General features: G+C 41.9%; 2 protein-coding genes across 2 annotated transcripts; both read right to left on the reverse strand.

Annotated features, from left to right (window-relative positions):
- Positions 1–20,606: 20,606 nt before the first annotated feature.
- On the reverse strand, positions 20,607–46,993 carry LOC119742783 (von Willebrand factor A domain-containing protein 7-like). Its single transcript, XM_038218956.1, is given in 20 exon segments — positions 20,607–20,717; positions 20,933–21,059; positions 23,733–23,977; positions 24,281–24,374; positions 24,877–25,111; positions 26,165–26,285; positions 26,755–26,927; positions 27,311–27,559; positions 29,768–29,906; positions 30,232–30,365; positions 31,611–31,759; positions 33,873–34,002; positions 35,202–35,414; positions 37,841–38,011; positions 38,014–38,028; positions 38,378–38,469; positions 39,133–39,211; positions 42,024–42,230; positions 46,007–46,129; positions 46,750–46,993. Coding segments are annotated over 20 exon segments (3,051 nt in total).
- A 14,132-nt stretch (positions 46,994–61,125) lies between these two features.
- LOC119742448 lies at positions 61,126–73,423 on the reverse strand. Its single transcript, XM_038218377.1, has 5 exons — positions 73,253–73,423; positions 67,067–67,385; positions 66,355–66,529; positions 65,054–65,147; positions 61,126–62,463 (listed from the first exon to the last, which is right to left on the reverse strand). Exons 2-5 carry the CDS (start codon positions 67,339–67,341, stop codon positions 62,156–62,158), a joined length of 852 nt encoding a protein of 283 aa, XP_038074305.1. The 5' UTR covers positions 67,342–67,385; positions 73,253–73,423; the 3' UTR covers positions 61,126–62,155.
- Between the last annotated feature and the right edge of the window lie 35,883 nt (positions 73,424–109,306).

Here is a 109,306-nt window from a genome sequence, read left to right on the forward strand (position 1 = left end):
TGCATTATGTTCAAACCTGAATAGCTTTGATTTTTTTTCATTTACGTTTCTTTCTTTTCTCCAGACGTATTTGAAAGCAAAGGCTCAATGGGATACCGCTTTTGCGCGCCACATTAAATGCACAGACGGGTTTTGGGGAACATAGGTATTGGGGAACACAGGTATGCAACCGTCAGTACAAATACAATATGCTTGAATCTGTAAATACTGCCAAGCTTTTGTGTTACTAAATGAGTTTGTCTTACACTGTTACAGTCACTATGTGGACATGTGAGCAAAAGATATCCACGTAATGGAGGTTGTGTTGACGTTATGTGGACTAAGCCGTGTCCACATAACGTTTCGCCCTCTCTGGAAAACAGGTTTAGAGGCATTTTCAGGTCAGGGTTATTGTCGCAGAATGAAGAGAAACATTCAAGGGAATAAAAAAAAAACAAATCTGGAGTTGAAAGAGTTTTCACAGTTTAAGTAAAGTTAATTTTTGCACCGAGGTTTATTAACTATTAAACAAAGGAATGTCCAGATAGAGTATATGTAAAACAAACATGCGTGGTCTAACCTTGTCATATCAAGGCATGGCTTTACAGTGGGAGAATATGGAGTTTGCCTTACCCATATTTCCCCACAGATCATCCATGGGAACTCAATTTTAGGGTCCCTGAATAAATGAGCGGTCCCTGAAATTTGTGACTAACAAAAAAATGACAATCTTACACAAAAATACTTTCCATGCAAAAGGAGTAATTAAGATACACCTGAATTTCTAATTGGACGGAGAAAAGCATCAGCCTTTGCAGATTATGTCCCAGAGTGTAACATTTGTAACGTGGCATAGCCCAAGGTCACGTGATTGTGTTGGCCGGGACTGAATAGTTTATTAAGTTCAATGAAGCATTTCTTGTCACTAATCCTAGGAACAGAGCGGCAGCAAGCAAATCATCGCCAAACACAATTCCTGCAATGTTGTCTCAATGCCCCCTGCGCATGTTTTTTTTTTTTTTACTTTGACACAAAACATAATGTACAAAAAGACTGACGTCATAGTGGTGTATCAACCATGAAAAAGAGACGGAGGGTTTTATTCCCCTGAAATATTCCATCCCCCCCACCCCCTGCCTTTCAGTAGTCTTTCAGTAGTCACCGCATTTTAAGTCAACACGATTTTGAACATGGCAATTCACAAGAACTTCATGCATATACACGAATCTAAATCTCTTTCTTTAAGTGTAAGATACCAGTTAGACTCATCGTCGACACATTTCCCAAACTTTGTAAACGATGCTATTGTTTGGATAGAGCCAACATAATACAGGGTGAGTTAAAAAAAAACCCGAAACCCAAATGTCGGGACCATTGTTTTAGTGAAGCTCTGCGTGTAACACTTTCAAAATCTAGGATAAAAAAGCCTAATTCATAAGCTTTCTTTTAGTACCTGAATCATTCAAATCACTTATGTACTTTTTAAGTTACAGAGTTTTAAACACAACCGCCGTTTTAAAGTTCTGTCCACGGATCACAAAAAAAGTTCAGTGTTCTTTCAGCAAAACGAAAACAAATCACCTAAGTATGTGTGTGAATTGTTTTCGTTTTGCTGAAAGAACACACACTTCTTTTGTGATCCGTGGACAGAACTTTAAAACGGTGGTTCTGTTTATAATTCCGTAACTTGAAAAGTACATGAGTGATTTGAATGATTATTGTACTAAAACAAAGCTTGTGAATTGGGCTTTCATATCCTAGATTTCAAAAGTGCTACATGCAGAACTTCAATCAAAAATAGTCCCGGCCTCGGGCCGTGATGCATGCCACATTTCGATTCTTTGGTATAGAGAAGACATATACCCAGTCATGTATACAGGGCCATCAATAGAGCCGACGTACAGCGAAGGGGGCATTGTCAGACAGTGCTCATTTGCAAGTTTAAAAGTTCATTCACAGAAAGCCACAACCAACCTGTAAAACCTTTAAATGGGGAGCGCTGCTCAAATATTACGTAGTGTACAAATTCCCGCTTCTCACGAATGGCCACGCATCTGGCGGACATACATGTACGTTATTATTGTCAATACCATTTTCAACAGTTTTCACGGGGGGGGGGTTTACACACTAAAAACGCACACTAAAAACGCACCCCTTCTGGACCCCTACAGTCCCCTGATGGCGAACGGAGCACACTGTTCGAAACATCGACTTAAAACAACTGGTAACTCAAAAGTTAGAGATACTTTACGTTTTCCCGCACACTTTCAAACTTTTTTCATTCAAATTCATAAACGGTTAACTTCAATTTCGTCTCGAGAAGACTGGAACGCACAAATGCTACATGAATTTAGTCATTGGTCCTTCCACAATCAATGGTCAATCAATTTCAGTATTTGTCCATTCGATGTTGTCAGATTTCAATGGAATTCGTCTCATCTGATGATCATCTACATAATGTAAGGATTGTCTTTGTAAGTCGTCTTTGTTCAATCGATTTCAAGAAAATGTTCGATCAAATTCACCAGGCAAATGCGCACGCTGGGACAACCATGCACATACGTATTTGGCACGGTGTATTGCAAGACAAGAAATTGAAGTTTTAACAACCAATCCATATGACAAGAAGAAGAATCGACTGCTTTCGAAAGATGTGAAAAATATGAATGTATTTTGTTTTTCATAAGTACATAATTATAGACCTACTTATTTCTTGCATGAAATGGAAAGTATACATGTTTAGTTATACCTTTTTTCTTTCCGTTGTTGACGCATAAAATTGTCAAAGAACTAAATAGATACACACATGAGTATTGAAAGAGAGTTTTGCATAATATTATTACATAAAACCTACGGTAAAAAAGAAAAATACAGGTTTTTCGGACTATTTTTATGCGTTCGAATTCACCGTTTCTAATATTCAAATTATTTGCAATTCCAATGTTTAATTTCGTCTTTTTGTGGACAATTTTCAAATTCAGTTCAAGCAAATTCAAACAATGAGCGCTCGTTTTCGTCCCGGAGTATATTCGATTTCGTCTCGTCAAGCCAGACCTTGTTATTCAGAAATCAAATTCGTCTTCTTGATTTATATAAGACGAATTTGATATCTGAATGCTGCCATTCGGCAACAGCTTAGACGAATTTGTTCTTTACTGACGAATATTCTCGACCCAGTCACTGCATGCCGCCGGGAACAAACTCTTGTGAGGGTGTGCTGGAATTTCTAAGGACGGACAAGATTAATACGAAAGCGGAGCGCAAAGCCCTTGCGTCGTGGCTCAATTTGGAATATGGATGCTCTGTGGTGCAATCTGAGGCGATTCCTGGCCACTTTTATATGACGTTTTTAGCAAAGGTTTTTTGAGATTATAAAGACAATTTATTTTATCATTTTGTTTAGAATATACTCTTGCTCTTAAAACGTTTAACTGTACTGAAAAGTGGAGAACCCTGTATTTTATCTCCATTTTTGGTTCCATTTAATTGTGGAAAAAGAATTGTATCTTTACGCATGACATCGCATGTAAATATGATTGTTGTTGCAAGGCTGCTTTCTTACACTTAGTAAATTCCGTCGTGTATGTTGTACAAAGACACACGATCCGAGAATTCTTTGTCCAAGCCTCCAAGCTCTTTATTTCTCCCAGGCGGACGCCTTAATTGTACATCCAATCAATTTGTACATAATCATTAGCAATTTACATCCTAAATCCTGATCAAAAATGAGATAGTGTATATCGATCATTATCATGCTGTTAAGCAAGTACCTTGGTCTACATATAACTAGTCTCGAACTCCTTAAAGGAGTAAACTTCAAACTTGCCAACTTCAAACAATAGATAGGCAATAAACAGGTCTGTTCCCCAATAGGGGTTTAAGATGAACAAATGCAAACAACAGATCCCGAGTATTACCATGAGTATTTCCGGGACTGAGAGAGGTTGGGTCAGCCGCCCCATTCGGCGGATGGTTACTCCGCCGAGTGCCCCGTGGTCCCCGGGGTCTTGAGGCCTCTCCCGTCCCGGGGCACCCTGTGACAGGGCCTGGCCACGGTAACTGGTCAACTTTCGTGACCACCGGGCCAAGCCCTAGTCTGAGTATCACCCGTTATCCACGGAGCCATCTCCTGTCTAACGTCTGATATGTCAAAGCATGCAGATTTATGCAAGCCGCGCGCCAGCCAATCGGAGTCGACTTAACTAAATCGTGACGTCATTTCATCCCAAAATCAGGACCAACGCTGTGATTGGTCAATTCGTATGCAACGTTTTGTAATACAACAACAGCCGGGAGCGCATTCGCGTAACATGATACCGAGCGCCGCGCGCAGTGACATTTTTTTTTTAATCCATGTCTATGACGCGCAACGGGTGAATGACCGAAGACCCGATAGACCTATAGAAAGCGCCTGCTGATTGGTGAAAACTAGGAAGTCAAGAGGCGGGGTCTTGCCTAATTAATCAGCAAATCTGTTCGCGCATAATAGACCACGGCATTCGCCGTGGTCTATTACATAGACTAGCCAAGCCCTAGCTAGCACAGAGGAAAAAACAACCCCACTATAGACAACGCCAGAGTTTACTTAACATAATGGTCATAAGCACCTCTTACTCAACTTAAATTATCTGGATTGTCATAGAAACAAGAGTACGTGTCTACGCCACCATTACTCGTCCTTCCTGGTTAGCCAGACACATAGAGCAACACGCCCGTGTCAGCCGTGTCGTGCCCAAACCAACCTAACCCATATTCTCCCATTATCAAGCCCAAACCTACCAACTAATATTCTAAATATCTAAGACCCATTGGGGAAATTATGTGTCAAGCCCAAACCAACCAACCAATATTCTTCCCGCTTGGTCCTAGTACGGAAATGTATTGACGTATCAAGCCCAAACCAACCAACCATATTGCCATATAGGACCTCTTTGGGGAAAGTATGTGTCAAGCCCAAACCAACCAACCAGTATTCAACTAACTAGGACCCATTCGGGTAATAATGTGTCAAGCCCAAACCAACCAACCAATATTCTTCCCTCTGGGTCATAGTAAGGAGAATGTCTAATGTATCAAGCCCAAACCAACCAACCAATATTCTTCCCTCTGGGTCATAGTAAGGAGAATGTCTAATGTATCAAGCCCAAACCATGCCAACCAACCAATATTCTTCCCGCTTGGTCCTAGTATGGAAATGTATTGAGGTATCAAGCCCAAACCAACCAACCATATTGCCATATAGGACCTCTTTGGGGAAATTATGTGTCAAGCCCAAACCAACCAACCAATTTCTTTCCCTCTTAAGGGTCCTAATTTGGAAATGTATTTATGTATCAAGCCCAAACCAACCAACCAACCAACAAATATTCAACTAACTAGGACCTATTCGGGTAAATAATGTGTCAAGCCCAAACCAACCAACCAGTATTCTTCCTTATGGGTTCTGGTATAGAAGATGTATTTAAGTTTCAAGCCCAAACCAACAAACCAAAATTCCTGGAGAGGTCCGTCGTGTTTGTAATGAGCAGAGCGTCGTGCGTGTGGGGAGCTCCGTCGTGCCTGTGAGCAGGTCCGTCGTATTTGTGGAGAGGTCCGTCGTGTTTGTGAGCAGAGCGTCGTGCGTGTGGGGAGCTCCGTCGTGCCTGTGAGCACGCACGACGCACTGCTCACAAACACGACGGAGCGCTCCACACGCATGACGATAACAGATAAGTGTCCTTTATAGAACACCATACGAAAGGGAAAAACTTCTTGGAGCAAGTGGCCGATTGTTTACTAGCGGTTGTTCACCCACTTGTCACGTGACAATTGTGGGCTAGCCAGCACACGTTCCCACGCTGAGCGCTGCGATCGCAAAGATAGCGCATTCCTAAATTGTTACATTTCTAGACAGGCGCACATACCGCGCCTTCCCCATTGTATCCATTTCCAGACGGACTCACGTTGATACAATTTTGGTTCGGTCGTTTCACTTTTATCGTGGCTTGTACAAATAGGTTTGTGCCTTTACTCGCACAAACATCTTTGGTTTTATTTTCCGAGCCCTTACGGCGTGGGCCCACGCTTTATTGGATTCTGGATGCACTGTGATAAAATGGGGCCGTATCAGTCCGACGCCTCATAGGTCCGACGCCTTATAAGTCCGAAATTTCGGACTTATGAGGCGTCGGACTTATGAGGCATAAAATTTATTTATTTCGCCTCATAGGTCCGACGCCTCATAAGTCCGACGCCTCATAAGTCCGACAACGGAAAAACGAGGCGTTTAATTTGTCGGGCTTACGAGGCGTCGGAGCTATGAGGCGTCGGACTTATGAGGCGTCGGACCTATGAGGCGTCGGACTTATGGGCCTTCATTTGGTTAGTGGATGCGATTTTGTCGGACTTATGAGGCGTCGGACCTATGAGGCGTCGGACTTATGGGCGGACCCCGATGAAATATACTGGTACATGTAGTATACTGAAACTTATAAAACCCGAAAGGATTTTTTTTTGGTTTAAGTTAAAACAAATGGTTCCACTGGAAGCGGATGAAATTTTTTTCATAAAAATATTCACATAGTTTTAACTCGCCAAACGATGTGGCTCTCGATATATTGTTTGTTACAGGGAATGGCAAATATAAAAGACTAAAAGACCAAATGTATGTTTATGATCGGTAGATGGCAAGTTTGGGGCTATATAGGCAATAATTTATCGGTCTACAGAGTTTTTACCCTACAGAGGGTAAAATATGAATATTTTTTTTTCTATTAAAACGAAACTACACTGGAATTGGTTTCACTTAACCTTGCTATTTGTTAATGTTGAGTACAGAATGCTTGCAACTTCAGTGAAACTTTTAAATGAAAAGAAAAACCTTCAGGGGAAAGGCATGAACATTTGCCCCTATTGCAAGATCGAATGAACAAAAATCCTGGCAAGCATAATCAACTTTGCCACCATCGTCATGTATGGCCGAGGTTATTGCTTTCGGGTCAAAGCTTCCATTATGGTGGAAATACCATAGACATGTCATGATTTTAGATACCTTAAGAGAAATATCGATTCTGCTCTGCCTGAAGATTTAGAAAATACCTCCTATTGGTATTTTACAGTGTTTGCGCTAAACTTTCGAAGCGCTGCGCTTATAGCCGCTGGAACACATTTTTGCCCGGGAGTAGGGGATGCTGTTCGCTCGTACCCCCCCCCCCCCCCCCCCCCGCCCTGCAAACGGGACACTGGGATACTCTGATGAATTCACGCTCTGATTGGTTGGATTTTGCGTGACCAGTGACCTGCGCGTCATCAAGGTCATGACTCTGCAAGGTTTGAAACGGCCGTTAAAACTGATTCATTACTCTTTTATTCCAGTTTAGAGATGTTTTTCCCCGTTGAAAAGCGTAATAATGTAGGAAATTCTGTAAAACTTATCTGTGTTGTAAATTTACAATTCCCGTCACTCGCTCAGGCTCCGTTTCGAATCACGAACGGTCGGATTGCATTATGCGACGCTCAAAATGTTGTCCACATGGTCCGCAATGAAACAGAAATCACATCCGGTATGGAATGCGCGCAATTCTATGGGAAGTTTTCGGATAGCATTTGCGCACATTGTCTAACTGCGGTCCTGAACAGCTGCAGCCAGATGCTTTATACATAGGTCATAGTCCACTTCCTTCACAAGATTCTGTGAAGCTCATCGGAGTATCCCAGCGTCCTGTTTGCAGGGCGGGAGGTACGAGCGAAGGGATGCTGAAGCATATTCCAGCACCCCAATCCAAATAGTTGGGGGCGCTGCCGCACCCACAGCACCCCCCCCCCCCGTTCCCGCGGGCTTGGACCCAGTGACTAAAAAGGATGACCAAACTTTAAAATTGAATGTTAAATGACCAAATTGGTATTGGTAAAGGTTTGTGAAATTTTTCGTGGTCGAAATTGAATGTAAGAGTTGGTGAATTGAAAGAAAAATCTTTGAAATTAGCCGGGAAAACCTTTACTAAACAGACAAACAAAATAAAGTAAATATGTTCAACTGAACAGATGAAAACGTAAAAAGACCGAAGAAAGCATAGAATCATGAGACGAATTTGAATGAAATTTATATAACATTGATTGCAAAATAACGAAATTGCTTCATCTATCGTACGATCGGCAATTGCGGACAACGATTTGAATTGTCTTTGACGAAAAAGTATGGCTAAGGTATGAAATTGTTTGAACAAAGTGCGAAAATGAGCGACCAAGGACGAAATTTAACATGGGCTATGCAAGATCCTGAATTTTCGAGATTAAATTGAAGTAAACCGTTGATGAATTTGAATGATTTTTTTTAATGTGCGGGAAAACCTTCATTCACATCATGGTATTACCGCAAACTTTCTATTCTTTGTTCATGTCCACCGTGATACATTCAAGTCTCATTTACACTTGATTTCGAATGTGCTACATCATTATTGAGACAGTTATATTTTTTTTGGGTGGATTACGGAGCAATTTAACCTACCTGCTTGGCAGGTGAAACAACGAACGACCATGAAGATCACAAACGCCGACCAGATGTTCCGGTCTCCTAGACCTGCAGCCATGGCGAGTCACGTCTCACCTTCCCCCTAAGCACCGTCTTTATAGTTTGTGTTACACTTTTTGGTACTAAACTCCAATTATCAAACTGGCAGCTTGGGCCTATGTAAGTTTCCAAGTTCCGTTTGAAAGTTTGCCAGAATGACTTGCCTTCACAGAAACAAAAATCGATTTGTTGACGTGATCGATACGTTAATTCCACAAGAGGCTTAGGTTCGACACAACTTTCAATTCACTGATGATACTGAGGCATTGGCCTGTTCATACCCTGCGTCACTAGTGTATACTTTCATAACCAATTGCCTTTCACCGTGTTCGGTTCGATGAACACAGATATTGAGTTCATTTCTTTTGGTCACTGAGCAATGGCTAATGCCAACTGTTATTTGTTTTCAACAACAAAAACATCCCACCTGCCATGGACTTCAAGGCAGTGACCAATCATCCAAAGTAAACGAACCGCAATAATCATACCTTTTTATACAACACCTGAATAAATCCCCGTCATCTGATTGGTAAATCGTTGATCACAGGCCATTGAATTATTCGTCCCAACGCACGGCGTGCAGTGCAATGGAAGTTCTATTCCACGGTGAGTAGAACTTCCATTGCACTGTGTGACTGTTGCCGATGGTGGCGCTGTGACACGAATCTGTTTACGTTTCGAGGAATAATTATATGCATTAACATGTATGAAGCTCAATTCTGTTATACCACCATGCCAACCTCGTCCCCAGGGTGTCGAGCAGTGCGCGCCCACCACTACCTGCTCTCTCACCCTGGTATTGGATCATTTGCATGTGCAAGATTTTTGCACACGTATGCAAATGAGGAATAGTCTGGTGCCTGGCTATGCGTTACACATTAGCGTTTGTTTTTGTATGCGGTGTCTGGGGTAAAAACAGAGTCAATTCGTAGCAGCGCGAGCACGGCGTGAGTTACGAAAACACGATTTTTTAAATCAAACTGTTACGATGTTATCGAGACAACATGCAGTATCATATTTCATATTAATATGAGCAAATTGGAAAGGAAATTAGTATTTTCGAGAAGGCGTGGACGAATGATCGCGAAAACACGTACTGCACGTTGTGAATAATAGCACCAAGTACACGATAAAAATCCATTACTAGCCAATTGCGGTATCCAATCAGGATACAGGAAGAAAGTTTCCTATCCAGGGTTTACTATTGGAAACCCGGTTGGAAATAAAGTAAGCACTGGGGACGAGGTTGCAACCATGCACGTTTCAATGGGGATGTGGATGGTTCCCGTTAGACATAAGGGAGACTGATACGAATAATACGTTGCAACCAGCGAACATTTTTTGGGGAGGTCATTAAAAGCTAGCCTCCCATACGAGCCGTTCCGCATCTGTGTGGTAAATGATATGGGCGGAGCATGGGGCGGAGCTTAGTGCACCCGGTTTGTGCCAGTGCAGTACAGTTCAACAATATACATAAATGTACATGTACATTGTATATAATACAATAATTACTATGCACATGTATACAAATAATGAATGTTTGTGAGTGCAATGGTAAGAATAATTTCATGAGGTGACAGATGAAATGTTCCATTCCACGAGGCGAAGCCGAGTGGAATGGAACATTTCATCTGTCACCGAATGAAATTATTCTTTCCATTGCATGAACGTGAAACATTCATTATTTGTTAACACCTGAATAAATCCTTGTCATCTGATTGGTTGACTTTTAATAGCCAATTTATTCAGGTTAAAAACTGTTAAAAAGTTTGACAAGCTCATCATATTTATATTAATGCAAACTGTTCAACAGGTTGAGAACAATCATATTCAATTTATCTCGATTTAACAGCGCCACCACCAGCAGCAGTGACACAATGCAATGGAAGTTCTATTCACAGTGCAATAGAACTTCCATTGCACTGCGCACCACGCGCGCGCCGTGCGTTGGTACGATCCACCAATCAGATGATGGGGATTTATTCAGGTGTTGTATAATATACAAATATTGAGTGGCTCAGCGTGGAATGGGCGGAATATTATCGCAAGGTAAAATCTGGACTTTTCCATTTCACGAGGCGAAGCCGAGTGAACTGGAAAAGTCCAGATTTTACCGAGCGATAATATTCCTCCCATTTCACAATTTAAAGCCACTCAATTTTTGTTTTATATAACTGACATATAGATCCTTGTCATTTGATACATGTAAGCCAAGGACCCTGTGGGCTAGAGTTGTCAGTTATTAAATGTGGAATGAATCAATAAAACTAGAAGTATGGAATGATCTCAAACAATCAATCTTTATTTTTAGTTATTTCTTAGAACAACTCTCACAACAACAGTACATATAAAATGCAATACAATGTTTCCAAAAAAAAGATATGGTCGACCAGGCCCTTTAGTTGTTTGTTCCCGGGAACTCACTCGGTGTGTGTGCACACTAGTATTAAAGCAACTGTTCGGGACCGGTTAAAGAAGTCTGGCAGTCCTCAGTTCAAAACTGGGTCGATCCCAATAGTTCGTGGAACTTCTGAGAGTTCAGTTGACGGGTGTCAATTTTGGTCTCACTCCACCGTAGCTCTGGACAGGCTGGAGACAATCGATAAATCCTCTTCATCCACAATCACACGACAGTCATCTCATGCTGACTGTTAGATGCTGACCTGTAACCGTGGTAACTCAGTGTCTGCTGAACTCGCCGCACAAAGTGAAGCCAGTACTTGGGTTGGCCTCCGTCGACAACAGCCTCTCAGCTCGTCTCTGCTGATAGGGACACGGACACTGCTACCCCAGGTCTTATGACTTGAGAGAACTTCCTCCTCGTATTGTGAGAGATTACAATTAAAAGAACATACAAATCTAAGTGCTTAAGCAAAGACATTTGACTTGAAATTTAAGATACCACACTACATTGGTCTAAACAACAAATAACAATATTTATTAATTTATTGTTCAACAACAATAAACATACACAACATGTCAATCAACAGGCACAAACAAATATCATGTCAAAAAATACAAATATCAATTTAGGCATAACATCTTGTTACATACTTAGAAAGTGCTCATCACATGTCAATTCGTAGCAGCGCGAGCACGGCGTGAGTTACGAATACACGATTTTTTTAAATCAAACTGTTACGATCTTATCGAGACAACATGCAGTATCATATTTCATATTAATATGAGCAAATTGGAAAGGAAATTAGTATTTTCGAGAAGGCGTGGACGAATGATCGCGAAAACACGTACTGCACGTTGTGAATAATAGCACCAAGTACATGATAAAAATCCATTACTAGCCAATTGCGGTATCGAATCAGGATACAGGAATGAAGTTTCCTATGCAGGGTTTACTATTGGAAACCCGGTTGGAAATAAAGTGAGCACTGGGGACGAGGTTGAGGGCCACTCCATTCCATATCCGCGCATCCGGGTGCACACCGGTAAATCGATCCGCCAAGCTCATGAATAAAAGTTATACCCTCAAAATATTCTATATTAGAGAGTTCTGAGCGCCGTAAAATTGGGGAATTGAAGAGATATGGTAGTGAACCTCTGGCCCGGACTTGGGGCTTCCAATTCTGAGCATTTTGGATGCTATTGGGCTCGAAAGTGGCGCTATTTTGCCATGTTGTGGAGGGATCGTTTTTCAAGATGGCTACTTTTCCGCTTTGGGGAAAATAGGGGTCGTCTTCTTTGCGTGAAAATATCTCGAAAAGTCAATGGTCAACCCACCATAAATTGAAAAGAAAATGAAAGATGACACATTGATCATCATTTTTCTGTGCAGCTTGAATACCTGTGAGAGTTTTGAGTATTTTTAAAAGAATTTTGAAGTATGGGCATTTAGCACTAGGGTCTATGGGAGTTTATTTGCAGGTATGCACCCATCCATGGCTGCGTGGATGCGCAGTCGGTTTTCTATAGCGCCCTGTATTGATTAAAATTTACTTCACGCCAACTCCGCATCCGCCCTCTATTGATGAAAATTAACTTCATGCCACCCGCGCATTTCTATAGCGCCCTCTATTGATTAAAACTTACTTCATGCCCACTCCACATCCGCGCATCCAGGCATCCAATATCGCGCCCTCTATTGATTAAAATTTACTTCATCCCCACCCCGCATCCGCGCATCCCCGCATCCGCGCCCTCCCGCATCCGCGCATCCGCGCATCCGCGCATCCGCGCATCCGCGCATCCGCGCATCCGCGCATCCGCGCATCCGCGCATCCGCGCATCCGCGCATCCGCGCATCCGCGCATCCGCGCATCCGCGCATCCGCGCATCCGCGCATCCGCGCATCCGCGCATCCGCGCATCCGCGCGCATCCGCGCATTCGCGCATCCGCGCATCCAAGACGGGGTAGGTTGGGGTTGGTATTAGATGGGGAAATAAAGTAGTGGGTCTATAGGGTAAATACAGTAGGAGGTCCTGGTGTAAATAAAGCGCCCTCTATTGATGACTTCGTGCTCAAGCACCCCGCATCCGTGCATCCACGCATCCAAGACATCCCCAAGCCGTCTCACTCGGTATATATACTACGTACTTGTCAATCATTCACTCTCTATAGCGCCCTCAATTGATCACAATTTACTTCACGCTCATTCACTCTTTACCGCCCTCTAATTTTTTTTTATACATCTACGTTCAAACCGTATATACATGTTGTATACCCACCCACGTACGTACGCGTTAGCATGGGAGAAGTCTCATATACACCAATGTTGCTTCATTCTCAAAAGAGTGCCCAACGTCAACGACACCACCCCTCACATCGCATCCAACATGTCCAACTACAAAAAAAACCTTTTCCGGCGTGGCCCTGCATTCTATATTTGCTCCGTAAGTATTAACAGTTCCCGATTATTTTATGCGAAAACCCTACCATAATAATATTTCATTTACACATGTGCATGTACATGATTTTTACAAAAATCTTTGTCGTGTGTGTGTGCTCCAACTACATCATGATGATGTAGTTGGAGCACACACACACGACACAAGATTTATGTAAAAATCCCTTCCCGTGAATACATGATTGTGAATTTAACCTCCCTCATATTCCAGTATGATAATATATACCTTTTATGACACTCACCTGAGAGCCACAGACTGAATAAGTCACTTATAAAGCACTTTTTCGAACAAATCTCTTGTACTTTTCAGAGAACACATTGAAAAACACGCAGACAAAATGGCGTACAATGAACGAGCGCACTTTTGCCGCGCAACCCTTGAGGGCGCTATTCCACAGAATCATGGGCTACATATATTTGAACTTTTTTTCAATACAAAACTGGAGGAAAATGTATTCCTCTCTTCCAAACCACCCTTTCACGAAAATGTTTGAACCCAACGCTGTAGCGCTGGCACTTTGGAACAATACGCGCTACGCGCAACGCTGAACGCGCACACCAGCATGCATTCGCACACAAATACCGCATCATGATCCTAACTGTTGAATAGTTTTTCCCATTCCCCATGGGCGGATAGTACTTTTTGAGCTGCGGCGTGAATGGGAGCAATAACAAATGCCACGTGATGTGAGTTCCACCGATCAAATGACGAGGATCTGTACGTCGGTTATATAAGAACCAATCAACTCTTTCAAAGTTTTGAACAACTTTAGAATACACGATTTTGGAATTGAATTGGTGTAGAAGTTTGTTGTCATTATCAACATTAAGTTAAAGGGTTCGAGGAGGTGGGGTAGCCTATATCGAGCTGAACCACTCGAGGCCTGTACCACCTTGTGTCATCCCCGCCCCAACTCCGCATTTTGGAGGAGGCAAAAGGGTTTTATTTGTTGGTAACAGATGAAGTGACCCCTCCAGAGAATCTGATACCGTCCCCAAGTGCCCCTCCCCCCCTATAGAAATCTCTGGGATTGTCATAGTTAATGGGTGCGGGATGAAACCGCCCAATTCTCGGGGATGCCCCTGTCATGTCAGTGGACATCCATGTTCATCGGTACACATTTTAAATAATTTTGATTAATAACGTATATGTACATCGACACAGACTGTGCGCAGTCCGTCCTTGTGATACTGAGGAGTCTGTTTTGACCATCAATCACAATGGATAGTACTTGAAATTCCCGCAAAAAATATATATAATTGCTGTTGACTTTTGTGTCCCTCTTCTGTCTTCAATACTAGGAATCGCCGTTTCTCTACACCAACGTGAACAGCGGGAAGGGCGCACCATCCACCAAACGACCGGTGACGAAGGAGAAGGAAGGCGGTTCAGTCACTGCGGACACTGCAGACGACGGGCCTGGCGGGAATGCTTCAGTCTTCAGCCCTGCTCATCAGTTGACACTCCTCGTGATTGGTGCCTTCGTCAGCATGTTCAACTCGTTTTAGTGTTTATTTCATGGACTCCTTGCAAAACTACGGCAACTTCTAGTCTGACTATCACCCGCTCTCACCAAAGCTGCTCTAAACGAAAGTCTGATAGGTGCGAATGCTATACTCAACCCGTGCGCCATTCAATCGGAGCTGTTTGTGAGTTAATAACATGCAAGAAACTGACTGTTGATTGGTCGATGGCTATCACCTATCAGCGTGTTTGTTTGTTGGCATTCAGAATTTCAAAATTCAGGAATAAAAAGTCTAATAAAAAATAAACAGCGTAACTACAATGATCTCTTTCGATTTGCATGTACATGACATCATTCATATGCACTGTCTATCATGTATGCATTTTCTTGAAAAAAGTAAATAAATTGGAAGTAGATTTATTACTTGATTTTCCATCCTTCGTTTGTAAATATAAATATAAATAAATGTTTTGATAATTATGGCTCATTTAGTCGTGATTGAAAACAGGGTGCAAACAATAGTTATGTATTAAGTATTAGGCTAGCATACTTCAAATTGTTTTGTATCATATTGTGGTTTACAGTAAGATGAACCTCGATCGAAACCTTTGCTTAAACTAAGGGGCTAGACCAACTAAAGGATGGATAGATAGATCGGTTTATTCATCCATAAATCGTGGCCCGAAGGCCAAATTGCATGTAACAGGTTCATTTTTAATTATCATTTTTTTCATAAATCAGGTCGTTTTGACGAACTTTTATTTTTTTAAGCTAGGCCTATACTTTCTAAAAATAAAAAAATATCATTACAAAAATAAAATATCTTAGCACTTTTTTGAAAGATGTCAATATTTTTGTAAATCACAGCATGTTTTTGCAGTTATCTGAAAAAAACACCTCAAGTTGGTAAAAAAAATTGTTGCATCAAAATGCAATTTCAAGTCATTGTCACCAAAAAATACAAAAAAAAATGCATAACATCTTGGATTAGAGCTTGTAAATTCTTCAATGTTAGGTTTTTTTTCAAAATGAAGCATACAATCGGTAAAACGTTTGACCGAAAATATCATATCCTTAATAAGTTTGCATACTTCATTTAGAATATTTCATTCGATTGCACAATACACAAATCAAGAATTTAAAGAAACGTGGTCAATTTGCAAAACAAACTGTACCTTATTTCGTTCTAGCTGAAACTGCAATATTAACACTTTGTCCTACATTATTATACAAGTATCCTTACTATAATTCCAGGAATCTCTGTGTGTGCATGTGTGACTGGGTCTGTCTGTCTGTACGTCGATTATCTCCATAACCGGGCACCGTATGAAGTTGAAAATCGGCGGGTATAATGCTCGGGACTACAGAATGTGCAGTGCCAAATTTGAAGTTGTTTGGATTAGCGGTTCTCGAAAAAGTTGCAAAAAGAACAATATTTTCTGAGGCAAACGTGGCAGTATAGCCTACATCATACGTACGCTACTGGTGGAAAGTTTTGATGAATGGCGCGGCGGTAAGCATTCGTCGAGCTCAGTACCTGTTGCACTGATTTTGACGGATCGGACTGAAGAATGGCCACGGCAATATTGATGCGGCCATACTTATTTTCCAATCTACGATGCATTTTGTTGTATACACTCCTCTGTTGTTTTTACGGGGCTAAGGCTGCTGGTAAATACTTGCAAGTGTTTATTAGCAAACCCTATTGTTATTTACATGAGTCATCCACTGATCCAGTTTAGGAATTAAAATGGAGGGGGGGGGGGCGAAATAGCTGGTTCTTCTTGGCTAAGGTACTTAATGTGGAGTATCTCTTACAGGTGACAAATTACACAACATCTCTTAACTCTCGGTTACAAATTACACAACAGCGACATTTTCTTGGCCAAATGCGACCGCCAGCAGAGCCTTTGGCTCTGCTGCACGATCCGCCATTATTGTACACTATTCGCGATCGACTGCGTACGTGTACTGTACATACCACGCGTCGACGTCGGCGACCAATGTACATTGTCGATCCAAACAAAATTTGTTTGAAATACAAAACCTTTACGACAGTAGCGCATCCAGGATTTGGTTGGGGGGGGGGCTCAATTTTTTTTTTACAAATTTGTTAAAAGTTTAATTTTTTTCCAAAATATTTTGCCCAAAATTTTTGGCCGCAGAAAAATTTGTTTTTTTTGCGGGACGGCCTATTTTGACGTTGGTGGCGCCCCCTTTTTTTTGGCCGAATGCGACCGCCAGCAGAGCCTTTGGCTCTGCTGCACGATCCGCCATTATTGTACACTATTCGCGATCGACTGCGTACATACCATGCGTCGACGTCGGCGACCAATGTACATTGTCGATCCAAACAAAATTTGTTTGAAATACGAAACCTTTAAGACAGTAGCGCATCCAGGATTTGGTTTTTTTTGGGGGGGGGCTCAATTTTTTTTTACAAATTTGTTAAAAGTTTAATTTTTTTCCAAAATATTTTGCCCCAAATTTTTGGCCGCAGAAAAATTTGGGTTTTTTTGCGGGACGGCCTATTTTGACGTTGGTGGCGCCCCTTACACCCCTATTGTACTACTCGAAAACTGGCCACATTTATATCACCAAGGCCAAATCGTGGGACTAAAAAAAAAAAAAATAAAAAAAAAAAAATGAAAAAAAAATGACAACCTCTTGGGGCGGGGGGGGGGGGCTCAAGCCCCGCCCCCCCGAGTGCGCCACTGCTTTACGATGCACACCTTGTTAAATTGAGTACACATTCAATCGTTTCAATTACCTTTTGTGCGCCATGTTTTCATTGGAAATTACCAGAAAGAAGAAAATCTAGACGTGTGATGAACCTAGGTAGGAGGACTTTCTTTAATCAAGTATCTCTCTCACTCAATTTGTTTCTTTTGATCGCTGCTGTATGTTTCTTATTCTGTCTTCTTTTTAAGGAATGAGCATCAAGCTAAAAAAATATCAAATCATAGTTGCGGCAAACCATTTTTTATCATAGAATAAGAGAGAAAAACGTCTGTTTATAAAGGATTTTCTTCACTAGTAAAAACTAGTGAGGTTTGCAGCCCTGGAAAATAACGAAGAATGAACTGCTATGAAAATACCGATTCTGGAATTCAATCTCACTATTTGATAGCAGTGAGATAGTATGCTTCTAGGACATCCGAAGCGTTTCATCAGTTATAAAGCATAAAAAATAGGCGAGTACGATTCATTCTTTCATCATTTTAATATTTATTCGATATTGAGTAGCAAACATGATTTCAATCGGTGAGTGGGCGTCTGAATGTAATTATCAGAATGTCACTCGATTGAATAGATTTCATCTGGGTAAATGCAGCAAAACACTTAACATTAATTATTAATGTTAACTTTAACATTATTATTTTTTTTTTTAAAAGTGGGTGTTTGTAGTCATCGCATCTTTTGCTATATAGTGACTCCAAAATAAACGTCAGTACTTCAAAGACGAAATAAAAACCGACTTTGGATTATGCAATCTGCTTTTTTCCACTTGATATGCACTCAGTGTTCAATTCTGAATGTACCCGACAATTCCCAATCTACCTTGTCAAATATTATAGGCTTACACAAAACAAATACACAAAGAAAAGAATAAAATAAAAATAATGTTTGCAAAAAGGTATAAATCTGAGTAAATTTTTTTCGTCCTTACACTTGCCATGCATAATACAAGCCAAAGTAATGAAACGTACTTGTCAATAGCAATATAGAAGACGAGAGTGCCACTCATGTTGGATTGCAACTGGTTTTTAGGGCGGCGTAATTTAAAAAATCTGTAACTTTGTTTCACTTCCTTTCCGGGGTTCGTTGTTGAGGAGGCTTACATTAAATAAGTTCAAGACACTCTGTTTGAGTGAGTATGAGTGTGCATGGGTTATTTGGGCACACTGGTTTTAATCTAGTTCACGAAAAAGTTGACTATCCTGTTTCAAAATCAAAGCTTAAAGGGCCCATGACATGAATTTTATTTGGGAAAATATTTTGTGCAACTTTCTTCTCCTCTTAAATGTATATGAAAACAACTTGACATCCCTTTTTGGTTAATCTAGTTAAAAAGAGCACTTCTTTAAACATTTTAAACAAAATCCATGCTTTTCCGGACAAATGAGGGAGCTGTTGCTGTGATGTCATTTCAGGAAAACACTGTTCATTTTAGGTGTTTTCTGTTCAAATTGTGAACCCACAAATTTACTCATTAAAAATATTTGTGAGAAAAGTTTGTTCATTGGCTGTACTGTCATGTACCGACACAACAACGAGTCGCTAAAAAAAAAGAGTTAACGACAGCGAAATATCCCAAATTCCGGCAACTTTGTGTGCTGAATTTTTTGAGTTGTTACATTGAGGTTTCCGCCTGAAATGACATCATACTTTTGCTCATGAATTAACGGAAAGATTCATTTGCTTAAAAACCGAAAAGGCACCAAAATACCCTTGAAAATGGCAAAATGAAATGTGAAAATACGGTTAAATGGGACACAAAGGTACTTTTCAATTATTATATTAAAGGGCCCTTTAAAAATCTGCAACTTTTTTCACTCCTTTACCTTGAAATAGACATCTTTGACGAGTATGCGTGCGAGTTATTTGGGCACTCTAGCTTTTATCAAGTTCACGGAAAAAATTGCCTGATCCTGTTTCAAAATCTAAGCTTAAACATATAAGTTTGTTTACGTGCAAAACCTTTTGGAGAAAACTACACAAACTTGTCGAAAACAGTTTTTAATAATTCAGAGAACAGCTCGGTAATCAGTCCAAGCATTATTTCTTTTTTTGCAAGCAAAAACATATTTCAATCGTTTATACCTGTTAAAACAAGTTGAATGAATCTAGCCGTACAACAAAAATATGTCTAATGGTTTGGTCAGTATGTAGAGGGCGGTATACGCAGGCGCGGTTGTAGAACCAATATTTTGGGGGGGCTAGCAGGGTGGATCCAGAATTTTTTCAGGGAGGCGTGCAGAAATGTAGACCGGTTATTTTCTCCAGACACTTAGGCCTCCGAAAATCAATAGGTGGGGAGGGGGGGGGGGGGGGGGGACTCATGCCATATTTTCAATGGGAAGCGCCAATAAAATCCTAAAATCATTCACACTATATTAGGCCAAAAAAAAAATCTCCGGTTTCTGGTATGGAGCTTGCCCAAAAAGTGGTGCGGCGACATGGTGCACCCATGTCACGACTATTTCTTTAGGGGCAGACCGTTCGCATGGACATCACAATCCTTCTTTTTGCTGATGCGATTTCTTTCTACGGAATTTATTTTTGGGGGGGCTAAAAAAAAAAAAAAAAAATGGGGGGGGGGGGGCTAAGCCCCCTTAACCCCCCCGTAGAACCGCGCCTTGGTATACGTAGCGGTCAATTTAGCAAATTTCTAATCGTTCTTTGTGGAGCTACTTGTATCTTTAGAATCTAGTTTAAAGATATGATTCATCAAAGTTGCCTTCCGTAAGACTTTCAAAATTCTAAGAACGACTAAGTTTGCCATATGATTATTTTGCTGATTGGCCAGCTGTTAATTTATACTCAAAATGTGAAGAAGTTTGTTTTGGGGTGAGTTTGCAAAGTGTAATACGAATCAACTCAAAATGTCAACCGGTTCAATTCAATCACAAGTCATTCTAGGCTAGGGACAAGCTATCCCAGTACGCATTCGGTTCAATTAAACGTAATTCGTGTAATCGTTTTCCGTGTCGACGACTTTGTGCTGCAGATTCTTGTAGGAGAGTGCCTCTATATATAGGCTCTAGACCTGAGGACGCCCGCTATGATCAACGTCGCAACGATGACCGCTGCAGCTATAACGCCGATCATGCAGGTACTCAGACCAAGAGGGATGTGCATCTACAGGGAAAACAAAAACTATTGTGCTATATATAGAGCATTTGACATCGTGATTAATATGGACATTATTTCGGGTGACAATTTGTTCTGTTTCTGTTGACAAGCTTGTGAATGTGAAGTAGCTCTGTCAACTTCTAAGAAATGTTGTTGGGTTGGATCACTTATTCCCGCCACTCCCCCCCCCCCCCCGCTTTTGAATAATTTGTTAGACTTACCAGTCCGTTGCTGACAGGTTCATCTATTTGTCCAGATATCTTGGTGTAGTGATCCACCCCACACGAAACATTGTTGCTGGCCCCATCACGGACGGTGAATTGGACCATAGGACAACAACAGCTGGCACTTCAACAAAATTACGCAAAATGATTATGTTTAAATCAAGAATCATCATTTATAGAATTTCTCGAGATATAGCTTTGTCTTTAAATTGAGCTGTATTGAGACTCGAACCTCCGACTTTCGGTAAAACGCCGGAACAGTGTTTCGGAGGTCACTGTTTCGAGTACTGCTCCGGTCATTTCTTTGTGCAATATTACCGCTATGCTGTGTAAAGCGCAGAGTGTACAGCAGGTCATGCTATACGACTGAGGGCTTGAGACAATGGGGTGTGTGCGATAATAATAACCCCGAGGACGTTGGACCAGTCCTCGGGAGCTTTTCGTGTACAAACGTTATGGGAGCTGTCGAGAAAAAGTTGAAAGTACAAACAAAGGGAACAAAAGAAGGGAACAATGGAGGGTCCTCAATGAGAAGGGAACAATGGAAGGTCCTCAATGAGAAGGGAACAATGGAGGGTCCTCAATGAGTATAGTAAAACACGACTGAGTGGAGTGACGAGGCTTCGCGTCAACTGGGGCAGGAGGTTACAAGGCCCTGTCACACTGTTGCGAATAGAGCTAACGTGTGCCTGACGTTTTTGGAAATCTAGGTGTACGTTCGTGTAATAAGTTGTCATTCGTTAGTGACACGTTTGGCATAAGTTGTATTCTTTAAAAGTTCGCAAGGGTTCGAAAAGGTGCGCTGGGGTCTAGGACAAATTTTGAGCACATTCAAAATTTTGAGCGGTCGACAACGTAGTGATCAATACGCTATGTATACGTTGAGCATTCGCTGTGTGAACGTTTCGCACTTCGGGCGTAGGTTGGTTCTTCGTCAGCTGTTCGGACATATACGTCCAACCCAAGGATCTTTGTCATAATAGCGAATGCCCAGCGTAAACATAGAGTTTGTCAGAAGCTCGGTTCATACTTCATGCGAAAGCGAATGCGAAGCGAATTTGACATCATAAAACATTTGCTGCGAAATTCGCCCGAGTTGAAATATGTTAAATTTTTGCCACGACGTCACAAATTCGCGTTCGCTTTCGCTTTCGCGCAGAGTATAAACCGGGCTTAACGAATGGCTAAGGGCCCTGTCACACTTCTACGTATCCTAATTCCTTATGAGGTGCGCATTGACATTTTTTCATACGCAGTCTTACGCACAATACACACCTCATATGCATGTCTATCGTTTTGTGTAAGTTTTATGTACGCAGGCATACGCATGGTACGGCCCAGTACGCTGGATAGTTTTGGGAATGCACAAAACTACGCTGCGTACGCTGTTACGCAGGTCATAAGTTATAAATACGCAGCGTATCGGTCCCGCATCGGTCGAGCGCGGTACGAGTATGCTATGTGTTCAAGGGGGATAAGCCGTTCATACGCGGTAATACGCTGACCTCTATGCCCGCTGAACGAACTCATATCGAATGCTGACGTATTGCACGAATTAGTACCGCTCGTCCTGCGAGCAGGCAGCGCATTGTACTTATTCGTAACTTATGAGAAACGCACAAATAGCGAACTTGCGCACTGCATACGCAACTCATACGCATCTCATACACAGTGGATGCGCTGAATTCGTTACTTGTTCGCTAGATGTGCGTCGCACATAAGTCAAAGTAATCAAAAAATTTTGACGTTTTTGATCGTACGGCTGCGTATTGAAAAATTTGGATAAGGAACTCATAAGGAGTTAGGATACGCAAAGGTGTGACAGGGGCTTAACGAATGTGACGACGTGGACTTGGAGAGCGTATTTATGGGTCAGCAGAGACACGTCACTTGACCGGCTGCAGCACGCTAGGCATACGTTGGCCGTTCGTTGCGTACGTCCAGCATTCGTTGGATGGACGCTACGCATGTGTTGTTATTCGTTATTATACAACACCTGAATAAATCCCCGTCATCTGATTGGTGAATTGCAGATCACGTGACATATTATTATTCGGTATAATGCACGGTGCGACCATGCGTTATACCCATGCGTTTATACCGTTTCACTTTGCGCTTGTTCCATGACGCGGTATTTGCGTGCAAAATGCATGCTGGTGTGCGCGTTCAGCGTAGCGCGTATTGTTCCAAAGAGCCAGCGCTACAGCGTTGGGTTCAAACATTTCGTGTAGGGGTAGTTCAACATCTTTAAAATCAAAATAAATTGTAGTTTATAATTTACCAATCAAATGACGAGAATTTATTCAGGTGTTGTATAAAACAAATAACGAATGTTTTACGTTCGTGCGATGGAAAGAATAATTTCATTCGGTGACAGATTGAATGTTCTATTCCACTCGGCTTCGCCTCGTGGAATAGAACATTCAATCTGTCACCTCATGAAATTATTCTTACCATCGCACTCACAAACATTCGTCATTTGTATACTATGGACGCTAGTTATACGCTCAGCATCCGTTCCTCATTCGTTGGGCATTCGTCTTATACTTCAGGAGTTCGCTAAAAAAAACACCCAGATTTTGGCCGAGAATTTGAGCGTATCTGGACTTTGCCAAATTTCGAGAGAAAAAATCAGTACGCTAGGCATAAGTTAGTTCTATTCACTACTATGTGACAGGGGCTTTTGGTGGGCGAATCGCAGCGTTGTGGGCGATCAACCCTGACCGTGAACAACAGACTCTTGAACCCACGCACGCACAGACACGTCAATTGGTACGTTATTACCTGTCAAACCTACCTGTACAGGAAGGTCACATCGTCAGCTGTAAAGTTCTCATAGACGAGAGACTGTTTGCCTGTACCGCCGCTCTCGATCTCAGGGTCCAGCACTACCTCAGTCACGATGGCGTCGTCCATGGCACGGGCGCGCACCCACCATGTGTGCTGTTGGCAGTCACGTCCCATCTGATCCACCGTGCAGCCACCGCCAGAACTTAGAATGCTGCAGGTCGGCGCAATGTGATCGTTTTTGTCTGGATTTTCCTATAGAATTTAAGGGATAGAAGATTAATGTTGTTTACTCATAACTGAATATTCTTTGCGCTAAATAGGCTATATTTTAGGGGCATTTTTATGAAAGTGCTATGATGGACGAGGAAACATTTGCGTAGCAGAAACCGGTAACCAGACCAAATTTCCAGACCAAATTTCCTGCCAATAGAATGGTCCTTAACTTGATTTTGCTTTGCAAAAAAAACCAATTGCGCACATCTCTAGTAAATTGGGTTCAGGTGATGATGTGCAGCAGGATATGCCCTTATCCTAACAGCCGATGAATGTACTTACATCTACTTCATCCTGTACTGCAAACACTGTGGCTTCAATGAACAGGAAATTACGGGACGAAGACAGCGAGCTCGTGACAAAAAGTGTCACTTTGCTGGGAAAACAAACACAAAATGACCATCAGGTCAGTACGAACCAATCCTTTAAATATCGACAAGCATTCGATGTATTTAATTTAAAGCAAAGACATGTTATTCTGAAACAAAAATGGACCATATAAATACGTTTGTGTATAAATTAAGTTGGGGACCTATACCAAAATTTACAGGACCATTTAAAAGTCTTTTAAGATTTGCTTTAAAATGTGCTCAAATTTGCAGGGAAAACACTCACTGAAGAAGGGCACTTTAAGCAATGGGGTGGGCCTACAGGCTTGAGGTTTTTTGGAAATTGTTCCCCAACGACCCCAACCCTATCTCATTGACTTTGTAGAATTACCCCTGCGTGAAGGTAACGCTAAAGTGAAACCTATACGAATCGGCTGTAAGGAATCGATGATTAAGTCATGTTTGATGATCAAGGGACCCGGATGTCTTGCAGTCGAAAGCAGAGACAACACCGAATATTGGAGACCCCCCCCCCCTTCGAGCACCTACACGGGTGTGCCAGCAGGTACGTCCCGGGTAGCGGTGACTGTCACCAGTCCCTCCCTGGTCTGCCCCGTAGCAAGCACCATACTGGTCGGTGACACCTGGGCGGTGACCAACGAGCCCGTGACGGCTGACGACAACGTCCTGTTCAGCACCGACACGGAAATGTTCAGCGTGTCCGCCGGGCCATCGTTGGTGACTCGGAAGCCAAAAGTCCCGTTACCTCCAGGGACAAGGTCCTCTGTATGGGTTTTGGATGAAACCACGAATTGAATATAAAAACTAAATGTGATTAGTAGGACTCTACTCGCGTAGAGTCCTACTTAGAGTTATTTCACGAGTCTGCACTTTAGTAAGCTTTAGTCCAATGAACAGTTCAGCAACATAATGACGCAAAAGAGTCTAATGTATTTGCAAGTGCGACCTTGCTTGCTTCGATTCTGCATGGCGTTCCGTGCAAGGAGCGACATGCATGATATCATCAGGGTTTTTTTTAACCGTAAAAACTATGGTGGCTTTAAAGGGACATCGCAAATATTTGCGTCAACATTCGCGCCAAAAGTGTCACGTCTCGCTCTCCGGTCGCAAATATTGACGTCAATATTCGAGTCAAAAAGTTCACGACTTGTTCTGGGTAGCAAATTTTTAAGGACATTTTGTTTCCAGCAAGCTCGGTACTTGCGACCGGAGGGCGAGACGTGGAATTTTCGACGCGAATGTTGCCGTCAATATTTGCGACCGTAGAGCGATAAGTGAAATTCTTGTCGTGAAAATTTACACCAATATTCGCGATTCGGGGCACGTCGTGAATTTTTGTCGTAACTATTTACACCAATATTCGCCATTTGCGATGTCCCTTCAAGACCATCATAGAAAACTCTACAGTAGATAAATACGGAAGTTGTTAGGAAGTAGAAGGATCACAAACAATAATAAAAAAAAAACCAAATCGAAATTGGTATCTCACTGCGTTGAATTAATATTTCGCCGCGGCGGGTTGGAAGCTCACAAGTTACTCACTCGTTGGGAGGGGGGGGGGAGGGGGGCGGAAGGCGATTTTTTTTTTTTTACACAACTATCTGAAGTACCCTCAATTTTTTTTCAAGATATCAATTTTGATTTTATTTTTTAATTGCTTGTGGCCCCTCTAAGCTCCCGTAGATAACCGTATACTGTATAGCTGCAGACAAACATGCCAGTTTCTATACACAGACTTGTACATGTATATCTCCCAATCAGCTTTGGGTTGTGTTTTCTTTTTCATTCTCAAATGAAACTCCAAGAAGTCACTAACCTATAGTGTTGTTACTGGGAAGTTGCTCCAGTTTGAATTTCACGACTGTGATCTCAGACGGCTGGGTGCGGAGAAATTCCCTGCCCTGAGTGTCCCGTCCGACAATGCTGACAAAAAAAGGCTGAAGAAAAAAGTTCACACACCTGCGCTAAGGAAATCACAAACTATCTGAACCAAAAAAAAAGGGACAAGCAATGAATTGTTCCATACTTTGAAAGGCCAAGTTGTAATAAAATTATTAACAAATCTTTAACCATGTCAAACACACTTGAATATATAATCTCAACATCGGTTCCAGTTTGATGACATACATATTTGTAGGTTTTCTCTGAAGTCGAAAAAGTCTAGGGAAGCATTTTCTCTCTTGATTTTGAATTTTCTTTTTAGATGGGGTTGCTCATCTAAAATGTTGAATTAATAAGAGAGTTCATGTTTACAGAGCACAAACAAGTTCAAGCAGGGAAAATAGTATGCATTTTAAACTGTGTCAGCGCGCCCTTCCTTCACAATACTTTTTTTTACCTATAAAAGGATTGATGCCTTAGACGGTTAATTTATTGATCAATGCGAGCTGAAAATAAACAACTTACCTCAGTGGGGAGAATAAGACTCGCCGTGAATATCCCTTCCGTCCTACCGGTCACTGGCTCAGCACTCGCCGTCAGGAGCGTTGCGTCACCCGCGGAGTTGTGCAGTCGTATCTCGCTGACGGAGGACGCGGTGTCCGGAGCTGACACTTGGATCATGAGCAACACCTCAGCTCCTTTGAATTGAAAGGGTTACAGGAGACGTTCTTATTCACGGCCGGTCGGGTGAAATATACCAATAACAATTACAAATGTACTATCAATACTATTTATTTGATTACATTTAAAACTTAACCGAAACGTCTGTGTTTGTAAACATATTTTTAAAAAAATGAACATGTTGTCATTATCAAAGAGAAATATGAGAAATGGAGCATATATTAATTCGCCCCGGCTGTACAGCAGTGAATAAACCCCCTGAATCGTTCGGAGACAAGACATTCATTGTCTCCTCTCTATACAGGTTTTCGAGTTACAGTGCCTAGGACACTTTGGATGAATCCTTGTTTCATTACCAGAAAGAAAGAAATAATAATACAGAGAGTTATCCTTCGCTCACCCCCAACTGGTTTCCCGTCTATGGGAAACGCAGTGCCTGTTGCGTCCGTTTCCAGAATATCGAAGGTGAAATCCAGATGGCTGTTTGCTGACACTTTGACGCTGTACTCCGTTGACAAATCCAATCCTCGTAGTTTTAGCAGCCAGTTGCCCTTGGCGTTCGGCTCGGTAACGTTGATGCTGAACACGAGCTGTACGTCCGAACTGGTGTAAACGTTTGCCCCCATCTCGCTCGGGGTACCTTCCATACCTTGAACAAGAAAACCGGGGGCCAATGTTATGAGTGTGTGTTTACAGTAAGCGAAACGTTATCGCTAATGTAATGATTCTGAGCTTACAGGGTTAGCGCAGATGTTTTTCTCCGCTAGTGCTGTTAGCACAGAATGGTGATAAGTACAGCCGCATGGTTGCGAAGGCCGATTTATAAAGGGTACGTCATACTTAATTTTGAATGAAATAACATGCACACTGACATGTTCACGTTGGCGGGCGAAATCTTTGGAAATCATTCCTCTCGTTTGGCAGATCGTATCTTCATGCAACTTTCAGGGTTTGTTTCCTTGATAATGATCCAGCTATGTGCTTAAAATCGTTTTGATATGTTCAGTACTTTTCGTTGAAATTGCAAAAATAGGCCTGGCTAGGTGCATTTTAAAAAGTTGTAACACTGGTGTTTGCAATATCGGTAAATCTTTTCAAGCCTCACGAATATTAATAAGGTTCCTATTCATTATGGTGTGCAGTAAATACTGGCAGAATAGCCTCGTTCACGAGTTATTAATTATAAATACAAATGTATCACCCTTTTTGTCGGCTTCCGTTGGTCGATACCGAGACCCACGCGAAGTAACGCCGAGTGACGCTAATAAATATGCTAATATGCGCTCCGTCATTGTTGCCCCAAAGTCAGCCAACCTAAAAACCATGCACGTGAGTTAATTTGGTCAGCAAAAAAATCCTCGTCGAAATTTACCTTGCGGATAGTTTCAAGGTGTAACACAAGAGCGTTTGCAACAACAGATTAAGCTGAAATTCGGAATATACTTAGATGATATATGTGTTCAACTGCTCGTGGAATTTTAACTAGAGGGGATTCCTAGAAATCGAGATAAATACATCATAATTTGGTGACGTTTTCGAACGATTTCTTATCGACTTTAAGGTCAGCTTTACCAGTAACTAGAATTGACGTTTCAGCATCGATGACGGCGATTTTTTTCACTGACATGAAGTTTAGAATTTCTTCTTCCGTTATAATTTAACATTTCAATCAACCTGAGCATATTTTCTGAGAAACACAACGTTCAAAAGGCCATTTTTTATTGGGGGGGGGGGGGGTGTGCATGAATTTCACTGTTCTGTTATAGCAACCAAGTACGTAATGGGATTAACGTTGTTTACAACGGCGACGCTTAGGCCTTCGCAACCACACGGCTGGGTAAGCAAAGAATCCGTGGTTACCAGAGCCATGAAGAATAGTGTTATCAAGCATAATTTCATGGAGATGTTAAGCAGTAAATATTTCCATGCTTAGCCGGTAGCGTAAATAGGGGGCATCACGGGGGCACATGCCTCCCAGTGGATGTCCGTTCCCCCGGGTGCCCAGCCCCCAATTAAAATCTTGAATTGAACAAAAGTATATATAGTTTGCCATCTGGTGGCCCCCCCTCCCCCTTAAAAGCTCCAAATATTGGTATCATGGGTGTTTTCTAGAGCAGGCAGCAAAGAAAGGGGGCAGCAAACAAAACATAGTAAATCGTGACGTAATAAACAGGACACGTTTATACTACGCTGCTTTGGGAGTCATGTTTATTACTTCACGATTTACTATGTTTTGTTTGCTGCCCCAACGACGACTTTTACACAAATTACACGTTTGGGTCGAAACAGGACCTGAAAAACAGCTCTCAAAAGTACCTTTTTGTACTCATTTCATGACAGACACAATAGTCGTTTTTATTTCATCACACCTTAGGCTACATATACCCGGAAAATGACGGAAATGTCCTCAACCATTCCACAACCTCTTTAAATTATAACGTAATGTTGTTCACAGGGGGTGCATACCTATGTCCCCCAATACCGATGTTCCCCGAAATCCCTACCAATATAACCTTAACCCTAACCCTAACCCTAGCCCTAACCCTAACCCTAACCCTAACCCTAATCCTAAGGATTTGGGGGAACATCGGTAGCGGGGAACATCGGTAGCGGGGAACATCGGGTAAATCCCGTTCACAGTCCTACGTGTATGCTAGATCTTGCAATTAATAACGAATGCAGTGCTGAATTCAACCATCATTGTAAAGTAGTTCCCTGCACCGTAGTTCACTGAAAATGAAAGTGTTTACTGTTCTTGCACGGTGTTCTAGCGAAACATGCATCACACTTTTAGTTCATTTCTTATACTTTCCTTGACAAACTGTATCAAGACATTTTAAAAGAACCTGTTCGATACCATTGGGTTTCATGATGATCACGGTGTTACTCGACAGCGACCCGACAACAGACACCAGGAGCTCCCTCATGGTGGAATCGACGGGTATGTCCACATCCAAAGCACTATGGCCCCTTGAAGTCCTCTGGATTATTTTCACCTGGTGTGCGAAGGAAAAGGTTTTGATTTTCATTTAAACTTCAGTAAACATTCGACCCCATGGTCTTGTCGTTAAGTGTTTCATTTCTGTATTCATCAGGCGCGGATCGGGGGGGGGGGGGGGTTCATCCCCACTCTATGTAAAAGCAACTTACAGTTTCGAGGTATGGTTCAGAAAATACAAAAAGGAAATACTTGTTTGTAATGGGACTACTCTTATACCACGAAATTCCAGAGTATATTCACAAAAAATTGTTCCGGACAGGCATCAATCTGCCTAAACTATTTCAAAAAAAAATACCACCCTCTAAAGTCTAAAATAATACCTGAGAGGCTCGGATGTCGCCTTCTATAATTTGTGTCAGTTCGCGGATCCCACTCTTGTCTGTCCGGTAAATCTCCCCGCCTGATGCGGCGGCGATACTTACATAGGACGGCGACACACTCGATATATCAATCGCTGTGGAAACATTGATAAACAAATGAGCTGGCATCAGGACAAGTTGTCATTTTGAGTAGTATGGTAAGAAACTGCTCTTCAATCAACGAATAGTATAGTGTTGTGAAGTGCATGCGATGCTTCCTTCGTAAGTATGGCCACCTCAACTTACGAAGGAAGCATCGCGTGCACCTGTCGTTGATCTCCGTTAAAACAAAATCTAGCTGCTGAGTTGAATTCTCCGTCTTCGATATTGTCGCTGCCATAGCAAAGCAATTTCAACATACCATCACCGACACCACGAAGTAGCACTCCGTCGTGTGTAAAACCATATTTTGTCGGTTTTCATTTTTTCATTTTTCAATTTTTTTTTTTACATTTTTAAACATTATTCATCAAGGCCTACCATTGCACGAAGTTTCAAAGCTTCAAGAGCTTTACTGTAATAATTACGCTAATTATCCATGGCAACTTTTGCACGAAAGTGACAATTTTTGTTTTCACGAAGTAGTACTCAAGTTCCATTTACCATTGTAATGCATGGCGCGCACAGTACTCAAATGCGAGCAAAACGTTTTCACGAAGTAGCACTCTTATCTCCTTGTGTCAGGCCTGGATTATCCAGCACTGTGCTGGCCTTCGAAAAATTCGGGGGCCTACGAAAATATCACAGTGTGGCCTGGATTGCTTAGTATAGCTTAGCATCAACATGAAATTAGTGCTGGTGTATAGGGTACCTAGGGCCTACGGAACACTGGTGCCTAGGGCCTACGGAACACTTAATGGACACATCATTACACTAGGGTACGCTCTTCAGGATATAGATGTACATGTATGTCAACATTGTATACTCGCGCTCACATCAAAACAGCGCATTTTAAAAGCTTTTGTACTTTGTCCACTTTTCAATGTTATTGAATACATTTTGGTTGTTGCGATGTTGGAAATATACCTTAAAATCCACAATTTTTTTTCTCATCACGAAAAACTGTGGGGATGATTCAATAGCCCATCCCCCTGGTCTTAAAGGGGGGATATATATACCCCCCCCCCAGGATTTACACCCCTGCAGCCAAGTAATTCCGGCCTATGTATCCTCTTTAGTGACGACTAAAGAAGTCCGATCCTTCGTCGTGCGACCGTCTTCTTGCGCGTTCGTGCGCCTTTGATGAGCGTTCGCGCAAAATGGCGGTAGCGTTCGATAACGTAAATTTTGGGCGAATGGCCAGTCTAGGTGTTTGCAACATGTCTATGGCCTAATCTCACCTCGTTTGCGTCGTCTGGAGGAGCAAGTACCGGTTAAGAGATAGATGACACGGACCTCCTTCTGCTCAATTAGAGCCAAGACATCCGGCACCTTCTCGCTGTCCTTATCGGTGGCGTCTGTGAACACGTACACATTGGCTCCATTGATACTGCAACCGGTTAAATGTTACCATAAAAAGGTTATTTTTACAATGCATGTTAGGAAAACAGTCAAAAAAGCGCGTCACACAGCAATTCTTTTGCATAAGGCACCACAATGTTTTACTTACAGTTTGAAGCGCGGCTGCGGGATTCCACACGGTGACCGGGGGGGGGGGGGGGGGTGAAGCCTGATAAGAGCGAGAACGATGGTCTGTGTGCCTCTTCCATTCGTAAAACAGGGGTGTGCAAAATGGTGATAATAGAAATATCCCTTTGAAAGTCGTTATTTGTATGCTTTCTTGCTTCTACAGGCATAATTCAAGCAATTGTTCTATACCGAATGTTTATATTAGTCTAGTATTGAAAGAGCAATTCTAGAAAAGAATCTGTATAGTTGCTTCGTGCCATCGCGCCGCAGTGAATCCCGTACGCCGACACGTGGGAAATGCACTTACCGTGTATAGTAGCACCTTCAATGACGCCCCTATAACCCCTACACAAAAATGATCTTTTTTGTGGAAACGCTTTTTTAAGATTTCGTTTTTATTCCTTGAAAGATTTATCAAAGGTCTCATCTTTACTCCAGAGTCGTTTGAAGGAAATCGCTCAGTTCAACATGATATCGCGAAAACCAAATTCAAAATGGTTTGTCTCCAACGTTTGTTTGGGTGTATGACAGTCTGGTGCCTGGCTCAACGAGTGAGCGATAACGTTGTTCGTAACTAGGAATTCGACTGGCTCGGCGTGTTTGCGTGGTGACTGTCTATGGGCCTTTCCAAAACTCTGGCTTTGTATTAAGAAAAATTAAGGCCGCCGGCAGGCAACTTCGTGGACTCTTGGTGGTGCCTGTTAATGTTTCAAGAACTATCAGTCGGTTGATACGAAACCAAGAGTTGGAAAATTCCGTTTGGTTGGCATCTCAGTGGTTTAGAATTCAGAGGAAAAGCCGTAGCCGAAGACGAAGCCAAGGTTTCGAAAAACCCCGTGTGTTTTGTCAACCGTTGAGCATTGCAATACGATATCGCGCCGTTTCGAAAAACATGCAGGGCCCGGCGCGCTGTAGCTACGGTAGCTATCTAGCTCTTTCGCTCGTACCCCCGCCTCCAAACAGGACCCTGGGAAGGGCAGACGAATAAACGCTCTGATTGGATAGATTTTGCGTGACCTGTGACCTGCAAGTCATCACGACCACGACCCTGCAAGGTTTGAAATGGCCGTTAAGACTGAGTCATTCATCGCTCTTGTATTCCCATTCATAAATGCGACGCCCCTTTTTTGGTTGAAAAGCATAACAATGTAGGAAAATCTGTAAAACTTTTCTGTTTTTAAATTTTTAACCCCCGTCAGTTGCTCAGGCTCCGTTTCGAATTCACGAAGGCTCGAAATACATATCATTCGACGCTCAAAATTTGTCCGCATGGTCCGCAATGAAAAAGAAATCACATCCGGTTTGGTGTGTATGTGTTTCTATGGCAAACTTTTGGGATTTGCGCGCATTGGCTTACCGCGGTCTACAGTGATCTCCATTAGTAAGACGGGGGTCTACAGCTGCAGCCAGATGCTTTATACATAGGTCATGATAAACTACCCAGATGCCATCCCAATTTCCTTCACAAGATTCTGTGAAGCTCATCAGCCCTTCCCAGCGCCCTGTTTGCCGGGCGGGGGGGGGGGGGGGGGGGGGGGTTAGAGCGAATCTAGCTCTGTGTGTAGGCTCCTTGTGTAAAGGGTGTGTGCACGGACAACGATGTATACAATATACAATGGGTTTGCTTGCCAGCGATGTGTGCGCGCCGCTGCTGTCAATGAAGGAAATGATACACGTTCCCCGCTGGGGTCGCACAACCGTTCCAAACCAAAACCAAAAAACTAATTGATAAAACCGCGTTTTGTTAAGGGAACACATGTGTGCTTGGCCGGTTTTTTAAAACTATATGTTTAAGACCGATTAGAGTCCACATTTTATGTGAAATTGGAAAAGTGTTTAAGACTAGCCACCAGCCGGTCTTTACCAACCGTTTAAAACTGGCCACGTGACGGGCTCTCGAGCAATAGGAGTGGGTAAACTGTCTTAGGTATTTATGACTACCGTTTAATACACGGAGGGGTTGGATTCTAAACCTGTTCTGGACACCAAGTTCCAAGCCGCTGTTCGCCAACTCCGGACAGTCACCACCGCCGTTGGCAGTTAGCTCGTTGATGTACTCCACACACCTCTGAGCATCAGTGGTTACAAAGACCGGTCCGTAATCTGTCCCGCATAAAAATGAGTATATTTGCAATTAGTATGACCCTTGCAGGCATGGGCGTCGCCAGGATTTTTTCTAGAGGGGGGCAAAAAATATTTTTGCCAAAAAATGCTTGTATTTCTCAACACATTCTCGATTTATCAGTTTTAGAGGGGGGCAGGGACATTTTGCCCCCCCCCCATGTCATTAAATTTACACCACTTTGTCTTCGCGCCTCTTTTTCTTTTCTTTTCTTTTTCTTTTTTCTTCTTCTTTTTTTTTTTTTTTTTTTTTTGCTTTTCCGGGGGGGGGGGGGGAGGGCAAGTGCCCCCCCTTGCCCCCCCCCCCTCGCGACTCCCATGCTTGCAGGAGTGCAATTACAACTTTTAAGTTTGGATAAGTTGGCATATTGAAACAATAAACAAGTTAAGATACCGGTAATAAATCTCGGAGTTGACGGGGTGAGTAATAAGGGCTATGCAAATAAAACGACGCATTAAAACTGCTTGCGTCTTGACTGGACATGTTTGGATTTATTACGACTGGACTGGATTTATTACGTGTCATGCACAGATAGGACCGGATCCAGCCATTCGCACTGAACGATGAGGCGCGCCTATACGTGGAAACAGATATTTCTGCTGTTGGACATTTAACAAGTGTTGACTGGTGTGGTGTGGGATATGACGTGAACACCCGAGTGGCGAATAGCACCCCGAGACGAAGCTGACGGTACCATGCGCCCCTCGGCCTTACATTCTTTGGACTTTGATGTAAAAATCACGAAAACAAACAGCAGTAAACACTACAATAATGAAAATCGAACGTCAACTCACATGCTCAAAACAGCTGATCGTCTGCTAGTTCGCTGCTCCCACTCATGTGTGAAAACATCGTGAAAATAGCATGGGTACCAACGATACAAGCGTTTATTAGGTACGTGATCAGGAGTGTGCCATCATGCCATGACTTTTTATAAACTTAACACGTTATCGTTCTAGGCCAATAACAATACAGTACTTAAGACAAAGGCATAACAATATTGTTTATAACGGAACTGTTAAATAACATTTACTTCGGGATGCCAAGTGAGGAAAACCCTCAGAAATCGACAATAACTCGTTCAATGACTGGCTGCATTTTGCTTGTGCGTGATCCAGTTGTTGTTCCAACTCCCAGGTTTACAAATTACCCAAAAAAACTTGGTTTCTGCTCCACCAACCTGGATCGTTAAACGGTGCGACGACGTACTTGGAGGCCGCCAGGCAGGTTTCTCCGTGCAATCCCACGAGGCGGATCGTCTCCTCTTTCACGGCAGCGACGTCATCGGACATACTTCCCGAAACGTCAATTACGAAAGTCAGCGAAGTGCCTGCGTCCAGGTTCAGCAGCTTGCGGAATTTCTGCTCGCCAATGAGCCTGTACAGACCAGTTTCTGGTGGAAAACAAGTTTATTGTCAATCAAATTGAGGGTTTTGGTTCAGCAATAAAAATGGCAGCTCTTCCCAAACTTGCAATTACGTTATATCATAATGTATTGATACCACAGCTTGCATTATCTTGCTGTCATCGTCTTCTTTTTACTGGTCTTGATTTTGTACATCTGTCATGAGTTTATTTCTTTCCAAGGCAAACAAAGCCCAATCTTGGTAAAGCAGTGGGTGTTTTTTTTTGGAGGGGGGGGGTCGTTTTTTCCCTTCTTCAGCAACTCGTAATATTTTGTCCACGCCCAGTTTTCTGGTGCAACCACCAAAATATGCAAACCACACCCTGACACTACATATGTCACAGCTGAACCCACTTTGACTCCAACTTTGGTGAAGAATATTCCTAAATTTTGTACACGCACCGAATTTAACCAAGCACTTGGTCACGTCGTTTGTAATAAGCCAAAAGTCAAAAGTTGCTTCGCGCTGATATAAAGTCAAAGTAAGATACAGCCTAAATTTGACCTCACTCCGTTTCTTGAAAAAACACAATTTTGTTTGAAATACACTGCAATCCAGGATTGCTGGAAATCTGTCTGGAAATAAGAATATACAGGGTGAGTAAAAAAAAAGCGAAACCCAAATGTCGGGACTTCTGTTTTTAGTGAAGTTCTGCATTTAGCATAAAATCTAGGATAAGAAAGCCCAATTCGTAAGCTTTCTTTTTAGTACAAGAACATTCCAATCACTCATGTACTTTTGAAGTTACGGAATTTTAAACACAACCACCGTTTTAAAGTTCTGTTCCACAGATCACAAAAAAAGGTGTGCGTTCCTTCAGCAAAACGAAACAATTCACACACACACACACACTCATTCTCAAATTTGTATCCTTGTGGAGACATTCCTTTGTTCTCGTGTAGTAAAGTGTTCAATTTTGAAAGTGAAGTTTCAAAATGCTCTTATTTTAACCAGAATTAGTTTCCTGGGCTGAAATTTGGACTTAATATCCCTTTTCTAAAACTCTTCCATTTGCGACGGATCAACCCACCTTGGAAATTCCTAAGTTTTTGAGTAAAACCCATATATCTATTTCGTGAAAACCTTGTGGAGACCTATTCATCTATAGAAATTGCCCTGTGGAGACCTTTACAATGTTTTGTTTCCTATTGTGTGTGTGTCTCCACAAGGATACAAATTTGTAGTCACACCCACCCATGTTTACGTTACATACCTTGTGTGGACATTGCTTTGTTTTCGTGTAGTTAAGAAAACTCGGTACAAAAAGTAACATTACTTAAACTGTGAAAACTCTTTTAACCCAATTTTTTTTCTATGATTCCCTATAGTGTTTCTCTACATTCTGCTACGGATAAACCTAACCCAAAAATGCCTCTAAACCTGTTTTCCAGAAAGGGCAAAACCTTATGTGGACACGGCTTAGTCCACATAAGGTTAACACAACCTGCATTATGTGGACCTCTTTTGTTCACAAGTCCACATAGGGTATGTAACACAAACTCACACCCACCCACACCTGTTATCTTTTTGCTGAAAGAACACTTACCTTCTGTTGATCCGTGGACAGAACTATAAAACGGTGGTAGTGTTTAAAATTTCGTAACTTCAAAAGTACATAATTGATTTGAATGATTCTTGTACTAAAAGAAAGCTTATGAATTGGGCTTTCACATTCTAGATTTTGAAAGTGCTACATGCAGAACTTCACTTAAACAATGGTCCCGACATTTGGGTTTCGGGTTTTTTTTTACTCACCCTGTATATTTTTACTCACCGAATATCTCTTGAATGAGTTTGTATTTGACCACACCCACTTTCTCTGGACATGTTTTCTGCCCACTGCCACGCCCCTATTTATTACCTCTTTGATTGGCCATGCCCCCTTAATATCGGTCAACAACCCTTTTATTTGAAAACACTCCTTTTTGGACAATCCCTTTTATTTCACCACATCCCTTTGATCGAAGCACACCCTGTTTCAGGCGCGATTCTATGGGGGGGGGGGGGGGCTAGGGAAGGCTTTAGCCCCCCCAATTTTGTCTACCCCCCCCAAAAAAAATCCATTAAAAATAGAAATGGCTATATGTAGGATAGTGTTCATGATTGTAGGATGTTGTCAGCACTCCACATTGAAAATAGGGAACGAGCCCCCCCCCCCCCCCCCCCAACTTATTGATTTTCGGAGGCGTAAGTGACCGGGGAAAAAAAATAAATCTGGATCCACCCCTGCCAGCCCCCCTAAAAGATAGGCTCTAGAACCGCGCCTGCCCTGTCTTAATTGACTACACTGCCTTGTATTTTATCACACCTCTATCATTAGAACAATCCCCCTTTTTATCTGATTACACCTCTTGTAATAGTCCACCTCCCCAATGTCCCCACCCCTAGCTTTGGACCACACCCCTGGGTATACCTGGGTGGAAGAAGAAGTCCTCGGTGGCTCGTATTGCCGTCAGCGCGGCCTGTTTGTGGAGGGTGTAGTGCGGAGATTGGCGTGGATCCGAGGATTCCTTGTTGATGCCTCCGGTGGCGACCTCGGTCCAGGACGTGTCGTAGAGACCACCATGGGAACACGCCCCAAGTCACTTTCTGGGTCGGCAGCTGCGAGAGAATTGAGTTGACATATCAAAATAAATGTTCGGGGTTTAATTTGGGGAGTCGAGTAGGAGCACCCCGGTGACCTGGGTTCGAATCCTACCAAGGTGTGACAGGTGGATTGGAGACGTTTCCTCCCACCTGTAAAACCTGCTATTCTTAATTTTATAGGCTTATAACGGAAATTTCCCGTTGACGTCATTAATTCGCAACCAAATAGCATTTGCTTGAAGATGTGGATCTTGAGTTTAGAATTTAGCGGATAGAAACACAAAAAGCATTTAGTATCCAAGCATTCTGGAATGAATTTATTTCTAATTTTGGGCCGTGAGAAATAAGGCACGTGATTATTTACCTGGCTTTGTCACATCCTGCCCGCTTCTGTAGCCGCTGGTAAGGTAGTGAACATAGGGGCGAAGATTGTTAGAGCAATCTTGCAGTTCGGGACTGTCGAAAAAAATATGGGGAATCGAGAAAAAGAAACGAAAAGAACTTTTACATTGTTCCCAATGATTATATCACATTTACAATTTTCTTTTTATCGGGTCAGTTCAATCACGAATTAATTTGAGGAAGATATTTTTCATATCTTATGACTTATGACTTTGAGCTATAATTGCATAGCCAGTAGCGGATCCGGGGGTGTAAACATCCCCCTCCCCTCCCCCCGGCCCTCAGGCCCCCCCCCCCCATTCAAACGCTGATTGTTTTTTATTATACTAGTAAAGTTGGGCCAACAAACGATGAAATTTGACTTAAAATTCCTATTTGTTTCTCAAATTTCCTTAGGAATGGGGGAAGGGGAATGCCCCTGACCCCCTATAACGAGGGCATGCTTTCACTCAAATATCAAACACCCCCCCCCCGTCTGAATGCGTTTCCTAAAAGCTATAGATCCGCCCCTGATATAGGAATGTAGGATTATATATATATAAAAAAAATGTTTGCAGTATAAAGCTTTTACATTGTAATCTAATATTCGCAAACCTCGTTCTAGTTTTCATGAATCACTGATACGTTTGACATAATCCAAAGCACTGTTCTTTTATCGAATTTGAAGCACTCATCTCTTTCGGTTCATTTTTCGTTGGCGTTTCCCGGATGAATTACCGTGTAATGTTTCCGGCACAGTTTCGACACATGCCTTCGCTTTCAGGGCTTTGGCGCAAAGACAGCGGATCATGTATACCTAGAAAAGAAAATTGAAAAAAAATGTTAAAAGGATTATTGAAATACATCTTTTAAAAGCGGTCCCCCCCCCCAAGAGAATGCTTTAAAAGATCAAACTATTTATATCATTCAACAAAGATATTTTTCAAACAAAGACACTGACTAAATGGGGAGCCGCCAACACAAGACTGCGCGATAGCTCAGTTGGTAGAGCACCGGAACGGTAAGCCGGAGGATGCAGGATCAAACCCCGCTCTATATACTAGTCAATTTCTTTGTTAACCTTATTTCAGTGCGCAACACGATTTACATGGATCTTATTTTCTTCGTTCCATGCCATTTCCTTTAAACCCTCTAGCCAAGAGGCCGTGCATAATTTCTTTTTTTCCCCTCGCAAACACATCTGTCATAGACGTCCTAAGTACATAAATTGTTTGCCAATCGAAATTCAACATTAGACCAAAGCAAATCCGGGTCATCTGGCATCATAACACGGATCTAGATTACAATCAGTCGATATCGAGAAAATCTTGTTCCTGTGTCACATCCGGGCCATCTGGCATGTGATCTGCTTTTTGGATACTTTGTTTGTGTTTTTCTGTTACTTTTGCTATTCACGAAACTGGACTATACATACATCATTCAGTGTGCTCAAGTGTTGCTATGCAAAATGTGCAAATCATTTGTCTTGATTAAGGCAATAAATGTGTGCTTAGCCGGTTTTAAACACGATGTTTAAGACCGGTTGGAATCTGGATGCTGATAATTACCCGAGTCAAAAGCGAGGGTAATTATTAGCATCCAGACTCCAACCAAAAATAAAAACTTTTCGGTCCAAAGCAAATAAAAAATTATATTTATATATAAAAAATTATATTTCCAACAATTTTGTTCAACAATTTTACTTCAACTTTTTCGAAACACCCCTCTAGCTATGTTATGGTTTGTCCCTCTCGCGAGTAGTCGTAAACAATTCCTTATGGGTGCACCCTTGCATTAAAATTCCCATAGACACTAGTGCTAAATGCCCATACTTCAAATTCTCAGTTAAAAATACTCAAAATTCTCACATGTATTTAAGCTGCACAGAAAAATGATGATCAACATGTCATCTTTAATTTTCTTTTCATTTTTTGGTGGGTTGACCATTGACTTTTCGAGAAATTTTCGCCCAAAGCGGAACGGTAGCCATCTTGAAAAACGATCCCTCCACAACAAGGCAAAATAGCGCCACTTTGTCGAGCCCAATTGTATCCAAAATGCTCAGAACAGGAAGCCCCAAGTCCGGGCCAGAGGTTCATTGCCATATCTCTTCAATTGCCCACTGTTATGGCTCTCAGAAATCTCTAACGTAGAATATTTTGAGGGTATAACTTTAAATCATGAGCTCAGCGGATGGATTTTTGGCCTATTTACCGGTGTGCACACTTTAGGACCTTATTCACAAGGAAGCCATTTTGGTCGTGTTCCCTGAATGTATTGTATAAATTGTAAACTGTGGAATGGGATAGTGCCAGACTATCTATGCATTGCAGCCTCATTTAAAAAAAAATCAAATGTGGCTTAAACACGAGGTAATGTTGCAATTAACTTTACGTCATGCTTTCGTTTCTCTTCGCAAGTTAAAAAAATATAGATTTTACCTCGCTTTCAATTCAATATGGCCGACTCGTGAATAAAGCCCATAAGGAGATGGCGAGCGCGTCGCGCGTACTGCCCGATGCGGGGCACAGAACGCAGCTGTGCCGGTGTATTGTGAATTTAGGGCTATGAAACACTGACTCACTGGTAGTATTGCGCATGCCTACGTGGGGATTGTGAACGTTCAACCAATAAAACGGTAAAAGGCACCAGATTTCATAGGAGTCCAACTTTCATGTGACACTGGAAAAGTGTTGAAGACAAGCCACCGGTCTCTATAAATAGTTTAAAACCGGCCACATGACGGGCTATCGACCTATTGGAATGGATAAACTGTATTAAGTATTTATGAATAAGTTTTAATGGCTGAATGTTGGCGCTTTGTTTATTTCTTGCACGTTTAGTTTACTATTTTCGAGTACAGTGTCTTTGTTCTCAATTTATTCGGTGCAATAAAATTAATGGTAACTTTCTTCCGGAGATTGCCAACATTAGGCCTATGTGTCTAATATTCGTTCCTAAATATAGGCATAATCAAAGGTCAGGATGACAGGAAGTGCAAGTAATGGCCTACATGTATGGGGAAAAAGGGGGAATACCCCGTTTGATAACATCACGGACCATGTGTGTAGGATCCGTGATAACATCCGGTTCCTAACAAATTCGTGCATGGAAAACGCGTTTACGAGCACAAATGGGCGCATGCTCTTAAAGTTGCTCCTTTTAAAGCACACACACAAAAAAACAGTTATATAAAACGCATAAGAGGAAAAGTGCGTTTCGGCATTTGCTTCAGAATCACAGCGTGCCGTGGGCGGAAACGCTTTCGGGTAAATCCTCTGACCCAGCCCCCACCCCCTTCAAAAAAAATAAATTCGTTGACAGAATTATAGTGTTTGGAAAGGGTTTTTTTCAACGATCGCTCGGCTAAGTAAAGGTATGGGAGAGCTAAGCAAAAAAAAATCCGTTCTGCCACTAGTCCTTTTCATTAAACATTTTTTTAAAAGAATCTTCCTCGAAGCTGGTCGATCCCTAGATTTTATCCCGCTGCAAAAACTTTCAGATACGCAATGGCAACTTTTTTTCTTTGCAAACAAAACGCGTTGTGGGTTTCAACCCATGTGTTGTGAGTGGTTTAACACGCCATTCCAGTGGCTTCGTATCGGAGTAAAGAAAGATGAAACTCTTACCTAGTTCACTGGAGGTGAAGATTTCATCGGGATTCTCGTTAAGCCATCGGTGCAGCTCGATCCAGTTGGTGTTGGAGTAGAAGCTCTGAGCCATGTGCAGGAACTGGCCACAGTACTGGCGCGCCACATCGTAGTCAGGCGTGCTCTCGTCTCCCGCCAGAAGGAGGGTCAGCAAGGTGTCCTGGATGCCCATCATCTTGCGGTTACCTTGGGGGAGGGGGACGTTCGAAGACGGGACACTTTCTTTTGTTCACAAGCATTCAGCCACGACGTTTTATATTGGCGACCATGAAGCTGCATAAACTACATGCAAGGTTGGCAACAGTTTTGCCAACAACCTGATAATTCAGGCCTCCACGCTTCACTTCTACAGCATAACCACCCTTTAGAACCCCTGAGCCTCCTGACGACTGGCACAGCATACTGTCCGAAACAAGTTTCCCTGGTTTTTTTCAGAACCTCACAAACTCACAAAAGAGATTTGTAACATGGTGCTACTGTTAACTCAATCTCATTAAAACCAAGAACAAACAAATAAGCTATTAAAACTTTCTTATTTGACCTCCAAGGGATGACTAAACGTTTGAAAGTGCGGGTAACATCCTCACGATATATTTGGGTTGACTTCAGCACGGATCCTACACACAATGATTAACGACTCGGCCCAACTCCTGGTTAGACGCGTGATAACGGCTCGTACTGGTGGCAAATACCATTAATAATTGTCAACAAAGACCGCTGCGTGCGGTGGCTTTCAGATTTGCAGGGCTCTGCGCCCGATATGGTGTCGAAGTCTGTAAAGCCAGCTAATTATATTTTCGAATATTCATGAGTCTACGTTTTGGGTCTTTATTATTGAATTCTGATAAAGTGATAACTACATAACCATGTTAATGCCAAGCACGATATCTTTAGCTTTAAATGAACAATGAAATGTCGCTTTTGTTTCATCGGTTCGGCATCACATCTCTCTAAAACTTGTTAATGAAAGCCTATAAAAACGAAATTTGGGTAAACGATGTTTTCCTCGAAATTTGACATTTATTTCCCAGGTAAATACTTCATCTATGACGACAAAAACTGCACAATACCATCTGTTATATCCCGAAGTATTTTTTTTTTTTTTACAATTTAGGAACAAATATATCTTACATAAGGAGTAGTTTTGCTAGTAGTTTTACAGTTTTGTGAATATTTCCGTTTTAGATGTCGTTCAAAACCCCGACACAATGGTATACCTGGAAAATTCGCGATTACGCGCCAACGTATGCCCGTTATCACGCATCTATACCAATTAAGGCAAGTACGTACCCTCAGTGCATTTTGTACTGGAGCTAAGAACAGCCGTTTGTCCTGGTGTGTAGGATCCGTGATTTCAGTGAGAACAAAAAAAGCGCGGCACCTAAAAAAAAATATATCTTTATTTTTCTTAGGTTGGGGTGGGGTAGTTGAGCTTAACGGGAACAATGTTTTTTTTTCTTTGGGGGGGGGGGGGGGTGGTAAAATGGAGTGTTTTATAAGTCCCTGGACTTCTAACATCTTCCACATAACTTTTTTGCTTTCCATGTATCTTTGTTATTTATCTTCGTCAAATACTTTTATGTCTTGTTTATCTACTATTAAGCTGCGAACTTTATTTGTGTTCATTATGGAAGTTATGAAATAAAAACTTGATTGAACTGAATGAATGCCTATTTAGCCTTAGGGGCATTCAGGAGGCTGAGAACCTATTTGCTTTTCCCAAATAAGCACCCCCAATCTCCAATTCCTTTGCCTCTTTTACCAGTCCACAGCCCCACCAAGTGGCAGATGCTTTCCAGTCCCTTCCGTATAGCAGAGCTAAAAAGGTGTCATATAGGTTTTCAATCCATTCCATGAGTTTTCAGTGAGTCAATGGGTACGAATACGGTTTCCAAATCGCAGAGCATTAGATCTCGTATCTGTGTTCACATTAGCGTGTGGTCAAAAACATTCACGCAGGAAAATTCTCTTTCGTTTGTTGGTTTTCGATTAGGCGAATTTGACAGAAGTATTCATTTTATCGAGAGTAAAACGCACTTATAGGAGTCTGGATTTGGCATTTGCATTTCTCCAAACCTCAGTCATAGTGGCGATAAGAAAATCAGTTTCATTTAAGCAAATACATTTATACAATTCTCATGACCTTTTCATTTTATGTGACATTTGCACAAAATGATCACACCAAGTAACAAATCGGTCACTTTGGCCGGCACAGAAAAAAAGTCTGTGTTTTTACGCAGTATTGTGTCGGCAAATATCCAACATTTATTTCCTGCTATCACCTTTAACCTTTACATTTTCTAAGTTATGTAAAAAAATGTTCCGTAATCTTATCGTAAAAGCACTGTCAACAAAAAAACCGTAAAATTACGGTCAGTTATGGGGCTTTTCCAAAAACACGAATTTCCCGTAAATTTAACGGTAATTTGCCGAAAAGTAGAAGGAATGCAAAGTGGGGTGGCGTCGGGGCTGGATGCAGGGGTAGTATGGGGGGGGGGGGGAAATAGGTTCCAGTTGCGGCAGCTGGGAATTGGGTATGCACACGTTTTACAGCTTGTCTGTTACACGCATAGTAGTTTTCGTATCATTTTAGGTGATATTATCTGTAAGTTGTTATGTAATTTTCATTTACAGCTTTTTATTAATCCCACAGAAAGGGGGCCGACCCACTGCTGGTCAACACCGCAGGATTAGCTGCATCGCTCTCCAAATTCTGCAACATCAAAGCATTAACAGTGATCAGCTTTGAATGAAAAATACACGTAGCGAACCTTGCGTGTTTGCACTAGGTGTGTATACGAATCACAGCTTAAAAAAACGGTTTGAAAGGGGAGGGGTTTGGAAAGGTTACGAATACAAAAGCACTGTGAATCCCAGCCTGCGTCATATACGTCAGGGCACCAAGTTTTACGGGAAATTCACGTAGCATGTTCTTTCTTGTGACGCTTCGAGCGATAACGGTAAAAAATACGCGAATTTGACAGTGTTTTTACGGACTTTGTTTACAGTGTAATTTCCGCTTCAAATGTACTTATATTTTTCTTTGAAATAACTGTACGCTCCTTTATTAAACTTTCTCAAAATTCATGTAATTTTAGTCTCTGTTTTAAAACTAAATACATGCAGAACACAATATACATATAATGCAACTGCCTAATTTCATTGTGCATATGTTACTTTTGTAAATGCACAAAAATGAATTCCTGAGCGGGACTGAAATCTAAAACTCACCAAATTATATGCCGAAAATGTCTCCCTAAAGGTACATTAACAGGAATTGTCAATACTGTTTCTGCGCTTTGCTGGACTTTTTGGAACAGTAATTGAACAGGAACATTATTAAGAGGTCACAATCATCAGGCCTATCAAACAGAACAACGTAAACATTAAGAATTCTCACGTTTATTTTTAAAACATGACATTGGTGAATATGATATATCAAAAATACTGCATGATAAATGGTCAGCATTGGCTATTTTGGTGAAAATCAAAAGAGGTGGTTTTCATGAATGAAAGGTTTTTGGAAACACCATGTGGGAATAATTTCTCAAACTAAGAGAATGGTTCTGAAAAGAACCAGAGGTATGAACTCGACGTTCCAGTCAGTATGCTCTGACCGTCTTCAGGAGAGTGCCTAAACTCTAAGAAAGTAAACACTTAAGACTAAGTGGTAATATCGAAATCGATGAAGTGTAGAGCAAGCTTGGTGTGCCCACTGAAGTCGAATTACAGTAGGGCTGCAGTCTCAGTAGAGGGAGGACCTATGGTGTATATAGGAGACCCAACAGTCTGAGGTGATAGCAGAGGACCTAGGTTGTTTTCATGTTATCAAGTACCAGCTATGGATTAAGGTCGAAAGGTTAAGGTGCAGGCGTGATGGGGGCTGCGGCTCGTTTGAATAATACAAAAATATTGAAAGCTGGTTAATATCGATACCAACGTATTTGAAGGTTTATACATACCATTGTCAATTTGGTTTCCGTTAAAGTGCCAGACTGCCCTGTGCGAGTATTTGTTAGATATCTGAATGTTCGCATTCAGTATGGCTTTGATGACTCGTTCAAATTTGGTGGAGTATACACAATCTAGCACACACAAAAAACAGCCAGGATACATAACAAGACGTTAAAATAAAGCCATACATTAACATGCGTTTCAGAAGACTGTTCGTGTCACTGTAAAAAATAAAAACAATTTAATCGACGTTTCGGTGCCAATCGGGATTACTATAAATGTAAAGTCGTTTTAGATGCTTTCAGCCCTACAGTAAAGAGTAGCTATCTAAAAAAAGAAAAAAATCATTTTATTAAATTTCAATGGCTCTGAACCCTTACTCTGTGCATTGCTCTATATAAACATTGTTTGTATGGTTTACAAGTTAAGGAACTATTGTGATAAAGAGTCAAAATATTCATTGTTCATCTGATAGGCATTCCCAACAACCGTTCTTGTTGTTAAGTCAGCTAATTACATACAAGACATTGACAGATTCGAAAAGTGAAGTGACTTTGGACAGTAGGTATTCGTACGTCGAGCTAATAATATCACTTTGTGTTTTTTCTTAGAATCACGCGTTTCTTTCATAGTTATTAGTCATCTCAAAATTAGCGGATATCCACGAACATCTCTCGAGTTGAACTATCCACCCTGCAAAGCCCCAAGTATCATGTACATTGCTATATGACTGTGTGTGCATGGGTCTTACCTCCGTAGTGCCTCAGAAACAACCGCGAAGGAGTCAAGGGATTGAGTCCCGTAAGATCGCCCTTACGGTACCGATCCGGATTGGTATCTTCGAAGTACCTCGCCACGGCACGCACGATACCCTGCACCGTGATGTCCGTGAGGGTGTAGTCGGTCACTGGTAGCGAAACACCGGCGTTGCTTGGCAGGAACGCCCCGCTCTGGCGCACCAGGCAAGTGGCCACAAAGACCCACAAGATATGCATCGTCGTCGCGGTGAGCTGCCTCATTTCAGCGTCGTAGGTGGGTTATATGAAAATACCACACTTCCCGAAAACGCTCAATGTTGATAATGGAGCCGAGATACGAAACAGCCGACCTAATATTGTTCTTGCCATCACAACCACCATAAACAAACACTCTTAGGAAATGTTAGGAAACGTGTTTTTTTTTCACGTTTTCCTTCCTCATCCATTGGCACTAGCTGCCTTTGGAGGATTGAGATTACGTGGCAGACGTGCGCTACTGATTTCGTAGGATGCATTTCATCAAGGTCTTAGGCCGGATCTTGTGTTGTTTTTGCTCTGCCAAGCATAAATATAGACCTGGATTATGCTTGAAATCCTCCATACTGCTCCAGGATGTCACTGGAGCCTCAACACTGATATTGGCAGTCACTGCCGCATAATTTTGCATGACTCAGGAAGGGGTGACCCTCCGGGACCATATTCAAGAACTAATGGTAATTTGCAGGATTGAGGCTGTATGTTGTTTTTCCATGAGGCCAATTGGAGGATTTTACAGGATTGAGGCTACATAAGATCATTGGCAGGTTTATCCAAACACGTAACTGACGCTGTCAAAAGGGAGCGTAAATGGGGGAGTAAAAGGGAAGGGTAATAAACTCCCCGTGAAATTATTCTTTCTGGCATGTTGTCCGTTTGAAAGACAACACCACAAGAAGGCCATTTCCAAACATTCGTCAAGTGACGCATATTAAAATACTGTATTTATTTTGTAGAAAAGTCGTTAAGTCGTTTCTTGCCTTTTTGTGTGATTTTAATTGTATCTCTATTTGACTTCTTTATTTTCTGTAAGCACTCTTTACTAAGGGCAAGTGAAAAGTTTCTCATCCCGACTCGTTTTCTATTTCCTGCCCTCCTCTGTTTTTGTTTCTAGATTTGCAAGTATATTTTTTTATATTTATTATATTTCTGATATTTTTGCAAAAGTTGTGTCCCTTCTGGCCCACATTAATTCTCTATGCCTGAAACTTGGACATAATCCTCTCCCCTCTCGATATTGTTGTCCGGCCGAAGGAAAACAGACTTCCGTAATTAGCTGAATTCTAATTGTCGTTATGATCACTTATTCTATGTAATATACCCCTGTGATATAGGCAGATTCGGCGATTAATTATGCAACTACATGTATAGACATCGAAATTGACCAATCAAAATCTTAGTCCAGATTTTGGAGTGAATTGACGTCACGCATGCTTAGATATATCAAATATTCGACCGGAGATGGGCTCCGTGGAGAACGGGTGATATTCAGACTAATATTTTATGCCACAAGGCAAATAAATTATGATCTTATAATAATGTAAGTGCCAACTTGTGACTGAGTATATAAGGACAACATTGCAGAGGCAAACAAACTTAAAATGGCAACCTGAATTACAAATGCCAGGAAAGACGACTACATTCATCATACGACGTATAGGCTAGGCCCACATTCTGCCGTTGTATCTTCCGTGACCTTTGACCGTGCAGTGCCCTTCCTACTGTCTCGTGTGTGGGTGTAAATCTTTCAGTCCATAGTCTAACAAGGGACTTTTTTCCTGAACAGCAGTTCTGGTTTACGCCGGTTATATAGATGACCGTAAGACTCCACTTTCGCGAGCTATGCCAACGTTGGCAACGTTTGCGCAAGTGACGAACGTTAGCAGGCTATGTTTTCCAAAATGGCCGACACACAGTGCAGTGCACGTAATGATCCTTTATCGGGGCTATGTTGAACATATTACCGGAACATTTCACTTCACTTCACAGTGACACTTTGAAGGATTGCATACAGGGCGCCAACATTTTGTAAACAATGTGTCGATGACATCAATATATGTTTCATTTGGGTGAGCACATTCGCAGGGCCTAGTAAACGAACATTTGGCCAAAAAACAAACAAATAGTCGGTCTCTGGTCAGACCGAAGTTCCGGAATTGATGCGGCGACGCATCAATTGGTGTCCTCCATAATTTGCCTTGGTGCCCTTTATCATTTGCCTTGGTGCAATTTCCCCATTCCTTGTTGCTCCTTGGTACAAACATGTGAAGAGGCGCGGCAATAGAGGGCGCTGTTGTAGCTTCCATGTTAATTTGGGGAAAAAAGGTTGACGCGCATGATTAAAATCCATGTTCACAACTATTTTTGGCAGCTGTGTAGGACATGTCGATTTACTGACATTATCAATATTTGCTCTGAGAAATAAATGACATTTGATTTTTATCAAACATTTTTTTAATTTTTCATTTCTCAATAATTAAAAATAATTTGTTTTATGGTTATTAAATATCCGCAAGGCGTGGGAAGCTAGTGGGCATACGGGTTTATTTTTGAAATGCTTTCCTAAAATATATGTTATGAAGGTGTGTCTGTGTCTGAGGGTGTGCTGGGTGTATACTGGGTTCTTTAAAGATATTACGTTCTCATTCATAACACTACAAAGATAATAGGTCTAAGACGCTGGGTTCTTTCAAATTTGACGTTCTTATTCACAAAACTACAAAGATCTGTAGGTCTAAGACGCTGGGCTCTTTCAAATCTTACTTTCTCATTCACAACAGTATAGGCACGGTTCTAGAGCCAATATATTTTTTTGGGGGGCCTTAGCAGGGCGGATCCAGAATTTTTTTTTAGGGAGGCGTGCTGAAATGTAGACCGGTTATTTTCTCCAGACACTTAGGCTTCCGAAAATCGAATAGGTGGGGGAGGGGGGGGGGGGGGAGGGGGTTCGTGCCATATTTTCAATAGGGAGTGCCAATAAAATCCTACAATCAGGCACACTATATTAACTACAAATGCACCCTTGTCACGACTATTTCTTTAGGTGGAGACCGTTCGCATGTACGTCACATTCTTTCTTTTTGCTAATGCAATTTTTTTATGGAATTTTGTTGGGGGGCTAGACAAATATTTGGGAGCAGCCCCCCGTAGAACTGCCACTGCAACAGTATACAAAGACATGTAGGTCTAAGACAAGGTTCTTTCAAATCTTACGTTCTCATTTATTTACAGCACTACAAAGATCTGTGGGTCTTATTATTAGACGCTTTCAAATCTTACAATCTCATTCACAAAACTACACAGACCTGTAGTTCAGAGACGCTGGGTTCTTTTAAATTTTATGTTATCATCACAAAACTACAGAGATCTTTAGGTGTAAGACGTTGGGTTCTTTAAAAACTTACGTTCTCGTTCACAAAACTACAAAGATCGTTAGGTCCCCCGGCTCACCACTGAAAGTAAAGGGAAAAGAACTATGGTCCCGTTCGTTTCGCAATAAACCTATATGACGAGGAACAAATTATGAATACTGTGACGGAAAGTGTAGTTTTTATGCACATGTACATGTACATGTTATTGTATTCTTATCTTATGAATGAACTGTAGTATAGTAGGCCCGTGACTGGGCGTGGCTTAGCAATCAGTGCTTGCGTGTATGCACGCTCGCGATTGGTTAACAAAGCCCCATAGGTTTAGTGCAGCAAAATAGTTTAGTGCACATGCTATGTATGCGCGTGGGGAGATTGCGCGGGGAGTTTCTGGCAAGTGGCGGCGAGCTGTACGAAGGTGAGTTGAGTGTGCTCTCGCTGTGGTGTGTATTGCTATATGGGCTCTGTGCGGCAACAAAAGAGGGCGCCCTTTTGCCTAGCAACGACGTACCATGGGCGGGACATTTAGCTGGTTGACGCGCACCGTTCCTTGTGTGTGACGCATGTACACCAGGGGATTTGTACTATGTACACACAGTGGTTCGGCGGCCGCGCGTCGCGGCAAAATTTCAGTCAGGCAAGATGGCGTCGGTCGGTCACCCCCAACTGTGCTTTCTTTGCCGGTGAGGGGGTACTTGTGAACGGAGCGGATGGTGATTGCGCTATATGCTACGCGCGGGCGAACTGTTAGACAGTTTAGCCGTTCACTTGCGGGTGCATTGTGGTTGATTGGGGCTGGGCCCATGGTTTCGTAGTGCTACGTGCGCACGAACCATATGCAGCATTGGTCTGTGCATTGCTATAGCGTTCATTTATTGCAGCATTAGTTCACAGCTCTTGTTTTCGTTAAGATTTTTAGCTGTTTCGGTGTACAAACCGAAACAGCTCTTGTTTTCGTTAAAAAACTTAGACATCAATACCCCAGCCATTCCTTATGTCAATCTTGGATCCGCCTCTGCTACACACGGGGCATGGGAGTAGAATAAGCGGTGAAACTTAGCCCACTCCTTAACTTTAAGCCATTCTGTATCCGGGAGGTGTGGGGGTAGGGAATCGTTTTGAGTGACAAACATAAAATATCCATAAATAATGTTAAGTATCGCAATTGCATCTTGGGTCATTATTTCCTGGTGACGTCATATGCCTTTCAAGGAACTCGGGAGGGGCAGTCATGCGGACGGGGAGGGGGTGCACAGAGATATACAATTCTGACTAGCTTTGTGTATTCTAAATATATTTTTTTCCCTAGCAAAATTCTGATTAAGTTTTAACAAAAATCGATCGGTTACAAGATCCTCTGCGTCAACTGTTTTATTCAAAAAAATATCAATGAAATTGTAGTTATAATGTACTCCATCCAAGGGCAGATCCAGAACACAATTTTGGGGGGCCAAAAAATTTTGGTCCCCCCAAAAAAGTGGGTCAAAAAAATTACGGCGTGGGGTTCGGGGCCCGCTTAAGGGCCCCGAAAAAATTTTGGATTCTAGATGCTCTGTGGTGCGATCTGAGGCAATTTCTGACCACTTTAACCAATGTTTTTTTGAGGAAAAGATGGTGGTGTACTCATTGCCTGCCTTTATTGCGATGTCACAAAAAAAAAAAAGGTTTCGTTTTGGGGGGGCCATGGCCCCCTTTGCCCCCCCCCCCCCGGATCCGCCCTTGACTACATCAAAGTCACAAACTGTTGACTTTCAACCTTGTGGTTTGGATAGTTAAACATATAACTGCCTTTGCCCACAACAGCCATGAATTGGTGTTCTCTATGAATTGATGCTTGTTTCTGAAAAAGTGTATTTTTTTTAAGAAAATATTTAAATTCGACACATCTTTTACAAATGGCACAATCTGCTACCGTCTTTTACAACTGTTTAGTGAAACTTAAAAAGAAAGTGATAAACTAGCAAATATTGTTAGACAATGCTTTTGTATCGCACTTGTTTTTGTTTCGGCTTCATGTGACATATAATACCCGTAATTTATTATATCGTCACTCAAACATCAAGAAAAAATAGGAAACGAATACATGTAAAAGGTAAAGTATCCTTAAATATGACTGCATAACACCTTTGATAATTCCGACCTATTTTTTTTTCTATTGTTACACGATAAACTTGTGGGCAATTTTGGTTTTACATACTCTTTCCTGTGTATGTCTATACCTCAATTCATAATTCAACTAAATAACAAACTGATATAACAATTGCAGTGAGCCATAATCGAGTGAACAGAGGGTTGTGTGTAATGCATCCATCTTGGTAAATAGAGATTTACTTTAAACAATTCCAAGTTACATTTGTGCATTCATAACTGTTTCGGTTAAGCAATTATCAGATACCAAACTTTGCTTCAGTTTACGAGATATAAGAGTTATTTTCTCGGCCTCCAAATGGCGTTGTATCAGTGTTCTCATCTGCTCAAAAACATGGCATCTAATAATTTTGAACACGAAACTTAAGATATTCACTTTAATTTGACTAGTATATCCAGAAAACATGACAGTCTAAGGCTGAAAAAAGTCTCCGGTTTCTGGTATGCGCGAGCGTCGCCGTAGCCATGCGCGTCGGTAAAATGAAAAACAGATTTTTTTCAATGTTTGATGATTTCTCAAACCGCCAAACTCACTGATTTGACTGGAATCCTGCTACTGCACAATTTTAACGTGATTTTAGATTGGGTTACGATCAAGTATTTAAGTGGCCTCTCTGGACTCCTAAATATTTGGCACTAAATTTAGTCTGGCACCATTTGCAGTCATCAACCAACATTTGTAGGTAAACAAACCAACCCCCCCCCATCAAAAAAAAAAGCCGCGTAGCCGCACCACTTTTGGGGCAAGCTCCATTTCAGGAAACCGGAGAATTTTTTTTTTGGCCTAAGACAAAAAAACTTGATTTGCAAATGAGCGCCATTCGATGTCTTTGTGTAAATCCTGAAATCCGACAGGTCTTTTTCTGTTCTAAACGTGCAGGAGCCAAAGTTTGAAATCTATTTCACAGGTATAAACACACCCTTATAATTATCAAAAGAAACAAAAGTAACAACGACCACCTGTCAAGTGTTTGGCAGTAGAATGTGGACTATTTTAACATAAATGGGCATATACGTATATTATATCAGGTGCCACTGCACATTTAGTACAATACAACTCAGCAAATGATAACCTTTTATAGAATGGGTCTCTTTTGTATTATGTTTTGGTACAACTTTATACAAAACCAATTGTGTATACGTATCTTAAGCATAGACAAAGGGAAGGTATACATCTTTATTTCCACTGTCAGTTAACTTTGCTTCTGCTTTCAATAATTCTCGATATATGTATATGTCGTACAGTTTTTGCAGTTGTATTATTGTCTTGCCTTGGTTTCTCAAATTCTCACATGAACACAACAAGTTTGCACACCCACATTCTCGGTGAATTTCATTTACCAGATTGACTCCCATCACTAGTAATAATGCTCCAAAACTTTTGCCAAAAAATACCATTAGAATCTCTACAGCAGACCCCTTGCACGGTGCGCCCTCAGTGAGGGCAGGTTTGTAATTTAAATTCACTGACAATTACAATACAATGCGTCTACTCATGCGTGTTACAGAGCAACAAAGACCTGCCCTTACATGTGACGTCAACTTCAAGGGGTGAATTTTCGGCTTGTGCATTGTGTGACAACGATCATTGTTTTTCCCTTTTAGTTTAATTTTATGATTTCTTACTCACCGATGTAATGTTTAAGGTTCTGCATACTCGGTACTGTCTGAGATTTGCGAGAGAAAAAAACCACAAAAAAAACACACAAAAAAACCCAGGGCTGCTCGAGTGGGATTTGCAACCAGCGACTTCTTGCTTTCTGTTAAAGACGCCTGGCTATTTTGGTCATCAACCTAGTATGGCAAGGTTTACACCTCCAGAGTTGAAAAATATGTGAAAGCATTGCAGCGGTGGCAGCTTTTTGGGTGCTATCAACCTTTTTTTTTTTTTTTTTTTAAATGTCCATCAAAATGCTTGTTACCACTCTAGGGGCGGTATACCTTGCGCATGTGCACTATAATCATTTATGCTCTGATTTGATACCGACTAAACCCCCAGGCTGATGGCCTTATTCTTAATTTATGTAAAAAGCATGCATTAGTGGCAACTGATATGTTACACATCTGTTTATATTTTATCACGGCATGAAGCCCAATTTCTACTGATTTTCTGTTTGTTGTTGTTTTTCTTTTTTTTCATTGCATTTTTGTGTGTCAGGAATTTTTGAAGATTAATCAGAATATCTTATTGCCTCTTTGTAGGCATCGGAAGTTGTCATGGTCCTTTATGTCCGAGAACTTGGAATAATGGGTTAACCTCGATGACCTAAGCCGGGGTGCTTAAAAAGGTTTCCGTGTTCAAAGCGGAACATAAAAGTGATTGGTCCACTGTAGAATTGCAGAACCAAACTTCGTGTATGGGTGCAGAAAAGGGTGTGGTGGGGTGTGACTGGGTGTCATCATATAGACACTGCTGTACTGACTGCTTTTAGCTCAAGTTGACACTGTAGGTGCAAATACAGTCCGATGACAACAAGACAAAGAACCACACATTTATTGTTTTCCTCAGAGATTTGTCATGAGAACTGTCCTGTGTTTTGTCCATTAAATAGTATTGTTATTATAGGGACAAACGAGTTCAGTGAAGGGACTTCACCACTTCACTGAAGTGAAGGTATTTGCGACTAAGTTGTTGAATTTCTAAATTCTACGTTCGGTTGAAGTGAATGTAATTGTTGAGTAAATGAAATCTTTTTCACAGAGTTTACATAAATATTTACACAAATTTAACATTTGCAGTGAATTTTATCTGAATCAAAAGCAGAGACCTGAAAAGAAACAATTTGTTTAGTAGACAACAAAGCAATGAAAGCTGAAATTGGACCGATTTTGTAATTAATAACAATTGTAGAATTATGGGCCCTGTAGCATCAATTCCTGAGTGGCTTTTGGTCGATTCCTAAATACAATAACAAAAAAAAAGCACAATCCTGCTATAAACACCATTCTTTCCGGCAACCCCTCCCCCATTTCCCCTAAGCCAAACCTAAGTCCGCTCCTGCTTAAGAGGCAGTTGAAATGTGTCTGGCATTGTTGCTTATTGGAAAACCTCGAAACACTATTGCATTCAGAAAGTCATTTACTGATTTTATGTGTGGGGATAAAATATTGAACAGTGCAACATATCCGGGCTACGGATTATATTATTTCACATGTACAAGTCTTCTTTTTGCAACATTTTCGATTGGTTAATTGTCTATATGTGATATCGGTAACCATTCAGTACCGAGATTGTACACTTCCAAGGAAGGAACGGCAGCTAATTTCTTCGCCACGTTGCCATGCAAATGGTTGCCGCCTAAGTTGACTCCAATTACATGCCCAAGAGATGACAGTAAACGGACGACTGCCCTGATATCGCTATTTTGTAGACCACACTCATTTAAATACAGTAAGTAAAGGGAGGGGAGAGGATTGATTTCGACATGTGATAAACCATGCAAATTGCTTCCTTCCAGAACCACTGTCCGTAAGCTGCCTGCTGATGAAAGAATAGAGAAAAGTGGCTCAATGTCACTATTTGTTAGACTAGCTTCACGTATATTTAAATATTCAAGGGAAGGGACACTAGCGATCGTTACAGGCTGCAAGCCGTGCAAATTGTTTCCTCTCAGAGCAACAATCTTTATGCAACCTGCTGATGAAAGAAGAGAGAAAAGTGGCTCAATATCACTGTTTGTCAGACCACTTTCATATAGTCGCAAATCTTCAAGCGAAGGGATACTAGCGAAAGTGACTGGCTGCAAACCGTGCAAATTGTTTCCTTTCAGAATAACATTCTTTATGCTACCTACGGATGAAAGAAGAGAGAAAAGTGGCCCAATCTCGCTGTTTGTAAGACCAATTTCATATAAGTGTAATTCTTCAAGGGAAGGTACACTAGCGATCGAGACAGGATGCAAACCGTTCAAATTGTTTCCTTGCAGAACAAATGTCTTTATCCTACCAGCTGATGAAAGAATAGAGAAAAGTGGCTCAATATCACTCTTTGTCAAACAACTATCAGTCAGCTCAAAATATTCAAGGGAAGGGACACTAGTGATTGTGACATGCTGCAGACCGTGCAAATTATTTCCACTCAGAACAGCTGTCTTTATGCTGCCTGCTGATGAAAGAAGGGAGAAAAGTGGCTCAATGTCACTTTTTGTCAGACCACTTTCACATAAGTGCAATTCTTCAAGAGAAGAGACACTACCGATTGTGACAGGCTGCAAACCATGCAAATTGTTTCCTCTCAGAACAACTTTCTTTATGCTGCGCACTGATGAAAGTAGAGAGAAAAGAGGCTGAATATCACTGTTTGTCAGACCACTTTCACATAGCTCAAAATATTCGAGGGAAGAGTCAATAGCGATTGTGACTGGTTGGAGACCGTGCACATTGTTTCCACGTAGAAAAAATTTCTTGATGCTGCCTGCTGATGGAAGAAGAGAGAAAAGTGGCTCAATATCACTGTTTGTCAGACCACTTTCATATAGGTGCAATTCCTCAAAAGAAGGTACGCTACCAATCATGACTGGCTGTAAACCGTGCAAATTGTTTCCCATCAAAACAACTTTCTTTATGCTGCCTGCTGATGAAAGAAGAGAGAAAAGAGGCTCAATATCACTTTTTGTCAGACCACTTTCACATAGCTCAAAATATTCAAGGGAAGGGACACTAGTGATTCTGGCTGGCTGCAGACCGTGCAGATTGTTTCCACCTAGAAAAGCTGTCTTTATGCTGCCTGCTGATGAAAGAAGAGAAAAAAGTGGCTCAATATCACTGTTTGTCAGACCACTTTCACATAGGTGCAATTCCTCGAGGGAAGGGACACTAGCGATTGTGCCAGACTGCAAACCATGTAAATTGTTTCCTTTAAGAACAACTTTCTTAATGCTGCCTGCCGATGAAAGAAGAGTTAAAAGTGGCTTAATATCACTCTTTGTTATACCACTTTTACGTAGGTCAAAATATTCAAGGGAAGGGACACTAGCGATTGTGACTGGCTGCAGACCGTGCAGATTGTTTCCACGCAAAAACACTGCCTTAATGCTGCCCGCAGATGAAAGAAGAGAGAAAAGTGGCTCAATATCACTGTTTGTCAGACTACTTTCATAAAGGTGTAATTCCTCGAGAGAAGGTACACTTCCAATCGTGACAGGTTGGATACCGTGCAAATTGTTTCCTATCAAAGCAACTCTCTTTATTCTGCCTGCTGATGAAACCAGGGAGAGAAGAGGCTCAATATCGCTCTTTGTCAGACCACTATCAGCTATCTCAAAATATTCAAGGGAAGGGACACTAGTTATTGTGACTGGCTGCAGCCCATGACAATTGTTTCCACTCAAAAGAGCAATCTTTATGCTGCCTGCTGACGAAAGGAGGGAGAAAAGTGGCTCAATATCACTCTTTGTCAGACCACTTTCACATAAGTGCAATTCTTCGAGGGAAGGGACACAAGCGATTTTGACTGGCTGCAAACCATGCAAATTGTTTCCTCTCAGAACAACTTTTTTAATGCTGCCTGCTGATGAAAAAAGAGAGAACAACGGCTCAATATCAACGTTTGTCAGATGATTTTCACGTAGCTCAAAATATTCGAGGGAAGGCACACTAGCGATTGGGACTGGCTGCAGACCGTGCAAAGTATTTCCCCAGAGAACAACTCTCTTTACGCTGCCTGCTGATGAAAGAAGAGAGAAAAGTGGCTCAATGTCGTTGTCTCTCAGACCACTTTCATATAGGTGCAGTTCTTCAAGGGAAGGAACACAAGCGATCATGGCAGGCTCCAAACCGTTCAAATTGTTTCCTTGCAGAGCAACTGTCTTTATATTACCTGCTGATGAAATGAGAGAGAAAAGTGGCTCAATATCACTTTTTGTCAAACCACTTTCATATAGGTGCAGTTCTTCCACGGAAGGAACACTGGCAACAGTGACGTGCTGCAGACCGTGCAAATTGTTTTCACGCAGAACAACCGTCTTTATGCTGCCTGCTGATGACAGAAAACAGAAAAGTGGTTCAATATCACTCTTCGTCAGACGGCTTTTACATAGCTCAAAGTATTCAAGGGATGGGACACTAGCGATATTGATATGCTCCAAACCGTGCAAATTGTCTCCTATCAGGAAAACTGTCTTTATGCCGCCTCCTAAGGAAAGAAGAGAGAAAAGTGGCTGAATATCACTGTTTGCCAGACCACATTCAACCAGTTGCAATTCTTCGAGGGAAGGAAGACTTGTCTTTGTGACAGGCTCCAAACCGTGCAAATCGTGTCCCCTCAGACCAACTGTCCTAATTCTGTCTGCTGATGAAAGAAGACTGAAAAGTGTCTCAATATCACTGCTTTTAAAACCACATTCGACAAAATAACATTCTTCGAGGGATGGAAATGGTTGAATGTTTTGTTCAGACAGTGTATCCAGCGAAACTTTCCCTCTTATTCCGACTTTTTGCGTGTTGGTTTTTGATAACAATTGGAAAAGTTTTGCAAGGTTCCATTCGCAGTTATGGACGTCTATAAAAGCAAGATATTTCAATATCCATGTGGAGTTATCCAAGAATCTCTCCCATTTGATGCCATGAAGTTCAAGGTTTAACGACGGCTTACATCGAATGTGCGTCAGTATATCCTCTAAAATATTGAAGTCAGCATCTCGACAAGTAGCACTAATTTCCTCTGTGTCAATTCTGTGCAGAGTTGCATGTTTTGAGGCGACTTTAAAGAAATAATGCGCAGCCGCGAGAACTTCGCCTTGGAGTTGATATGGAAACTCAACCTTCCCAGTTTCAACAAAGTATTTCACGAGGGATTCTGACTGAGCTTCAAATAGGAGCAACATCGAGATTCTATGTAAGGACTTGTTCATTTCATTTTGCTTCAAGAGATCTCCAATTTGCCTCAAAATCACCTCGGCGACATTTGTGTTTAGCCCACAGCAGAATCGCAGTACGTATTCCAAGCTTTCCACATCACCATACAATATACGAGACAAGTATTGATCAAAGGCGTCTCTGTCAGCCATTGACAAATCTACAAGATAATCCGCCGCGCAGTATTCCTGGAAAGTCTTGTGCAAAAACGAAAAATGAGAGACCTTCATGAGACCTTGGAAAGTCTGTTTTTTGGACAACAAGCCAACATCAGAGGCCCTTTCAAAAATCTCCAGGTCCTTTGAAGTGATGTCATCTTCACTGAAATGAAGCATTTTCCCATTTGGATTTAACAAACCTTTAAGAGCTATCCGACCAAGTGTTGAAAGGTGTGTCTCTGGTTCATCACCTTTCTTTTCTGTTTCTTTACTAGCCTTATGCTGGAAAAGCAGCTGAAACTCATTCCGAAAAAGGTGTGTTATTTGGTCAGATAGTTCTCCCTCATCTGCCCATGTGTGGCACATCAGCCACAAAAATAACGGTATCTCGGCTGAACTACGAAGCTTGTCGGATCCATTCACCTTTTTAAGAAAGTTGTTTTGATTAGCATGTCCAAAATTTTTCAAGTATTTCCGCACGTACTGTTCCCTGTCTTTCTCGTCAAAGCCCACCAAGTTAATTTTTGTGTAATGTGCATGCATATTTAGCAATTCATTTGCCGTCTTCTGTCGGCTCGTAACTATAACCTTGCACGACTTAAGTGATTTGAACGATAATACATCGTTCAAGTCAATTCCGTCTTCGCACTGTGCATCCTTTACTCTTTGCAAGGAAATCTCATCAGCGCCATCTAACATAATTAAAACGCTCTCTGGGTTTTCAATGATGTATTTTTCCAAATCTGAAAATTTCTTCTTCAGTTTCCTGTCTGTGAGAATTTGAGTAAAAATGGCGTCGATGATGTCCAATTTCTTGCCCATTCGATTGATCTCGACCACAAAGACAAGCTTGTACCTTCCCAGAACTGATGTGGTTTCAGGTTTTGGTTGGTTTTCATTGGGATCCTTCTTGGTTTTCAGATATAGATCAGCCCAATCGTAAGCAATCTTTTTAAGAAGTGTGGTTTTTCCGTAACCCGCCTCAGCTCTGATTAATAATCGATTTGATTCGAGTACAAGCATGTCTTCATAGGAGTCTAGTGAATTTTTTTGGACTTTTAACCCTTTTCTCCTTTCAGGTTGTAATTTTGAAGGATTACGAGTACCTCTTTGCGATGCTGTCCGATGCTCCGATTGCATGCCTGTCTCTGCCTGCATCATTGTCTCCGATGCCGCGGAGAAAGGTGTTGGTATGTTAGTCTCTTCTTCTAGCTTTGGGTTGATGTACATGTCATCCATCTTTCTAGACATGTGTCTCGCTGATGGGTATGTCGCCACTTTCATCGTCTCTCGGTAATGCGCTGCCAATTCTTTTGCACACTGTTCAACTTCAAAACGATGTCCTGGGATGCCTGTGCAGAAAAGTCATTGGGGTGGGGGTCAATTTAACTTGCAGCATATAAAACGTCGGTCTTCAATTGCTATTTTCCTGGCTTAAACAAGTTTAATTTTATTGAAATGAAAACTTCAACGAAAATAACCCACGACCCCTTGTTAATTAATGATTTCTTCACTAGATTGATTTTATTTTTGTCTTCAAGACAATAAACTGGCTCTCCCATTAAGGGTTAACTTGTCCGCAAAATATAAAAGCTTTCCGGATGGTCGCAGACGCCCAACATTGAACTAAAGAGGTTTGAAAGAAAAAAAACATACAAATTGAAAGGTCGTTTAGTGAAAACAAATCTATTTTGAAGAGCACTGGTGACCCGTGCTCTTCAAAAAAAGTTTTGCATCATTTGCTAGCTTAACGCATTTCTTTTATGACAAGTGTCTTAATAGGCCCCTTCTGATTTGCCTTTGTAAGCACATTGGCTTATTAACTGCGAAGCGTTTTAACATACGGTGTGCTTCACAGTTTCGTGTGTGTTTTGGAATATAAGTTTTTGTCCATCAGCAGTTGCAACTTCATGAACAGAAGTTATGCACAGCAGTAATTATCAATTCAATATCGAATTCGATTTTGTTTAAGTTTCAATCACTAGGCCCCTTTAAATGACACAGGGCTGCGACCTTTGTACCACCTATGAGCGACCCCAACATGGCCAGGACGCTCAATGGTCGCCTAAACCCAGACAATCCTGTTTCTATGTAACTGCTCAAGAGATCCTTGTGCCTCCCTTGAACCACCAAAACTGCAATTTTCAGGCATTTTCATGTCGAGCCACGAGCGACCTGTGCGTCCACTGAGCCACTTGCCTGCCTCCCCTGTGCTTCCCCTGTGCAACATGCAACAATGGTGGCTCAAGGGTTTCCTTGTCGACGTTCAATGCACGCTATTGGTCGGCCAAAGGAGGTACAAGGGTGGCAAAAATATCGCCCAGATTGACGGTAACATTTGCAACAGAACGGATCTATTACGTGGCGACCATTAGCCCTCCATTGTGCATCCATTCTGCAACCACGGCAATGTTTGTGCCTCCCTTCTGCCTCATTTGAGCCACCTTTGAGCAACCAACCTCAGTGGCGGATCCAGAGAGGTTCGTGCCGGGGGGGAGGGGCGCAACGGCTCATTCGAGTGAAAAATGGTCATGTTTGTCCGACTTTTTTGAAAATTTACGGCGACCATGGCGTCCATGGCGATGTCTGAACATCCTGTGTACCTTTGAATTACCTAGGCAACCATTCGGCCTCCTTTGAGCCTCCAACGGCGTCCTGGCCAGTTTTATGGTCGCACAAGGGAGGCCCATAGGTCGCAGCCCTGTGTAAAGTGGGTCTTAAGAGGAACAACTTATACAAAAACCCAAACCTTTTTAAAGCATTTAATCACTGTGGTATTACTTTTATTTGACGTCTAAAGAATCAGTGATGCAAACTAAATCAGATGGCTCGGGTCACTGCAGTTTAACCAAACCAGTCAAAGGACAGTACACACCTTGTACATTGACTTGCAATGCCAAGTCAGCACGGCCCGTATCTTTCAGGGCGTCTCTCAGCTTCTCAGCCGCGTCTGCGGGGTTGTCCTGTTTCTGCCACCAGGTATTTAACATCTTGAAGCTCTGCTGATTTAACTCCTCTCTGCCGTATTCGAATGCGTCGAGTTCTTCATCCAAGAATCCCAAATAGATGGCGAGCGTCTTCCACTGTCGTCCAAGCCGGCCTGACAAGTTTAAGAAGTATATGCTTCTCAACTGTTCTTCCTCTGGAATGCAAAATCATATAAAACAGTTTGCATTAACCAACTCAAGGGTTGGGTTAAACACGACCAGAAGCCAGTCGTACTGACTGATCAATCATCTTTTACCTTTTCAGCTAACACACGTGTAAATTGTAGTCGGGTACTCTACAACAGATGGATATTATTTTTAAAGCTGGTATATACGTGCTTTCTAGGTGTGGCACCCTGAAAAATAGATTTTCAAATTAAATTGATAACTTTCAAGCATTACATTATTTATGAACTGTTTAATTAGACATCTAAAAAACCAAAAACGGCCACGATAAGTAACCAATTAATTAATTTCGTCCTGCTTCTAATTCAGTTTTGAAGCCCGGTGGGATCTATTGTGCACATGCGCTTTGTAGTAGTGCAGTTATGAATACAAAAGTTAATAGCATATGTTTCAAGTATTTACATACGACTCCACACGTAGCTGTCATAATGTTTATGTTGGCCAGGGGGCGAGTTGACCTGACACCGTACATGCACAGTATACAGTGTCATACGTGTTGCGACCACTCACACAAAAACACAATTTGGAAAACTACGGGTATTAACGATTCAGTGCGAGAAAAAGACGCAAAAATGGCAGAGATTATGATGGAACGTAGGTTGGGTGCATGTAGGTCCACTATGATCGCGGGGCTGCCACTGTTGCGAACCTGCGCGGCCGCAATCGTTGCGTAGCTAGGATCGCACAAGGCTAATGCAAAAAGCTTAATTCCAAAATTAACATACATGTATAATGGGCTCCGTGCTTGCAAAAGTATCCCTTCAACGGCAAGAAAAAGGAAAGTTAGGGAGATCTAGACTGGTTTCCCAGTCCATCTATTAAGGACTTCGAATAGTTATGGGGGAGGATCGAGGGACAAGGGAGACCACGCGAGGACACTATGGCTTAGCTTTTTGCATATTGAATCATTTGTCTCATTCCTTCTTTTGGATAGCCGATAGAGGGAGCTATTCATTTATACAGCGATCACCATGGATACGCACTTTAAGCCAATCAGGAGTGATATTCAGTTCGCGGATCAAGCGCACGTTCATGGCATCGAAAGAACATGTTGATGGATTTGGAAGACGAAAATGCACGACGAAACCACCCCATTTGTTTTTACCCAAACGTGAAACATCCATGTATTCCAAGACATTTCACTTATAAAAGAACACCCACTCATCCTTTGGGTAAAGCCGCCGAGCTAACTGGCATCAAGGAAGCTAACTGGCATCAAGGGCATCATTTTCCCGACCTCTAATTATTTTCAGCGGCGTTACGCCACGCATCCTCTGTGCGTGTGTCGTTAGATGGTCACTTCCATTCTACTCTCGGGTGCATTGCATTAGCTCTGCTCCAGCACGCATACTTAGCCCTCGCCTAAGCCTAACAAATCAGACCCTATGTCGATGAACAAACTTTTCAAAGCTTTCACATTGTGGAGCATGCAAGATTATTTCACAGAAACCTCATGTGAAAATGAGGTTGCAGTTTATTTTCTTGAAATGAATACTTCCAACAAAATGAAACAGTCTATATGACTAAATATGGTATTGGGACGTCCCCGAACCGCGAACAACGAAACGGTATTGTGAATATTTTTGGAGTGTATCATATACTTACAGGAAATCTGCATATTGACCTTTCTTTCATATATTAAATCAATATTGATGAGCTATTCTTTCATATGCCGCTTGTACAAATTTTATAACGAAGTTCAGTGGGTCACGGTGCGGCGCGAAAGAGGTAAAGAGCAGTGTTCAGATTCGCTCGCACGAAGACAAATAACATTGTGCGTGTTTTGGCTGTAAGGGCATGTCAAAATTCAAGCATACATTGAACTAACACTATTTTTTTCAGATTTTATTACAATATTCTCACAAAATCATCTGAAGTTTCTGAACAAGTGTAGTTTCGGATATCAAGTGAACAATTTGTGCCGAGTACTTCAAATTACCAACATAACAGTGATTTCAATAATGACAAGGGGCACTCGGCATCAATTTCTACAGGCCTATCTCTTTTTTGTCGTTGGCAGCGCACGGACAACAGCTGGATTAATAAGTCGCACGTACTTAGTGCGCGAACCTGTAGAGTGTGCACACGCGGTGTGAATGTGTCCCGTCCACTGGCCCCTCAAAAATGGTTAAAAACGCCCTCCGTTTTGTTGGCGCAGGAGCCAATTGTTAAAACGTCAGTAGATTTGAATATTTATAGTATTTCGCTCAAAACGTTCTGAAATGAAGCGCGCTATTTAAAACCATGTTTTAATTCTGTATAAAGGCCTGCAAATGCAAACAAGCAATTTGTTTTTGTTGAAGGACATCAGATTTCTTTTAATTTCGTTCAGGAAAGAAATTTGTTTTTTGAAAAAGCACATATATACCAGCTTTGAGAGGAAAATAAAGGTCGCCGTGGTCCGTTTCTACAGTTTTATTAACATATTGTAATGTACAATTTGCAAAGGAATATTGCTGCAATTATGGTGAAACGTCCCTTTTTTGTTTTGAAAGGTGGAATTTTGGTTAAACACTGAATATAACTAATTCTGAGACAGTCTTTTGCCTCGATATTTACCTAATGGTGCACCGCCCAACAAGCCACCGATGCGAAGCTCGATGTTCTGGTCTTGTTGTATTCCATGATCACAAAGGGAGAGTAGGTCACACAGCTGCGAACCAATTTGAATGAAATTTCATGAGACTTCTAGAAAAATATAAATGTGGCACACTTCTTAGCCATTAGACTGACATAATATTTCCAAATTGTTATAACTGTATAAGAGAACCTAACGAGCTGGCACAATTTCGTGCCAGAAATTACCAATCATTTTGTGTTTTACAACATTTTGTTTTAAAAATTCATGTTACAATTACGTGGTTTAAACAATTTTGCGGGAAAAGACACTCTATAAAAATAAATAAAATTTTTATCCCGCCTTTCATCAACAGTTTTCAAACCAAAGAAATACTTCCTTTCGCTGAGTGACCAAAATGAATAGACTTGCTGTAGGCCTATAAATTATTTTTTATTAACAGTTCAGGTGACCAGTCTCTATTCCAATAATTTTAGTTGCACATACCCCAAACCACAAACTGACTCATGATTATCGACAGAATGTACTCTCCATAGCTATATCTATAAACATTCCAGGCTAAAGCCATACAAGCATGGGTAATACAAGGTCATTTGGTTGTACGAATTTGGATGCTGATCAGCACATTACACGAAACTTTCTTAAGAAAAGCACAATGCGCATGAACATTGGCGACAATTTTTAAAGTGGGGGGATATCATATTGTTCCCTCCCACACACACTTATTTTTTTTCCAGAATAAAATTTGCAGCCTATTTAATCATGTAGCTCAGAATACCTGATTCAATAACTCTTAACGCGAAAATGATGTTTAAATCGTAATATTTTGCTAAAACGAAGGGTTAACAAGGTCAGAAATTGCCTCAAATTGCACCACAGAGCGTTTAGAATCATTTTTTTCGTGCCCCTTTATAAGCGGGCTCAGAACCCCAAACAGTGACGGCTGAAGTCGCACTTCGCGCTCACGCGTTAGTTCTTATCTAGGTACGCAACCACGTTTTAGAAGCAATTGACGCCCTTGCGCATAAACTTGAACCCCTTGGAAGTCATTGTTCTTGGAAGTCACATATGATGGAGTCTTTAACTATCTACATTGGCAGAGCAACAATTCAATGTTTATTATGTGGATCTTTCAAATACAACCTACTCGCAGCGATAGATGTTAATTCATTAAAACGTTTACGAAATTATTATTGAATGGTTGTTATACGCTCAGATAAATTAATTTTTAAAATGTGACATCAATTTATTTCTCTTTCCAGTGTAATAGTAAAATCAGCACCTGAAAGTTTCTCCCGATGTAAAGGTGTTGATCTTGAGACTGGATGCCATTTTCATTTTGAATCAATGCCTTTAAATCAGATACGGATGTCTCCGGATCTAATTGCAGGCAAACTGTCTTTGGTAAGAGGAGACCTCGAACAAACACCTGCAATTTCCGTCTCACTTCAACGGGACTGCAAGTTGAAAACACAATAAAATATCCTGCATGAGATGAAACAACAAAACTCTGACAATCATTGTTTTCTAATCAGCAAATTCCTGAAGGGTTTTTAGTATACAGTTTTCACCTTTTGAGTACAAGGAAACGATGTCAGATATTCACCTCAAATTACAATGGATGTTTACATATTATATTAATATGGTTTGGGTAATAACGATCAATTAGAATAAAGAATATAAGAGTAAAAATATCGGTTTTTTTTGCATTGAAATTAACAGTTTGTTTTAGATACAGATTTAAGGTTGCTTGGAACTGTATGAAAAAGTAAACTGAAAAGGTACATAAAGATGCGAATGCGAAATTATTAAATGTGAACTTGTGAACATTGTAGTCAAGAAAATTTGGTGGTTTATTCTCTGTCAAACTGAATACCACTAATCATGGTACGACAAGAAGTGAGACACTACCATCCTACAGGCATGATACATGATGGGGATTTAGTAAACATTTGGTAGATTGAGATTTTGAGAACAATTTCCCCCGTTAGTACCTTTTCATTTCAGTTTTGCTGGTTGTATCGTCTGTTGTTGCAGTTTTGCTGTGCTCAGGATGAGTTACTGAAGCCTCTTTCAGTGGCAGGACGGATGCTCCATCTTCGTCAGAATGGAGTCTTGGCGAGGCTTTGACTGGAAAGGCGGCCATGAATGCCGCCTTACGACTTGGCTTAACCCTCCTCTTCGCACTGACGAGTTTGCTGAGTGAGTGGTTGTACTCCTCGGCCGTGATCCTAGCTCTACCCCGCCGACCAGGGCTGCCTTCCTGCATCTTTGTGATTGAAGTCAGACGTCAGACGATGAGGCTCAACTGATCTAGAATAACGATGAAAAGTTTTAACTATAAATGGCACCTAATAACTATTAAAGGTAATTTGCAGGTAATCATAATTTTGAAATACCGGAATTCCTCTAAGCATGTGGCATCTCCGAAAGAATAAGTTGCAAAAAGTATATACAAACATGCCGATACAAAGTTAACAGTTGAAGTCGGGATAGTTTAATGCCATGCAGTTACCATTGGTATTATATGGCTTGTTCGCGTCATAGTGAATATCACACTCCCATGGGATATTATGGTATCTGATAAACGCTCCTCAAGGCCAACTCTTGCCTCATCAACTCACCCGTTCCCAACGTACCCCTTTATCAATTGCCCTCCTCCTACCTACTCCCCTCGTCAACTCTCCCATAGCAATTAAGCTTCGCGCAAACCTGCCCCTCACAAACTTCCCCTAAATAATAATTTCATTGATCAATTTTAAGTCAATTCGTTTATCGGAAAATCATCAAATTGTGCGGACACCTACTTTTAATTACTGTGAGTGTTTCATAATTTGTGCAATATAATGCTGCAGATCCGTGCTTCGAACATGAAGGAAAGAAAACATTTTGTTTTTGTAAATATGCTTTATAATGACAAACTCATATTTTAATCATCGTCTCATATTAATATACACTTTTTTTGGTGTGAAACAACACTTGTAATAACCTAGATAGAATATAAAACCCAGAAGGATCTAATTTTCTAAGATGTGTTTAATCACAACACTGCACACCCCTTTCTGGGAGTAGAAGAGACACATTGTATGCGTTCGGCTAACATAACTACTCCCCCTACTTAGCAGGATATTAGTTATTACAATTCGGGCGATTCACAATGCAGTGTGCCACCAAGGGTTTGCCACGGAGAGTTCATTTTTACCAGTGCATTGTGGGAGATGGTCGACAAATTCGCAGCGCGGGACTTTGAAATTGTTCATTTTTCCGGTCAGTGGTTTTGTAAGCGTATAATTCGAGAATCTGTTTGCCCATTTCTTTTCGTGTTATCAATATGGTGTTTTTTTGTAAGGCGGCAGAACGCTATGCCCCAATCTATGACATAATAGCTCAAGTTGTCTACCGACACTCATTCCGATGGGCCATGTTTTGTCGACCGTAAACTTGAAAAATGGACTCTCCGTGGCAAACTCTTGGTGGCGCACTGCATTGTGAATCGCCCGAATTGAAATGTCACAAGACTTCATTAATTTATTGCTATTTAAATTTATACATTCCGAATTGAAATTCTAATCTAAATATCCGGGTGGAAGTAAGGAGGAAAAGGGAATCTGTGTGCCACTTTTATGCCGTGTGTCACGCCCCCCAAAGAAACAAATACAAATAAAATGATAATAAAATCAATCACAAAAGCAAAACAAACAAAACAAACAACAACACAACCAACCCCCGCCCAAAAAAGAAATCCTAAAGGGGGAAACCAAACCAATCAAATTTGAGTTAGGAGGGTTCCATTTTCAAGCTTAAAGGGCTTAAGAAAAGAACATTGAGAATCTGTCTTCAGTGTTGGTTAGGTCAGTCAATGCTGATGAGGGATTAAATTGTGGGTGACAAGCGCTCGGCTCTGCAAACCTGTCGTCATCACTTTAGTCCTTACTATAAGGCGATTTCAGAGAAATACTAGAGGTTCGCGTTTGTTGAGTTACAAACGCAGCGTGGTCGAGCGACAACTTATTCATTAAACACTGACGAGTTAAGTTATGAATATGTTTTGGTAAAAACAGAGGATCACAAATTTAAATCCTTCCCAGTACAATCAATATTTTGTTAAAAAAATGCATATTTAACGCTAAACATTCTGTGTACAGAAACAAGTTATTTCGGGTTTGATGCCGTCATCAGTTAAAAACGGTAATTGCATACTGACTTAGTTCGTCGATGATAGATGTCCACTGTGAAGTTAAAATAACGTATGAAAATATATATGTTTGTATTAATAGCACCTAACTCCTGGTTTAATGACGTCACACCATAGGAGATCAAAAGGTGGACATTGTAATGGATATCATTATTTTGGCTAAATAAGACAGGCATCAAAATGATAGAACTTAATTTAAAAAATAATCGTTTTCAAATTCTCCCTAAAGTAACTTCCTGTCTAATGACGCTATGAATTTGAAATCTTGCCAAGTTATCTGTGGTTTTTAACGGATGGATTTAAAATTGTAGAAAGCAAATTACATTTTATGTGCCGCTAGGGGAAGCCCTTCTGGATGATAACATCGTGACACTTTTTTGTGTCTTGCATTCCTCATTAAACACTTTTATAATTTATATCTCTGTAGTAAGCTATATTCAGTTTTTATTGCATTTCCGGTAACACTGAAAGTAAAGGTCAAGCAGTTTTGAGTCCGGGAACAGAAAATGTTTCTCAAGAAAAGTCTTAAACTTCACCAAGAAAAGAACACAATATTCTATTTATATATAGCGCAAACTATTTTGCCAAAATTTGCCCTTAAATTGCTTGTATCTTGATACCTGATAAAATCATGATGACTTAACAAAATAAATAACATCTTCTTAAAATGGTTCAAGTTCGTTTCAGATTTCATGCTCATCACGTAAACCGTTCTGAAGAAATTTCGCTTTGTTTTGATTTATTTTGATGTCTTCATCTTGAATTCACCTAACTTTGAACTTCCGGTAGACCCGAGATATTGGCTAAAAAATCAAATTTCTGATCAATCGACACTTTATAATTTACATATTTTCATGCCAAAGACACACATAGTTACTTCGTGAATGGTCTTCTTATGATACTTGGCCCTCAAAACATGGGTTTGGACTGCTTACTTGTGTAGTTATGTGCTTTATCGGCCGAGATATGCCAAAAACATGATTTTCCGGTATTAGCGGCACTAATTTGCATATTCCTATGCCACAGAAACATGTGGTCACTTCCAGAATAATTTTATTGTGATCTCTGACCTTGAAAACAGGGGTTTAGACACCTGATTTGTTCAGTTGTCTGCAATATTGGCTGAGATATAGTGAAATATAGATTTTTCGGTAACATTTGGATCACGTTTTAATACAGTTCTTATCAACGGTCATTATAGATTAGTCTCATGTTTAAGCTTTACCAAATGACCGCCACAAAATTATTTCATAAATGTTCATGCTTGAACGAGTGATCGAGTCCACACGGATGTTTTTGGAAGTGAGAGGTCAATTTTTGGCACGATATTTCTCTTTCACGTCATGTGATTTTGCAGTTTCCATAAAATTCCGAGGGTGATTTTTTAAGAAATCAATGTACCAAAACTATTTCAAAAACTCTGACTTTTATCATGTTAATTTCAGGCTCTATATACACGTTTTACATGTATGCACATTGTTGTTTATGAGACACTGTATAAAAGAAAACAAACAAACATGCTGGCTAGTAAAAATGCCCGCGGGCTAGTTAAGAGTCTGTTTCAGTAACCCGGCTGGTTAGTGGACAAAAAAGTTAAGGTCGAACCCTGCAAATGAAAAGGAACAGTGTCTATCAAAAGCTTTAGGCAATGAACGTTAAACCTGCTACCTGTATAAATTACTCGGCATTGTGTTCATGAAGGGACGAGTTGGCCTAAATCTACACTTTTTTTCGAAATTCTTTTTTTTTTCCGGGCGAAATCGGTTATTAAGTAAACAGCAACGAACAAATTGGGGAAGTTATGTTTGTCAAAATCAATCATTAGTTTCACCTGAATCGTATTTTAGTTTTCACGAACAGACACATTCCAACTTTATCACGTTGTTCTATGGGCAAAACCAACGCGCGAATAGGCGTTTAAGTTTTCACGAAGAGACGGAATAAAACGCGTAATGTGCGTGAGATAATTGCCCTGTAAAACAACGCGCGTGTGGCATTTTAAGTTTTCACGAACAATTAAAGACTATGGAGATTAATTAGTCCGCGTACTTCGCAATTATTTGTTCTTATATTCTGTAATTGGTACATTTTTAAGTTTATACATTTCAGCTTAATATCTGTATAAACAATGGTCAACAAGTGCTCCAAAAAAAGAGAAAAAAATAGGCGAAATCTTTTGACCAAAAGTGACCAACTTAAAACCCGACCCAAATTCGTCCCTTATGTTGCTTAAGGGGGGGGGGGGGCATTGCAGATTTCAAGCCAATCGAATGAAATACGCACAATGAAATACGGAACGTAAAAGTTCACGTGGCAATCATTTTCTTGACCATTACAATAGAAGGCTCAAAACTTAAAAGAGGGGTACACTTTTGGAAACAAACGGTTTGTTTTTTGTTTAAATCGAATATCAAAAGTTCAGCCATTTTGCGACATTTCATTTTTTTGGTCGACATGTACATGCTGGATCAGAATGATCTGGACCTATATTAAAGAAAAGCGCTAGCAAATAACACACGTATACTAAAACACTCTGACTACGGTTCCATGGTTCAACAAATTCATTGATATCGCGTTCTGATGTGAAGCAGTGCAATAAACAGCAAGAGCTGTATGTCTGTTTGAAAACAGAACACAGGGCTTTTTTACATTTTATAAATGTTTATGCTATGTTTGTCGTTTGCTGTCACTTTTTAGAGTGTTTAATACAGTTAAAGGTTGTTCACAATGCTTAGAATAATCCCCAAAATAAAGCCTTATCACATGACGTCACATGCCCTCCGATGACGTCATGTTGAAAACCCTTCTCATTACATATTTTGTCACTGTGGTCTTGGTTTGAAGCAAGGTTACAGTCAATCCGATGAAAGGAAGTGTGCAATTTTGGAAGCAGAATAGAATTATAAAAAATTATAAAAAATCAACCGATGACGTCATTGTGACGTCACTTCGAACTTTCTATACTTGTACCGTTATCTACTTACCGACCAAGTTCATTACGATCGGAACTTTCCTTATGTGTGTTTTAAAATATCGCATTTTTTGATGACGTCATGATGAAGTCATACACTTTTCAAAATGTTTCGGCAAATACCTATTACCTAACGAACCAAATACAAAAAGAATTTTGAATTTTGCATGTTGCGTTCGTGAGATATGGCTTCAAGGTCCCAAAATTCAAATATTCATATAAAATCGCATGATGACGTCATCATGACGTCACCTTATTTTTTTAACCTATAACACATCCCGGTCTACCGACATACCAAGTTTCAACCCAATCGGATTTACAGTTCCGTAGATATAGCACTTCAAAACATGCACGTTTGTGATGACGTCACGTGACCCATGATCACGTAATCATGACGTCACTCTTAGGGACACAACTTTGCTATAATGACAATGCATTTTATTTTCTTGACAAAACCCAAATGGTCTCAAATATCAACAAACAGCACAGTAGCCGAGGATGCATGAGTGGCAAAGTGCTACGGGCTAAAAATTTTAAATGCAAAACAGGGACACTTAAAGAGGCAAAATCGGGACGGCAACATTATTTAACGGGACAAACATTGTATTTTGCGACGAGTTAACAAAACCCTTTGGCAGCCTATCCTGAAATAATCCTTTTCTTTACGATTTCAGAAAACCTTTAATATGCAATTTTTTATTCCCATTTATATATACAGCGATTGAACCAAATATGGAAATTAACATCTTTGAAATACAAGTCTCTGATGGGTACTTTTCAATGGGTATTTTTTTCGAATCGGCAGCAACATTTCTGCAAAATCGGCAGCCCTCGTGACCTGCAAAAAATGTAGCTATCTCTAGCTAAAATATCTGAACTCTCAATAGTCTTTGATTTAGATGGACTGAAATGTTGATATGTATGGGCTTACACTCTGCAAGTGGATTTATGGAAGTAATTGTGACATATTTTTCTTAGTGACATACAACATTTGAAGTGTGATGTGTTACGTACCTTGTATTGGCGCGTTGGCAGCCCTCCCCAACGAGTCCCTAATCCTTCAGAGACTGGTCTCCACCAGCGTTGACTTTATCCTGATACAAACGTCTATGTCTCTCCTCTCCTTTGCAATTTGAAACCACTCGGTTGGCTTTGCGATGCCCATGCATCCATGATACGCCTTCGTCGGGGTAAATCTCCAATGTGACTCGCTACTGGCTTCGCGAGCTCTTATAAATTGTAATCATGAAATATAGTGGCGTGATATTTTCTGCAAAGGCCGGCACGGCCCAGAGCCTCAGCACAATGCATCACAGGCCCTGCCCCGACGCGCTCGATTGAGTGATTTCATTGGCTGCCTGACGACAGTTTTGCGTAATTTGACTATCAATAGCATTATTTCCTCGATTGAGTGATTTCATTGGCTGCCTGACGACAGTTTTGCGTAATTTGACTATCAATAGCATTATTTCCTAATAAGGGCCTGATAGCCGCTACAAGTGGCAAAGCCCCGGTTTTTTTTGGAGAATTGCCAAACATGAACAGCATGCGGCAGGGCATGCTATTCCGTCTGTTTGCAAGATCTCATCTTTGGTAGAACTTGTACCTTGAACCTTTGAAGTCCCCGCCACATAATGCTCTGCACTTGTGTATTACGCATGCGCCCGGAACATGGTGGTTATTTTTGTACATGTGGCACTTATATTATGATTGTTCCAAAGCACCTAGTGTAATGCAGATCCATATTTCCTTTTTTTTCAATACTTTTCTCATTGTCAAGTGGCTTAGTTCCAACCTTTGATAAGATCATGACCGACTGGACCAAAGCATAAAACCTGGCAAACAGACTCTTTTAGTCCTAGAGAAGACATTTGGAAAGGGTGCCGTGCCACCTAAAATTCTTTTGGAAAGGAGCCTTATTTGCATGTATCTTACTATCCGTTGCTTAATATAAACATTGTATTTATTTACATATTTTGGGTTTTTGGGTTGACCTACCCTTACTTAAATAACATTTTTCTAAAGCATAATCGGGTGCACCACGAAGTGGCAAACCATCCATAGGCTTTGTACACACCATACGTCACTTTGTTGTGGGACTAACGATATAAGCCACTACATATTTATGGGAACCGTGAAACATCCAACATGGATTATACCCTGTGATTCTCGCTCATTTACTTTTCCCCCAGATATCATCAAGTAGTCTTGCCAAACCTCGCTAATGATCAACTTCAAACTCACAAATATGATTATACATGTATACTGGCACATTTTGACCTTTATATAATTATGTGGAAAATCTCATCAACAATGAAAACATCTTGACACGTAGGACTCCCACGATAAAGAAGAGGTGCCCGTAATTTGGACTAAAATTGGACGAACGGTTGCCTAGCAGGGGTACTTGATAATTTCAGGGACATCACAAAATTGACCTTTAACCAAAATGACGTTGAAATTATATAAACAACCATAATCTATTATTATAACAGATTATCACAGGCCGCTGTTCTTTTACAAACTTTTCACATTAACTAGAAATGAATAATACGAGATCAATATTTTGTTTAAGCGCTCGTAAGTCGATAATACGTAGCTCTGGCTCTTTTTGTTAAATTAAGTACGTTAGAATACCTTTCATGATTTCCATCAGGCCTTAAATTATCCAACATTGATTCTTGGCTGTCTTATGTAAAACTGAATATCAATATTGACTTACTCATACCAGGGCATACTTCAATATTGTGGTGTTTGCCCTGTTTAATTATTAAACCGTTGACGCACATCAACAAGAATGTGTTTATGCAATGTACGTCTGTACCAACCTGACTCATACGACTCACAGCCAAAAAAAGGCCACTTCAGTCCACCTGTTATAGGTTTCAGTTTCGTTTTCATGTTGTACTTTAACCCCTATGAATAGTGTGTGGCATCAGGTGATTTGCAATGTCAAAGTCGCATGGCTTTATGGACTGGTAATAAGACTATCTAGGTAAAGTGGCGAAGCTGGGTTTTTCTTCTAAATATCGTTTGAATTCGGACAAAAGCTTGGAACCTTGGAAATGTTTTCAAATTATCACTGAATCTAAAGAGGTACCCCTTAAAATTTGACTAAATTTGGGCGGACAGTTACCTAACCCGGGGACTTGTTTGTTTGCTTAATTCTCGCGATATCTGCCGGATAATGGCTGTCCAGTGTTCCCTGTCCCCCATAACATCCAGTAGTTCTTCTTTTAGGAGGCCTGTATCGTAACAAAGGCTGTCAACGTAGGTAATATTCGGTCCTCCTGTGGGTCGTCTGCCATGGGAGGAAGTCCAGAGCACCAGGCTGCTGACAGCAAGCTCAGGATTCATGTGACAGTGCCGCGCAAATCTTAGTATCCTTGCCCTGAGCTTGTCACTGATTTTTGGTAGTGTACCATGCAAGGCTGTCTAAAGTTGTCCGCTGTAAGGGAGAAAATTAGGATTAGCTTGCAGATTTTTGAAAAACGTACGTGGATGGCTAGAGTTGTCCTCGATTAGGGGGACTAAGTGGCACCAGAGGGGAAATGTTTGGGTGTTTGTACGTCCTGGATGTCTAGAGTTGTCCACAATTTTAGGGACAAAATTGACATTATTTGGCAGAAATATGAGTTCAGGATCTGGAAGAATTTGTTAGTCATGGATGTCTAAAGCCGTCCACGTTTTGGGGTCAAAATTGCCACTATTTGGCGAAGTTTCGAATTTAGGATCTGGAAGTGTATTGTTCGACACGTATTTCTACGTGGATGGGGGGGGGGAGCGTCTCCGCGATTTGTGGGACAAATTGGCACTGCTGACGGAATTTTTTAGGTCCAGATCTGGAATAATAATGATTAACTGATAGTATGGAGAAATGCAAATACACAAGAATAAAACATGTATTTTTATTGCTCCATGCTAATATGGGGGCAAATTCCAATGTTTAGATGTTTGACCTGGTTAATTGTTGAAGCGTTTTTCTCACATCAACAATAACTATATCTCGACAATGCTTGTATTACAATGTACGTCAGTACCAACCTGGCTCTCGTGTCGTTTATGCACTTTAACCCCTGTGCATGGGGTGTGGTATCAGGTGATTTGCAATGTGTTAAAGTCACAGGGCTTCATGGAATGGTATATGACTATCTTCAGGGTACAGTGGTAAGGCAGTTTCAAGAGAGTAAACAAAGAGGCAAATATTGACTCAACCTTCCATCGCCCAAAAATAATAGACAGGGGTTTTAAATGTACTAGTATTTAAACATTGTAGTTCCATAAGTCTCTTTAGTTGCTTGTAAAAGTACTATCAAATGCAAGTCAAGACTGTCGTTGATCATTTGTAGTGCGTCAGTATACATGTATATAGCGTTTGCAGTGCGTCTTTATACAACTCCAAGAGTTTTACCGCCATCAGCATGATTAAATGTTGTATTTACTCCAAAATCTTTATAATTCGGGCATGAGCTTGGGAATTCGGATTTTTTTCCACAAATCTGTGGATTTGAGGAAAACCCTCCAAACCGCAGGCAACTTTTATAAGCTTTTATTACGAAGTTTGGATGTATTGAGTGGCGAGCTTGTGTTAGGATGTGTGCCGAAAAAAATACATGCTCATGTTTGCCAAACAAAATGTATTGTGCATGCATAAACAATGAATGTGAGCTCAATGATGAGCCAAAAGTGCACTTCAGGAAAAGTAAGGATTACGCATGCGAAAAACACTTCTCGCAGCACTTTATGAGTGCAGTTATTATATATTTTTGACAATATTGAAATACGTGTCACAATTAGGTTTTCATTTTTATTCGCATGCATTGTGAGGACGACTACCTCGTGAAAATTGTTTTTTTTGTGCCACTTTTCTAATCGAACGGGATAACAGTGCCATTACAAATGTATTTCGAATGTTTCTGAATTTCTGGGAATTTTCCCGAGGTCATCTTGTGATTTCCATACTCCATTAGTGGCCACGCCGACCGCAATACTTGACCCTCGAAACATGCGTTCAGACACTTTACTTGTGTAGTTATGTGCTATATAGGCCGAGATATAATTATAATAATAGGCCGAGATATAACACATAATATTCCGGTATTAGCGGCTCTAATTTGCATATTTCTATGCCACAGACACATGTGGTAACTTCCATAATAGTTGTGATCTCTGACCTCGCAAACATGGGTTTAGAAACCTAATTCGTTCATTTATCTGCAATATTGGCTGATATAAAGTGAAATTTAAAATAGATTGTTCGGTAATGGCGGCACTAATTTGTATAAAAAACAATACGTGGGGCATTTTTGAATCTTTTAACATAGCAAATCATTGTCTACGCATTTTTTCTGATCTACAGACATCAATTAGAACTTAATTGCTGAGAGGGAACGATACTCTGTGTACAAAAACAAGTATCGAATTGCAGCGCAGCGACCATTTCACTCCTCATTATTATATTCATATCATTGGGCAATCAGTGCCACGAAAGAGAGCAGCTAGTGCGAGCGTATTACGCCACGCCATGGCGACGAGGTTGAATAAAACGGATTCTCATAACCAATTTGACATAGTTTTCACAAATCCTATTAATTATTTCCTATTGAATATTTCTTGTTGATTATTTCCTATAAATTATTGAATTTTGTTTTTGAAACCCCTTTTCTCAAAAGTATATGTGGTCTGGCTCGTCAATTTATCCCACAATGGTGCTTTGTTGATTATCTAACAATAAACAACTACATCAATTATCTAATACTTGACTCCAATATTGTGGAGTTTGCTCGGGTTAATTAACTTGTTTACGCGCATTAACAAGAGTTATCTGGATAATGCTTTGATAACGATGTACGGCTGTACCACACTGGCTCATCTTCTCGGTGGTTCACCAAGATAACAGGGTAATTAAGTCAAAATTTGTTTCGTTTATGCACTTGAACCCTATGCACTGTGTGCGGTTTCAGGTAATTTACATTGTCCAAGTCACATGGCTTTATGGACTGGTGATAAGACTATCTTGGTGAAGTGGTGAGGTTGGTATTTTCCCCCATACCTTTGGATCATTTGGGCAAAAAGCTTTGGAACTTGGGAATGTTTCTTTCTTCGAACTTTCATTACATTTTTGGATGTTGTGCGTTTTGGATAACCGCAGGCAATCATATTTACTTTCAGAATGAAGTGTGGGTGTATTGAGTGTGGAGCTGTGTTAAGATGTGTGCCTAAATACAACGAGCCAGTCTTTGCGCGCATGTTTGCCAAAATTTGCAATCTGCATGCATAAACAATGGGCTCCCAGTTGATGAGCCAAAAATGCAATTAATTTGATGTGTAATAAGGCAATTTGCATTGATCTGTGATCATGTGATGTTTATTCTGATAAACATTTTTTTTTTACTTTTCAAAACTCAATCGTGTGCACGCACATACATACAAACCGATACGCCAGCGTAATACGGACTGCGATGATAAGGAACCATTAGAATCATATTTTTACACGTTTCTGTACCTTGCAAAGATATCCCACATACCTCCAATTTTCACTACTTATACGTTGAGGTGCCGTTCAAGAGTTTAGAATGCCTACGTAGGGCGATGGGCGCCTCTTCTTTACAGAATGCAATGTGATAAAGCGCAGTGCTTGGTTGACCTCGTGAAAATTAGGGAACTCTAACTTTGCTATGGACTTGAGTATGTAACGTCAGCATTAATATTAAGATAGGTGTATGTTCTCGATTGAAGTCTTGGTTTCCATGTTGTCCAATTTCCGCGCTCTTTTGACCTCCCCCCCCAATGCTCAGCTCAAATATCCGTTCATGTACTACATCCCTAAACAGTGTGAAGCCATTCATCATGGAGAAAAAACCGCAGAAAATGGGAATGCTCTTTGCAAATTGATAACGAAAACCATGTGGTAGATTTTATAAATTGATTTTTTTGGCAGAGCGGAGAAGATGCAATGCAGGCCGAAAAAACCAAGTAGCAAAATGTAGCCCAGGATCTCTCCTAGCACTCGTGACGTGATTGTCTGGGTGCAAAACTGGATATGTATTTTGTTTCCCTCAATGCAGCCGATTCCTTGTAGCTACGAACAAGCAACCGCGGCGGTAGACGGCGCTATCAACAAGATGAATCGAATCAAATCTTGGGAAGATTGACAGGAATTTCCTGGGTTAAGTTCAAAATCGCCAATACTGGATTTGGATTCCGCTCCCATAATGTTGCAGTCCCTGGCATGGGCGTCGCCAGAAGAGGGGAAGGGGGCGCTCCACCGCCCCCCCCCTCCCCATAGGGCTGGGGTGGGCAAATATGCTAGAGAAAATACACAGATTTTGGGAAATGCCCCCCTCCCCAGTAAAGCGTGATCCCCAGGGCAAGGGTGATGAAGCCGGCACAGCGGTATAGGGCGCTACCAACAAGATGATGCAGACCCAGGAATTGTCTGGGTCCAGTGTCAATGTTATTCAGGGTGCAGACCTGTAAATCGACTCCCATGGACCTCGATGATAATTACGCGTAGTTCCAAAAACATATACAAAATACAACTATTCGAGGTGTTTGAGACATCCACCAAATGAAAGCTTATTTCATTATCTTTACTTTTCTGTTAAATTGTTGGGTGGTTATCCCGATGACTTTTAGGAGCAAATTCCATCCAAAGATAATCACCCCTAAAAGTAGTCCTGTGGCCCATCGCCGTTTTGAAAAATGATACATGCGCTCCATTGCAAAATAAAGCAATGTTATGTCCCAATTTCATCCGAATTTCACAGAAATACGAGCTGGCACCCCGGTGCACGGCTTTCACCCATCTGTTTTACAAACCTTCAAGTTCATGGTCCACAGAATGCAATAGGTAATTCTGGGCCTATTTACATGTCTGCCCCTTCACCACAGTGGATTTGATTAATCTTGCTGGCAGCGCCCTCTATCGCCTTGGCGGTTTGACCTCGCTCGGCAGGAAACAAACACCAAATGAAGTCTTGGAACCAGACTATGAAGCTTTCTACATTTGCCAAGTAATTTTTTGATAATTTCTTTGGTACAACAAAGGTATTTTTTGAATTTTAATATTCTGTTGCAATTTTAGCTGTCGTGATCTTACCTCGACTAAGATCTCATTGCCAGACTTGTGAAATCATGAAGTTTACTGTCTTTAATTGTATTTGCAACGAACGACTCCAGCTTTTGACGAGCGTCATAAGACCATACCACGCGAGGGCGTTTTCTCAATTTGAGGCTGGGTCCATAAAATGTTCATTTGTCAGAAAATAGGTCTTGGACAACAAAACAACACCTTGAATTGCAAAAGAAAATTGATTTCTTTGACTGACGGTTAAGTTGGACGGGGGGAAGGGGAGGTGGACACACAAAGAAAAAAATGTTCATTTATTAATCCCCAAAATTGCTTCAACGTGGTCTTCAGGAGGGCGGTATAATATCCTTTTGGTGGAGATGGGATTCGAATAGAGGCCGCAATTACTTATTCCTTAGGCAGAAACGTATACACGATGCAAGGCAGCATGGACCCTATCCATGCGGAGGGGGTGTCAGTGGTTACCCCTCCCCATGACTGACCAATGTCATATACATAATTGAAAAAAAATATTCAGTTGGACATTATCTGAACAATGTCCATCTTCAACTATTGCAAATTTCGGTCCATTGTTACAATCCCCTTTTCCCCTTTTGCGCCGATTGCAACTTATCAGCCCCTCCCTTGAACATTCTTGGATATCAATACCCCAGCCAACCCCTTTAAGAAATCTTGGATCTGCCTCTGCTGCACACCGAGCATTGGAGTATCCTGTATCCGGGATGGGGTTGCGAGGGGGTATCGTTTTGAGTGACAAACATGGAACAGCCGTGAATAATGTTATGTATTCCAGTTGCATTTTTGGGTCATTGTTTCAAGGTCATGTCTTATGCCTTTTATAAAAGTTGGGAGTGGCAGTGATGCAGACGGGGAAGGGTGTACGCGAACGTATCATTTATATGTTCTGCAAATTCTAAATATAACCTTTTTCCTCATGCGGAATTCTGATTAAGATTTATAAAAAAAACCGATTGGTTACAAGACCCTCTGCGTCAACTGTTTTATTCAAAACTTTATCAATGAAACTGCAGTTATGATGTATTACATCAAAGTCAAAAATATTGACTTTCAACATTGTGGTTTGGTTGGTTCAAAATTTAACTTCCTTTGCCCACAACAGCTATAAGTTGGTCTCCTCTGATATGCTTGTCTCTGAAAACAAAAATTGTTTTTTTTAACAAAATGTTTAAATTGGACACATCTTTTACAAATGGCACAATCTGCTATAATGGCTTTTTCAATTGTTTATTGGAACTTAAAAAAAAAATCGAAAAACAAGCAGATATTGTTTGACATTTTTTCTCTATCTAACTTGGTTTTCCGGCTTCATGTGACATATAATAGGCTACCCAGATAATTTATAATATCGTCACTCAAACGTCAAGGTAATGTAGGAATAAATGTAAACTATAAAATATAACGATAGCCCCTTATATAATCCATCCTATTTTTAATATCGTGACACGATAAACTTGTGGTCTATTTTGGCTGTAAATACTCTTTTCGTATATTGTAATTACTCAAATCATTACTCAGCTGGAACAAACTTATATACAAATTTCAGCGAGCTATACTCCAGTGAATGGAAAGCTGTGTGTAATGCATCAATTTTGGTACAAAGAGATGCACTTTAAACAATTCCAAATTTGTAAATTCATAAATATTTGAGTTAAAGAAATTCTTAGATAAAACTTTGCTGAAGTTTATGAGAAATTACAGTTATTTTCTCGGTCTCAAAATGGCGTCGTATCAGTCCTCTCTTTCGCTCAAAAATATCGGCATATAGAATATGTGAATACTCATCTGAAGATATTCACTTCAATATGACTAGTATATCCAGAAAACATGATAGTCATAGAGAATACCAACACAACGTGATTTGCAAGCATCATTCGATGTCTTTGTGTAAATCCTGAAATCCGACAGGTCTTTTCCTGTACTAAACATTCCAAAGTGTGAAATCCATTTTACACAAAACATATTTTTTTTCTTTAGATTTAAACGCCTTCTACATACATACAGTTATATAAAAAAAAGAAAGATGCATGTTAAAATATTCGCAGTAAAATTTCGGCAATTTTAACATAATAGGGCATAAACCTATGTTATAGAAAACCTTATTTCAGGTGTTATGAAGTACCAAACAATTCATCAAATGATAGCCCTTTTATATAATATGTCTCATATATGTATTCCTTTTATTGTACAACTTAATACAAAATCAACTGTTTATGTACATCTTAATCATGAACAGAGGTAAGGTATAAATCTTTATTTCAGCTGTCGGTTAATATATTACGTACAGGTTTTGCCATTGTAACATCATCTCGCCTTGAATTCTCAAATTCTCACATGAAAACAACAATTTTGTACTCCCACATTCTCTGAGAATTTCATTTACTAGATTGACTCCCATCACTACCAGTAAAGATCTAAAATAAAACTTTTGCCAAATAAAATATCATTCGAATCTCTACAGCAGACCCCTTGCCCGCTGCGCCCTCACTGTTGGCAGGTCTTGTCATTTCAATTAATTAACAATTACAATACAATGCGTCTACGCATGCGTGTTACACAGCAACACAGATTTGCCCTCAGATGTGACGTCAGCTGCAAGGAGTGTATAATCGGCTTGTAGATTGTTTGAAACTGATCATATTTTCTTTAACTATTTTTTAATTCTAGGTTTTCCCCTTCAGTTATGCAATGATATGGGTATTGCATACTTAGTCCTGGTCATCCACTGCAGCCTGGCAGTCTCCAATTGTAACGGCTCCTCGTGCCATTGGATCAAGACTCACAAGGCCGACAGAGTGGGATTACCCCGTGCAACGATTCTCCCACTATAAAACACTCACGCACAGGTCTGTTATGCAACTCATCACCGATCGAGTTGCCAAACAATGACGTCTTCTTCGGATCCGAAGGACCACCACCACCACCGCTGTCTGAGTGTTGCGAGAAAAACAAATACAAGCTGCTCAAGTGGCATCGAACCAGCGACTTCCTTCTTTCTATTGCGGACGGCTAGTATTATTTTCTTTGTAAACAGGTATGGATAACGTATTTTTCTCTAGTTTGCATAAGTGGCAACTGATAAGTGAGACACCTCACACACGTGACTCAACCAGTGCTCATAATCTTCAACTTTGCCTTTCTCTGTTAATCGTTTATGACAGCATGAAGCTCATTTTATTTTCATTTATCTGGTTTTTGTTGTTGTTCTTTTTTTCATTGCAATTTGGTGTGTCAGAAATGTTGAAGATGAAGTCATTAATATGTTACTGCCTCTATTTTGGCACTGAAAGTTGTAATGCGGCCTGTGTGTGAATGAGTTTAAGACGAAAATGTTAAGTCCACACTCCAAAATAAGAGAAGAAAGTCTGTAGTTGGAAATGGTCCTTTAAGTCTGAATAACTGGTAACGACAGATAATAATAACCCCGATGAATATAGCCCAAGTCTTTAGAAGGTTTTCGTGGATAGACATAGTGGGAATATCGAGAAAATGTCCACATAAAACAAGGAATAATAAGGGTTCTCGGTAGTAAAGTACTATTCTGTGCATGTTAATAGTGCAAACCGAGGACACACTTGACACATCATTGTGTATTTAAGGACAGGAGTCAAATCGAGGAAGTCCTCAATTAGAAAACGTGTTTAAAATCAATGGGTGCTGTTGCCAAACAGTTAGTATGAAAAAAAAATAGAAAAATAGGAAATACTCGATTTACAACATCAACATTATGTGAGTGTTCATACAACTCCTATTGACTTTGTACAGGTTTTGAATCGAGAACGTCATGCATTTCACTAGGAATCCTTGATTTACACCTCGATTTACAACTTAAACAAACGTGGTTGTGTGTGTGGGTGTGATTGTCCATATAACTCAAGTATTTGGCCAATTCCCATACACAATATTTCACAAATTCAACATTTCTTAGAAATTGTGAAACATGGTGTAAGCCTACAAACCGTCGTGTGCCAGGCAGAAGGGCATATGCGCGTATGCCCTTATGCAATAGCGCGTAATCAACAAATTCTTCCCAGCAAAAGGGCATATGCAGAAAACTGCCTCTTTTTCAACGAAATTTAAACATTTTCTTCAGAAATTAATACAGGTTGTTCCACAACTCATGATTGATACGTGTGACAAATTTCAAAAATCGTACGGCTTATAACACGGGTGGGATTCCAAATACGCATGGGGAACAATAGAACCTTTCAATGCATTTTTCTAGAAATTTATTATTTGCGTCAGAACGCTCATATTCCCTTCTGTCGGGCACCTGACAAACCGGTCTTGTATGCAAAGATGAATGTTTTACGCAGTATGCCCTAAAACCTTTGCGGCTTACTTGGTGAATATTTAAAGTCCAAGTTTAGATGAAGTGAAATGCATGTCCAAGTAAAAGAAATGTGTTCCTAGAGGATATGAAAATTACGATATTGTAAAATTTTGCAATGAATTATTGATGAACAAAAAGCAGAAACTGAAGAAGAATTCATGTTTGTAAACAACAATGATGAAGACCTTAATTGCCAGATGTATCAGAAGCTTGAACATATTGAAACTGATGTTAATGCGAGTGGATGCCAGTTTATGTTTTGTACTAAGAATTTAACAGTGGAATGACTTTTGTAAATTATTAAACCATGGACAGAGTTTGCGAATTGAATAAAATAATTATACTATCTCGACACGATTTCCTGATTAATTTCGCGCAAAAATCCAGTTGGGAAAACCTTCGTTGAGCGTTGTCAATATCTCGATTGACCCAAGACACAGTTGAAATGTATCTGCCAGTGGTCTCGGACAACTTAAAATTGAAATCGGATGAGACGATGACTGATATCAAATATGAAAAAAAAAAATTGATGAAATCGGCAACTGATAAAGGGATATCTGAGGTTTTAATTATTGGAAAAGGAAATGGCTGTATAATTTTAGTCGTTAGAAATTAGGAAAGAAATTATTGAAAAGTCTTCATTTTACCAAACCCTATACGTCCAATGAGCAATGACCCTTCAGGGTATCAACAAATCCAACGAAGGAACATAAGCCAATTCCTCAAACACGTTACCATGAAAATTGTTGCCATTTAAATGAAATTCAACCACATGACCAAGGGATGACAGTAAATGGAAGACTGCCCTGATATCGCTGTTTTGTAGTCCACATCTAGATAAATCAAGTTTGCAAAGGGAGGGGAGAGGATCGACGTTGAATTGTGACAAACCGTGAAAATTGTTTCCTTTCAGAACAACTTTCTTTATGTTGCCTGCTGATGAAAGAAGAGAAAAAAGTGGCTCGATATCGTCGTTTCTCAGACCACTTTTATATAGATGCAATTCTTCAAGGGATGGAACTCTAGCGATCGTGACAGACTGCAAACCATGCAAATTGTTTCCTCTCAGAACAACTTTCTTTAAGCTGCTAGCTGATGAAAGAATTGAGAAAAAATGCTGAATATCACTGTTTGTCAAACCACTTTAACATACTTCCAATTTTTCAAGGGAAGGGAGACTAGCGATATTGACAGGCTGCAAATCATGCAAATTGTTTCTTGCTAGAACAATTGTCTTTATGCTGCCTGCTGATGAGTGTCACAAACCCGGGTCCCCCCTACCCTCTCACACGCAATGTGTCCCCGGTCTCATCATAACAACGCTCAGACACAATAATAGTAGAAAGCAAAATGTACACTAGCCAATTATTTATTTTACACTATCTACAAAAATACACAAAAATCAATAATGGGGAAATATTGCTTCAGCCAATCCAATTTCTAGGCTCTAATTTATTGGCCAATACAATTCAACAATTGCAATATTTTGATCAGACACGAAAAACCTTTTTCCAATATTTACCAACCCCTTTCCAATATGAGACTTATAAAGGTTACCGGAGATTCAATTCTAGAACAGTTCACTTGTGTGGGAGCCTCCGTCCAGCGGTCCTCGAACCTGTCTTTGGACTGACGATACGGTGGTGATGACACAACTTTCTCGGCCAGTAGGAGGGCCAAACGTCCACGTCCTCCGTCTACGGCCGGCGGGATAGGCCTCACGGTTAGATGTGAATCAAAGTGGTCCCCAGCCAACGGGCGGATCCGGGTATAATTGCCGGGCGTGGATTTAACTCCACAATAAGGAGCCCTGAAATAATATTAAATATAATAATAACCACCTACCCTATTTTCAGGCTGTAATTATACAATCAACTGATCACACAAAAATATTTATATCAGCCCAAAAGGGGCGTGTCCCATAAAGCAGATTTGCAACGTAATGCATTCAAATATGCACAAGGTACAATACAGCACAATTGAGACATTCACTGATGTTTAAATGAATTAATTACTTTATACTAATGAAACAAATATTAAATTGAAACTTACAGTATATTACTGGCTCCTAAAACTTGGACTACCGTCAGAGGATGCAAATTGCGCTGTCTAAAACACAGCTCTTCAGACTAGGCAAACTGCCAGCCAAAATGGCAGAAAAATCTATCTGCAACTAACGCTGCTGAAGGGTAGGCTATCGCCTTCTCTGGATTCTCAAACATCCACTCAGTAGTAAGACTTGATATTCAAAATGTTGGAGCTATCGCTCTACAGTGTGCTATCGCACCACAAGCCTGTCTGCTTCTCACTAAAAACTGCACCCAATGCGTGTATGTGCACACTTCAGTGAGCCAGTATTATGCTAATTTAACCTTAAGAAAGTTTACCTGCACATGCCACACACAGAAGTAAACTATGCAGGGCCACACCTTAATTTGCATAAAATGTGTATATAAAAGGAATTAGGCCAAACTTCGCCACACGTAATTCAAACAAATCCTAAGGAACTTACACTTTGCGTAAAATATCAGGCTGACCTGTGACAATACTCCCCTTTTTAGATATTTTACGACAAAACTATTAACACAAATATCCTCGTTATACAAAACAATTCTCTTCTTAAACAACATAATTCGTTTTCGATATTCTTACATCAATTCTTTTAAGATAGTAACTTAGTTATACTTCTTTTTATCATCTGGGAATTATTTATACACCAAAATTGTGAATAACCTTCAAGTAATTTAAGACACTCAAAAAAAAAATACCTACATAAATAATATAAGAAAAGGACATGATTTTCTGTCAATTAAAATCAATCTCGTTCAAACTGCAGGAGAAATATTTAATACATTATTATAAGGTCTCATGCACTTTATTTCCTTCCATAAATCTGTCACTCTACTGGGCAACGACTGAGGAAATCAGCAACTGTGTTTTCTTTGCCTTGAATTGCCTTAACTAAGTACCGATATGGCTGAAGAGAAATAGACCATCTCATAACCCTACTGTTCTTATTCTGAGATTGTGCAATGTACATCAGAGGCTTGTGATCTGTCTCAATTATGAATTCCTTGCCATACAGGTACATTTTGAATTTTTCCACACCCCATACTACGGCCAAACACTCCTTTTCAATTGTGGAGTACGCGCGCTGTCTTGGTAGTAACTTCTTGCTTGCGTAATACACTGGAAACTGTTCGTTTCCTTCGCTTTGCATTAAAACAGCCCCTATACCTACATCTGACGCATCTGTGCGCAGTATAAATGACTTGGCTGCGTCTGGTAAGCGCAAAACTGGTGCTGACGCCACGCGTTTCTTGAGGGTGTCAAACGCGCGTTCTTGTGGCTCTTCCCACACTATCTGCTTAGGGCCTTTACCTTTCGTTAAGTCAGTAAGCGGACTAGCTATCGCTGCAAAATTTGGCACAAAGCGGCGGTAATATCCAACCAACCCTAAAAAGGACCGGACTTCTTTCTTCGTCGTAGGTCTTTTGGCAGCCATGATTGCTTCTACCTTACCTGGTTGAGGTCGAAGATTTCCTCCACCGACTACATGCCCTAAGAAATCAATGTTATCAAACCCTACAAAGCACTTTGTGGGACGGGCTGTCGAGCCAGCTGACCTAAGCCTATCAAGAACATTGGTCAGTGTTTGGATATGTTCATGCCACGTACCTGTATAGACACATATGTCGTCGATGAAGTTGACCACATTGGACAGACCACTGAGCAACTTCCGCATCATTCTGCTGAACACTGCTGGGGCGTTGACCATGCCAAAGGGCAGCACTTTGAATTGAAACAACCCGTCGGCTGTCACAAAAGCTGTCTTCTCTTTATCCTGGGGAGAAATAGGAATTTGCCAATACCCTTTTGACGAGTCAATCTTTGTGAAATACTTACCTGTTGTCAGCGTAGCCATGAGGTCATCAAAATTTGGAATCGGCTCTGGATCAAAGATTGTGATGTTGTTCAACTTGCGAAAATCAACGCAAAATCGGTTGCCCCCATCTTTCTTACGAACTAATACTATAGGCGAGGCATACGGCGATGTAGACTTCTCAATCACGTCCAATTTCAACATGGTTTCTACTTCTTGTGTGATTGTATCCTTTACTGCAAGAGGCACTGGATATGGCTTGGACCGGATTGGTGTGTTGGTCGTCAGAGTCATACTATGCTGAGCTAAATTAGTTCTGCCTGGGAGATCTGTGAAGACATCACTATACTGGTTGATGATGGATATTATGGCTTTTGTTTCATCTTCATCTCTGTTGGAACAAATGTGCACATCATCAGTCGCTTCTGTCTGTTCTAATGGAGGGAGTTCTAGAGTTGGAGTATCCTCTGGACTGTCATGATCTGGTGCATCAATAATTGCTGCACAGGCCACGGCAAGATGGAGAACAGGAGTACTCACTTGCTTCTCTTCAACAGCCTCCTCGCTTCGTCTGGTGTACCTCTTTAAAAGATTGGCGTGGAGAGTCTTTTCCTTCCCCTTCATCATCAATCTGTAGTCATTCTTGGCAACTTTTCGGATGATCTTGTACGGACCTTGCCACTGCATGAAGAGTTTATTGTGACTTGTCGGAAGTAGAACCAACACTTCGTCGACAACATTGAATTTTTGCTCTCTGCTTCTAACATCGTAGTATTTGCGGTATCGAGTAGATGCCCTCTTCAGTTCCTCCTTAGCCAATTCACAGGTGGATTCCATTCTCTCTTTCAAGTCTAGTACATACTGATAACTACTACGAACCTCTTCCTCTTCAGTGTCTCCTGTCCAAAGATCACGCAAGATAGCCATTGGACCTCTAACTGTACGACCAAACATCATCTCAAACGGTGAGAACCCCAGACTCTCTTGTGGAACTTCTCGGTAGGCAAAGAGTAAAGCTGGGATGTAGCGGTCCCAATCTCTCGGTCGCTCGTTGCACATCCTCCGCAACATCTTCTTCAGTGTACCGTTGTATCTCTCGCAGAGGCCATTGCACATGGGATGGTACGGGGTTGTTGTCAACTGCTTGACCATGAGGAGTCGACCAACTTCCTTCATCACATCTGACGTAAATTGAGTCCCCATGTCTGTTAAGATCTCATCTGGAACACCCATTCTTGAATAGACTTCCATCAGTGCCTCGGCTACTCTCTCTGTCTCGATGCTACGCAAGGCGATGGCTTCTGGGTACCTAGTGCAGTAGTCAACCAAAGTAAGTATATACCTATTACCGCGATCTGTGATAGGAGTGATAGGGCCTATCAGATCCACTGCAACTCTGCGAAATGGTGTATCAATTAGCGGCATCTCTCCGAGTGGCGCCTTGGCAATGCTTCCCTTGGACACTGTTCGCTGACAAACATCGCAGGAAACACAATATCTGTGGACATCTCCAGTAACCCCTGGCCAATAGAACTTGGACGTCACTCTATCGGTAGTGCGTCGAGTTCCCATATGTCCCGCCATCGGTGAATCGTGGGCGACCTTCATGACATACTTCCTGTAGGGACCTGGAATGACTATCTGCTTGAAAGTTCTACCTTGGTTAATTCTTGGTGAAGCGAATTCACGATACAAAAGGCCATCCTTTACCATATAATGGGTCGAGTAACCATGACTAGATACCTTAGTCTTATCAGTTGCTGCTGCTTTCCAAAGATTCTTAAGGGTGTCATCTTCTGTCTGTGCTTGAAGAAGCTCATCTTTGGATGCTGGAACTCCAAATGACGTTTCAACCTTGGAAATCTTGAGTGGCTGTAGCAGTTTCGACTTCTGCAATTTCTGGGCTCTTGTTTCGACGGCACTGGCCTCGCTAGCGTGACCCTTGTCCACCTCGTCTGTAGCTGACTTCTGTTTCCAAGAATGATTGGAAGGTCTTCATCATCGTTGTAAACAACGATGATGAAGACCTTAATTGCCAGATGTATCAGAAGCTTGAACATATTGAAACTGATGTTAATGCGAGTGGATGCCAGTTTATGTTTTGTACTAAGAATTTAACAGTGGAATGACTTTTGTAAATTATTAAACCATGGACAGAGTTTGCGAATTGAATAAAATAATTATACTATCTCGACACGATTTCCTGATTAATTTCGCGCAAAAATCCAGTTGGGAAAACCTTCGTTGAGCGTTGTCAATATCTCGATTGACCCAAGACACAGTTGAAATGTATCTGCCAGTGGTCTCGGACAACTTAAAATTGAAATCGGATGAGACGATGACTGATATCAAATATGAAAAAAAAAATGATGAAATCGGCAACTGATAAAGGGATATCTGAGGTTTTAATTATTGGAAAAGGAAATGGCTGTATAATTTTAGTCGTTAGAAATTAGGAAAGAAATTATTGAAAAGTCTTCATTTTACCAAACCCTATACGTCCAATGAGCAATGACCCTTCAGGGTATCAACAAATCCAACGAAGGAACATAAGCCAATTCCTCAAACACGTTACCATGAAAATTGTTGCCATTTGAATGAAATTCAACCACATGACCAAGGGATGACAGTAAATGGAAGACTGCCCTGATATCGCTGTTTTGTAGTCCACATCTAGATAAATCAAGTTTGCAAAGGGAGGGGAGAGGATCGACGTTGAATTGTGACAAACCGTGAAAATTGTTTCCTTTCAGAACAACTTTCTTTATGTTGCCTGCTGATGAAAGAAGAGAAAAAAGTGGCTCGATATCGTCGTTTCTCAGACCACTTTTATATAGATGCAATTCTTCAAGGGATGGAACTCTAGCGATCGTGACAGACTGCAAACCATGCAAATTGTTTCCTCTCAGAACAACTTTCTTTAAGCTGCTAGCTGATGAAAGAATTGAGAAAAAATGCTGAATATCACTGTTTGTCAAACCACTTTAACATACTTCCAATTTTTCAAGGGAAGGGAGACTAGCGATATTGACAGGCTGCAAATCATGCAAATTGTTTCTTGCTAGAACAATTGTCTTTATGCTGCCTGCTGATGAGAGCAGAGAGAAAAGTGGCTCAATATCATCGTTTGTCAGACCACTTTTATATAGGTGCAATTCTTCAAGAGAAGGAATTCTAGCGATCGTGACAGGCTGCAAACTGTTCAAATTGTTGCCTTCCAAAACAACTTTCTTGATGCTGCCTGCTGATGAAAGAAGATAGAAAAATGGCCCAATATCACTGTTTGTAAGACAAATTTCAACTAGTTCCAATACTTCAAGGGAAGGGACACTTGCGATCTTTACAGGCTGCAAATCGTGCAAATTGTTTCTTGCTAGAACAACTGTCTTTATTCTGTCTGCTGATGAGAGCAGAGAGAAAAGTGGCCCAATATCATTGTTTGTCAGACCACTTTTATATAGGTGCAATTCTTCAAGGGAAGGAATTTTAGTGATCGTGACAGGCTTCAAACTGTTCAAATTGTTTCCAGTCAGAACAACTGTCCTTATGCTTCCTGCTGATGAAAGCAGAGAGAAAAGTGGCTCAATATCACTGTTTGTTAGACAAGTTTCAACAAGTTCCAATTCTTCAAGGGAAGGGACACTTGCGATCGTGACAGGCTGCAAATCGTGCAAATTGTTTCTTGCCAGAACAATGGTCTTTATGCTGCCTGCTGATGAGAGCAGAGAGAAAAGTGGCTCAATATCACTGTTTGTCAGACCACTTATATATTGGTGCAATTCTTCAAGGGAAGGAACACTAGCGATCTTGACAGTCTGCAAATCGTGCAAATTGTTTCTTGCCAGAACAATGGTCTTTATGCTGCCTGCTGATGAGAGCAGAGAGAAAAGTGGCTCAATATCACTGTTTGTCAGACCACTTTTATATAGGTGCAATTCTTCAAGGGAAGGAACACTAGCGATCTTGACAGTCTGCAAATTGTGCAAATTGTTTCTTGCAAGAACAATGGTCTTTATGCTGCCTGCTGATGAAAGCAGAGAGAAAAGTGGCTCAATATCACTGTTTGTTAAACCACTTCCATATAGGTGCAATTCTTTCAGGGAAGGAACACTAGCGATCTTGACAGGCTGCCAATCATGCAAATCGTTTCCTTCAAGAACCACTTTCTTTATGCTATGTCAAGACCTGTCCATTTGCTTGCGCTTGCAGGCATTGCTGTTAGACTGACTGCACATAGGGGTACTATTGGCAATAATGCACAATATCTTGAATTTTCTCCTCAACCACTTGGTTTCAAGACCTGTCCGTTTGCCAGCTTGTTGGCCTCATCATAAGCTTCCGAAAAAGATATAGTTTGTGCAGAACTTCCCAGGTTAAGGTATCTTTGGACCGCGATATACGAAGTTCGTGTCGCGGGCGCCTACAAGCATTGCTGTTAGACTGACTGCACATAGGGGTACTACTGGCATTGGTGCGCTATATCTTAAATTTTTACCGCAACCACTGGGTTTCAAGACCTGTCCTTTTGCCAGCTTGTTTGCCTCATCACAAGCTTCCGAACAAGGTATAGTTTGTTCAGAACTTTTCAGGTTAAGGTACCTTTGGACGGCGATATACGAAGCTCGTGTCGCGGGCGCTTGCAGGCATTGCAGTTAGACTGACTGCACATAGGGGTACTACTGGCATTGATGCTCTATATCTTGAATTGTCTCCGCAACCACTGGATATCAAGACCTGTCTTTTTGCCAGCTTGTTGGCCTCATCACAAGCTTCCGAACAAGGTATAGTTTGTGATGAAATTGCAAGGTTAAGGTACCTTTACACCGCAATATACGAAGTTCGTGTCGCGGGCGCTTGAAGGCATTGCTGTTAGACTGACTGCACATATGGGTACTACTGGCATTGATGGGCTATATCTTAAATTTTCTCCGCAACCACTGGGTTTCAAGACCTGTCCATTTGCCAGCTTGTTGGCCTTATCACAAGCTTCCGAACAAGGTATAGTTTGTGCAGAACTTCCCAGGATAAGGTACCTAAGACCGCGATATACGAAGTTCGTGTCGCGGGCGCTTGCAGGCATTGCTGTTAGACTGATTGCACATATGGGTACTACTGGCATTGATGCGTTATATCTTGAATTGTCTCCGCCACCACTTGGTTTCGAGACATGTCCTTTCGCCAGCGTGGTGGCCTTATCACAAGCTTCCGAAAAAGGTAGAGTTTGTGCAGAACTTCCCAGGTTAAGGTACCTTTAGACCGCGATATACGAAGCTCGTGTCGCGGGCGCTTGCAGGCATTGCAGTTAGACTGACTGCACATAGGGGTACTACTGGCATTGATGCTCTATATCTTGAATTGTCTCCGCAACCACTAGATTTCAAGACCTGTCTTTTTGCCAGCTTTTTGGCCTCATCACAAGCTTCCGAACAAGGTATAGTTTGTGCAGAACTTCCCAGGTTAAGGTACCTTTAGACCGCGATATACGAAGTTCGTGTCGCGGGCGCTCGCAGGCATTGCTGTTAGACTGATTGCACATAAGGGTACTACTGGCATTAATGGGCTATATCTTAAATTCTCTCCGCAACCACTGGGTTTCAAGACCTGTCCTTTTGCCAGCTTGTTGGCCTTATCACAAGCTTCCGAACAAGGTATAGTTTGTGCAGAACTTCTCAGGTTAAGGTACCTTAAGACCGCGATATACGAAGTTCGTGTCGCGGGCGCTTGCAGGCATTGCTGTTAGACTGATTGCACATATGGGTTCTACTGGCATTGATGCGCTATATCTTGAATTGTCTCCGCCACCACTTGGTTTCGAGACATGTCCTTTCGCCAGCGTGGTGGCCTTATCACAAGCTTCCGAACAAGGTAGAGTTTGTGCTGAACTTCCCAGGTTAAGGTACCTTTAGACCGCGATATACGAAGCTCGTGTCGCGGGCGCTTGCAGGCATTGCAGTTAGACTGACTGCACATAGGGGTACTACTGGCATTGATGCGCTATATCTTGAATTGTCTCCGCAACCACTGGGTTTCAAGACGTGTCCTTTCGCCAGCTTGTTGGCCTCATCACAAGCTTCCGAACATGGTATAGTTTGTGCAGAACTTCCCAGGTTAAGGTACCTTTAGACCGCGATATACGAAGTTCGTGTCGCGGGCGCTCGCAGGCATTGCTGTTAGACTGATTGCACATAAGGGTACTACTGGCATTGATGCGCTATATCTTGAATTGTCTCCGCAACCACTGGGTTTCAAGACCTGTCCATTTGCCAGCTTGTTGGCCTCATCATAAGCTTCCGAACAAGGTATAGTTTGTGCAGAACTTCTCAGGTTAAGGTACCTTGAGGCCGCGATATACGAAGTTCGTGTCGCGGGCGCTTGCAGGCATTGCTGTTAGACTGACTGCACATAGGAGAACTACTGGCATTGATGCGCTATATCTTAAATTTTTACCGCAACCACCGGGTTTCAAGACCGGTCCTTTTGCCAGCTTGTTGGCCTCATCACAAGCTTCCGAACAAGGTATAGTTTGTTCAGAACTTTTTAGGTTAAGGTACCTTTAGACGGCGATATACGAAGCTCGTGTCGCGGGCGCTTGCAGGCATTGCAGTTAGACTGACTGCACATAGGGGTACCACTGGCATTGATGCTCTATATCTTGAATTGTCCCCGCAACCACTGGGTTTCACGACCTGTCGTTTTGCCAGCTTGTTGGCCTCATCACAAGCTTCTGAACAAGGTATATTTTGTGATGAAATTGCAAAGTTAAGCTACCTTTACACCGCAATATACGAAGTTCGTGTCGCGGGCGCTTACAGGCATTGCTGTTAGACTGACTGCACATATGGGTACTACTGTCATTAATGGGCTATATCTTAAATTTTCTCCGCAACCACTGGGTTTCAAGACCTGTCCTTTTGCCAGCTTGTTTGCCTCATCACAAGCTTCCGAACAAGGTATAGTTTGTGCAGAACTTCCCAGGTTAAGGTACCTTTAGACCGCGATATACGAAGTTCGTGTCGCGGGCGCTTGCAGGCATTGCTGTTAGACTGATTGCACATATGGGTACTACTGGCATTGATGCGCTATATCTTGAATTGTCTCCGCCAGCACTTGGTTTCAAGACGTGTCTTTTTGCCAGCGTGGTGGCCTTATCACAAGCTTCCGGAAAAGGTATAGTTTGTGCAGCTTGTTGGCCTTATCACAAGCTTCCGAACAAGGTATAGTTTGTGCAGAACTTCCCAGGTTAAGGTACCTTTAGACCGCGATATACGAAGTTCGTGTCGCGGGCGCTTGCAGGCATTGCAGTTAGACTGACTGCACATAGGGGTACTACTGGCATTGATGCGCTATATCTTGAATTGTCTCCGCAACCACTTGGTTTCAAGACGTTTCCTTTCGCCAGCTTGTTGGCCTTATCACAAGTTTCCGAACAAGGTATAGTTTGTGCAGAACTTCCCAAGTTAAGGTACCTTTACACCGCAATATACAAAGTTCGTGTCGCGGGCGTTGCAGGCATTGCAGTTAGAGTGACTGCACATCGGGGTATTACTGGCATTGATGCGCTATATCTTGAATTGTCTCCGCAACCACTTGGTTTCAAGACGTGTCCTTTCGCCAGCTTGTTGGCCTTATCAATAGCTTCCGAACAAGGTATAGTTTGTGCAGAACTTCCCTGGTTAAGGTACCTTTAGACCGCGATATACGAAGTTCGTGTCGCAGGCGCTTGCAGGCATTGCTGTTAGACTGACTGCACATAGGGCTACTACTGGCATTGATGCGCTATATCTTAAATTTTCTGCTCAACCACTTGGTTTCAAGACCTGTCCATTTGCCAGCTTGTTGGCCTTATCATAAGCTTCCGAACAAGGTATAGTTTGTTCAGAACTTCTCAGGTTAAGGTACCTTTAGACGGCGATATACGAAGCTCGTGTCGCGAGCGCTTGCAGGCATTGCAGTTAGACTGACTGCACATAGGGGTACTACTGGCATAGATGCGCTATATCTTGAATTGTCTCTGCAGCCACTAGGTTTCAAGACCTGTCGTTTTGCCAGCTTGTTGGCCTCATCACAAGCTTCTGAACAAAGTTTAGTTGGTGATGAAATTGCAAGGTTAAGGTACCTTTACACCGCAATATACGAAGTTCGTGTCGCGGGCGCTTGCATGCATTGCTGTTAGACTGACTGCACATATGGGTACTACTGGCATTGATGGGCTATATCTTAAATTGTCTCCGCAACCACTGGGTTTCAAGACCTGTCCTTTTTGCCAGCTTGTTGGTCTCATCACAAGCTTCCGAACAAGGTACAGTTTGTGCAGAACTTCCCAGGTTAAGGTACCTTTAGACCGCGATATACGAAGTTCGTGTCGCGGGCGCTTGCAGGCATTGCTGTTAGACTGACTGCACATAGGGGTACTACTGGCATTGATGCGCTATATCTTGAATTGTCTCCGCAACCACTTTGTTTCAAGACGTGTCCTTTCGCCAGCGTGGTGGCCTTATCACAAGCTTCCGAACAAGGTATAGTTTGTGCAGAACTTCCCAGGTTAAGGTACCTTGAGACCGCGATATACGAAGCTCGTGTCGAGGGCGCTTGCAGGCATTGCAGTTAGACTGACTGCACATAGGGGTAATACTGGCATTGATGCGCTATATCTTGAATTGTCTCCGCAACCACTTGGTTTCAAGACGTGTCCTTTCTCCAGCTTGTTGGCCTTATCACAAGCTTCCGAACAAGGTATAGTTTGTGCAGAACTTCTCAGGTTAAGGTACCTTTAGACCGCGATATACGAAGTTCGTGTCGCGGGCGCTTGCAGGCATTGCTGTTAGATTGACTGCACATAGGGGTACTACTGGCATTGATGCGCTATATCTTAAATTTTCTCCACCACCACTTGGTTTCAAAACGTGTCCTTTCGCCTCCTTGTTGGCCTTATCACAAGCTTCCGAACAAGGTATAGTTTGTGCAGAACTTCCCAGGTTAAGGTACCTTGAGACCGCGATATACGAAGTTCGTGTCGCGGGCGCTTGCAGGCATTGCTGTTAGAGTGACTGCACATAGGGGTACTACTGGCATTGATGCGCTATATCTTAAATTTTCACCGCAACCACTGGGTTTCAAGACCTGTCCTTTTGCCAGCTTGTTTGCCTCATAACAAGCTTCCGAACAAGGTATAGTTTGTGCAGAACTTCCCAGGTTAAGGTACCTTTAGACCGCGATATACGAAGTTCGTGTCGCGGGCGCTTGCAGGCATTGCAGTTAGACTGACTGCACATAGGGGTACTACTGGCATTGATGCGCTATATCTTGAGTTTTCTCCTCAACCACTTAATTTCAAGACGTGTCCTTTCGCCAGCTTGTTGGCCTCATCACAAGCTTTCGAACAAGGTGAAGTTTGTGCAGAACTTCTCAGGTTAAGGTACCTTTAGACTGCAATATACGAAGTTAGTGTCGCGGGCGCTTGCAGGCATTGCTGTTAGACTGACTGCACATAGGGGTACTACTGGCATTGCTGCGCTATATCTTATATTGTATCCGCAACCACTTGGTTTCAAGACGTGTCCTTTCGCCAGCTTGTTGGCCTTATCACAAGCTTCCGAACAATGTATAGTTTGTGCAGAACTTCTCAGGTTAAGGTACCTTTAGACCGCGATATACGAAGTTCGTGTCGCGGGCGCTTGCAGGCATTGCTGTTAGATTGACTGCACATAGGGGTACTACTGGCATTGATGCGCTATATCTTGAATTGTCTCCGCCACCACCTTGTTTCAAGACGTGTCCTTTCGCCAGCGTGGTGGCCTTATCACAAGCTTCCGAACAAGGTATAGTTTGTGCAGAACTTCCCAGGTTAAGGTACCTTGAGACCGCGATATACGAAGTTCGTGTCGCGGGCGCTTGCAGGCATTGCTGTTAGAGTGACTGCACATAGGGGTACTACTGGCATTGATGCGCTATATCTTAAATTTTCACCGCAACCACTGGGTTTCAAGACCTGTCCTTTTGCCAGCTTGTTTGCCTCATAACAAGCTTCCGAACAAGGTATAGTTTGTGCAGAACTCCCCAGGTTAAGGTACCTTTAGACCGCGATATACGAAGTTCGTGTCGCGGGCGCTTGCAGGCATTGCAGTTAGACTGACTGCACATAGGGGTACTACTGGCATTGATGCGCTATATCTTGAGTTTTCTCCTCAACCACTTAATTTCAAGACGTGTCCTTTCGCCAGCTTGTTGGCCTCATCACAAGCTTTCGAACAAGGTGAAGTTTGTGCAGAACTTCTCAGGTTAAGGTACCTTTAGACTGCAATATACGAAGTTAGTGTCGCGGGCGCTTGCAGGCATTGCTGTTAGACTGACTGCACATAGGGGTACTACTGGCATTGATGCGCTATATCTTATATTGTATCCGCAACCACTTGGTTTCAAGACGTGTCCTTTCGCCAGCTTGTTGGCCTTATCACAAGCTTCCGAACAATGTATAGTTTGTGCAGAACTTCTCAGGTTAAGGTACCTTTAGACCGCGATATACGAAGTTCGTGTCGCGGGCGCTTGCAGGCATTGCTGTTAGATTGACTGCACATAGGGGTACTACTGGCATTGATGCGCTATATCTTGAATTGTCTCCGCCACCACCTTGTTTCAAGACGTGTCCTTTCGCCAGCGTGGTGGCCTGATCACAAGCTTCCGAACAAGGTATAGTTTGTGCAGAACTTCCCAGGTTAAGGTACCTTGAGACCGCGATATACGAAGCTCGTGTCGAGGGCGCTTGCAGGCATTGCAGTTAGACTGACTGCACATAGGGGTAATACTGACATTGATGCTCTATATCTTGAATTTTCTCCGCAACCACTTGGTTTCAAGACGTGTCCTTTCGCCAGCTTGTTGGCCTTATCACAAGCTTCCGAACAATGTATAGTTTGTGCAGAACTTCTCAGGTTAAGGTACCTTTAGACCGCGATATACGAAGTTCGTGTCGCGGGCGCTTGCAGGCATTGCTGTTAGATTGACTGCACATAGGGGTACTACTGGCATTGATGCGCTATATCTTAAATTTTCTCCACCACCACTTGGTTTCAAAACGTGTCCTTTCGCCAGCTTGTTGGCCTTATCACAAGCTTCCGAACAAGGTATAGTTTGTGCAGAACTTCCCAGGTAAAGGTACCTTTAGACCGCGATATACGAAGTTCGTGTCGCGGGCGCTTGCAGGCATTGCTGTTAGACTGACTGCACATAGGGGTACTACTGGCATAGCTGCGCTATATCTTAAATTTTCACCACAACCACTTGGTTTCAAGACGTGTCCTTTCGCCAGCTTGTTGGCCTTATCACAAGCTTTCGAACAAGGTGAAGTTTGTGCAGAACTTCTCAGGTTAAGGTACCTTTAGACTGCAATATACGAAGTTAGTGTCGCGGGCGCTTGCAGGCATTGCTGTTAGACTGACTGCACATAGGGGTACTACTGGCATTGATGCGCTATATCTTATATTGTATCCGCAACCACTTGGTTTCAAGACGTGTCCTTTCGCCAGCTTGTTGGCCATATCACAAGCTTCCGAACAAGGTATAGTTTGTGCAGAACTCCCCAGGTTAAGGCTCCTTTAGGCCGCGATATACGAAGTTCGTGTCGCGGGCACTTGCAGGCATTGCTGTTATACTGACTGCACATAGGGGTACTACTGGCATTGATGCGCTATATCTTAAATTTTTAGCGCAACCACTAAGTTTCAAGACCTGTCCTTTTGCCAGCTTGTTGGCCTCATCATAAGCTTCCGAACAAGGTATAGTTTGTGCAGAACTTCCCAGGTTAAGGTACCTTTAGACGGCGATATACGAAGCTCGTGTCGCGGGCGCTTGCAGGCATTGCAGTTAGACTGACTGCACATAAGGGTACTACCGGCATTGATGCGCTATATCTTGAATTGTCTCCACAACAACTTGGTTTCAAGACCTGTTTATTTGCCAGCTTGTTGGCCTCATCACAAGCTTCAGAACAAGGTATAGTTTGTGCAGAACTTCCCAGGTTAAGGTACCTTTAGACCGCGATATACGAAGTTCGTGTCGCGGGCGCTTGCAGGCATTGCTGTTAGACTGACTGCACATAGGGGTACTACTGGCATTGATGCGCTATATCTTGAATTGTCTCCGCAACATCTTGGTTTCAAGACGTGTCCTTTCGCCAGCTTGTTGGCCTTATCACAAGCTTCCGAACAAGGTATAGTTTGTGCAGAACTTCCCAGGTTAAGGTACCTTTAGACGGCGATATACGAAGTTCGCGTCGTGGGCGCTTGCAGGCATTGCTGTTAGACTGACTGCACATAGGGGTACTACTGGCATTGATGCGCTATATCTTATATTTTCTCCGCCACCACTTGGTTTCAAAACGTGTCCTTTCGCCAGCTTGTTGGCCATATCACAAGCTTCCGAACAAGGTATGGTTTGTGCAGAACTTCCCAAGTTAAGGTACTTTTAGGCCGCGATATACGAAGTTCGTGTCGCGGGCGCTTGCAGGCATTGCTGTTAGACTGACTGCACATACGGGTACTACTGGCATTGATGCGCTATATCTTGAATTGTCTCCGCAACATCTTGGTTTCAAGACGTGTCCTTTCGCGAGCTTGTTGGCCTTATCACAAGCTTCCGAACAAGGTATAGTTTGTGCAGAACTTCCCAGGTTAAGGTACCTTTAGACGGCGATATACGAAGTTCGCGTCGCGGGCGCTTGCAGGCATTGCAGTTAGACTGACTGCACATAGGGGTACTACTGGCATTGATGCGCTATATTTTAAATTTTCACCGCGACCACTAGGTTTCAAGAACTGTCCTTTTGCCAGCTTGTTGGCCTCATCATAAGCTTCCGAACAAGGTATAGTTTGTGCAGAACTTCCCAGGTTAAGGTACCTTTAGACGGCGATATACGAAGCTCGTGTCGCGGGCGCTTGCAGGCATTGCAGTTAGACTGACTGCACATATGGGTACTACCGGCATTGATGCGATATATCTTGAATTGTCTCCGCAACAACTTGGTTTCAAGACGTGTTCTTTCGCCAGCTTGTTGGCCGCATCACAAGCTTCTGAACAAGGTATAGTTTGTGCAGAACTTCTCAGGTTAAGGTACCTTTAGACCGCGATATACGAAGTTCGTGTCGCGGGCGCTTGCAGTCATTGCTGTTAGACTGACTGCACATAGGGGTACTACTGGCATTGATGCGCTATATCTTAAATTTTCTCCTCAACCACATGGTTTCAAGACCTGTCCGTTTGCCAGGTTGTTCGCCTCATCACAAGCTTCCGAACAAGGTATAGTTTGTGCAGAACTCCCCAGGTTAAGGCTCCTTTAGGCCGCGATATACGAAGTTCGTGTCGCGGGCACTTGCAGGCATTGCTGTTATACTGACTGCACATAGGGGTACTACTGGCATTGATGCGCTATATCTTAAATTTTTAGCGCAACCACTAAGTTTCAAGACCTGTCCTTTTGCCAGCTTGTTGGCCTCATCATAAGCTTCCGAACAAGGTATAGTTTGTGCAGAACTTCCCAGGTTAAGGTACCTTTAGACGGCGATATACGAAGCTCGTGTCGCGGGCGCTTGCAGGCATTGCAGTTAGACTGACTGCACATAAGGGTACTACCGGCATTGATGCGCTATATCTTGAATTGTCTCCACAACAACTTGGTTTCAAGACCTGTTTATTTGCCAGCTTGTTGGCCTCATCACAAGCTTCAGAACAAGGTATAGTTTGTGCAGAACTTCCCAGGTTAAGGTACCTTTAGACCGCGATATACGAAGTTCGTGTCGCGGGCGCTTGCAGGCATTGCTGTTAGACTGACTGCACATAGGGGTACTACTGGCATTGATGCGCTATATCTTGAATTGTCTCCGCAACATCTTGGTTTCAAGACGTGTCCTTTCGCCAGCTTGTTGGCCTTATCACAAGCTTCCGAACAAGGTATAGTTTGTGCAGAACTTCCCAGGTTAAGGTACCTTTAGACGGCGATATACGAAGTTCGCGTCGTGGGCGCTTGCAGGCATTGCTGTTAGAGTGACTGCACATAGGGGTACTACTGGCATTGATGCGCTATATCTTATATTTTCTCCGCCACCACTTGGTTTCAAGACGTGTCCTTTCGCCAGCTTGTTGGCCATATCACAAGCTTCCGAACAAGGTATAGTTTGTGCAGAACTTCCCAAGTTAAGGTACTTTTAGGCCGCGATATACGAAGTTCGTGTCGCGGGCGCTTGCAGGCATTGCTGTTAGACTGACTGCACATAGGGGTACTACTGGCATTGATGCGCTATATCTTGAATTGTCTCCGCAACATCTTGGTTTCAAGACGTGTCCTTTCGCGAGCTTGTTGGCCTTATCACAAGCTTCCGAACAAGGTATAGTTTGTGCAGAACTTCCCAGGTTAAGGTACCTTTAGACGGCGATATACGAAGTTCGCGTCGCGGGCGCTTGCAGGCATTGCAGTTAGACTGACTGCACATAGGGGTACTACTGGCATTGATGCGCTATATTTTAAATTTTCACCGCGACCACTAGGTTTCAAGAACTGTCCTTTTGCCAGCTTGTTGGCCTCATCATAAGCTTCCGAACAAGGTATAGTTTGTGCAGAACTTCCCAGGTTAAGGTACCTTTAGACGGCGATATACGAAGCTCGTGTCGCGGGCGCTTGCAGGCATTGCAGTTAGACTGACTGCACATATGGGTACTACCGGCATTGATGCGATATATCTTGAATTGTCTCCGCAACCACTTGGTTTCAAGACGTGTTCTTTCGCCAGCTTGTTGGCCGCATCACAAGCTTCTGAACAAGGTATAGTTTGTGCAGAACTTCTCAGGTTAAGGTACCTTTAGACCGCGATATACGAAGTTCGTGTCGCGGGCGCTTGCAGTCATTGCTGTTAGACTGACTGCACATAGGGGTACTACTGGCATTGATGCGCTATATCTTAAATTTTCTCCTCAACCACATGGTTTCAAGACCTGTCCGTTTGCCAGGTTGTTCGCCTCATCACAAGCTTCCGAACAAGGTATAGTTTGTGCAGAACTTCCCAGGTTAAGGTACCTTTAGATCGCGATATACGAAGTTCGTGTCGCGGGCGCTTGCAGGCATTGCTGTTAGACTGACTGCACATAGGGGTACTACTGGCATTGATGCGCTATATCTTGAATTGTCTCCGCAACATCTTGGTTTCAAGACGTGTCCTTTCGCGAGCTTGTTGGCCTTATCACAAGCTTCCGAACAAGGTATAGTTTGTGCAGAACTTCCCAGGTTAAGGTACCTTTAGACGGCGATATACGAAGTTCGCGTCGCGGGCGCTTGCAGGCATTGCAGTTAGACTGACTGCACATAGGGGTACTACTGGCATTGATGCGCTATATTTTAAATTTTCACCGCGACCACTAGGTTTCAAGAACTGTCCTTTTGCCAGCTTGTTGGCCTTATCATAAGCTTCCGAACAAGGTATAGTTTGTGCAGAACTTCCCAGGTTAAGGTACCTTTAGACGGCGATATACGAAGCTCGTGTCGCGGGCGCTTGCAGGCATTGCAGTTAGACTGACTGCACATATGGGTACTACCGGCATTGATGCGATATATCTTGAATTGTCTCCGCAACCACTTGGTTTCAAGACGTGTTCTTTCGCCAGCTTGTTGGCCGCATCACAAGCTTCCGAACAAGGTATAGTTTGTGCAGAACTTCTCAGGTTAAGGTACCTTTAGACCGCGATATACGAAGTTCGTGTCGCGGGCGCTTGCAGTCATTGCTGTTAGACTGACTGCACATAGGGGTACTACTGGCATTGATGCGCTATATCTTGAATTTTCTCCTCAACCACATGGTTTCAAGACCTGTCCATTTGCCAGGTTGTTCGCCTCATCACAAGCTTCCGAACAAGGTATAGTTTGTGCAGAACTTCCCAGGTTAAGGTACCTTTAGATCGCGATATACGAAGTTCGTGTCGCGGGCGCTTGCAGGCATTGCTGTTAGACTGACTGCACATAACGGTACTACTGGCATTGATGCGCTATATCTTATATTTTCTCCGCCACCACTTGGTTTCAAGACGTGTCCTTTCGCCAGCTTGTTGGCCTAATCACAAGCTTCCGAACAAGGTATTGTTCGTGCAGAACTTCCCATGTTAAGGTACCTTTAGACGGCGATATACGAAGTTCGAGTCGCGGGCGCTTGCAGGCATTGCAGTTAGACTGACTGCACATAGGGGTACTACTTGCATTGATGCGCTATATCTTAAATTTTCACCGCGACCACTAGGTTTCAAGACCTGTCCTTTAGCCAGCTTGTTGTCCTCATCATAAGCTTCCGAACAAGGTATAGTTTGTGCAGAACTTCCCAGGTTAAGGTACCTTTAGACGGCGATATACGAAGCTCGTGTCGCGGGCGCTTGCAGGCATTGCAGTTAGACTGACTGCACATATGGGTACTACCGGCATTGATGCGCTATATCTTAAATTGTCTCCGCAACCACTTGGTTTCAAGACGTGTTCTTTCGCCAGCTTGTTGGCCTTATCACAAGCTTCCGAAAAAGGTATAGTTTGTGCAGAACTTCCTAGGTTAAGGTACCTTTAGACCGCGATATACGAAGTTCGTGTCGCGGGCGCTTGCAGGCAGTGCTGTTAGACTGACTGCACATAGGGGTCCTACTGGCATTGATGCGCTCTATCTTGAATTTCCTCCTTAACCACTTGGTTTCAAGACCTGTCCATTTGCCAGCTTGTTGGCCTCATCATAAGCTTCCGAACAAGGTATAGTTTGTGCAGAACTTCCCAGGTTAAGGTACCTTTAGACCGCGATATACGAAGTTCGTGTCGCGGGCGCTTGCAGGCATTGCTGTTAGACTGACTGCACATAGGGGTACTACTGGCATTGATGCGCTATATCTTCAATTGTCTTCGCAACCACTAGGTTTCAAGACGTGTCCTTTGGCCAGCATGTTGGCCTGATCACAAGCTTCAGAACTTCCCAGGTTAAGGTACCTTTAGACCGCGATATACGAAGTTCGTGTTGCGGGCGCTTGCAGACAATGCTGTTAGACTGACTGCACATAGGAGTAATACTGGAATTGATGCGCTATATCTTGAATTTACTCCTCAACCACTTGATTTCAAGACCTGTCCATTCGCCGGCTTGTTGGCCTAATCATAAGCTTCCGAACAAGGTATAGTTTGTGAAGAACTTCCCAGGTTAAGGTACCTTTAGACCGCGATATACGAAGTTCGTGTCGTGGGCGCTTGCAGGCACTACTGTTAGACTGACTGCACATAGGGGTACTACTGGCATTAATGCGCTATATCTTAAATTTTGACCGCAACCACTGGGTTCCAAGACCTGTCCTTTTGCCAGCTTGTTTGCCTCATCACAAGCTTCCGAACAAGTTATAGTTTGTGCGGAACTTCCCAGGTTAAGGTACCTTTAGACCGCGATATACAAAGTTCGTGTCGCGGGCGCATGCAGGCATTGCTGTTAGACTGACTGCACATAGGGGTACTACTGGCATTGATGCGCTATATCTTAAATTTTCTTCGCCACCACTGGGTTTCAAGACCTGTCCTTTTGCCAGCTTGTTGGCCTCATCACAAGCTCCCGAACAAGGTATAGTTTGTGCAGAACTTCCCAGGTTAAAGTACCTTTAGACCGCGATATACGAAGTTCGTGTCGCGGGCGCTTGCAGGCATTGCTGTTAGACTGACTGCACATAGGGGTACTACTGGCATTGATGCGCTATATCTTGAATTTTCTCCCCAACCACTTGGTTTCAAGACCTGTCAATTTGCCAGCTTGTTGGCCTCATCATAAGCTTCCGAACAAGGTATAGTTTGTGCAGAACTTCCCAGGTTAAGGTACCTTTAGACCGCGATATACGAAGTTCGTGTCGCGGGCGCTTGCAGGCATTGCTGTTAGACTGACTGCACATAGGGGTACTACTGGCATTGATGCGCTATATCTTGAATTTTCTCCTGAACCACTTGGTTTCAAGTCCTGTCCATTTGCCAGCTTGTTAACCTCATCATAAGCTTTCGAACAAGGTATAGTTTGTGCAGAACTTCCCAGGTTAAGGTACCTTTAGACCGCGATATACGAAGTTCGTGTCGCGGGCGCTTGCAGGCATTGCTGTTAGACTAACTGCACATAGGGGTACTACTGGCATTGATGCGCTATATCTTAAATTTTCTTCGCCACCACTGGGTTTCAAGACCTGTTCATTTGCCAGCTTGTTGGCCTCATCACAACCTTCCGAACAAGGTATAGTTTGTGCAGAACTTCTCTGGTTGAGGTACCTTTAGACGGCGATATACGAAGTTCGTTTCGCGGGCGCTTGCAGGCATTGCTGTTAGACTGACTGCACATATGGGTACTACTGGCATTGATGCGCTATATCTTATATTGTATCCGCAACCACTTGGTTTCAAGACGTGTCCTTTCGCCAGCTTGTTGGCCATATCACAAGCTTCCGAACAAGGTATAGTTTGTGCAGAACTCCCCAGGTTAAGGCTCCTTTAGGCCGCGATATACGAAGTTCGTGTCGCGGGCACTTGCAGGCATTGCTGTTATACTGACTGCACATAGGGGTACTACTGGCATTGATGCGCTATATCTTAATTTTTAGCGCAACCACTGGGTTTAAAGACCTGTCCTTTTGCCAGCTTGTTTGCCTCATCACAAGCTTCCGAACAAGGTATAGTTTGTGCAGAACTTCCCAGGTAAAGGTACCTTTAGACCGCGATATACGAAGTTCGTGTCGCGGGCGCTTGCAGGCATTGCTGTTAGACTGACTGCACATAGGGGTACTACTGGCATTGATGCGCTATCTCTTAAATTTCTTCGCCACCACTGGGTTTCAAGACCTGTTTATTTGCCAGCTTGTTGGCCTCATCACAACCTTCCGAACAAGGTATAGTTTGTGCGAGAACGTCTCTGGTTGAGGTACCTTTAGACGGCGATATACGAAGTTCGTGTCGCGGGCGCTTGCAGGCATTGCTGTTAGACTGACTGCACATAGGGGTACTACTGGCATTGATGCGCTATATCTTGAATTTTCTCCCCAACCACTTGGTTTCAAGACCTGTCAATTTGCCAGCTTGTTGGCCTCATCATAAGCTTCCGAACAAGGTATAGTTTGTGCAGAACTTCCCAGGTTAAGGTACCTTTAGACCGCGATATACGAAGTTCGTGTCGCGGGCGCTTGCAGGCATTGCTGTTAGACTGACTGCACATAGGGGTACTACTGGCATTGATGCGCTATATCTTGAATTTTCTCCTCAACCACTTGGTTTCAAGTCCTGTCCATTTGCCAGCTTGTAACCTCATCATAAGCTTTCGAACAAGGTATAGTTTGTGCAGAACTTCCCAGGTTAAGGTACCTTTAGACCGCGATATACGAAGTTCGTGTCGCGGGCGCTTGCAGGCATTGCTGTTAGACTAACTGCACATAGGGGTACTACTGGCATTGATGCGCTATATCTTAAATTTTCTTCGCCACCACTGGGTTTCAAGACTGTTCATTTGCCAGCTTGTTGGCCTCATCACAACCTTCCGAACAAGGTATAGTTTGTGCAGAATCTCTGGTTGAGGTACCTTTAGACGGCGATATACGAAGTTCGTTTCGCGGGCGCTTGCAGGCATTGCTGTTAGACTGACTGCACATATGGGTACTACTGGCATTGATGCGCTATATCTTATATTGTATCCGCAACCACTTGGTTTCAAGACGTGTCCTTTCGCCAGCTTGTTGGCCATATCACAAGCTTCCGAACAAGGTATAGTTTGTGCAGAACTCCCCAGGTTAAGGCTCCTTTAGGCCGCGATATACGAAGTTCGTGTCGCGGGGGCACTTGCAGGCATTGCTGTTATACTGACTGCACATAGGGGTACTACTGGCATTGATGCGCTATATCTTAAAATTTAAGCGCAACCACTGGGTTTAAAGACCTGTCCTTTTGCCAGCTTGTTTGCCTCATCACAAGCTTCGAACAAGGTATAGTTTGTGCAGAACTTCCCAGGTAAAGGTACCTTTAGACCGCGATATACGAAGTTCGTGTCGCGGGCGCTTGCAGGCATTGCTGTTAGACTGACTGCACATAGGGGTACTACTGGCATTGATGCGCTATATCTTAAATTTCTTCGCCACCACTGGGTTTCAAGACCTGTTTATTTGCCAGCTTGTTGGCCTCATCACAACCTTCCGAACAAGGTATAGTTTGTGCAGAACGTCTCTGGTTGAGGTACCTTTAGACGGCGATATACGAAGTTCGTGTCGCGGGCGCTTGCAGGCATTGCTGTTAGACTGACTGCACATATGGGTACTACTGGCATTGATGCGCTATATCTTGAATTGTCTCCGCAACCACTTGGTTTCAAGACGTGTCCTTTCTCTAGCTTGTTGGCCATATCACAAGCTTCCGAACAAGGTATAGTTTGTGCAGAACTCCCCAGGTTAAGGTACCTTTAGGCCGCGATAAAAGAAGTTCGTGTCGCGGGCGCTTGCAGGCATTGCTGTTATACTGACTGCACATAGGGGTACTACTGGCATTGATGCGCTATATCTTAATTTTTCAGAGCAACCACTGGGTTTAAAGACCTGTCCATTTGCTAGCTTGTTGGCCTTACCACAAGCTTCCGAACAAGGTATAGTTTGTGCAGAACTTTTTAGGTTAAGGTACCTTTAGACCGCGATAAACGAAGTTCGTGTCGCGGGCGATGCAGGCATTGCTGTTAGACTGACTGC

Source organism: Patiria miniata, unplaced genomic scaffold (assembly GCF_015706575.1).
Source record: "Patiria miniata isolate m_02_andy unplaced genomic scaffold, ASM1570657v1 HiC_scaffold_6, whole genome shotgun sequence".
NCBI classification, from domain to species: domain Eukaryota; kingdom Metazoa; phylum Echinodermata; class Asteroidea; order Valvatida; family Asterinidae; genus Patiria; species Patiria miniata.

Bases quoted from the DNA above. Each gene is read 5' to 3' on its own strand.
- LOC119742448 (XM_038218377.1), bottom strand. From the start codon at position 67,341: ATGCAGGAAGGCAGCCCTGGTCGGCGGGGTAGAGCTAGGATCACGGCC. The intron at 65,148-66,354 runs GTGCTGATTTTA...ATTGGTTCGCAG, and splicing joins ACATCGGGAGAAACTTTCAG to CTGTGTGACCTACTCTCCCT. The intron at 62,464-65,053 runs GTAAATATCGAG...TTTGCATTCCAG, and splicing joins GTTGGGCGGTGCACCATTAG to AGGAAGAACAGTTGAGAAGC.